Here is a 126,163-nt window from a genome sequence, read left to right as displayed (position 1 = left end):
CAAGACTTTTTCTTTAATCATGGAATTTTTTCAGCTTCATTTTTTATTTCTACTTTTCCGGTCTACTCATGGATTTATGCAATTATTTTGCCATTTTAAGTATCTTAACTTTCCCTTGAAATATCCTCTGGTTTATATTTATTGGCTCCTACCAAGACCCTGTTAGGGCTTTACATTACAACAGTATTGGTAGGGTAATTTAAAGAGCTCCACTTAAAAATTTATTATGATATAATTCACTTACCATGAAATTCACCCTTTTTTGTTTTTTTGGGTTTTTTTGCAGTACGTGGGCCTCTCACGGTTGTGGCCTCTCCCGTTGCGGAGTGCTCCGGACGCGCAGGCTCAGCGGCCATGGCTCATGGGCCTAGCCGCTCCGAGGCATGTGGGATCTTCCCGGACCGGGGCACGAATCCGTGTCCCCTGCATCGGCAGGCGGACTCTCAACCACTGCGCCACCAGGGAAGCCCATAAACTTTTGAGCTTATATTTAGAATCTAGAGTTATAAGTTTTCATTTCTTTGAATTCATTTAAGGAAAAATTACGTTTTCTAGGATGATTGCAATCATGATAAATGTCATGAAAAAAATCTGATTTGAGAACTCTCTTTTGATCTGATATGTGAACCCATATCAGATCAACTCACAGTTTATAACTGTGATTTAATGCATTTTTCTTTTTATTTGTTGATAAATTCAATATACACACATTGAAGGTAAAACAGGATGCAAATTATTATGGAAATATGGACATGTGAAAATTATATCATGTCAAGTCTCAAGATCTGGGTTCAAGATCTGATCTTGGCATTTATTGCTGTTGATCTTGGATTGCTCACTTTACAGCTCTAAGCTTCACTTTCTTCCTGTAAAAACTAATAGACATTTCTGACCTACAGCTGCTTCACAGGAATGTTGTGAGCCTCAGACTGAGGTCATGTGCTTGTAGGTGCCCTGTAAATTGCAAAATGCCATGGAGATGTTTAATATTTGTATATAGCCCTAATTTTGATGTTAATAAGTTCTCTGAGGAATCATTTCATAGGTGCTCTAAAAAATGCTCTTGATTTTTTTCTAGGCCTTAGGAAGATATCCAGAGAAGTTTCTATTTCATTCTATAATTTCTAGACTAAAAGCTTTCTGAGACTTTCCCCTTTCTAAATGTTAGTACTTAAAAAAAAAAAGGCAAATTACTCAATGCCCATCATCTTTCCCTTCTCTCTCACACAATGTGTAATACTTTCTTCTATTGCAGGAGTGCGGAAACTTTTTCTGTAAAGGGTCCAATAGCAAATATTTGGCCCTTTACAAATAGGCTTTGTGGGCAATATAAGGGTTCTGTCACATGTTCTTCCCTTTTTTGGTTTTGTTTCTTTACAACCTGTTAACAATGTAAAAAAAAACCTTATCTGGAAGGGCTGTACAAAAACAGGCCTGACTAATTTTGTCCTACAGGCTTGTAAGACTCTTATATTATTGGGTTTAAGTATTATATCAGGTTTTAGTTACAGCCACTAGTTATAATTGTGTACATAAAAAAGAGTTACTGGTTAGTTAACCAAAGAATGTTTTGTGTTAATTTTTATCCTAAGAGCAAAACAGGATTTTCAAGTGAAACAGTGTGAGCCAGTTTGTTTCTTTGGATTATGTTTAGCTTTGATTGAAACTGGTCTATTCAGCCAGGGATAGAGATACTGTTTTGAATAATTGGTTGGTTGTGGTACAGTTCACATTGATATGTTATCGGATCTAAATAACTAGATGGGACAGGACACAGGTGATGATTGCTGAATCCAAGAAACTACTGAGTTGGAAGCAATTTTTCTAAATGAATCATGTCATTTTTAGCAAGACATGGACTCAATGACACTTTTCACTCGTCTTTACTTTCATGGTTTGTTCGAGGGTGCAATAATGTCAAGGATTCCAAAAGTTATCTAAACACACTGTGTTACTGAGGGCATGGGGAAATAGAAACTCTCATACATTGGTGGTGGTGGTGTAAAACAATACTTCCTTGTTGTAGGGTGATTTGGCAATATCTATCAGCATTAAAGATATACCTACCCTGTCACCAGTTCTTCTGCTTCTAGGAATTTATACCCAATTCGTACAATCCATATAGGCAAATATCTAGTCATTGCAGCATTGTTTATATAGGCAAAATACTGGAAATAACCTAAATGCCATCAATAGAGCAGTACTTTAAAACTATGGTACACATATACAGTGGAATATTATGCAGCTCTTTAAAAGAATGAGAATTATTGATAACTACTGATATGAAAGTCTCCGAGATATGTATCTTAAAGCAAGTTATAGTACTAGACAAGTTACGGTATACAGTCAGCCTTCCATATCGGACAGTTCTACATCCATGCATTCAATCAACCTCGGATTGAAACCAGTGGGAAGGAAAATTCCAGAAAGTTCCAAAAAGCAAAAATTGAATTTTCTGCTCACTGGCAGCTATTTACATAGCATTTACGTTGTATTGGGATGATCTGAAGTATACTGGAGAATGTGCATAGGTTATACGCAAAAACGACAGCATTTTATGCAAGGGACTTGAGATTTTGGTATCCTTGGGGGATCCTGGAACCAATCCCTTGCTGATACTGAGAGACAACTGTAGTATGTATAGTATGCTACTATATGTGTAAAAAAAAGACATATTTATACATATAGTTATACATGCAGATAATATCACTGGAAGGATTTTGATAGCATTAAACATTGTCAGACACTGTTCTAAGAGTTTTTCATAATTAACACATTTAATTGTCCTAACAACTTTATTAGGGTAGGTGATATTATTCCCATTTTACAAATGAAGAAACTGAAGCACAGAGAGATTAAGTAACTTGCTCAAAGGCACGAGAATCTGGTAGCAATGGTTATTTTACTTCTAGAGCAAGGGACTGAAGGACTAAGGGTCTGAGGAAGGAGACTTAATTTTCATTGTACATCTTTTTCAGTTTTGTGTGTGTGTGTGTGTGTGTGTGTGTGTGTGTGTGTGTTTTGCCATATTTATGCCTTACTTTAAAAATTATTTTTGAAAGTTTATCTGCACCATTAGGAAAATGGGCAGAAGACTATCACGAGCGCTATTTACAAGAGAGTCAATCTTACTAATTTTCAAAGATATGCAAATCTTACTAATTTTGAAAGATATACAAATTAAAATAACTGCTTAGTTTCAAAAGGATTAGAAAGGTTGATAATGCCTGCAGTTGGGGAGTATGAGGAGCTGGACACTAGGAGGATAAAGTCATAGAACCTTCTGGGAGAGAAGTCTGGTGATTGGTTTTGCTAGTTTGCATGTGCTGCCATAACAAAGTCTCCAAATAAAGTCACATTCTGAGACACTGAGGGTTAGAACTTCAACGCATGTATCTGTGGGGTACAATTCAACCCATAAATAACATGGGTATCAAAATTTCATACATGCATACTCTCTAAACTTGCAATACCACTTGTGGGAATCTGTCCTTAAGAAATAATCTGAAAATATGCACAGATATTCTTAGAAGGATATTCACAATGGCATATTACAGAATATATTGGAATCTACCTAAATATCAATAAAAGATTGGCTAAATAATGATATAACTTCTTCCATTGTTAAAGATAATGTGGATCTATATGTACTGACATAAAAAGATACGCAGAATATATAAAGTATAAAAAGCAGGTTTACTGAACAGAATGTATATTATCCTATTTGTGTTAAATTTTAAATAAATAAAATTTTGGAATAAAATATTCTAAAAATTAATAATGGCATGGGGAGTGTTACACAGGCTTTTCGTTCATTATACTCTACATATATATATACTCAAATTAGTAAAAACAATAAACATTTTTCTCTCCTCAAAAAACAAAAAGAAGGTATTGAACTCAGTCCCTTTTATTTTGCTTTTAAACTCAATGCAGAACAGAATCAGAATATACTTAACTGCTGGGATCTTGGCTTAGTCTGGTAGTTTCTGGGGGAAAACTACCACTTCCCATTGAGATATATAATAGCCTAGTATGCACACACACACTTTTTGTTTTCCAAACTATATGAAAGTAAGTTGCAGACACCATGATCCTTCAGTTCTACACAGTTCAGCATGCATCTTCTAAGAATAAGGGCATTCTCCTACTCAACTATGTTATTACACCAATGAAAATTAACAATAATTCTATAGTATCTAATATCTAGTACATATTCAAATTTCCCAAGTTGTTCCCCCAAATATCTATTTTTTTCTAATCAGGATCCAATTGAATTTCATTTGGTTATTATATCTCTTAAGTCTCTTTTAATGTAGAGCCAGTTTTCTTGTAGAAGATTCCACATATTGCATTTAATTATTAGTATATATACTGTTTATTTAATTCTCCCCCACAACATAGACTTAATTTGAAAATTTTTACTGTGAACATTTTTTTATTGTGGTAAAATACACATAATATAAAAGCTACCATTTTAATAATTTTTAGTTGTACAGTTCAGTGGCATTAAGTAGTCACATTGTTGTGTAACCATCATCACCACCCATCACCAGAGCATTTTCCATCTTCCCAAACCGAAATTCTGTACCCATTAAACAATAACTCCCCACTCTCCCTTCCCCCAGCCCCCCTGGCAACCACCATTCTACTTTCTCTCTCTGAATTCGACCTCTAAGTATCTCATAGAACTGGAATCCTGCAGTACATGTGTTTTGGTGACTGGTTTATTTCACTTACCATAATGTCTTCAATATTCATCCACATTGTAGCATGTGTCAGAATTTCCTTCATTTTATTACTACCTTTTTAAAATTAAAAAGAAAAATTTTCCTTTTTAACTAACTGGTTATGCTGAAATAAAGTCAGTAGAGGTAAAATATATATATATAGAGAGAGAGAGAAGATAGTAAAATAATAACTGTCATCCAATTAAATAATTATCAAAAATTTTGCCCCTACCTACACTATGCATTTAAAAAAATTTTTATTTATTTTTGGCTGCGTTGGGTCTTTTTGCTGTGTGTGGACTTTCTCTAGTTGTGGCGAGCGGGGGCTACTCTTCGTCCCTCCCAGTATGCATTTCTTAAACAATTTAAAAAGGACCTCTTCTCGGGCTTCCCTGGTGGCGCAGTGGTTAAGAATCCGCCTGCCTACGCAGGGGGACACGGGTTCCAGCCCTGGTCCGGAAAGAGCCCGCATGCCACGAAGCAACTAAGCCCGTGTGCTAGAGTTACTGAGCCTGCGCTCTAGAGCCTGTGAGCCACAACTACTGAAGCCCATGTGCTAAAAGCCCGTGTTCCGCAACAAGAGAAGCCACAGCAACGAGAAGCCCGGGCACCACAACGAAAATTAGCCCCCCCCCCCGCCCCATATGCCACAACTAGAGAAAGCTCCTGTGCTGCAACGAAGACCCAACGCAGTCAAAAATAAATAAATAAACAAAATAAATAAATTTATATATAAAAAAAGGACCTCTTCTTACAAAATCTCAATGATATTTTCATGCTTAAGAAAGTAACAATGCTTTGGTTAGTTGGTACCATATAATACCTGGCCCATCATCTAATTTTCCCAATTGTCTAAAATAATATCTTTATAAAAGACTATAGGCGGACTTCCCTTGCGGTCCAGTGGTTAAGACTCCGAGCTCCCAACGCAGGGGACACGGGTTTCTTCTCTGGTGGGGGAACTAAGATCCCGCTTGTCTCTAGGTGCGGCCAAAAAAAAAAAAAAAAAAAAAAAGACTATAAATTGGTTTGAATCAGTATCTAAACAAGGTCCACACAGGTAACATTTGCTTGTTGTGTTTCTAAGGCTCTTTAAATTCGAGCAATTTGCTCTCTCTTTTTTTAAGATGCTATTACTTTATTGCAAAATGGACTCAATTCATATATGCACACATTTACCAAAAAAAAAAAAATCCACCACATATTAAATGAAAAAAAGCACAGTGTATTTTGAGGTTCTGAAAGCTGGTTTTAATTTAGAAATACTGAAAGTGGTTATACAGACACGTTATTTCTAAATCCATATGACCCTCTTATGGATACACGTAGCTCCATCCTTGTCACATGACCGCATCACAATTTAGCAAACCACAATTTTGGTCTTGGTAGATGCAGCCTGTACGGCAGGGGGCAGGATTACCTCCTTCTGGAAGCCAAAGCTCAGGAATCCCCTTCCAACGTTAAGCAGAGAGAATGGTTTTCAAGTTGAACACAAGGATAACTAAATGAAAAAGTTTCCTCTCAATCCAGAGATAAAGTAAATTCCCAGAGAATGTGGTGCTGAGGAAACATCTTAAATAAGAAATACTGTAGATATTCTGATTGCAAGAGCAATCACATTTGGTTTAAAAGCGGAGGGGGGGGGCAGGAGGGGCTTCCCTGGTGGCGTAGTGGTTGAGGGTCTGCCTGCCAATGCAGGGGACGCGGGTTCGTGCCCCGGTCCGGAAGGATCCCGTATGCCGCGGAGCGGCTGGGCCCGTGAGCCATGGCCGCTGGGCCTGCGAAGCCACAACAGTGAGAGGCCCGCGTAGCAGGGAAAAAAAAACCCAGCGGGGCAGGAGTATTAAGAGTGCTTAAGAGAGAGGGTGGGTGGCCTGAGGGAGGAGTGCTTAGAGTCGGATAAAGAGCTGTGTGCTGCCAGAGAAGGGCGGAATCCTGCCCAGCAGGTCATTTCATGAAAGAAACCGAAACGCAGGAGGAAAGCCTCCATGGCGAGTGGAGTCGAGCGAGGAACGAGAGCAAATCTCAGAGACTAACTCAGGGAGTTTGGGAGGCGGTGCTGGAGCCGGTTTTTCCATATACTGGAACAACGCTAAACATGGGCGCGGACTCGGAAAACAAGCCTCCTCCGCCAGCCTCCCGGCAGCCGGGGAAACACCAGCGAAATACAACGAACGCCCCAGCAGGTGACTCTGGAGACGTCACGTGTATCCGCTGCCGTCCGTGCCTCCGCCGCTGGAAGTAGTCCCCGGCTGCGCCAGCTCCGAAGGGAGCTAGGCGGTGGAGCCCGGACGCCCTCGGGGCGTGAGTCCCGAGCGGAGGGTGCGCAGCCAATCCCTGGAAAGAGGGCGTGGCTAGCTCGGCCCCGAGGATCCCTCCGCCCGTGCTCACTGTGCTGAGGGCTTGTTAGTCGCCATTTTGGATGCTAAGCCTTCTTCCCCAAGTCTGTCTCTTCCGTTTTCAGGTCCGGATTCGGTCAGGTGAGTGTGGCTTCTTCAGCGTCAAGGATCTTTGTTTTCCTCCTCACACTGCGCTCCGGATTTAGAAGTCCCTAGCCCAGGATTCAGAGGACCTTGAGGTGGCAGGTGAGGAGAAAGAGAAGGATCCTGGATGTGAGGGTCGGGCTGGAGGTCGGGCCGGAAAGGCTGTGGCACGAAAGGCCGCCCAAGGCCGGGCCCGGGGGCGTGGCAGGGCCGCAGGCAACTTGGACACCGTTGGTCCCGAATACTTGACGCCGCCAAACTTTGTTGTCCTCCCTGCTCCGAGGCGTCACTTCCCCGGGGCGGAAACGCCGCGGCCTGGGCTTCGGCACCCGACAGGGACAGGGCCGGGCCGGCGCTCTCGGGGACTCCCTTACCCGGTCCCTTTTGGCCCAGGGAGACTTCGGTAAGGTTGTGTCCCCGGTGCCTGCGGGAGTCTGTTCGCTTCCGAGCCCGGCAGCCTCCCCCCGGGCGGGGCGGCCTCCAGGGAAGGTACCTGGGGGCCCCGGAAGAAACTGCGTTTTTCTTCAGCGGAAGCAAAAAGCGACCTTTGGCCCCCTTTCGCAGACCCCTGCCTGTCTGATGAGCAATCTAGTGAGGAGCCTGTAGCCCTGTCCTTGCCCCCCTTCCTCTTTCTGTTCTCATCGCTCCTCTTCCGCGGTGCTGGAGGTGAGAGGACTTGAAACTCGACCTGCATAGTTTTACCGGGATCGGGACCGAAGAGTGTCCGGTTTAATGATTAGGTAATAGGAGAGGCAGCGACTTCCACTCTCTGAAGTAGTAAGATTGAAATTAAGAGCTGGTCATAGTTTTTCTATTATGCTTGCGTATTCATTATTTTTTATTACGAACATTGCAAACAGACAAAGGTAAAGACTGTAATGAATTCACTCCTAATCCATCTTCAACAACGATCAGTTCATGTCCAATCTTGTTTCGTTTATACCCCCGTTGTGTATTTATTTAATAAAGTAATAGTTGATATATATATATGTTTCCTCCCCCTCCCCCTCCCCCCCTTTGACTCCTTTACCTATGGAGAAATTTCCACGGGAAATTTTGTTTTTACAGCTTCTTCAGAACCTCATCTTCTGGGATAGGAGGACTTAGTAATATCCTTTTATTAGAGGATAAAAGATTGTTTTGAAACCTCAATGTTAGTATTACATTTTAAAGCCACCCAGTTTCTCAAGTTTTCTCATTTTTAAAGTAGTGTTATTCTGTCCAAATTGTTTTCTTTCTTCCTCTACTCCTGTGCCTCTGGCTTCTCAATGATAGGAGCTCCAGAATCCCCAACTCTAGTCTACTTAGTTTAAGCTCTCATTCCTTTAAAATCAAAATCAATTCCCAATGATGTGTAGTCTCTTTTGATTTAAAAATAAAACTAGAAAAGAGTGTAGTCTAATGAAGTAATTTAAAATACAGGAAAAGTAGTATGCACATGAATACTAACTTCAGCATTATTTTATATAGCAAATATAAAAAGGTTGAGGAATTAAGTAAAAATGATTACTCAGTGTGGTATTAGGCAGCCGTTTAAAATAAGGTTCTATAGGCTGTAGCAGATATGCCGTTAAGTGATATAAGGATTCACTAGTGATCAGAGTCCATCATTAACAACTTTGTAAAAATATGCCTTAAGAGAAACTCTTGGTAAAAGTATACCCAAAGAATTTTTTTTTTTTTTTTTTTTTGCGGTACGCGGGCCCCTCATTGCTGTGGCCTCTCCCGTTGCGGAGCACAGGCTCCGGACGCGCAGGCTCAGCGCCCATGGCTCACGGGCCCAGCCGCTCCGTGGCATGTGGGATCTTCCCGGACTGGGGCACGAACCCGTGTCCCCTGCATCGGCAGGCAGACTCTCAACCACGGCACCACCAGGGAAGCCGTACCCAAAGAATTTTTTTGTAATTTTTTTAATGTTACTTTTATTGAGAAACAAGATAAAGATCCTTTTATAATGCCTACACATTTCAGTATTTATAGCTCCTTCCAGAAAATCTTGATGGTCTCTGAATTCTGAAGCCTGTACTTTTGTTGTGAGTTATACATGATGCTACTGGTTTTGTGGTCCTTTATTTTATTAAATTTTCAATCTTGATTAGTTTGGTCACTGGAGATTTGATTATAGTGTGAAAATACAGTAAACTGGGCATTCTGTAAATGAAATGGTTTTAAGAATTGGGCTATATTATCTTGGAAATGCTTTCTAGCTTGCTTGTACTTTTATGTCACATCTTCATGTCTGCAATACCTAAATCATACCTAAATCTGTTTACATCACTTATTTTATAAGAAAGAAGTATTCAGGATAAATAAAATAATACATTTCAAATACAGAAGTTTTCCTGTGTACTACAAAATTATCATTCTATCCACTATTGACTGTTGCCTCCCTTCCCAGCTTGGTTCTTTTGGAGCTACAAGACTCTAAAGTTGGTTTCTTAGGACATGAGGGTCTGTTTTGCTATTTCTAGCTAAATTTTCAGGATTACTGCCTCTAGGCAGCTTCACTAATTTGGGTAGCTGTTCTGAGCTGCAGCAGTCTTTCCCTTCTCCCCCCAGGTAAAATGAGGAATGAGCCAGTCCATGGTTTTACGTTTTCCCTTATTCAGGATGGAGAAATTATCCAGTTTTAAAAGGCTCCTGGAGCTGAGTGATAAAAGAGGGACTAGATCAGTTTGTTGCTCCAATGTTAAGGTCTGGGGTAAAGTGAGGGATCGGAAAGAGCCAAGAAGGGAACATGAGGTTGCTGCCCAGTGTGTGACATAATGGTGTTACACTAATAAAAATAGTAGTTAGAATACTGAGAAGTAGATTTGCAGTCACTAGTTCATAATCCTTTTATAAGGTTTATGTTATAGTTGTTTATGTATCTTATAGTTGTTTTTGTGTCACTTGTCCCCATTAGATTGTGAACTCCTTGAAACACCAGGGTCACATCTTACTTAAATGTCTCTTGTCTCTGTTGGCTTAGCACAGTACTTGATAGAATAGCACTCAACAGATGTTTGGTGAGTGGATGAATGACAGTAAAAATGTTGAGGCACAAAATGATCTCAGAATAACCTGTAAATCAGAAGAGAATTTTAAATTAGGTATTGGACAATATTAGTATGTGGTAATGTATATATGTTTGTTTTATGTGTGTAAATGTTTGTATATGTATAAAACAGTAACTGTTTACCAGAACAGTTTATTAACTTTTAGGTTATTCCTAAAATTAGTATTCCTAATCATGTAAGATACAAAGTTTATGGTAGTTAGCTTTGGAAACACAGTTTCAAATCCTGAAATGTGGGAATTCCCTGGAGGTCCAATGGTTAGGACTTGGCACTTTCACTGCTGGGGCCCGGGTTCAGTCCCTGGTCGGGGAACTAAGATCCTTGCAAGCTGTGCTGCATGCCCCCCCCCCAAAAATCCTGAAATGGTAATTAAATTGATCTTTTGTATTAGATAAGTTTTGAGTCTGATGATTTTTAAAATATATTGGTAATTATTTAGGACCTGTGCCCCCTGCATTGGAAGCACGGAGTCTTAACCACTGGGCAACCAGGGAAGTCCAGGAATCTAATTTCTGAAAGTTGAAAATCCTCAGAACTCAAGTTGACAAAGTGTTTTGGCAAATTATTTTCCTTTCCTTAAATCTAAAACAAAACTAGATTCTGTAAGTTTGTGAAATTCAAAAATCAATGTTATTATTATTTCATTAATTTTTATTATTTATTTTTGGCTGCATTGGGTCTCCGCTGAGGCACACGGGCTTCTCACTGCGATGGCGTCCCCCGCTGTGGAGCACAGGCTTCAGGTGCGCAGGCCTCAAGCCGTGGCTTGCGGGCCCAGTTGCTCCACGGCATGCAGGATCCTCCCGGACCAGGGGTCGAACCCGTGTCCCCCGCATTGGCAGGCGAGCTCCCAACCACTGCGCCACCAGAGAAGCCCCTAAAAATCAATGTTATTTTTAGTTAAATTTCCACTAATTAACATGATGAATGAGTGACAGCTTTGTACTAAGTACTGTAAGGCAGTGTGAGAATAACAGTGGAACCTCAGAAATAGTGTTTGCCTTCAAGAAGAGCTATACTGATTATGTACAGTTGAAATCCTCCAATGAGGTCAAAACAGTTAATCAAAAAAGTTAAAGCAGGGGAAAAAAGATACAAAGCATACCTTTAACATTTTATTTTAACCTAAGACACATACAAAATTCCATTTAATAATGGAGTGTAACCTTTAAAAATTGTGAATCACTGTATTGTATATCTGTAACATATAATATTGTACATCAACTATTCAGTTTTAAAATTTTATTTATCAGCTGATCTTTAGATTATTAGACGTTTTCTTTGAGTATCGGTCTTTTTTTTTTTTTTTTTTTTTAATTTCTGGCTGCATTGGGTCTTTGTTGCTGCGTTCGGGCCTTCTCTAGTTGGCAGTGAGTGGGGGCCACTCCTCGTTGCGGTGTGCGGGCTTCTCATTGCGGTGGCTTCTCTTGTTGCGGAGCACCGGCTCTAGGCGTGCAGGCTTCAGTAGTTGTAGCATGCAAGCTCAGTAGTTGTGGTTCGCAGGCTCAGTAGTTGTGGTGCACAGGCCCAGTTGCTCCGCAGCATGTGGAATCTTCCTGGACCAGGGCTCGAACCCGTGTCTCCTGCATTGGCAGGCGGATTCTTAACCTCTGTGTCACCAGAGAAGCCCAGAGTATGGGTCTGTTGACTAGAGTTTGTTTTATTTTACTTTATTTTATTTGTTTATTTTTTGGCCGCGCCTCTTGGCTTGCGGGATCTCAGTTCCCCAACCAGGCATCGAACCTGGGCCACAGCAGTGAAAGTCTGGAATCCTAACCTCTGGGCCACCAGGGAACTCCCTAGAGTTTATTTTAACAAACGTTTATATGGTGCTTATTGTGTACGTATGTTCTAGGCACTGTTCTAAATGCCACAATTTTTTTTTTTTTTTTTGGCTGTACCGCAAGGCTTGCGGGATATTAGTTCCCCAACCAGGGATTGATCCCAGGCCCTCGCCAGTGAAAACACAGAGTCCTAACCACTGGACAACCAGAGAATTCCCTAAACTCCACAGATTTTCATTTAATCCTCATACCAGCCTTTTGAGTTGTGAGGGTTCATGTAAATAATTGTGCTAATTTTCCTTAAATGTTTAACAGAGAAGCTACCTGGGCCTGGATTTTCTTCTGGAATGGTTCCTAATTTTATATTCAATTTTTGTAATGTTTAGGGGCAATTACATTTTTGACTTCTTTGTGTCAGTTTTTGTTTTTTTTTTTAAAATTGAAGTATAGTTGATTTACAGTGTTGTGTTAGCTTTGGGTGTACAGCAAAGTGATTAAGTTATACATGTATATCTCTTCTTTTTCAGATTCTTTTCCGTTATAGGTTATTTTTACAAGATGTTGAATATAGTTTCACTTTGTGTCAATTTTGGTAAATTGCGTTTCTAACAGATTTGTTCATTTTGTCTCATGGTTGAATTTATAGGTGTAGATTAGTAATAACGTCCCCTTCTAATGTTTGTAGGATCTGTAATGATATCTGTCTCTTTCCAACCTGATACTGGTAATTTGTGTCTCCTCTCTCTCTTCCTCCCCCTCTCTCCCTTCTTCCTCTTTTCAAAAGAACCTGCATTTGGTTTCATTGATTTTCCTCATTTTTGTTTCATTGGTTTTTGCCTTGTTTTTATTGTTTCCTTCTGCTTGCTTTGAGTTAATTTTGCTCTTTTTATCGTTACTTGTGGTGGAAGCTTAGATTACTAATTTGAGACCTACCTTCTTTTTTTAAATATAAATTTATTTATTTATTTATTTTTGGCTGCGTTGGGTCTTCGTCGCTGCGCTCGGACTTGCTCTAGTTGCGGTGAGCAGGGGCTACTCTTCGTTGCCATGCGCGGGCTTCTCATTGTGGTGGCTTCTCTTGTTGTGGAGCACGGGCTCTAGGTGTGCAGGCTTCAGTAGTCGTGGCACGCGGGCTCTAGAGTGCAGGTTCAGTAGTTGCTCCGCGGCATGTGGGATCTTCCTGGACCAGGGCTCGAACCCATGTCCCTTGCATTGGCAGGCGAATTCTTAATCACTGCACCGCCAGGGAAGTCCCGAGGCTTTTCTTCTTTCCTAATGTAAGCATTTAGAGTTGTAAATTTTGCCCTAAGCACTGTTTTAGCTTCATCCACAAATTTTGGTGTTATATTTTAATTTTCATTTTCTTACAGTTTAAACCTTTAAAAATAATTTCCATTTGAAACTTCCTCTTTAACATGGATTATTTAGAAGTAATGGTGTTTAATTTCCAAGTGTTTGGAGATTTTCTGTTATCTTTCTTGTTACTGATTTCTGGTTAATTTCCATTGCAGTTGAAGAACATACTTTGGGTGACTTAAGTTCTGTTTAATTTGTTAAGGTTTGTTTTGTACTTTAGGATACGGTCTGTATTCATGAATGTTCCCTGTGCTTTGCTGTGTTGAGTGGAGTGTTCTATGTAAACATCAGTAAGATACAGTTGGTGTTCAGTTCTTGTATATCCTGATATTCTGTCTACTAGTTGATGAATTACAGAGGGAAGTACAGTTGAAGTCTCCAACTACAGTTAAGGATTTGTTTCTTTGTCCTGTCCTGTCTTTTCTTCTTGTATTTTGAAGCTCTGTTGTTCCCTGAATTCACTATTAGTATTGCTACATTTTCTTGGTGAATTCACTCTTTAATGATTATATAATATTCCTTTGTATCCCTGATTTTCCTTGCTGAAGTCTACTTTAACACTTCAGCCCCTTCAGCTTTTTTTTTTAAGTTGAGATATAATTGATCTATAACATTTTATTAATTTCAGGTGTACAACATGATTTGATATTTGTATGTATTGGGAAATGATCACAACAGTAAGTCTAGTTAACATCTGTCACCATACAGAGTTACAATTCTTTCTCTTTTGATGAGAACTTTCAAGATTTATTCTCTTGGGAGTTCCCTTGCAGTGCAGTGATTAAGACTCCAAGCTTCCACTGCAGGAAGCGTGGGTTCAATCCCTGGTCAGGGAACTAAGATCCCACATCCCACATGCCATGCAGCACAGCCAGAAAATTAAAAAATAAAAAAGATTTATTCTTTTAGCAACTTTCGAATACACAGTACAGTATTAACCACAGTCACTACACCACATTGTACATTACATCCCAAGACTCATTTATTTTATAACTGGAAGTTTGTAATGAAATGGGTAGAGGGGGTCGAAAGGTACAACTTCTAGCTTTCTTTTGATTAGTGTTTGCGTGATCTAGTTTTTTTCATCCTTTACTTTTAACCTACCTACATTATTGTATTGACGTGAGTTTTTTCTTGGCAGTATATAGTTGGATCATTTTTTGAACCATTCTAGAAAGTCTAGTTAACATCTGTCACCATACATAGTTACAATTCTCTGTTTTGTGTTTAGATCATTTCTATTTAATTATGTAATTATTAGTATATTTGACTTTAGTTCTACCATTTTATTATTTGTTTTGTTTTTCATTTCTGTTTCTGCTTTCCTGCTTTCTCTTGGGTTATTTGAACACTTTAGTATCAAATTTAAAATCTGTCGAGTTTTTTAGTCTATTTTTTGATATAGTACGTTTTATTTGGTCACTCTAGGGATTACAGTGAATGTACTTAACTTTTCACAATTTACTTAGAATCAGTATTTTATCACTTATTGTGGAATATAGAAACATATAGGTCCCTTTGCCCTGCCCCCCTTAATACTATTATGTTGTGGTTATCTTATGTATTACATCTACATACATTGAAAAAAAAAACCCATCAGACAATGTTATTAGTTTTGCTTTTAACTGTCAAATACAAATTTTTTTATTTTGGCCATGCCACTTGGCATGCAGGATCCCCAACCAGGGATCGAACCAACGCCCCCTGCAGTGGAAGGACGGAATCCCAACCACTGGACCGCCAGGGAAGTGTCCCTCAAATACGTTTTAAGAGACTCAAGAGAAGAACCATCTATTATATTTACCCAGATATTTGCCATTTCTGTAATATAAGATATAAATACTTGCCATTTCTTCCTTTTTTTAGTTTTCCAAGTTTTCTTATTAATTTTCCCTCATCTGAGAATGACTTATTTCACCTTTATTTCTGAAGGATATCATCTCTGGATATAGAATTCTGGGTTGACAGTTCTTTTCTTTTGGCACTTCTTTTTGGCCTCCATTGTTTCTGATGTGAAATCTGTTATTTGAATAGGTCATCTATTGGTAACATGTTTTTCTCTGACTGCTTTAAGTATTTAAAAAATTTGTCTTTAGTTTTCAATTTGATTAAGATGAGTCCAGGCATAAATTTCTTTGGAGCTCTCTGAGCTCTTTCAGTCTGTAGCTTTATGTTTTTTGCTAAATTTGGGGAGTTTTCAAAAGTTTTTTGGTACCAAACTGGTTCTCCCATCCTTCTGGGATTCTGACAGTGCAAACATTAGGTCCTTTGCTGTTTGTTCTACAGATATCTGAGGCTTTGATAACTTTTTTCAATGTTTTTTATCTCTGTTTTTCAGATTGGATACGTAGTATTGACCTATCTTGAAGTGCATTGGCTTTTTCTGCTGTCATTTGCTTTCTGCTATCCAGCTCACACAGTGAGTTTCTTACTTTTGATGTATTTTTCAGTTCTAAAGTTTGTTTCTTCTGGAATTCCCTGGTGGTCCAGTGGTTAGGACTTGGTGCTTTCACTGCTGGGGCTGGGTTCCACGCAGTCAAAAAAAAAAAGTTTGTTTCCTCTTTATGTCTTTTGTTTCTTTACTGAGACTTTCTGTTATTCATTTCAAGAGTATTTGGCCTTACCTGTTGCAACGTTTTTTTTTGTTTTTGTTTTTTAAATAAATTTATTTATTTATTTATTTTGGCTGCGTTGGGTCTTTGTTGCTGCGCGCGGGCTTTCTCTGGTTGTGGCGAGAGGGGGCTACTCTTTGTTGCGGTGCGCGGGCTTGTTGTGGTGGCTTCTCTTGTTGCAGAGCATGGGCTCTAGGCGCACGGGCTTCAGTAGTTGCGGCACGTGGGCTCAGTAGTTGTGGCTCGTAGGCTCTAGAGCGCAGGCTCAGTAGTTGTGGCGCACGGGCTTCATTGCTCCACGGCATGTGGGATCTTCCTGGACCAGGGCTCGAACCCGTGCCGGCTGCACTGGCAGGCGGATTCTTAACCACTGCACCACCAGCGAAGTCCTCTGTTGCAACGTTTTTTTAAATTTTTTTTTTTATTGAAATATAGTTGAATTGTTGCAACCTTTTTATAGTAGCTGCTGCTTTTTGCGGTACGCGGGCCTCTCACTGTTGAGGCCTCTCCCGTTGTAGAGCACAGGCTCCGGACGCGCAGGCTCAGCAGCCATGGCTCACGGGCCTAGCCGCTCCGCGGCATGTGGGATCTTCCCGGACCAGGGCACGAACCCGTGTCCCCTGCATCGGCAGGCGGACTCTCAACCACTGCACCACCAGGGAAACCCTATAGTAGCTGCTTTAAAGTCTTTGTCAGTTAATTCCAACATCTGTATAATCTCAGCATTGATGTATGTTGATTGTCTTTTCCATGAGTTGACTTTCCTGGTTTGGTGTATTTCACCCACTCTGTCCACACCAGGGGTCCCCTTTCTGGTTTCTCAAGGCAGGACTAGAGAGCTTCTCTTGATATTCTTCCTTTCTCTATCAGTGTTCACTTCTGGGTTTCAGGCTGCCTTGCATCTAGGCCAGGGAATATAAGAGGAAAAAAAGTGATAAACTCACTACCACGTTATTGGCATATCAAATTCTGGTCTCCATCCAGCTTCTATTATTTACTTTTCAGAATTCGCGAAGAGCTGCTCCATACGTGCTCTTCAGGATTTATAGCTTCATTCAGTGAAAGGAATGCTGAACCTAGAACCCTGTTCTTTACTTCTGTTTTTTAAGGACTATTCATGTTTTTCTAAGAATAGCTAGTTCATTAATTCTGATTTCTGGATAGTATTCTGTCATGTTTCTGTTACATTTTATCTGTCTTCTTGTAATGGACACTTAGCATTCCTCCACCTCCTTACTACCACAGAATCTGTATACATGTGTCTTCATGGTCTTCTGTACAGATTTCTTTCAGGGTGTATGTCCAGGAATGGGATTGCTGGATCCTAAGGTATATGCATACATTTACCATTAAGATATATATATTATTAAATACTGATAGACTAATACTGCTAGAATACTGATAGATGAATAGAGTATTATTTAACCTTCAATGGAAGGAAACTCATGTGCTACAACATAGACTATTGGAGTATACTAATATTAGTACTCCATTGTGTGTGTATATATACACACATGTATATACATTTTGTTTATCCATTCATCTGTCAATGGACAGATTGTTTCCACCACTTGGCTATAGTGAATAATGCTGCTATGAACATGAGTGTGCAGATTACATTACTGTTTTGTTTTTTTTTTGCGGTACGCGGGCCTCTCACTGCTGTGGCCTCTTCCGTTGCGGAGCACAGGCTCTGGACGCGCAAGCTCAGCGGCCATGGCTCACGGGCCTAGCCGCTCCGCGGCATGTGGGATCTTCCCAGACCGGGGCACGAACCCGTGTCCCCTGCATCGGCAGGCGGACTCTCAACCACTGTGCCACCAGGGAAGCCCTACGTTACTTTTAAGAAATAAGATTTGCAAGAGATGTCTTGAGGATTAATCTCAATTGTCTATGCCTTTTTGCCTATTTCATATAATTCAGTACAATGGGATATTTAGTGTCCTGCAGAATCATAGGGTTGAAACGGACTTTAGAGATTATGTTGTAAGAACTTAAATTATATTCACTATACCGTACTTATTATTGTAGAAAGACCATTTAGCTTCAATTTTCTAGCTTGGTTAACTGAAGTCTTAGTACAGTGTAAATTTGAGGTTGCTTTGGTAGATGTAGGTTCTGGCTTCTTTGGTCTTGTGGAGAAATAATAGTCTTTGGGCTGGATGCCTTCTGTTTCCTCCTCCAGAGCCACATACCATCCTTTTCCCTCTGATCTACATCCCTGGAGGCTCATTCACGTGTACCGTGTCTGTGGGCCCCTTTGCTTTCTGGCTTCCAGTTGAAGGGTAGATGGATTGGCAGGAGGAATGAGGGCTAGGTATTTATTCCCCTGCTGCTTTCCTTCCAGGTTGCTGCAAGTGGTCTGCATACCTCTACCAGTGATTCCTGTCTGGTGGCCCTTTCCATATAGCTACCCTCTCCAGATTCTACTTCCTCATCTTGCCCCTTCAGGCCTAGATGTGTTAATGGTTCTGGGGCAATTCACTGTCCTTTGTTGGTTTCTCTAAGTCTTACCCACACCTTTGTAAGTAGTCTCTCTTTTTTTTTTATTCTTCTAAATGTCTTTATTGTACATCACAAATATTTCACATTATTTAATTGAGAGGCTTACAGAAATAGAGTATATTTCTATCATTGATCAGTAAAGTTCCTTCAAACCCGCATTGTCTTTATTTGTGCACAATATACTCGATATATTTTGTGGGTTTTTTTGACTCATTTAGAAGGGTTAAAAGCAGCAAGAACTTATGTTTCTTTCCATTACATGCAAAAATCAATTTTGACAGTGATAAACTGACTACCTTATGGATTCTAAATACCACTTTTAGATTCTGATCTCCCATATAGCTATCTATTCCGCTAACCAAATGAATAATCTGCATTTTATTTCATTTTTTTCCCTAACATTACTTATATTATTTTAAAGATGGAATTTTGATAGGATTAGGGGCTAATAATGAGTATGTGGTACCTCACTTTTATTGTTTTTTTTTTTTTAATAACAAAGTGAATCAGTTATACATACACATATGTTCCCATATCTCTTCCCTCTTGCGTTTCCCTCCCTCCCACCCTCCCTATCCCACCCCTCCAGGCGGTCACAAAGCACCGAGCTGATCTCCCTGTGCTATGCGGCTGCTTCCCACTAGCTATCTACCTTACGTTTGGTAGTGTATATATGTCCATGCCTCTCTTTCGCTTTATCACAGCTTACCCTTCCCGCTCCCTGTATCCTCAAGTTTATTCTCCAGTAGTCTGTGTCTTTATTCGTGTCTTACCCCTAGGTACTTCATGACATTTTTTTTTCTTAAATTCCATATATATGTGTTAGCATACGGTATTTGTCTTTCTCTTTCTGACTTACTTCACTCTGTATGACAGACTCTAGGTCTATCCACCTCATTACAAATAGCTCAATTTCGTTTCTTTTTATGGCTGAGTAATATTCCATTGTATATATATATGTGCCACATCTTCTTTATCCATTCATCCGATGATGGACACTTAGGTTGTTTCCATCTCCGGGCTATTGTAAATAGAGCTGCAATGAACATTTTGGTACATGACTCTTTGAATTATGGTTTTCTCAGGGTATATGCCCAGTAGTGGGATTGCTGGGTCATATGGTAGTTCTATTCGTAGTTTTTTAAGGAACCTCCATACTGTTCTCCATAGTGGCTGAACCAATTCACATTCCCACCAGCAGTGCAAGAGTGTTCCCTTTTCTCCACACCCTCTCCAGCATTTATTGTTCCTAGATTTTTTGATGATGGCCATTCTGACTGGTGTGAGATGATATCTCATTATAGTTTTGATTTGCATTTCTCTAATGATTAATGATGTTGAGCATTCTTTCATGTGTTTGTTGGCAGTTTGTATATCTTCTTTGGAGAAATGTGTATTTAGGTCTTCTGCCCATTTTTGGATTGGGTTGTTTGTTTTTTTGTTATTGAGCTGCATGAGTAGTCTCTCTTTTTAAAAATATTTATTTATTTATTTGGCTGCTCTGGGTCTTAGTTGTGGCATGTGGGATCTTCGCTGCGGTGCGTGGGATCTTTACTTGGGGCATGTGGACTCTTAGTTGCAGTATGCATGCGTGATCTAGTTCCCCAACCAGGGATTGAACCTGGGCCCCCTGCATTGGGAGCTCGGAGTCTTAACCCCTGGACTACCAGGGAGGTCCTGTAAGTAGTCTCTTTATTAAAGTCTCACATTACCCAGGTGTGGATACTATGTGTTTCCAGCTAGGACCCTGATTGTTAGACTCCTTTAAAGGGGCACTGTGATTTTACTTATTTTTGTAAATTTGAACAAATACTATTACTGAATCGTAAGATTAGTAATTTAGGTTTATTTTTATCTGCTTTCTACAGTAGGTTTACAGTAGGGTTTTTGGGGGAGAGAAACTTCCCCACACATTCCAAGCCAAAAGATTAACAGTGAAATATAGACCTCACTTCAGTGTTTTCAACTTCCTTCACAGAGTTCGATTTATATTTGCAGCATAAAATATTTTTAAGCTCCTCTTTCAGAGAATTTTAGCACTTTCTTCTTCAGAGTCCCTATTCTTATGATTGTTTGGGTTCCTTTCTTTTCCAAGCTGTTTCATTATGGTCCCAAACTAGCATTTGTGGATGCTGACCCATTTTAGGCAAATATGTGAAATAGAGATGTCTTTACACCCTCCAGAGTTTCTTCATGTTGCTAAAGCTACCCCCTTATTACCTGTCTCTTCCATTAACACTTTTGTGTCTTTCAGTGTCTAGCCACTTTAGATACCTATTCTGATAAGTTGATCTTAATGTTTACTGATGAGTTAACATTTTGCTTTTCTAAGGAGGCAAATGAATTTATTTATATTATTCTTTGTCTTTTGATAGAAATTCCGAATTATATACTTTCTGAGGTAGATTTCGTTTTTAGTGTTAGCTTTAATGTTAGTTCAAATTCCTTGGATTTGAAAAGAGTTTTACATATAGGAAAAACTAAATCTGTTTTTGTTTGTTTTTTTAGTCTAACCTTTGTCTTTACATATGTGCTTTTTTTAAAACTCAGAATTTGGAGTCATCCTGCATATATAGTCATGCTTTTTAAACTAATATCATTAATAAATAAGTTAATAAATGCTTTTTATTTATTTATTTGGCTGCATTGTGTCTTCGTTGCTGTGTGTGGGCTTTCTCTGTATGCGGTGAGCGGGGGTTCCTCTTCATTGTGGTGCACAGGCTTCTTATTGCGGTGGCTTCTCTTGTTGCAGAGCATGGGCTCTAGGCTTGCGGGCTTCAGTAGTTGCAGCACGTGGGCTCAGTAGTTGCGGCACACAGGCCCTAGAACGCGTGGGCTTCAGTAGTTGCGGTGCATGGGCTCAGTAGTTGCCGCGCGTGGGCTCTAGAGCGCAGGCTCAGCAGTTGTGCTGCACAGCCTTAGTTGCTCCGTGGCATGTGGGATCTTCCTGGACCAGGGATTGAATCCATGTCCCCTGAATTGGCAGGCGGATTCTTAACCACTGTGCCAGCAGGGAAGTCCCAGTAAATGCTTTTTAAAAAATATTTTAGTGGCTACTTAAAATTCCATCGTAAATATATATAATTTGTTTAACTAGTAAGAACAGTATTTCATTATTCATATGGTTCATTATTTCAATTTTTTGGTCTTAAAATGTGCTGATAAATATATATATTTATTTTTTATTTTTTATTTATTTATTTTTTTTGCGTTACGCGGGCCTTTCACTGTTGTGGCCTCTCCCTGTTGTGGCCTCTCCCGTTGCGGAGCCCAGGCTCCAGACGCACAGGCTCAGCGGCCATGGCTCACGGGCGCAGCCGCTCCGCGGCGTGTGGGATCTTCCCGGACCGGGGCAGGAACCCATGTCCCCTGCATCGGCAGGCGGACTCTCAACCACTGCGCCACCAGGGAAGCCCCATGATAAATATTTTTGTATAAAATTCTGTGCATGAAGCTCTGATTATTTCCTTAGGTTAAGTTTCTAGGAGTAGATTTACTAGGTCAAAATGTATATGTTTTTAAGGCTTCTGAAAATAAAGTACAGATATGACTGATATTTTGTTTGCAAGTATTGACGGCATCTGATGATTATAGACTACTTAAGAACTACCGAGGAATCTTGACGTTTTTCTGTCATAACTGTATCAGACCCCCAGTATTGTTATCTTTTATCTATGAGATGGTATCCACTGAAGAATTCAAATCCCATAATAATAAACTCCAGAGAACCATTATTTCTTTGTGGCCCTTACTGCAGTTGTTATTTTAGTTACTGATGTGATAAGTTTCTCTAACTAGACTATAAACTTCCATAAGGGCAGTAACTGTGTCTGTTTTTCCTTACCAATATTATCTCCAGGGCCTGTCACAGTATAGTAGGCATTCAATAAATATTTGTTGAAGGGGGTTAAAAATATATATTGTATCACAATTGTTAGTACCAAAAATGATGTAGCACTGTATGATTAGGATTGTTTAATTGGATTTTGAATTCAGATGCACTTAGGTTTTATCCTTAGCTCTACCACTTAGTTGCTGGCTGATCTTGGGCAAGTGCCTGGTAGAGTAAATGTTAGTGCTAGTTACTGTTTCCCAGGCTGTTTTTCTAATTTCCATCTATCTCTGGTTATGAATGCCTTCAGAACAGGAATACTGTATGGATCTAGTCAGCACCAGAACCTACTATAGCACCTGACATCATCTAAATAATTTTTGAATTGAAGTTTGTTTCTTTTTTTTTTTTGCGGTACGCGGGCCTCTCACTGTTGTGGCCTCTTCCGTTGTGGAACACAGGCTCCAGACGCGCAGGCTCAGCGGCCATGGCTCACGGGCCCAGCCGCTCCGTAGCATGTGGGATCTTCCCGGACCGGGGCACGAACCCGTGTCCCCTGCATCGGCAGGCAGACTCTCAACCACTGCGCCACCAGGGAAGCCCTGAATTGAAGTTTTGAATTTAGGATTATGAGACATGTGGCATAAGCTGTAATTAGTACCATGCTTCAGCTGTACTGAACTTGTGTTTCTCACAAAACTTCTTGTTCTTTCTAGTACCTGGATTTTACATACATCACTCCCTCTGCCCAGGATAGTCACACCCTCTTTTTACCTTACGAATATCTTGCTTGTCCTTCAGGACTTGGCTTAGGCTTTTCCTTCTCCTAGAAAGAATTCTGTAACATCCCTGAGCAGGTTGCATGTCTTTTCTCTAGAATAGGTTTTTTAATCTTGACACTATTGACATTTTGGGCTGGATTTTTTTTTGTTTGGGGCGGGGGTGTTGTCCTGTTCATTGTAGGATGTAGGCAGCATCCTTGTATGCCTACTATATATGCTAGTACCATCTCCTGAAATCACGACAAACCAAAATGTCTCCAGTCATTCCCAAATGTCCCCTCTAGGCAAAATCACTTCCAGTTGAGTACTACTCTAGAATTCTAGTTCTTAGCAAATAGTAATGTAGTTGCCAGATATTCTTAGCTGTTTTTTTTCCAATAGAATTTAAGTTCTTTTGATCACAAGGACTGTGCCTTCTAAATTTTTTTATCTCCAGCATCTAGCCATTGTCTGTCATAGAGATAATCAGCAAATATTTGTTAAGTGGATTGAACATAATTTAGTATTATCATGGATCCCAGATATTTACCATTGTAAACTGGGACTTGGGTTAATTATTAAATGAAGTATAAAGGATTCTGCAGGCAGTTTCACGAAAGGAAAATACATCTGATGTTTTCTGTTAGTGGTTTATGCACAGGCAGACATACTATTCCTAGTGTTTGTCCTTACACTGGGTATGTTTTTTGGTTTGTCTGTCCTTCGGTTACTTTGTTAGGCCTAGCTTTTGTTTGGATATTACATGTTTTGAAGTTCAGGTCCATAATTAATAGAGAGAAATAGTGCTGTCTTGATACAGAGTGCACAGTGGTCAATGCACAGTGTTATACCCTTAAGTCTTATGGGTGGAGGGAGTGGTTTTGTTGACTTTAACTCTGCTGTTCAGTAAAAGTCTTAGTAAATAATAGCCTTCTGTTGTCGAATTTTATTTTATTTTGCTTTTTGTTCTTAAATTTTTTTTACTGAAGTATGGTTGTTTACAGTGTTGTGTTCATTCCTCCTGTAGAGCAATGTGATTCGGTTGTATATATGTATACATTCTTTTTTTTTAATATTTTTTCCATTATGGTTTATCATAGTATATTGAATTTAGTTCTTTGGGCTATACAGTAGGACCTTGTTGTTTATCCCTGTTGTCGAATTTTATAGAGCAGTTTTTTTTTTTAACTTTTTTACCTCTTTGTATATTTCTTTGTAGGTGGGTAGATGTTAATGATATTTCTGTGATCTTGGGCAGTAGCTTGTTCCAAAGGCTAAGACTTAGTAGGAGGATTTGGAATTAAGGTGATAATATTTTTGAATTTAGTTCTAAATTTGATAATCTTTTCTTATTACTACCTCTTATCTTTTTGGGGGGAGAAGTAGGAGGACTTCCAGCTTCTTTGTTTTTATCACCCCACTCCTACACCAGTACAGAGATAGATAATCATTTTATCCATCACCAGGTTCTTTCATCTCTGTGCCCAAAACAGATCTCAAATCCAATCACTTCTACCATCACCACTGCTAACTATCCCAGTCTAAGCTATTTTCATTTTTTGTTTGGACTGTTGTAATAGCCTTGTTCTTGGTTCTCTTGCTTCCATTATTATCCTCCCCCAATCAGTTGTCCACCCAGCAGCCAAATGACCTTTAAAAACTGTGAGTCATATCATGTTATTTACCTGTATTAGAAAACTACTCTGGTTTATAATGTCAAATAATCCACCCTCTAACTTGGTCTTAGTTCCTGAACTAATTTTAACTTGAAAGTAGTCACTGTGCTTCTTATCTTTTTCCAGGAGGAATAGCACAGCATGCTGGGCTCTGGATTTAAAGCTGAGCGTTTACGAGTCAATTTGAGATTAGTCATAAACCGTCTTAAACTATTGGAGAAAAAAAAAAGTGAGTTATGCATGATTGCAGTATATTTTCTTTCCCAAAATACACCACTGAGTCCTAGCACCTCAATATTGGCTCTTTCAGGCTAGCACTATGAAGTTTAAGGATCCCATATCCTTTAGGTTTTGGATACATTTCTGCTGTCCTTTGTGACTAGTTAGACTGAATCACTTTGTTGCAGGGAAAGGAACATACTCTTGCTGTGGAATAGGTAACGTGACTCCATAGGTAGAAATTTCTGGCTACACAAACAATATTCTCATCTAGACGAGGTAGCAAATTCTAGACTAGATGAGATGAAACTAAATTTGCTAAGGGAGGGTGAGCTAGGATATAGTAGAAACACCCACTTTTCTGTTTTGGGGTGGATGTCTGCCTGCAGGCCAGGGCCCAGTATACTACTACTTTGTGACTGGAGTGGGATTTGTGCTTTAGCGGAACTGGCCCAGAAAGCAAGGAAGGAGATTGCTGACTATCTGGCTGCTGGGAAAGATGAACGAGCTCGAATCCGAGTGGAGCACATTATTCGGGAAGACTACCTTGTGGAGGCCATGGAGATCCTGGAGCTGTACTGTGACCTGCTGCTGGCTCGGTTTGGCCTCATCCAGTCTATGAAGTAAGCTGGTTTGTCTTTTTTTTTTTTTTTAAACTTCATTGAGGTATAGTTATTTAGGAAAAAACTTCACATATTTAATGTGTACAATTTGACGAGTTTGGACATAGGCATACACCTGTACACCATCATCACAATCAAGTTAGAAAACAGTTATCACCTCCAGAAATTTCCTTGTATCCCCCTTTTTTTGATAAGAACATTTAACATGAGATCTGCCTTAAACATTTTAAAGCACTCAATACAGTATTGTTTAACTGTAGGCACAGTGTTGTTCAGCACACCTCTAGAACTTTTTCATCTTGTATAACTGTAATGAAGTAAGGTATTTTAATTTGAAGACCTAAGTCAAATCACCTCTGGAATTTGAGAAAGGAGTAGTAATACTTGTCCCTTCCTACACGTAGGGCGATAGCACTAAGGGACTACCACTTCACATACCCAACAACATTCTTCCTGCTATTCACTTGAAGGCTTGATCTCAATGTAAACAACTGGTGAAAAGAAAATTTGGAATCTGAAATCAAGAGGCCTAAGTTTGAGTCTTGGCTCAACTATTTTCTGACTTTGTGACCTTGGGCTTGTTACTTGTTTGTGTTTCCCCCTCCAAAATAGGATGACAGTGATGGCTTGAAGCCTAGAGTTATTGTGAGAATCCAGTGAGATTTGTGAAATTGCCTTAGAGGCTATCAAGTATGGGATACAGATGATGGGGTTTTGTTTGTTTGAAAGAATGTTAAATTTTATTTATTTTTTTTTACCTTAATTAGGGAGTTAGATTCTGGTCTGGCTGAATCTGTGTCTACACTGATTTGGGCTGCTCCTCGACTCCAGTCAGAAGTGGCTGAGTTGAAAATTGTGAGTACAACCAGTTTCAGTGATGCATGAAGTTTATCCTATTAGAAAGGTTGGTAAATAAGTCACTTCTGCTTTTTTGACCACATATTTTTGTACCCTTCTCATGCTGCCTTTGAAAAAGTCTTTGTAAACTTGTTTCTTCCTCCTTTTCAGGCCTTATATCATGGAACAGAACAGTGTTTTCCAAACTTGAGTAATTTTTCTAAGGGGCAAAGTTACAAATATCCCCCAGTTTTTTCTTAAATTATTTTTATTGTAACGTTATTTAAGTATGTAAAAATAGAAGAGTTTTTATACAACTGTAAACCAGTAAAGTTAAAATAACATTAATTTAAGGGAACGGATGTTTTGCTTCATTGATTCATTCCACAAATATTTATTGAGCAGATGTTGTGAGTTGGGTGGGTACTGAGAGCACAGTGGTGAGCAAAGTATGACACGAGCCCTACTCTTGTAGCTTAGAGTCTGGTAGAAGAGACAGAAAAATTCACTGAGAAATTGCCTGCCACATCGTGGATATGGTACTGACTGCTCAGGTACAAATTCAGTCGAGTTGTTTTCTCTTCTATTTTCTACATCTTTGCCAGTTATTCACTAGGAGATTGTCTCAGTCTTATCTCCCAACCTATCTTATGAGATTTCCTTGTCTTCTGTATGTTTTTATTTTATTTTTTATTTTTTTATTTTTTTGTGGTACACGGGCCTCTCACTGTTGTGGCCTCTCCCGTTGCGGAGCACAGGCTCCTAACGTGCAGGCTCAGCGGCCATTGCTTACTGGCCCAGCCGCTCCGCGGTATGTGGGATCCTCCCGGACCGGGGCACAAACCCATGTCCCCTGCATCGGCAGTCGGACTCTCAACCACTGCGTCACCAGGGAAGCCCTGTTTTTATTTTTTAAGAGCTCTTTTTAAGTCTCTGAATATGTATTTTTTTAATAGTCTATTATTTTTGTTTCATGGCTACAATGTCTTCTAACTCTCTGAGAATATTATAGTCCCTTTTTAACTTTTCTTGTTTCTGTATTGTTTCCTTCTATCTATTTCTTAGATTTAAACTATTTTTATAATAGAGGCTTTTCTGAAAGGTTTCATGGCCCTTGGCTGTTCATATTTAAGAGTGAGGTACTAAAAAGTGGATTGGAACCTCTTGTGTGCTTGGGTGGGCTTATTGCCAGATGCCAATTCATTGTTTGTTTGTTTCTCTTTTTTCCTTCCAGTTTCATTGAGGTGTAATTGACATACAGCACTGTATAAGATGTACAGCATAATGACTTGACTTACATACATCATGAAATGATTATCACAGTAATTTTAGTGAACATCCATCACCTCATATAGATACAAAATTAAATAGAAAAATTTATTTTTGTAATGAGAACTCTTACTATTTACTCTCAGCAGTTTTCATATATAACATACAGCAGTGTTAATTATATTTATCATGTTGTGCATTACATCTCTAGTACTTACTTACCTTACAACTGGAAATTTGTAGGACCTTTTGAGTGCCTTCATCCAATTCCCCCTTCCCTCCCACTCCCTGCCTCTGGTAACCACAAATCTGATCTCTTTTTCTATGAGTTTGTTGCATGTTTGTTTGTTTTTGAAGTGTAATTGACTTACAACATTATGTTGTTCCTGTTACACAACATAGTGATTTTTTTTTATACATTTCAAAATGATCACGATAAGTCTAGTTATGATATGTCACCATACAAACACATTACTTAGTTATTGAGTATATTCCCCACACTGTACATTTCATACTTGTGACTGATTTATTTTGCAGCTGGAACTTTGTACCTCTTAATCTCCCTCACCTATTTCCTCCTTCCACCCACCTCTTGCAACCACCTGATTGTTCTCTGTATCTATGATTCTGTTTCTGTTTTTGTTTGTTCATATGTTTTATTTTCTAGATTCCACATATAAGTGAGATCATATGATATTTTTCTTTCTCTGTCTGACTTATTTCACTTAGCATAATGCCCTCTAGGTCTGTCCATGTTGTTGCAAATGGCAAGATTTCATTCTTTTTTATGGGTAATATATTCCATTGTGTATATGTACTGCATTTTCATTCATCTATTGATGGGCACTTGGGTTGCTTCCATATCTTGGTGGTTGTAAATAATGCTTCAGTGAGAATAGGTGTGCATATATATGTTTTTTCTAATTAGTGTTTTTGTTTTCTTTGGATAAATACCCAGGAGTGGAATTGCTGGATCAGATGTTAGTTCTGTTTTTAATCTTTTGAGGAATCTCCATACTGTTTTCCATAGTGGCTACGCCAATTTACATTGCCACTAACAGTACACTAGTGTTCCTTTTTCTCCACATCATCACCAACACTTGTTATTTGTGGTCTTTTTTTTTTATGATAGCCATTCTGACAGGTGTGAGGGGATATCTCATTGTGGTTTTGATTTGCAGTTCCTTAATTAGTGATATTGAGCATCTTTTCATGTGCCTGTTGGCCATGTGTTTGTTGTCTTTGGAAAAATGTCTGTTCAGATCTTCTGCCAGTTTTCTAATTGGATTGTATTTTGGTGTTGAGTTGTATGAGTTTTTTGTATATTTTGGATATTGACCCCTTATCAGATACATTGTTTGCAAATATCTTCTCCCATTCAGTAGGTGGCCTTTTCATTTTGTTGGTAGTTTCCTTCACTGTACAAAAGCTTTTTAGTTGGATGTAGTCTCATTTGTTTATTGTTGCTTTTGTTTCCCGTGCCTGAGACATACCCAAAAGAGTATTACTAAGACCAGTGTCAAAGAGTGTACTGCCTGTATTTTTTCCTAGAAGTTTTATGATTTCAGATCTTACGTTTAAGTCTTTAATCTGTTTTGAATTTATTTTTGTGTATGTTTTGAGAGAGTAGTCCAATTTTCCCAGTGCCATTTATTGAAGAGACTATCTTTTACCCATTGTATAGTCTTGCCTCCTTTGTTGTAGAATAATTGCCCATATAACTATGGGTTCATTTTTGGGCTCTCTGTTCTGTTTCACTGATTTGTCTGTTTTTATGCCAGTACCATACTGTTTTGATGACTGCAGCTTTTTTAGTATAGCTTGAAATCAGGGAGCATGATACCTCCAGCACCAGCTTATTGTTAAATGATCTGACTAAGCCCTTTCTTGAGGGAACTCTAGACTGTCAGGAACTAGTTTTCTTTCCTTGGAATGGTCATTTTCCTCAGAGAGGAGTTCTGTCTTCTACCTGGAAGGTATAAGCTGGCTGCATTTTTGAGAGCACAGGGAGAAGGAAGCCAAAGGTATCATTCCTCTCTTAGAGAAGATTTGCACATAATTCTCTTGTTGCCAGTATCTCTGCTCTCTGCTGTGCATGGAGCCCACAGTTCCTTTAGTTTAACCTCCCCAGAGAGTAAGCCTCCTGTATTCTGATAGGGTAGGGAGGGTGGTTATACAGTTTTGTGGGTAGGGGAATGGGAGAGTAGAGGCAACTACTTCTACTTTTAATGTAAATCTTGTTTATAGCCTCTCTTGTACTCCTCCTTTATATCAAGATTAATTCCAGATGAAACAAAGATTTACATGTTTTTTTTAAAAAAATGAAACCTTAAAGAAACAAAGTTAGGCATTAAAAAAAATAATCTCATAGTGGAAAAGGCATAAACATGCCACAAAACCTAAAAGCCATAAACAAAGAGTGATAATATAAGTAAAAAAGATTTCTGCATAGTATAAAGCAGAACAAAAACCATCGTTAAAAGACAAATAACAAACTTATAAGTACCCAGTACCACTGAAAGTCTACCTAACACTGAGTGCCCCCTCACTGAACTTCCAGGTATTGGGACCACTCTGGTCTAATAGCACTGTCATCTCCTGCCTGTACTAACTTCTTTTTTTTTTTTTTTGCGGTACGCGGGCCTCTCACTGTTATGGCCTCTCCTGTTGTGGAGCACAGGCTCCAGACGCGCAGGCTCAGCGGCCATGGCTTACGGGCCCAGCCGCTCCGCAGCATGTGAGATCTTCTCAGACTGGGGCATGAACCGGTGTCCCCTGCATCGGCAGGCGGACTCTCAACCACTGTGCCACCAGGGAAGCCCTGTAGTAACTTCTTGAACGTTTTTTCTACATCTACTTTGGCTTCCTTTAGTCTGTTCACCATTCCATCAGAACGACTAAGGGTTCTGTTCAAAACACTCATCTGATCCTGTCACTACCCCTTGCTTTAAAGTCCTTTAGTAGTTTCCTGTTGTTCTTGTGATAGAAACAAAACTAATAAAGCCTACACGGCCCTGCACTGTCTGGCCGCCATCTGCCTTTCTTCATTTCCTACCACACTCTTCCTTTGGGCCTTGCACAAGAGGCTCACTGATTTTATTTTGGCTTGAGGATTGGCCCTGTTTTTCCAGCAGAGGCCTTTGCACATGCTGTTTTCTTTTCCTGGAATGTTCTTCCTTCCCTCCATGTTTAGTTAACTCCTGATCATCCTTTACATCTCAGTGAAGCATCACTTTATCTGACTTTTCTGATCAGGTCTGATTCTACTGTTGTAAGCAGATAGTTTAGTGTACTTTTCCTTTCCCCTATCACAGCTGCATTTGTACCTTTATCTTTGTGATTATTTGAGTAATGATTGTTTTTACCCAGAGACTGTAAGATTTTATAAGAGTAGGTACAATGTCTGTTTTTCTTCATCATTTGTAGTGTATAACATAATGTTTATAATAGAGTTTGGCACATAGTTGCAGCTCAGTGGATGGCTGGGTAAACAAATAACTAAATGAATTATTATGTACCCCTTAAGGCTTTACAGACCTAGTCTTTTGGAAATCCTGTTTACTGTTAATAGGAGGAAGCTTGAAGCCCTCTGTAGGAGTGGTTTCCATTTTTATTTACTGTTCTTTTTCTCTGTAGGTTGCTGATCAACTCTGTGCCAAGTATAGCAAGGAATATGGCAAGTTATGTAGGACCAACCAGATTGGAACTGTGAATGACCGGGTAACGAACATAATTGTTAAACATGAAGCAATGGGTGGGGTGGGGCAGGTTATTTTTATTGCCTGCAGTGAGTCCAGTGGGTACCACTGTAATGTAGGGTTAATCTGGGATTGCACCTTTCATAGAGAGAGAAGAATGCTGTCTGGCAGTGCAGTCAGCTCCTTACCCCTGTCCTACACCTCTGATTGTGAAGCTTTCCATCATCCTGTGTCATTCCTGATTTTGTACCTTATCCTTTGTGCCACTTGTGATTTATGGAGGTAGAAGTGAGGTGGGGAGAAGGGTAGATGATCTCAAATGTGGAAGGCAGCAATATCAGTCTTTGAGGCATATGTAACCAGAGAAATGTGAGATACACGGGTCTTGTGCTTTGTGATTGAAAAAAATAATTTAACTGGATGGAGCTTCTTTTTTTCCTCTCAATTTGAAATGTGAGGAACAAAGTTTAAAATTGATACAGGTTAGGCTTAAGCTGGTTGATGCAGATGCATCTTAACCCTGGATCTTTTACTTACAGCTAATGCACAAACTGAGTGTGGAGGCCCCACCCAAAATCCTGGTGGAGAGATACCTGATTGAAATTGCCAAGAACTACAATGTGCCCTATGAGCCTGACTCTGTGGTCATGGTACGTTTAGAGTCTTTTAGAATACAAAGGAAAGTGAGTCTCTCAATATCACTGTCTTTGAAAAATAACCATTTTCTTTGCACTCAAGTTTGCATATGGGAGTTTAAGCCTTTGTCCAGTTAATGCCTCTGGGGTAACAATAAATATGCCTGCATCTCTCAGAGTATTTAGGGATCAGATGAGATGAATGACTGAAAACACTTTGAAAAGGTACAAACTTTGATACAAATATAAAGTGGCATTATTGCTACTTTTCAGTGAAGTTCAAGGAATTGAGAGGCCCCTATGGGTAGCAAGAAAAGCCTCAAGACCCAGAACAGAGCCTGAAAACATCTTTTGTGTGCCTGCCATGTGCTCCAGAAAGCTGAGAATACAGAAAATATATAAACAAGGTCCCTGTCCTAAAGAGGCTTACAGTGAAAGAAGGGCAGATATGCAAATAGTAAATCAGCAGTTCATGTTGACTGGGTATAGTATATGTTTTGGTGTGCTGCTCAGACAGCCCTCCCCCTGCCTGAAGTACACATTTCAGGACAGAAACATTTATTCCGCTAGCTCTTTTTTTATTTTAAGTAAATTTATTTTTGGCTGCATTGGGTCTTCGTTGCGGTATGTGGGCTTCTCATTGTAGTGGCTTTTCTTGTTGCAGAGCATGGGCTCTAGGTGCACGGGCTTCAGTAGTTGTGGCGTGCGGGCTTAGTTGCTCCGCGGCATGTGGGATCTTCCTGGACCAGGGCTTGAACCCGTGTCCCCTGCGCTGGCAGGCAGATTCTTAACCGCTGCGCCAGCAGGGAAGCCCCTCTCCCAGCTCTTGAGAGTATTGATGACTGGTGGCTCACGCAGCTGAGTGTCCCTCCAGCAATGGCCCTCAGAAGACAGCTTCCTTACCCAGGGTCTTTCCTGGGGGCAGCCTGTATTTGGTAACTGGTCATTGCAGGGGATTAAAGACTCTGCCCCTTTGTCCCCAGTTGGGAGCACCTGCTGTAGTCCCAGCCTAGCTCCAGAACTCCCTGGGGGAATTAGCTGACCCCTTTGTTGTGAATGCATGGCAGCCCACCTTCTTCCTTTGCCCAGCCCTGCTTCCTTCATGTCCCCACAGGTGTCTGTCCCAAGAGACCTCTCTAGTAAACAACTGTCAACGCTAATCACCATCTCAGAGTCAGCTTCCTGGGGAACCTAGCTGGTGACAGGCCTAATGATACGGGTTTCTCTCTTTTTCTTAGGCAGAAGCTCCTCCTGGAGTAGATACAGATCTTATTGATGTTGGATTCACAGATGATGTGAAGAAAGGGGGCCCTGGAAGAGGAGGTGGGGGTGGATTCACAGCACCAGCTGGTGGACTTGATGGAACAGTGCCAATGCCCATGCCCATGCCTATGCCATCTCCAAACACTCCTTTCTCATACCCTCTTCCAAAGGGACCAGTAAGTACACATACAAATAAATATGGATATAAACTCTAGAAAATGTTACAGAAGATGACAGGTTGGCTCTGTGAATACACTCAGGAATTGTAGGTTATCAAGAGGATTTAGCAGTAAGAATATTTGGTATTAGTTTATTGCTCATACTATGGAAAAAATAGCATTGGGATTTGGAGAAAGTCTTTTGGTTCATCTGTAGGTAATGAAGTGGGAAAATCTAGAGAGATGGTACTAGAAAAACTCCTTTTCATGTAGGTTTCTTGAACCTTTGGGACTTGTAGGTATACTAGTAGCATTTTCCAAAAATGAATAACCAATACTTATTACCAGGTCTACCTCCTTTGTAGATAACAAGATGAAAGTCATTGGTAGTAAGAAAGTGGGGACTTCCCTGGCAGTCCAGTGGTTAAGACTCCATGCTTCCACTGCATGGGGCGTGAGTTCGATCCCTGGTCAGGGGACTAAGATCCCACGTGTTGTGCAGTGCGGTCGTCTCCTCTCCTCCAAAAAAGAAAGTCTGGTAAGAAGCTTCCCTTGTAGACATTGAGGCAATTTAGTAATTTGAAGAATAGCCTTTGGGTACAGATCTTTAAAAATCTGGATTCTTCCTAATCACATGTGGTCCTTTTAGGCACTTTTTCTTTTGGGGCTCTTGAATACATGTATTAAATACATATCTTAAATATATATATATGTATTCAATGTGAATATGTACACATTGAGAAAATAGTTGTATACACACACATATTTATTTCTCCTTTCCTATTTACACACTTCAGAAATTGCAGATCGGGGCAATGTCTCTGATGTTGCCTTTCTCCTCTTGCAGTCGGATTTCAATGGATTGCCAATGGGAACTTATCAGACCTTTCCCAATATTCATCCACCTCAGATACCAGCAACTCCCCCATCATATGAATCTGTAAGTGCCTGAGCCTCTTTTATAAGCAGCAGGAGAGTGAATCCATGAAGAGAGAGCAAAATAATGGCCACAGGGAAGGCAAAGTTTTGATCAACTAGTACTGGCATTGCTCTATGCTTTGGATTCTTGTGTTGCTTTAATATTACCCTGGAAATGGGGAGTGGTGGTGGTGGTGGTGGTGGCAGCAGCGGCAGCATCGTTGGTGGCAATGCTTTGTCTGCAGTTAAGCCAGGAATCAGGAAGGAGCTGCAGATCCTGGAAAGTTGGGGTAGGGCACTTGATCAGACTTTTTTTTAGACTAGGCAGAGAATCATATTGAGCTGGTACAGTCTTGGTACTAGAATATAATAATTGAAATACCAGTTTTATAAATTCTCAACACTGTGTAAAGGAATAAGAACCAGATTTTTGTCTTAAACAGATCAGTGTCTAGTAAATTTCAGCCTATAGCATTAATTTTCTATTTTAGTCTTATAGTTAGAGCTTGCTGTTATTGCTAATATGGTAATGATGCCTTGAACTGTAGGTGGTTGTAACGGTTTTGGTTGAGAATTAGATGACTTTTCTGCCAGCCTTGTTTGCTCATCTAGGGAGATCGCCCTGTTCCTGAGCTTGCTTAGTGTTCTTTCCTTTGGTTTTTACATTGGGCCTGAATTTTTATGTTTTGGTTTTGCACGCCTTGAAGCATTGCCCACAGCTGTTTCTAGGAACGAGGTAGAAGATCTTTGTTAGTATTTGAGGACTTGGTTCTTGGAGATGAATGCGGTGGTTTAGAATGCTTTCTCTCTGCCTGGAAGGTGAAGGTAATAGATTAAAGAGAGATGTTATGGTGTGGTAAGAATTTTCTTTTCCTCTGCTTGGCAGTTATGAGTTCAACATGGTATCTGTCTGGTTGGAAGAAGATCAGGAAAGGAGTATAGGGGGCGGAGGGGCAGTTTCTTTGGAGCAGTTTCTGTTGTTTTTGCTGAGCAGCTTAGCTTTTGCAACACACATGGGCTTATACCATTACTTTCACCAGTGATGCCATTGCTTTCTCCTTTGGTCATGATCTTTGTGTTTCAGGTTGATGACATTAATGCTGATAAGAATGTCTCTTCTGCACAGATCATTGGTGAGTCAGAAACCCTCTTGAGAGTTTCTCAGTACTGAACCCTTTGCTATTTTCTCATCTCTGTTCCTCCCTCAGATTGTTTTTATGATGGTGGCATTCTACCTACATGCCACGTTCTCTCCCCAAATGCAGTATGGTGGAAATAGAACTCAGGATTTCCCACTTCCAAAAAGAAAAGATCTTTCGTGGCTCCAAAGAATCTCCCAAGTTTCTGTTTCTGGTAGTGGTATCATTATTCTTTTTCACCTTGCAGTTTTCAGTCATCCTCAAGTTCGGTATGTTCCTGCTGCTTCCATTTCCACTGTGCCTGGAAATACCAAAATTGTTTTTAAATTTGGGCATTAAAGAGGGGGAAACAGACATAAATCATAAGTGTATAGCTCAGTGACTTTTCACAAAGCAAGCATGCTCATGTAGCCATTCACTGAAAAATTAAAACACTACCAGCACTTCAGAAACCCAGAGGGGAATATTTTTTAAAATTGGGACAGTTTCATTGAGGTATAATTTACATACAAAAAATACACAGAAGTGTATATTGTGATGAGTTTTGATGTGTCTCCACACACATGCATTATGTAACCACCACCTCAGTAAAGATACAAAACATTTCTATCACCCCAGAAAAGTTACCTTGTGTTCCTTTCTAGTCAGTTCCATCCCAGAGGCAAGCACTGTTCTTATTTCCTAAAACTATGGTTTAGGTTGCCTGTTCTAGAACTTAGATACAAATGGAAACATACAGTAGGTAGAGAGGGCGATGATTTTAACTTGTAAGATACAAAACGGAAGACTAGAAATACAGATCACATTCTATTACATCAAACGGTATGGATGTTAACATTCCATATAAAATTTTTTTCCCATAAGCCTTAAAGAGTAGCTCATCCCAATAGAATTCTAGTACCATTTCTTGGACTTTCTTATTATGGGAGTAGACCTTTGTGAAAGGGGACAGTCCATTGAAATGAATGCTGTGTACCTAAGCCCCATGCACCACACTTTGACTTTCCCTTAAACTTTTTTCTCACTGTAGGAAAGTAAAACATATTCAACCATAATTAGAAAATGTAGCTGTTAATAGTCTGAAAATTTTTATTGACCTTTAGAATTATTTTTTAAAAAACAATGTTTTCTCCAGTATTTTGATTATTTTATTGTTTCTGCCGGGGGGATTGTGGGGTTTGAGGATCTGAGCCACTGGCATTTTTAACACTGTGCTCCTTACTGTAATTTAATTAGGTCCTGGACCCAAGCCAGAAGCTTCTGCAAAGCCCCCTTCCAGACCCGTGGATACCTATGACAACTTTGTACTGCCAGAATTGCCATCTGTGCCAGACACACTACCAACTGCATCTGCTGGTGCCAACACCTCAGCCTCTGAAGACATTGACTTTGATGATCTTTCCCGGAGATTTGAAGAGCTGAAAAAGAAAACATAGGCTTCCTAAACCAGGCAAGGTCCAAGTTCTGGGAAATGAGACTGAGCAATTTCTCCTTGTAACAAAGAATCTCCATGAAATTCTGCTTCATCTGTTAACCGTCACTGAGTACACTCTTCCTCTGGGCTCTCTTCCTGCTCTGACACACTCTGCTGCTTTCTGGTTCTCCATTGCTCCTGAGAGACTAACAACTGGAGATTGTGAGGTTGGAGCAGCTGGCTCCTGGCAGCCTTGCTTGTCCACTTCCTGTCAGTGTGATCCCATTTCTCTCCTTCCTGTCCCACCATCTCTCCATAGGGGAGTGAGAAGGGGAGAGCTGTCAAAGATGGCCGGATGGTGGAGGAGAGTACTTCATGAAGTGTCTCAGCTCTGTGCTGAGGTTCTAGACTTAGAAACAAAGCCCTCCGTACAGAGGGATTGGTGGTGAGTGAGATTCAAGGCCAAGTTGTCTATTTTCTCGCTCTAAGATGAATGGGAGAGAGAAAATGGCTCAGGAAGCCATTGTAACAGTTCTTAGAAGCTGGGTCTTCTCATTGACATACACACTACTCCTTGCTGCAGGGCACTGTTCCACCTGGATCCAGTTGCAAACTTTGGAAAGTTGAAGGCCTCTCTTAGTTCTACTGGATTCTCAGGGAGCCCTCTGTGGCCTTTTGCTTTATTTTGAGTGCTGTGTTTCCCTTTTAATAGAGGGCAGCACTGTATATAATTCCTGTTTTTCCCCATGGCATGTTCTGTTGGATTGCATTGCTGGCCACATACTGGGCAAAAGTCACCATTCAAGGCTAAGGTGGGCTTCCAGTAGCCTTAATAGAAATATTCAAGTCTCTTGAGTAGTGAGCTGGAAAGCCTACAGGTGAAGAGGGGTTCCTGTTTTCATTTGAAAACGTTTTGATCAAGAGAACCTTTAAAAACTGATCTCAGATAAATTTTTGGTGCCCATGTGGCTGTAGGTGTTTTGCTCCTTCCCTTGACGGATGAGACTCTTACTGTTTTGCCCCCTAGCTAAGGCCATCCTTCCCCACAAGGATGGATTTGGGATCGGAAGATACGACTTCGGCTTCTGTGTGGTGTATCTGTACACACTTGTTTCAAGCAACTTTAATGTTTTTGATTGATTTGTATGTCATGGCTCAGTAGCTGCTAATAAAGTTAAAAATTCTGTGCCCCGCTTTCTCCATTGTTTTGGTCAAATGACGAGGGTCAGGATTTTAGTGGAGAGTATTTAAGCAAGTGACCCATACTGGGCACAAGCCAGACCTTATTGGCTCCCTGGGTAGGATGCCTGGGGAGTAAGGGGCCCATTTCGATCTCAGTATTTAAGCCCAGATTGTTACCTGTGAGTTGACTTGGTTACTTCTCTGTACAGGGCTCCCCCTTAGCCAGATCTCATGCTTGTATCTTTAATTAAAGTTGCAGTGAGCTTACTTCTAACTCATGTTTCCCATAGTCATCCTGGAACATGAATGATATTACTTGGTGTTTGTTTGGCAGCAGAGCTGGTTTATCCTGCACCACTCTTGCAGTGTTAACCCTCTGATAGTGCCAGGTTCCATAAACATAAGAATCTGCAGCTAAGGGGATTTTGATTCTTCACTGACTAACAAAATTAACTAAGTATATTATAAACATCTATAATTTTCTAAAGTACACCATGCAAATAGCAGTATTAATATACTAAGAAGGAATAAGCCAAGCGAAGAGGTAACAGGATTAATCTTTTGAAACTTCATTTGTCAGTGGCCATTGCTGTTACAGCCGTTTGCTTACTTACATGTGTTCTGGTGTTGCTGTATTCCTAACAAACTTGAGAGCTTCAGTAGCAGCATATCCATCAGTGCAGCTTCTTTCTGAGTCTGTTGGAAGACAAAAAGAGAAAAGCAAGGAAATCGAAATTGCTGCTAATGGTGGAGGAAAAAAGTACCAAAGATATTACTTTTAAAAAAGTAGCTATAAAGTGTAAAGATACTGTTTCCTTTAATGGTTTACTGTCAGGCCTTGGAGTGTTTCTGCTACTTAACAGTGGAGGGTCAGCTATTTATAGGACAGTGGATGTAGAACATAATGTACTTTTGGTAAATTGGGTTTCCTAGGAAAATGGTTGGCAGAGCTGTGGAGACTAATAAAGGGAGTATGCTGATACTGTGCGTTATGTCAGTCTGTAATCTTAAGAGCAGCTAAAATTGAGCTTTTCCAGTGATAAAATCATGATACGGTTTATATTTCAATTACTGAGTCAGTTACTTACCTTAAAGGACTTTCTTTCTTTACCAAAGGTCATTAAAATGGCAGAAACAAAAAGGTTAATGATCACAAATACCATCAAAACGACACTGGTTAGGAGAATAAGAAAGGAGCCCAGGACTGGGTTTAAAGCAATAACCTGAAAAGACAATAGGACATTTCGAGTTTAAACACTGAGAGTTTAATATCTACTTTAAAAATGTAAGATATATGCTAACATTTGGGATATATTCACGTAAGGAAACACTTATGTCTGGTGGAAACTAGAAAAGCAAAAATATTAAAAAGGAAAATACTTTTGAGTGGACAGAAAAGCAAGAGTGACTGACTCTAAGAGTGTAAATAATTGTGCCTTCAGGGCTTTCACAAGAAGAAAACAGGTGAGTTGTAATGGAATTATAAGTGACTCAAAGCCCTTGTGAGTTGTTGGCAATTCTGGAAAATATTTCTAAACATGGAAGCTTCAAGGAATAGCAAAAGTGTGTTGGAAGAATACATAGATACCAGCAGTGATAATGAAAACTGTCTCTGCCGTTCCAAGCACTTTCTACTCTGAACATAGGAGCATTTCAATACAGTTTAAAAGGTTAGCCATAGAAAACTGGCTTTTAATGCTTTTTCTAGATTTTTTTTAATCGTTATCTTTAAAAGTATAATTACTGAGTTTTGCCATTCTTGCCTTTTCAGTACAAAGAGATCTTTCTCTTACTAGAATGGTTTCCAGTAAAATTTGGTTTCCAAATTCTTTAATTTAGGTGTTCCTTTTAAAAATGATTATTTTCCTTTGGTATTGGCTCATTCATTATTGCCACTGGGCACTGTTTTAAAAAAAAAAAACACCCAACAACTTAGAGGATGAATACTTGCAATAAATACTATTGTGATGGAAATCTCTGTGACAGAGATACTATAATGGCTGCCAGCTTATATCTACTTATTTTAAAAGAGCTTAATCATAACTCCAGGTAAACCAAACAGTTTGGGCAAACGCTGAGTTTGTGATGCAAGACTATTCCCAGTAAGTATACTCCATTTTCCCTTTTAAGTCAAAAAGTAGGTGTCAGCAAAAGTTTATTATGATTGTTATTTCTTTAAGAGCTTTAGTATATAAAGTGTTCCAGGGGTGAGGACTTCATTCCCTAGTGATTGGGGCTGGAACCACAACAAAACAGTCCACCCAAAATAGCAGTTACGTTAATCTTTCTTAGATTTTAGGAAGGTGGTGGTAACTTTCCACGTTAGAAACTATGTTAATTTACCCATTTTAATTAGTAACCTTTGATTTCTAGAGTATCAGAATGATGAGCTTTGATGAAAATCTTGCCAGTTTCACTAATTTGAATTGCAGTTTTTTTCTTATCAAATCTATATGTGCTAGTGTTTGGGACCCAAAACCTCACCTGGGTTTCCTACTTTATTTTTTATGTTGAGTAGAAAGGGATTTGTGTAGGTAGTTCCTGGGAGAAAATAACAGCCTCTCTGAAATTAGTATTTATAAACAGAAATAACTGCAGTTCTTTCTGGACTTGTACCTCCCTAATTTTTCTTTTTTAAGTCACTTCCAATTGTACCCTTCAAAAGGCCGTTGAGAAAGCAGCAGCAATCATGTTAATCTGGCCAGGTGTGAGAACACAAGTTCAGGCCCAGTGTCTTTGGCAGTAAGATTAAGGATAGAAGAAGTGAGAAAGGTGGGACTATGTGCTTAGGAAAGGAAGGATTTCTGAAGGTAACAGCCACTCAAAAGCTATACAGTATCTATAGGTAATACCATAAAATAATGGCAAAGGAACTAAGTTTCTCCCTTTTCCAGTATGCAGTGGTACAGTAGGGGCTGCTTTTATAAGCAATTCTCCCCTTGTTTGATATATTAAACCAAATAGAATTCTGCAGGGAAACCAGGAATAGGGTTTTTACCTCCTTGTGATGAGAGATTCCCATCAGGAGACCAACAACAGTCACTGCTGAACTGAGACAAGTTTGGTAGTCAGAGATGCTCCATCCAAACAGCAGGTTAAACTGGAAAAGAGAGAACTGTCAGATGGGGGTGGAGAGCAGTAGAGGGGACTGCACTTCTTTGGGTCCTGAGGTGCTTGATAATGGTGAGGTCAAGGTAGAAACAATGGAATAGAAATTAAGGAAGTTCCTTAGTGGCCATTCAAATTGCTATGCCTAAAAACTACATAGAATTCTTCTGTAATTACAGTGTTTTCATATAAATTTGACTTCCATATAGTTCATCCTGTGAACTAAATGTTATCCCCATTTTAGAGATGAAACAAATGTCTTGAGTTTATCATACTGCTAGTTAACTATGGGCCTACACAACTAAAACCAGCTCCACTGTCTTCTCCAAAATTCATTGCCAACTTGAACTGATGGTTTTCCATTTAGTGACCTTTTCTAAGGGAAGCAATGTGATTCCAAGACGACAGCACTTAGGAAAAGACAGACGCTAGATGCAGCAAAAGCAATTCTAAGAGGGAAGTTTATAGCAATAAATGCTTACATTAATAAAAATCTCAAATAAAAAACCTAGCTTTGCTGCTCAAGGAACTAATAACTGAGCCTAAAGTTACAAGAAGAAATGAAGTAATAAAGATTAGAGCAGAAATAGCGACTAGAAAGACAACAGAAAAAAAAGTTAGCTTTTTTGAACAAAAGTGACAAGCCTTTAGCTAGACTAACCAAGAAAAGAAAAAGGATTCTAATAAATAAAATTACATAAACGAAAGAGGAGACATTATAACTGATACCACAAAAATACAAAGGATCATAAGAGACTACTAGGAATAATTACACGCCAACAAACTGGATAACCTAGAAAAAATGGATAAATTGCTAGAAACATACAACTGAATAATGAATAAACAGAAAAACTGAACATATGAAGTATAAGTAAGGAGACTGAAGCAGTAATCAAAAACCTCTCAACAAAGAAAAGCCCAGGACCAGATAGCTTCATGGGTGAATTCTATCAAACATTTAAACTTTTAAATTCTCGGACTTCCCTGGTGGTCCAGTGGTTAGGACTCTGTATTTTCCACTGCAGGGGGCTGTGGGTTCGATCCCTGGTCAGGAAACTAAGATCCCATGTAAGTCAGTAAATGTGATACACCATATTAAAAGAATGAAGGATTAAAAACATCTCCATTGTACATATATACAATGGAATATTACTCAGCCATAAAACGAAACGAAATTGAGTTATTTGTAGTGAGGTGGATGGACCTAGAGTCTGTCATACAGAGTGAAGTAAGTCAGAAAGAAAAATACCGTATACTAACACATATATATGGAATCTAAGAAAAAAAAAATGGTCATGAAGAACCTAGGGGTAAGATGGGAATAAAGACACAGACCTACTAGAGAATGGACTTGATATGGGGAGGGGGAAGGGTAAGCTGTGACAAAGTGAGAGAGTGGCATGGACATATATACACTACCAAACATAAAATAGATAGCTAGTGGGAAGCAGCCGCATAGCACAGGGAGATCAGCTTGGTGCTTTGTGACCACCTAGAGGGGTGGGATAGGGAGCGTGGGAGGGAGGGAGATGCAAGAGGGAAGAGATATGGGAACATATGTATATGTATAACTGATTCACTTTGTTATAAAGCAGAAACTAACACACCATTGTAAAGCAATTATACTCCAATAAAGATGTTAAAAAAAAAAGACATCTCAACAGATGCAGAAAGAGCATTCAACAAAATTTAACAACCTTTAATGATAAAAACTCTCAACAAATTAGGCAAGAAGGAATGTACTTCAACATAATAAAGGCCATATATGTCAAGCTCACAGCTAACATCATACTCAATTGTGAAAAGCTACAAGCTCTTCCTCTAAGATAAGGAACAAGACAAGGATGCCAACTCTCACCACATCTATTCAACACAGTACTGGAAGTCCTAGCCAGAGATGTTAGGTAAGAAAAATAAATAAAAGGCATCCAAATAAGAAAGGAGGAAGTAAAACTGTCTTTGCAGATGACATGGTCTTATATATAGAAACCCTAAAGACTCCACCAAAAACGTTTTAAAAAAAATGAATTCAGTAACGCTACAGAATAAAAAATCAAAATACAAAAATCAGTTGCATTTTGTTATACTAACAACTAGCTGAAAAAGGAATTAAAAAAAGTCTCATTTACAATAACATCAAAAAGAATAATACACTTCGGAATAAATTTAACCGAGGTGAAAAATCTGTTCAATGAAAACTATAAGAGATTGATGAAAGATATGAAAAAGACAAATGGGAAGATTTCCCACATTCATGGATTGGAAGAGTTAATATTGTTTAAATGTCCATACTACACAAAGTGATCTACAGATTCAATGCAGTCTCTGTCAAAATTCCAGTGGCATTTTCCCCAGAAATAGAGAAAATCCTAAAATTTGTATGGAACCACAAAAATACCATGAATAGCCAAAATAATCTTGAGAAAGATGAACAAAGCTGGAAGCATCACACTTCCTGATTTCAAACTATATTGCAAAACTATAGTAATCAAAATACTATGATATTGGGATAAAAACAGATACATAGAACAATGGAACTGAATAGAGAACCCGCAATTAAACCCACACCCATAGATTCGGCCAACTAATCTATGACAAGGGTGCCAAGAATACACAATGGGGCTAGTCTCTTCAACAAATAATGCTAGGAAAACTGGATTTCCACATGCAAAAGAATGCAGTTGGACACTTTTATTTTGCCATATTCAAAAAAATCAAATGGATTAACAACTTAAACCTTAGACCTGAAACTGCAAAATTACTATGAGAAAATAGAAGAAGCTTCTTGACACTGGTCTTGGCAGTTTTTTGGATATGATGCTAAATGCACAGGCAACAAAAGCTATAACAAGTGGGACTACCTCAAACTAAAAAGTTTCTGTGCAGCAAAGGAAACAATAAACAAAAGGCAGCCTATGAAGTGGGAGAAAATATTTGCAAACTATATATCTGATAAGGGGTTAAAATCCAAAATCCATAAAGAACTCATACAACTCAATACCAAAAAAAAATCATCCTGATTAAAAAATGGGCAAAGGACCTGAATACACATTTTTCTAAAGAAATACAAATGACCAACAGGTATATGTGAAAATCACTAATCATCAAGGAAATAACAAACTGAATCTGCAATGTGATATCACCTCACGACTGTTAGGATGGCTATTAAGAAGACAAGAAATAACAAATGTTGGTGAGGGTTTGGAGAGCCCTGTTGGTGGGAATGTAAGTTGGTACAGCCATTATGGAAAACAGCATGGAGGTTCCTCAAAAAATTAAAAATAGAGCTACTAGATGATCCAGTAATCCTACTACTGGCTATATATTGAAAGGAAATGAAATCAGCATGTGGAAGAGATATCTGCACTCCCATGTTCATAGCAGGATTATTCACGAAAGTGAAGATATGAAATAAGCCAAACAAAGAAACATGTATGATCTCTTATAAGTGCAATTTTTAAAAGTCGAACTTACAGAACCAGAGGGTAGAATGGTGGTTACCAGGGGCTGGGGTGGGGAGGGGGATGGGTGGATGTCAGTCAGAGTATACAAACTTTTAGTTTTAAAATCAATAAGTCCTGGAGATCTAATGTATAGCATGATTATAGTTTATAGATTATAGTTAATAGTAATATATTGTATACTTGAAATTTGCTTAGAGAATAAGAGTTCTTATCACACTAAAAACAAAACATGTAACCGTGTGAGGTGATGGATATGTTAATTAGTTTGATTGTGGTAAACATTTCACAATTTATTCATATATCAAAACATCACATTGTACCTTAAATATATACAATTTTAATTTCTCCATTGTACCTCAATAAAGCTGGGGAGAAAAGAGAACCTAAAAACTATTACTTAACAAAAATTTAAGCAAGCTGGCTGGGTACTAAATATAATAAAATCAATAGCCTTCATATATTCAAACAATATTTACTTAGAAACTATAGTGAAATAAAATCTCATTCACAATAGACCACAAAAGATAAGCCTAACAAGAGATGTGCAAGATTTATATGAAGAGAATTTAATATTACTGAGGGATACAAATGCAGATGAGAATAGAAAAAGCATACCACACTCCCAGATAGAACATCATAAGCTACCAATTCCCTAAATTAATTTTTATAAATCCTTATTTTGTTTCTGTATAAATATCTAAATCTCTACAACTGAACGAGCTCTTAATACATAAAAAGCTCCCATTTATCAAAACAAGCAAACAAAACCAAGCAGCCCAATGAAAATGGGCAAAAATTATAGAATGACATTGATTCATTCTTTCTCTCAATCTGTATGTATTGAGTGCTCACATACACCAGGTCCTGTTCTAGGTGCTGGGAGCACAGCAGTGGACAAGAGTCCCTGTCCACAGAGCATTCACATTTGAGGAGGGAGGGAGACAGGCAATAACCAAACAATATTCAGGTAATAATTGTGCTATGAAGAAAACTGAGCCGCGGAGCAACTAAGCCCGCGTGCTACAACTACTGAAGCCTGCGCGCCTAGAGCCCGTGCTCCGGCAACAAGAGAAGCCACCGCAGTGAGAAGCCCGCGCACCACAACGAAGAAGAGTTGGCCCCACTCACCGCAACTAGGGAAAGCCCACGCACAGCAACGAAGACCCAACGCAGCCAAAAATGAATGAATAAATAAAAAATTAATTAAAAAAAGAATAAACTGAGTAGGAAGAGGGGATAGAGAGTGTTCTGTGAGGAGGGAGCAGTGCTATTTATTTACAGGATGATTAGAGGTTTCTAAGAGGAGGTGGCTTATGAGAAAGACCCTAATAAAGTTTGGAGCTCCCAGTGCAAACGTCAGTCAGGGCAACAGCAAGTTCCAAGGCATGTGCATTGTGTTTAAGGAGAGCACAGAAGCTTGTGTGGCTGAATTAGAGTGCATGAGGGTCAGAATGAGGGTAGGAGAAGTAACAGATGTAGCTACAGCTCTGGACAGGGAAGGCCCTAGAGTAAACTTTAGAAAGGGTTTGGGCTTTTATTTTAAGTATGATGGAATCCATTGGGAGGTTTTGAACAGGGACAAAACACATCTATGTTGTAAAAAAATAATATGGGGAAGATGGAATGAAGAAGGGCAAGAGCAGAGGCAAGTTTTGTCCATATGAGAGGTGAAAAATGGTTCCTTAGTTTAAACTTGCATTTTCTCATGAGTGCAGTTGCAAACCTTTTGTATATTTCAGAGTTACCTGTATTGTATGAAAACACCAATGTTCACTGAACTGTTGGCGATGTGGGCAGATCTAATACATTGCTCATGGGAACATTAATTGGTACAATTGAGGAGAACAATTTGGCAATATCTTTCTAAATGAAAAATGGATATACATTTTTAGCAAGTCTTTTCAAGGTACTTATCTTACAGATATATTTGCACATGAGTGAAATTACATGTAAAAGGGTATAAATGGTAGTATTATTGTTAACAGTATAACAGTGGAAACAATCTAAATGTCTATTAATAGGGAACTGGTCATAAAACTTATGGTACATCCACGCAGTGGCATACTATATAGTAAATGAATAAAACATAAAAAGGGACAGCTTTATATATGCTGATGGAACAATCTCCAGGCAAATTGAGGGGAAAAGGCAAAAAGGCATGACAATGTGTATAGTATGCTGCTATTTATCATCTAATGTATTTGCAAATGTATAGATTACCTCTGAAAGAATTTACAAGTACACCTTGGAGATACTATGGGTTTGGTTCTAGACCACTGCAATAAAGCAAGTCACATGAATTTTTTGGTTTCCCAGTGCATATAAAAGTTACGTTTAGGGAATTCCTTGGCTATCCAGTGGTTAGGTAGGACTTGGCGCTTTCACTGCTGGGGCCCGGGTTCAATCCCTGGTTGGGGAACTAAGATCGTACAGGCCGTGCGGTGTGGCCAAAAAAAAAAAAAAAAGTTATGTTTACATTGTATTATAGTCTATTAAGTGTACAATACCGTTATGTCTAAACAATGTACATACACCTAAATTAAAAATACTTTATTGCTAAAAAATGCTAATCATCACCTGAGCCTTCTTTTAGCAATAGTAACATCCAAGATCACTGATCACAAGTCACCCTAACAAATATAATAATGAAAAAGTTTGAAATATTTCGAGAGTTACCAAAATGTGACACAGAGACACGAAGTGAGCAAATGCTGTTGGAGAAGTGGCGCCAATGAATTTGCTTGACACAGGGCTGCCACATCTTCAGTTTGTTAAAGAAAACATGCAGTATCTGCGAAGTGCAGTAAGGTGAAATGCAGGAAAGTGAGGTATGTCTGTATAATCAATTGGGAATGTAGTTGCCTCTAGGAAAGAGAGAAGGGGGATCAGGGGATAAAGGAGAGTTGCACGATATACATCATGGTACATATGGATTTTCTACATATTCATGTTTTAATTATGAAAAATGTTTTAACATGAAAGAAAAAGATTATGTTACAAAATTTGGCAGGGAGAGGTTTGCAGTAGGTTATTAAAGGACCTAGGGTCCTGCAGAAGATAAAAGAGAAAGGTAAAGGGTGACTTAACCTTCAAAGATGGCCTTACTTTGTATTTCTTAAATAAAAACTGTGCAATTCTAGAATTGTGATTAGTGTTTTTTCACCTCAGAAGAAAGTCAAAAGAGATAAAGTTTAAATTGCTGCAAGAGGAATTTTAATTAAATCCTACAAAAAAAATTCTTCCCTAAATGTGTTTCAACATTGGACTAGGCTATTTAGGAAAGTTCTGTTTTTATAGGATACAGATTTATTTACAGGATACAGATTATCTGCCATGAATGGCTTGGGCTTCAATATTCCTGAAAACAAGTGGACTAATGGGACTGGGCTACATCAATTCTGAAAGCGAAAATTTTTTAGCAGTTGAAGAGTTAAAAAATGTTAGTTACAATTTTTACTGCTGTTTACCCCATATCTACCTAATTCTGTTTCATTATCTACATCTACAGATTGCTGCTGCTCTTCCTTAGTATGTCCAGGTAACTCATGTAAACTCTGTGGTTCTAGTACAACCAGAGCTCCAACTGCCCCAGTTAATAACAATAGCTAACACCCATCGACCGAACAGTATGTGCCCGACACTGTTCTAAGCACTTAGATCTACTAAGGTTTTAATCTTCACATCTATCTTACAGTGTAGGTCCTAAGATTATCCCCATTGTACAGATGGGGAAACTGAGGCACAGGAGGTTGAGTAATTTACCCAAGAACACACTGCTGGTAAGTGGAGAGCAAGGATGTGAACCTGGGCAGTCTGGGCAGCCTTCTGAGTCTGCGCCTTTGGACCACAACACTATACTGTAAAGCAAAGGAGTCTAAGAGGAGAACATGTCTATTGTGATGGCACTAGCCTTAGCCACCCAGGGTCTGATTCACTTTTTATTTAAGTCAGTATAGACAGTTACTGACTGCAAACAGAATATGCCCTCAACCTAGAACTGTCACCATTTAAAACTCAACTAGAAAGAATCAACACGCAAGGTACAGAAGTTGCCATCTGTTAAAACTCTTAAATGCAACAAGTACACGTTTAAGAAAAGATTATACAGATGTAGAAAACAAACTTATGCTTACCAAGGGGGAAAGTGGGGGAAGGATAAATTGGAAGATTGGGATTGTATATACACACTAATATATATAAAATAGATAACTAATAAGAACCTGCTATATAGCACGGGGAACTCAGTACTCTGTAATGACCTATATGGGAATAGATTCTAAAAAAGAGTGGATATATGTATAACTGATTCACTTTGCTGTACAGCAGAAACACAACATTGTAAATCAACTATACTCCAATAAAAATTAATTTAAAAAAAACGACTATACATGTTTGCTGAGATGAACATATCATTCAGATTTTTTTCAGGAACCTAGGAGATGTTCCAAATCCCAACAGAAAGCCACCAATCCTGAGATTAATGAATGTAACAATTTCTAGAATACAGCTTAATAAGATATAAAGTTATAATATGGCAAGGTGTTGGTAACTGGTGAAAGATACTGAACAAGAAGCATTCATACTGGGACTTCCCTGGTGGGTGAGTGGTTAAGAATCCATCTTCCAATGCAAGGGACGTGGGTTCGATCCCTGGTCAGAGAACGAAAATTCCACATGCCGTGGGGCAACTAAGCCTGAGCGTGGCAACTACTGAGCCCGCGCGCCACAACTAGAGAGAAGCCTGCGCTTCGCAATGAAGAGCCCATGCACTGCAATGAAAAGATCCTGCGTGCTGCAACTAAGACCCGATGCAGCCAAATGAAAAAAATAAAAATAAAAAATTATCTAAAAAAAACCAAGCATTCATACTAACTCCTCTTTTTTTTTCTTTGTTTTTTGACTGCGTTTGGGTCTTCGTTGCTGCGCGTGGGCTTTCTTTAGCTGTGGTGAGCGGAGGCTACTCTTCGTAGCGGTGCACGGGCTTCTCATTGCAGTGGCTTCTCTTGTTGTGAAGCACAGGCTCTAGGCGCACAGGCTTCAGTAGTTGTGGCACGTGGGCTCAGTAGTTGTGGCTCGCAGGCTCTAGAGCACAGGCTCAGTAGTTGTGGCGCATGGGCTTAGTTAACTCCGCGGCATGTGGGGTCTTCCCGGACCAGGGCTTGAACCTGTGTCCCCTGCATTGGCAGCTGGATTCTCAACCACTGTGCCACCAGGGAAGTCCCCATACTAACTCCTCCTGATGGTGAGGTTCTTTGAGGGTACAAACCATGTAATGTCCATCATTTTATTAGCTCCTAGGACAGTTCCCAGCATACTAGGTGTTCACTACATATTCGTGGAACTGAACTGGATAACCAAGAAAAGTTACACAGACACATCACAGACTTGGGAATGACTGCACATCAGGCAATATATCAAAATATCATCTGGTGTGGAGATCTTTCTGGTTACACTGTTTTCGTGGTTTTGTGCTTATAAAACAAACTTCTCAGCTACATGTGGTTCCCTCCTTCACAAGGAGGCAACCAGTCCCAGGGATCACTCCAATTACTTTTCATGTTGTTAGTGAATAAAGTCTCAATTTTGTTTATCAGCCTCTTGTGAAACTCATCAGTGGGAATCAGCCTTCAAGGGCCTGATCACCCTTGGGTGAACAGACATACACCTGAACCTGCTTAGATGGGGCCCTGGGAGTGGACCTTTGGGTGCCCACAGAGGTGCAGTCATTTTGAAAAAGCCAGCGGACCTTTCTCCAGTGTTCTAATGGGTTCCTGCAGGGGTGTTTGGAAAACCAACTGCACCCCACATTTGCAGGGCTGGGCCCCAGGACTGTGTTCTTACCTCTGTAATCCCTGTACAGGTTAGGAAGGACGGTGCTACTGGCCCAGGGGTAGAAATGCTTAAGAAGTTTGATCTCTGAGAAGCGGTAAGGAAAGCTCTTGTGGATAGCTTGACGGAGGTAAAATCTGTTGGAGTTGTGTGCTGAGTAGACTGCAGTCATCAACAGGATAAGGAAGAGTATTTGTACTAGTTTTAGAAGAGAAAATCACAGGTGAGTAGTTAGCTTAGAAATCCTCTATGTTTTTCTTCATTTTTTCCTAAGCTGACCGACTTTTACAGGTCAAAAACAGTCAAGAGTTGGCAATTTGATATGGTTCAACCTAATAATTGCAAACAGATAAGCAAAAGCATTTGGCTCTTAGCAATATCTCTTTATATATCTATAGATATCTACATATATCCTTCCCAGAATTATTCTGCCACTGATCAGAAATTTTACTTAAAAATAAGATACATAAAATCTCACACAAGTGTTGTATTTTAGTTCTTAGGTCTAAATGTCCCCCCAGACCACTCCTTTCATCTCCTCCCCTTCCCCTCCCCAGTTATCTATAGATTGTCTGTGTTCACAAGAAGGGAAGGCATGATAAAAACAGAATTTGTCGTCTTTGGTCCAGAGAATCCAATAACCCAAACACTAGACGTGTTGAACCAGTTACCTTGCACTTACAGGACAGCAGTTTTTTTTTGGCCATGCTGCGTGACATGTGGGATCTTAGTTCCCCCATCAGGGATCGAACCCGTGCCCCCTGCCGTGGAAGCGCGGAGTCCTAACCACTGGACCACCAGGGAATTCCCAGGACATCTATTTTTCAAAGCATATTCATTTTCCCTCCACCATGCGATGTAGATCAAGTTTCATTATTACATTCTGCAGGTAGAGAAAGTGACTTACTGAAACACACAATTAGATCTCAAGATTCCAAGTTCAGGAGTCCTTCCATTCACCTTACAGCCTTGCTTAAGGGAATCCAGAATTTTTCGAGGTGAATATTTTAAAATAGTTTTCCACCCTTCTTCTATATTTTCCATTTAATTCTCATTCCCCCTTTTCTTGATGGGAAATGTGCTGCTGTATCAACAGGTTACCATTTTTTCTCCATACCCAAAATATCTCCTGTCAACTTGAAGAATTTCTTCTCTTTCAAGGTTCTTTCTGGGCGCTTAACTGGACCATTCATAGCTGGGGCTACGCAGATGGGGTTGTTTTCATCTCTTGAACCGGGTAATGATGAAGGACATCTTGCTGTCAAAAATTCAAATATAGGCCAAAAAAGGGTATATTTCATTAAGTAGTTATTCATCAGCATTTGTTGAGCATCTTCTATGAGTATCTCCTGTTAAATGTTGAAATAGAGAATAAAGCTCTCTAAGCAGCCCTTCCCAAACTATCATGAAAGACTTAAAAAAAAAATTTCCAATCCATCAGGGACTGATACTTTTGTAAAAATACAGTAAAAACGAATTACTAGGAAAATGACATAGAACAGAGGCCTACAAAATACAAGAACCATTTTGAAAATTAGATTCAATAGGCCTCAAATTAGTCTGCCCAACTGCTCTAAAAGTTTCTAAATGCTTGTTCTCAATTTCTGTACTTATCTTGGACTAGAAACACAGTTTTAGTCAGTGGACCACCCGATGGGAGCACTGTTCCAGAGTGGTGGTTCTCAAAGTTTAATGTGCCAGGGGATCACCTGGAATTTTGTTAAAATGCAGTTTCTGAGGTGAGGCCTAAGATTCTGCATATCTGACAGTTCCAGGAGATGGCAGCGCTGCTGGTCTCCAGACCACACTGTAAGCAGAAGAATATAGAGACACGTAAATCAAGACGGAGAGAGAAAGGGAGTTAGAATATGACCTAAAACTTGTCAGCCTGTAAGAACCAAATGCTGAGGGATCACTGAAAGGAAAAACCTCCCTGAGGAATTCAGAGAAGGTGGCCCAGAGGCAGTGACATGTGACATCTGTTTTGAATGTTGAGTCAGAAAGAATTCTTTAGATGGACAAGGATAAGGACAAGAAAAAAGTCATTTTAGTAGAGGGAACAGCAATTCAAGAGACGGAGAGATGAAATGAGGGCTAGGAAGGCAGTTTGAAGTCAGATTACTAACTTTTTAATCTCATAAGGAATAAGATACCAACCCCTTAGCAGCGTGCCCACCACTCAGTTTAAGAAATAAGTGATTGCCAAGATAAAATCCGCTGTGTACCTCTGTGATGGTATCCCTTCTTTCCTTCAGAGAGCTAATCCTCTCCTAAATTTTGGAGTGTATCATCCTATGCATTTCTTCATTAAAAAATATGTCTCTAAGCAAGACATGCATTGTTTTGCATGATTAAAATGGTGTGTTAAAAAAACAAATGGTCGGGCTTCCCTGGTGGTGCAGTGGTTGAGCGTCCGCCTGCCGATGCAGGGAACGCAGGTTCGTGCCCCGGTCCGGGAAGATCCCACGTGCCGCGGAGCGGCTGGGCCCGTGAGCCATGGCCGCTGAGCCTGCGCGTCCGGAGACTGTGCTCCGCAACGAGAGAGGCCACAGCAGTGGGAAGCCCGCATACCACAAAAAGAAAAAACAACAACAACAACAAAACAAATGGTCATGAAGAACCTAGGGGCAGGATGGGAATGAAGACGCAGACGTAGAGAATGGACTTGAGGACACGGGGAGGGGGAAGGGTAAGCTGAGATGAAGTGAGAGAGTAGCACTGACATATATACACTACCAAATGTAAAATAGATAGCTAGTGGGAAGCAGCCGCATAGCACAGGGAGATCAGCGCGGTGCTTTGTGACCACCTAGAGGGGTGGGATAGGGCGGGTGGGAGGGAGGGAGATGCAAGAGGGATGAGATATGGGGATATATGTATAACTGATTCACTTTGTTATAAAGCAGAAACCAACACACCATTGTAAAGCAATTATACTCCAATAAAGATGTTAAAAAATGTGTTAATTTTTCTGCAGTTTGCTTTTCAGCCATCTTTGTGTTTGTGAGTTTCATCCATGTAATATGAGTGGCTCTAGTCAGTTATTTAGAGGGTAGACTCCCTCAGGTTTGGTGACTGAATGGTGGGTGGGATTTAGGATTATTATGTTTTTAGAAAATGGTGATGCTATTAACTGAAATGAGAAAACAGAGTAAAGAAGTGAATTTGTGGGGCAGGCAAATAATTCTGCTTGGGGCATGTTTAATTTGAGATACCTGCAGGCATTCAGATACAGAGGGTGAGCAGTTGGAACCAGCACTTGGGGCTCAAAGCTAGAAACACTAGGAAGGAATCTAGAATACAGGGAAGAGTAGAAGCATTGAGAGATCTAGGGAGGGATGGATCACAAAGAGTGTTGGTGACGCACTGGTTAGTCTTGGGCTGGGAAGAAGGTGCAACAGCTGGTCAAAGACAAGATCCTGAATGGATAGATTCCTCTGAGCCAGTGAGGTGGCTAGGAGCCCACTGTTCTGATACAATTTGCTATTTGCAAAATTAGATATTAGTTAGAACTACTTGAATTACCCAAGACTGCCAAGATCCTGTTGATGTTCCTTCTCTTTGTGAAGCACAGCATCCTGTTCAGCAGCAGTGAGTGAAACAATGTGAGGAAGATCACCTAGACAGGAAAGTCAGAGAAGAAACTTAATGAGCAGATATTACAGGAACCAAGAAGGTGGCGCTGTTAGGTAAAGGTGAAGGTGGGTATGATTAATACATTTCAGTGACTTGGCCCTTTATTTTTATGGAAAACTGAGAATTAAGTAAATTCATAATTATTTTTGCATAACCATGAGGATGTGGTTGATATAATGTTAATCTTTGTATTTTTGCTTGTAGTCCTTAATCTGCTTGGCTAGGAAAGTTTAAACTATTAAATGATTTGTGATGATCTGTATAAGGTGTTCACTGACACCTGTTTTTGGAACAACTTTGATGTGCTAGACTGAAGAAGCAACATTTTTGAAAGTGCCAGTTTTGCTGAAGCAGGCATGGAATCTTAGAATTGAGTAAGACCTTAAGCCTCTGTTAGGGGAAACAAGTATCCCCCGCTCCTTAAATTTCCTTGGAGGGGAGGAAAGTGCTCCAGTCCTCAGAGAACAAAGGACAAGAGTAGTATTTCCGGCCCGTTGCCACACACCCCTATTGTGATGTGGCAATTCCAGGTGTGTCTGCTCTGCAGACCTAAAGTCGCCCTCTAGTGGATTGTCTCAAGCATTACATTTGAGGGGAAATTACTAAAAAGTACACTTGGCCATGAGTTCAACCAAACTGCACTTTAGCAATACCGATGGCTAAGCTAACACATTGGTTTCCATCTCCTGTTCCTCTTTTAATACTTTCCAACTTTTAAAAACTTATATACATTTATTATAAAAATTTTCAAAAATAGAGATTTTTAAGAAACTTAAAAAATTTGGAATACATCCATTAATCATTTTTGTCTTAATATATCTGGACCAGTTTTCCACATCCTTACATTTTCTATAACATTTTAAATGGCTGCTCGGTATCCCATTACACAGAGATGGCTGTCTTATATTAAGCAATATCCTATTTTTGAACATTTAAATTGTTGCCATTTTATTGTTATAAACCACTCTGAATTTTCTCAGGATAGATCCTTAGAAATGAAACTTACTCAGCAAAGGGATGCAGAATTTGAAGGCTTTTACTGTATACTGCCAGATTTTCCTCAACCAGCATTAAGTGCCCATTTTCCCTGGGATCACTGTGTATTATCATTTGTTTTCCTTTGCCATTTTTAAAAGCAAAATTGAATCTTACTGTTCTAAGTTATTTGACCAGTGAAGAGGAACTTTTTAGTTTTTAGCCATTGTAATAACAAAGGTTTTTAGCTTTAAAAAAATGTATTTACACACATTAAAAAAACACACTCTTTTTGGTGTATAATTCTATGTGTTGACAAATACACAGAGTATCCACCACTATAATCAAGATACCTTACAGTTTCATCACCCCCCAAAATTCCCTGATGCTGCCCCTTTGTGATCAGCCCTTTTTACTACCTCCATCTCTGGGAACCACTGAAAGATTCTTCATCCATGTAGGTTTTGCTTTTTGCAGAATGTCATATAAATGGAATCATAAAGTATGCTTTTGGAACTGGCTTCTTTCACTTACAATAATACATCTGAGATTCATCCATGTCACTACATGTACCAGTAGTTTGTTCTTTTTCATTGCTGAGTAGTCTACTGTATGGATGTACCACAGCTTATCCATTCACCAGCTGATGGGCATTTGGGTTGGTTCCATCCTTGGCAATTATTATAATTATAATTATTATTATTAGCCACACCATGTGGCATGTGGGATCTTAGTTCCCTGACCAGGGATCAAACCCGTGCCCCCTGCAGTGGAAGCGCAGAGTCTTAACCACTGGACTGCCAGGGAAGTCCCATCCTTGGCAATTATGAATAAAGCTGCTACAAATATTCACACAATTCTGTGTGAACATAAGTTTTTATTTCTACTTATTTATTTACTTATTTATTTTTGGCTGTGTTGGGTCTTTGTTGAGGCAAGTGGGCTTCTCTCTAGTTGTGGCGTGAGGGTTTTCTCTTCTCTAGTTGTGGCGCGCAGGCTACAGGGCGCATGAACTCTGTAATTTGCAGCACGCAGTCTCTCTCATTGAGGCGCACGAGCTCAGTAGTTGTGGCACATGGGCTTAGCTGCCCTGCGGCATGTGGGAATCTTAGTTCCCTGACCAAGGACTGAACCCGCGTCCCCGGCATTAGAAGGCAGATTCTTTACCACTGGACCACCAGGGAAGTCCCGGTTTTTATTTCTTTTGGGTAAACACCTGGGAGTGCAATTACTAAGTTATATGGTAACTGTATAACTCTGTATGAAACTGGTAAACTGCTTTCCAAAGTGGCTATGCCATTTTTTCATTTCTACCACCAATGAATGAGAGTTTCCAGTTACTCTGCGTCCTCACCAGCATTTAGTATTATCGATATTTTAGTCATTCTACTTCAGACAATACTGCAAAGCTACAGTAATCAAAACAGCATGGTATTGGCACAAAAACAGACATATGGCTTAATAGAACAGAATAGAGAGCCCAGAAATAAACCCACACACCTATGGTCGATTAATCTCTCACAAAGGTGGCAAGAATATCCAATGGAGAAAAGACAGTCTCTTCAGCAAGTGGTGCTGGGAAAGTTGGACTGTAGCATGTAAATTAGTGAGTTAGAACACACCCTCACACAAAAATAAGCTCAAAATGGCTTAAAGACTTAAAAATAAAACATGACACCACACAACTCCTAGAAGAGAACATAGACAAAACATTCTCTGACATCAATCATACCAATGTTTTCTTAGATCACTCTCCCAAGGAAACAGAAATAAAAGCAAAAAAACCCAAAAAACAAATGGGACTTAATCAAACTTATACGCTTTTGCACAGCAAAGGAAACCATAAATCAAATGAAAAGACAATCTACGGATTGGGAGAAAATATTTGCAAATGATACAACTGACAAGGGCTTAATTTCCAAAATACACAAGCAGCTCATACAACTCAATAACATAAAAACAAACAACGCAATCAAAAACTGGGCAGAAGACCTTAATAGACGTTTCTCCAAAAAGACATACAGATGGCCAACAGGCACATGAAAAGATGCTCATCACTGTTAATTATTAGAGAAATACAAATCAAAACTACAATGAGGTATCACCTCACACCGCTCAGAATGGCCATCATTAAAAAGTCTACAAATAACAAATGCTCTAGAGGGTGTGGAGAAAAGGGAACCCTCCTACACTGTTGGTGGGAATGTAAATTGGTGAAGCCACTATGGAGAACAGTATGGAGGTTCCTCAAAAAACTAAAAATAGAGTTGCCATATGATCCAGCAATCCCACTCCTAAGCATATATCCGGACAAAACTGTAATTTGAAAAGATACATGCACCCCTATGTCATAGGGGTGTCACTATTTACAACAGCCAAGACATGGAAACAACCTAAATGTCCATCAACAGATGAATGGATAAAGAAGATGTGGTACATATATACCATGGAATGCTACTTAGCCATAAAAAAGAATGAAACAATGCCATTTGCAGCAACATGGAAGGACCTAGAGATTATGGATACTAAGTGAAGTAAATAAGAGAAAGACAAATACCATTATATCACTTACATGTGGAATCTAAAAAATAATACAAATGAACTTAACTGCAAAATGTAAACAGACTCATAGACAGAAAACAAACTTATGGCTACCAAAGGGGAAAGGAGGTGGGGAAGGGATAAATTAGGACTTTGGGATTAGTAGATACAAACTACTATATAAAAAATAAACAATAAGGTCCTACTGTATAGCACAGGGATATTCAGTATTCCCTAATAAACCATAATGGAAAAGAATACGAAAAAGAATACAAATACTTATAACTCAATCGTTTGCTGTACACCAGAAACTAACACAACATTGTAAATCAACTACATTTCAATAAAAAAGGTGTCTTTCATACAGCAAAATGTTTAATTTTGATGAAGTCCAATTTACCTATTTTTTCTTTCCTGGATTGTGCTTTTGGTAATGTATGTATATAAGAACTCTTTGCCTAGCCTAAGGTTTCGAAGATTTTCACCTATGTTTCCTTCTAAAAGATTTGTAATTTTACCTTTGAGTATATGATCCACTGAGTTACTATTTTTTTAAATATTTATTTATTTTGTTCATTTGTTTGGCTGCACCGGGTCTTAGTTGTGGCACACGGGATATTTAATTGCAGCATGTGGGCTTCGTAGCTGCGGCATGTGAACTCTTAGTTGCAGCATGTGGGATCTAGTTCCCCGACCAGGGATCGAACCCAGGCCCCCTGCATTGGGAGTGTGGAATCTTAACCACTGGACCACCAGGGAAGTCCCCATTGAGTTATTTTTATCTGACATTTTATTATTAAAATTTAAAAACATACATAAAAATTGGAAAATACAAAAGTTAACTTTTCACCGTATTTGTTTTGCTTCTTTTTCTGAAGCACTTGAAAATAACAGACATGACATTTCACACCTAATTAAAGGTAATTCTTACTTTACATGGTAGTGTGGGATCATACAAATGACCTAGCAAGCTGAAACTGTGCAAAGTGATCTTAATCATCAGTGGGGAAAAATTATGATCATTCTGTGACATTTAAAGATTTGTGTCAAAACATTAAAATCTCTTATTGTTCGTTATAAAGGTACAAGGAAAAATTTAGAAGTAGTAAAACTAATATGTAATTTAAAATATTAGAAACGTTGAGAAGTAAAGTTACTTCTTTGTAGAAAATTTATCAAGAATAATTTGAACAGTGCTGGCCTTCCTCTTGTATAACTTAGGATACGGGGAGAGCATTTTGTCTGTGCCTTTGGTGAACTGTCATACTGTTCTAAGTTTGCATTGGCTTCCAGCATCTTATCCTTTATGCTTTCAATGCTGTGAAATATCTCCGAGAGTCACTTTAATGTTAGTTTTTTGCCAGTGTTACTTCCTTTGGGACACCATCATCCTTTTCTTCATAACCAATTTCTACATTTATGTTGGTAAGTTTGACTTTACTAAGTTCACCTGGCTGCGTATCTACAGTTTCTTGAACACAGGCCACCTTCCCATGGTCAGCGGCTTCTTGTATAACTCCATTTACATTCTATTCAAATTTCACTTTCAGTGTTATTTTGTTAATTTGCTGCATTTTCATCTCTGTTGGCCAAGGTCCTCTTTCAATTATCCATTTCATGGTAAATGTCACAGAGTTTATGACTGGGAGACAAAGAAATAACACAACTACACAATTTGCTGTCTGTACATAAACAGGATCACAGGTGACCAATCACCCAGACTTTGAGAAGTGACACGATTGATCACTGATCATGATGTGCACCTGTTAATTTATGTAGTGAATTATGGCCATTAGAGATGGGCTGCTTCCCGTCTGGGCTCAGGATGGGGAAGGCTCTGGCTGCGTCCCTTAGGAACAGAAGTTGAAGGAATAATCTCATAGCCAACAGCTGAGAGACAGGTTTAGGAAGATTACAGGTGATAAAGAAAGCCTGGTGCTATGCATTACCTGGATGGCCCTTGCTCTGTGGGAAGAATATGCATTTCCAGCAGTTCCTGGAGTTCTTGCAGTTGGCTGACTGCATCTAGGAAGTCACAAGGCTGATGGGCCTGGGCGGGACCCAGTGTGCCTAAGTGAGATTGAAGCCTCCGCAGAACTCTGAGCAGGTAGCTGTGGAAATGATGGTGGTTTTCAGGAACCACTGAAAGTACATTCCAGGTTGACACTTGGACAAGTGGAAGATTTCAATAAATAGTAATTCCTGGTAGAAATCAGCAACTCATTAACTGATGATGAGGTTAAATTTTCCCAGTCACTGGAGACTGGACCCAACACCTGCAGAATTATTGTCTTCTCTGAGCACGCTGGTGAATTCACAGCAACTTGTAAAATTCTATACTTTGATACAGAATCGAAAAACTTGTAAAGTTAATTGCACTTTTTCATCAGAACTGCAGTACATGTAAACTCTAAGTGCTCAGAAGGCCCAAACTATATTCAAGAATCCATAAATCGCATAATCTCATCATTCCATAGAAGAAAAAGAAGGACAAGTTTCAATAGCCCCCGACAAAGTAGATGAAATATGGGGGTCTGAGACAGAGGACATTTTTTGTGGGTTTTCCTTAATCCTTTACTTTGTAAGACCAGATATATTGTCTAAGAAGCCATCAGAGGGATCTAAGCTATCAGCTCCATACTGGAAGTTTAAGGAAATTAAAACAAGCAGAAGGTCATACCATGCCTGTTGGTTATGCTGAGAGGTAAGAATGAATACGAAAGTAAGAGAGTGGGAGGCTGATAAAAGATTAGATATGGAAACTTACTGAACTTTACCATTTGCCCAGTAGGGTTCTGCCCGCTGGTGACGGCCTTGACCCTCTAAGTAACAACAGACGAGGCTGGATAAGAGCTTCACCAGCTGGTTAATGTTGTAAGAAAGAACTCCATGAAGACTGTTCACACTCAGAGTAGGTACGTATTTCTTCTGAGCAGGAATCCCACAGTTTCCTTTAATTCCTGAATGTAGAACCAAGATGAGAAAAGTTAGTTTTACATTAAACCCAGGACCGGTAGGAATTACAGATGGTAAGAAGGCTGTTTCTTCTGGGCATATGCTTAGCGTAAAGAACCTCAGTTTTTCACTTTCTCTCCTTTTTCAGAAAGAAGTCACCTTACAGTAGCTTCAGCACTAGTTTTATGAGAGAATCTAGGATGAAAGAAGAGACCGTTTGATCAAACGTCGAAAACTAAAACACCTCCAGAGTAGTACATTCTGCACACACATCAGTGCTCACATCACTCCATAATGAAGAGAAAAAAACCAGAGGCACAGTGATGACTCGGGGGACAGGAATTAGAGAAAAACTATTAAGTTTAACAGGACCTCAGGAGCCTTGCAGGAGATCCTTTCTACTGACCTTTTCCACTACATGGGGGAGGGAGCATGACGTTTACCTGTAAAATTTGATACCAAGCTTACCTCATCTATCTCTGTGAGAGAGACAGAGGCTCAAAAGAAGCATCTGAGAGGCAGGAGGCCTGGATGGAAGGAAAGAGAGGTAGAGGTTCCTGTGGTTGAATCAACAGGAAAAGCCGCCCAATCCCAAGACTGACGGGGAAAAGGATGACAGCAGTTTGGATGCTGACGAGCAGTTCAGACCAGGTCACAGCAAATGGGCACTGAAAGAAAAGCAGGACGTACAGCCCTCATCCTCAACAATTAAAATCATCTCCAAGGCATTCCTCTCCCAGGTTTAAGTATTTATTTAGCAATTTAACTATGATTATCTAAGGATAACAAGTTATCATGGCAGTAAAGATCCTGATCATGTGTTAATAAAAGAGATCTGTGGGAAAATGTGTAATGTTAGAATAAATGATTATTCTCCTTTAAGAGTGGAATTAAATGAGTATCTTCTAATGTGAGGGCAGCAGAGGAAAAATGAAGGCACATATACTCATTCTGTTTCTAACTTTGGAAGGAAGGAGAGTGGAGTAATCAAAGGACTACGTGCCACAAACAGCACACATCAGGGCTCACCCACAGCGTGCTCATGTCTCTTGGTGGTGGTGCCGTTCATCTTCTAGAACGTGACATAGGTGACCATGTTGCAGAGAAGGAGGGTCATGCAGCAGGTGAGCCGCTGGACTCTTATAAACTGGGTCCAGGGATGTCAAGTTGTGACTGAGAGCCACAGACAATCCTGGGTGAGATTTTCTACAATCATGGAGGAGAACAGGCGTCTAACAAGATAAATTAGAACAGGAAAGGCAGGAGATTTCATTCTGAAAGTGCCCTAGTCTAGAATGTGGTTTGCCTGGCAGCTAGCTGCACAGCAACAACTCGGCCACTGTTCAGCACCTCTGTGAAGAAGCTTTCAGGCGACTTGATGATACGATTTTTTTGTTATTTTGGGGTAAAAGGTTTTTGAAGATAAGGGTAATTTTATTGCATGAGATTTTAAAACCAAAACTTGTTTTAGCTTTATCAGAGTTTCGATAAATCTTTTACTCTTAGAAAGTTTGCATTAAGCTTCCACTCAAGATAGTTTGGTAAATTCATACTTGGAGCACCTTCTCTACTCCAAAAGGAACTATAAATAGGATATAAAAAGAAAGAACCCAAAACACTGGCTGGGCTTAAAAACACAATAAAAGTCTCTGAGAAAGAGGACTGGAATGAGAAACAACATGGTAGGTGGGGAAAGAAGCCACAGGATTCTGCGCTCCAGGTCTGGAAGAAGGCATACACAGGTCAAAGTCGGATTCCCATAGAGTAACTGGAACTGAAAGTGATTCATGGAGTGGGGAAAGGGAGAGTAAAGCCAACTTCACTGCCTGAAGCCAGGGTTGAGGCTGGAGCTCGTGGAAGAATTCTGCAGAACCGAAAACTGCCACAGGGCCACACATTTGTAAGTAGGGAGGTGGGTGAGAGTGGACAGCCCCACGGCCAGGAACTGAGCCAAGAGATCCACTGGCTCATGGCAAGACGTGCAACAGATCTGGTTTCTTTAATTTCACGGAGGAACAGGAGCTCCAAAATGGTATAATAGAATAAGACCTAGTTCTAGATTAGTGATGTGAAGGGTTGGATGAAAACATCAAAAAAGTACGAGTCAGGGATGCGTGGAGAAAAAGAGAGAGGTTGAGATTTAAAAATGAAACCAACCTACACGCCCAAATTCCTAAACACATGAAGAAATCTAATGCTAAGAAAGGCAGCCAACACAGCCAGTAATTCAGTCCAGAAGAAATTAATTTCATGGGACAGTCTGACAAAGACTTTAAGTATTTCAGGTTGCTCAAAGATACAAGGAATAATGTTCACTTTAAAATAATAAAAAATTATGAAAAACAGGAATAAATTAGAACTCTTGACACTGAAAAATATGGTCCTCAAAACAAAAAAATTAGGAGAAAGGGACCTGGTTAAAGAGAAAATTAGTGAACCCAAAGGTAGTATGAAAGAATTCACCCAGAACACATCACAGAGAGACAAAAAAGATATGCACGCAAGAGCGGCTTAAAAACGTGGAGGATAGTTTGAGAGGCTCCAGCATAGAGTAAAGCAATGTCAGAGGAGCAATATTTTCAGAAGTGACATCTGAAAATTTCTGCGAATTTAAGACATGATTCTGTATATCAACACTACATTTTATGTTATGTGTATTTTACCACAACAAAAAAATTTTAAGTACATTCTGAGTACTAAACAGTATAAACAGTGAATCTACAGTGAAAAGAATTATGGTAAAATTTGGAACATCAAGGATAAAGAGAAAATATTAAAAAGAGAAAAGACAACATACTTTAGAAGAATAACAGTTAGACTGACAGAACAGAGGCAGTGTTGGAAGGCACTTCTCTATGAATGCTTCCCATTTAGGCATTAATAAAAACTTTGCTCCTGGACTGTCTTTTCAAGTATCTTTGTATAAGCAGACAGCCCTGAAAACAGACAGTCAGGAACTCTCTTTGGAGCCAACTTATTTGCATTTCCAGATTGTAAAGATAGAGACATCCTACTCCCCAGAGACATTCTAGGGTCATAAAGATAGAAATGCCCTCTTCGCACCCCTTGAGAGATTTCTCTACATTCCAGGCTAATGAAGATAATGTCTCATTCTACAGGGAAGGATAGGCAGGTTTTCTGGCAGCTGGTATATCAGATCAGAGTCTCCTAGCCTTGAGGTTCCTCTTTTGTGATGCACCTCCATCGCATGTGCAGCTAACACCTGGCTCTCATTACATCACCCTGTCGAATCTGGGAACTGACACAAAATATTGCTCTGGTTGCTACTACTGCTATAAGTAGTGAATTGTCTAAATCCATTTGGGTCAGTGGAAACGGTGGAGTAAAGACCTCTGAAAATTCCTCCATAAAAGCAATGATAAAACTTCTCTTAAAAAGCCAGAATCAGGGCTTCCCTGGTGGCGCAGTGGTTGAGAGTCCGCCTGCCGATCCAGGGGACGCGGGTTCGTGCCCCGGTCCGGGAAGATCCCACATGCCGCGGAGCGGCTGGGCCCGTGAGCCATGGCCGCTGAGCCTGCGCATCTGGAGCCTGTGCTCCGCAACGGGAGAGGCCACAACAGTGAGGCCCGGGTACCGCAAACACACAAACAAAAAAGCCAGAATCAAAATTTTCAGAACTCAGGTAAATAACCAAAGGTTTGTATTAACCTGGGAGTGTTTAAGCAAGAAAAATGGCTGCATATTAGTAAGAACAGTGAATTTTGTGGCATTTTAAATTGCCCTATTTTCCCAGCTCCCTTTCTCTAGCTCCATGGTAACCTTAAAACCAACAGCCTTTGATCACAGTGAAAACCAGCAGCCTGGCAGTCACTAGAGGGAGGAGAATGGGGTTGGAGCTCCTTAAAAGCTGCCTTCCCCAGAGAATTGGCATTGTTTGATTTGTCTGATAGTTCCTTGGAAAGCTCCACTTGCGAGGCTGTCCTTATATGATGTGACTGGAGGCTCTTCCAGTGAAAAAGGCTTTTTCCCTGAGGGCACTGTCAAAAATATTCAGAGGCGACCTGTTTACCTTCACAGCTGCCCGATATGGGAGGCAAACGACAGGCTAACAAAAAGCCTTAAATGGAAAAGCTGGAAAATGAGAAGTCCACAGGAGTTTTGAAAAGCTCTGACACAGTCATACACATGCCCAGGGCTGTATGCATGCTCGGGAAATACCTGAGAAGGCCCTACGCTTTCAGCCCTGGGTGACCCTGAAGCTCTCAGCAAGCAGGAAGTGAAGGCTGAGGCAGAGCTGTCAGTTGCCTTGCTGAGTGCTAAAGGCATGGCACAACATGCATGCAAAACCCCTCAGCAGAGACTAGGAGACTTACTGGTTCAGGCATTTAAAGAAGTCTCTGTCTAGTTATTAGCTGACCACTAAGCTAACTGAGCAGAAACTTCAGTTTTCACACATGACAAAGAATACAGACGTTACAGAATTAGAAACAGACACTAGACAACAACAAACACTAAGAACAACAAATACTGGGGGAGAGGAAGGAAATCTGATCTTCAGAGTTGCCACATTCTATTATTTAAAATGTCCAGTTTTCAACAGAAGATCACAAGACATGAAAAGAAACAAGTATCTCTCTCTCTCTCACATCCCTCCACACAAGTCAATAGATTATTGTTGAGGAAGCCAAGACACTCGGTTTACTAAAGATTTCAAATCAGCTATTTTAAATATCTTCAAAGAACTATAAAGGAAATCATATCAAAGAACTAAAACAAAGTAAATGAGAATGCTGTCTTGCTAAACAGAGAGCATCAATGAAGATACAGAAATTATTTTTAAAAAGAACCAAATAGAAAGTCTGCAGCTGGAAAAATAAAAAGACTGCAGCTGAAAAATACAGTAAGTGAAATGAAAAGTTCACTAGAGGCTCAGCAGCAGATGTGAGCAGGCAGGAGAAAGAACCAGCAGACTTGAAGAGAGATCAATTGAAATTATCCTGTCTGAGGAACAGAAAGAAAAAGGAGTGAAGAAAATGAACAGAGCCTCAGAGACATGTAGCGCACCATAATTTCTCAAGAGTACCTAAAGGAAAAGAGCTCCTTCTCTGAGACCGGTATGAAGCTCCAGTCACGCTCACACTCTCCAAGGTCCATGGCCAGCCAACAATTGCACAGGAAATGCCATTTCCTTTTACCTGCCATGTCAGTGACAATTTACATACCTATAGTAAAAAAAAAAAAGAATCATGTTAGGGAGGTGGGCATGAATCAGTTGCTGTAATAAGAAGTAATCTTAGGGAAACAACCTAATTGTCCACTGATGGCTGAATGGATAAAGAAAATGTGGTATGTGTACAAATGGAATATCATTCAGCCATAAAAAAGAATGACATTTTGCCATTTGTGACAACGTGAATAGAGGGCATTATGCTAAGTGAAATAAGTCAGATAGAGAAAGACAAATAAATACTGTATGATCTCACTTAGATGTAGAATGTAAAAACAAAGCAAAACACAAACGAAAAACCAAAACCAGGGATATCCCTGGTGGTCCAGTGGGTAAGATGCAGGGGGCCCAGGTTCAATCCTTGGTCGGGGAACTAGATCCCATGTGCTGCAACTAAGAAGTCTGCATACTGCAACTAAGAACCAGTGCAGCCAAAAATAAATAAACAACACACCAGAGTTCATCAAATAGGTTTAAAGAAAAAAAAAACAAAACCAGAATGGAGCTCATAGATACAGAGAACAGATTAGTGGTTGTCAGAGGTAGGGGGTGGAGGGCTGGGTGAACCAGGGGAAGGAAGTCAAAAGGTACAAACTTCCAGTTATAAAATTATCAAGTCATGGGGATGTAATGTACAGCATGGTGACTATAGTTAATACTGTGTTGCGTATTTGAAAATTGCTACAAGAGTAGATCTTAAGAGCTTTCAGCACAAGAAAAACAAAATTCTGTTAACTATGTATGGTGACGGTTGTTAACTAGACTTATGGTGGCGGTGATTTCACAATATATACAAACCTCGAATTATTATGTTGTAGACCTGAAACTAAGATAAAGTTGTATGTCAATTATACTGCAATAAAAATTAATTTAAAAAAGAAGTAATTTTTCACTGACAGTGAGTGTCCAAGTAAATGGATTCTGTTTCATCATGGGGCAAGAATTAAAGAAAGAAACCAGAGCTGATCCCGTTTTTTCCTTCCCAACCTCTAAGGGAGTTCATGTACCCAACACCAGAATGCAGACTTCCATAACCTAGGAATAGTTCAGTGGGTGTTTGTATTCTATAAATTTTCTTGTTCCACATGTGACAGTGCCCTGCCACCTCTGTAAGCATCCTATCTGCCTCTACCTTTAATTACCAGGGTCTGAGGGGGTGTCTTTGGGGGGTGAGGTGGGGAGTGGTCTTTAATGTTTTTATTAATGACTTGTCCTATTTGGGTCTGTGGCTTCATCTTGGCTTCAGAGCCACAGGCCCTGAAGTTGCATCCTCTTTCCAACCACAGTGTTTTACCATGTGTCTACCTTCTCCCCTAATTTCAATCATCAACGAACTTGTCCTCGGGGACCCCTAGTCGTTCAGCCTGTTTGACTTCATCTGTACCTAGTCAGCTAATCTCCTCCTTTACTGTAAGGATGCTACTTCCCCAAGAGTCTCTATGAAACCATTCAAATCTCTCTGGTCAAAAGTCTTGCTTAATTTTAGTTGGAAATTATTTTCTGTGCAAGGAGTACAGATTGCTTTAGAGCTAAAATATTTCTGGGACTCTCTTCCTGAGGCAGTTTATAAAATCACAGGTGACTAAGTTGCATTTGAGTTAAACTTAGCTACTGCTACATGGTGGAGTCGAAGGATGTGCGCTCACTCCCTCTTGCGAGGAATCACAACTAACTGCTGAACAATCATCGACAGGAAGACACTGGAACTCACCAAAAAAGATACCCCACATCCAAAGACAAAGGAGAAGTCACAGTGAGATAGCAGGAGGGGCGCAATCACAATAAAATCAAGTCCCATAACTGCTGGGTGGGTGACTCACAGACTGGAGAACAATTATACCACAGAAGTCCACCCGCTGGAGTGAAGGTCCTGAGCCTCACGTCAGGCTTCCCAACCTGGGGGGCCGGCAACAGGAGGAGAAATTCCTAGAGTATCAGACTTTGAAGACTAGTGGGATTTGATTGCAGCACTTTGACAGGACTGGGGGAAACAGAGACTCCACTCTTGGGGGGCACACACAAAGTAGTGTGCGCATTGGGACGCAGGGGAAGGAGTGGTGACTCCATAGGAGACTGAACCACACCTACCTGCTGCTGTTGGAGGGTCTCCTGCAGAGTCAGGGGGTGGCCGTGTCTCACCGTGAGGACAAGGACACTGGCAGCAGAAGTTCTGGGAAGTACTCCTTGGCGTGAGCCCTCCCAGAGTCCACCATTAGCCCCACCAAAGAGCTGGGTAGGCTCCAGTGTTGGGTCGCCTCAGGCCAAACAACCAACAGGGAGGGAACCCAGCCCCACCCATCAGTAGACAAGTGGATTAAAGTTTTACTGAGCTCTGCCCACCTGAGCAACAGCCAGCTCTACCCACCACCAGTCCCTCCCATCAGGAAACTTGCACAAGTCTCTTCGATAGCCTCATCCACCAGAGAGCAGACAGCAGAAGCAAGAAGAACTACAATCCTGCAGCCTGTGGAACGAAAACCACATTCACAGAAAGATAAATTTAGCTACCGTTAAAGCTTCCATTTAAGAGCAAAGTATAAAAAAGGAGAAAATACTCATTTTCTGATTGGTGAGAAACTAGTCACGGGTCTTTTTGTGCTTTTATTCTCTTATTCTTTCATACAGAAGAGAAACAGAGACTCTAATGTGTGTTAGAAAAATCTAGTTAATGCATTCAGTATGACCAATAGAAAGATATAGAAAGCATTATCATTTCCTAAGAAAAAATGCTGGCTGTCTGTTTTTTATTGGGGGTGGGTAGTTCTTTTGCTTTTCTGTTTTCCAAGTTTTACATTCAAACAGCTATTACTTTTGCAATTAAAGAAAGAAAAGCAAATGTTGACTAAAGAAAGTCTTCAAAAGAGCCTTAATAACAAGCTGATATGAAGCTCTAGAGGTGAACAGGTAACTCTGAGAATTTAATTGTAACAAATATTTATTGTTACAATATTGACTGTAATTACCAATTGTAACAAATATTTATTGAGTCCTACTATAATTTTGGCACTGTATGAGGTTTTTTTTTTTTTTTTTGCGGTACGCGGGCCTCTCACTGTTGTGGCCTCTCCAGTTGCGGAGCACAGGCTCCGCGCAGGCTCAGCGGCCATGGCTCATGGGCCCAGCCGCTCTGCGGCATGTGGGATCTTCCCGGACCGGGGCACGAACCCGTGTCACCTGTGTCGGCAGGCGGACTCTCAACCACTGCGCCACCAGGGAAGCCCCTGTATGAGCTTTTGAGAATACAAATATGAATAAGACAGCATCTCTATCCCTGAGGAGCATAAAGTCATTATGAGTTAAAAAATATAATTAAAGACCACATATAAAATTAGAATTGATATAAACCAGTGATAAGAGTAAGAAAAGTGGAAAATATTATATAGGTGTGAATTCCTTTAAGTGTTTCCTCTAAGAGAAATAGCTTTTTTAAAAAAAAAACCAAAGGTTTATTTCTTCTTCATGTTACATGCATATCATGGGTTAATTGGTGGTGGGAGGGGTTCTCGATGGTGTGGTTCTGCCCATTGCAGTTACTTAGGGACTCGGAACGACAAAGCAACCACGTGGCACCTGTTTACAACTCTCTTGACAGAATTATACGGTACCACCCACGAGAAATAGCTCCTTAAATTAAAAAATGTACTTCCAATAATTATAAAATACAAATTTATTGTTAAAAAATTTTGGAAATACTTAAAAGTACCCTGAAGAAAAACTTAAAAATTCATAATCCTACCCAGCAATAACTATTGGTAATAATTTAGTGTATATAGCACTAGACTTTTTCCTATACACATACTTTAAAAAAAATCAACTTTGTTATGGTATAGTTTACATATGATAAAGGCACCCATTTAAAATGTACAAAATTCAATGCATTTTGACAAATTGTATACACTTGTGTCCTAAGCACCACCATCATCACCCTGGAAAGTTCCCTTGTGCCTTTCCCAGTCAGCCCCCCTCAGGCTCACCCTTGGCTTCAGGCGACCACTGATCTGCTTTCTGTCTCTCTAGAGTAATTTGCTGTTTTTAGAATTTCATCTATGTGGAATCGTGCAGTACGTCTCCTTCTGCGTCCGGCTTCTTTTGCTCAGCATCGTGTTTTCTGAGATTCACCCACACTGCTGTGTTCTCAGCAGATTGCTCTTTATTGTCGTGAGTCGTATTCCATTGAATGAACATACTAACATTTGTTTAGTCATTCACCCGATGGACATTTGTGTTGTTTCCAGCTTGGGGCCATTATTCATAAAGCTGCTATGAACGTGTCGGAATGGACATATGTCTTCATTGACCTTGGGTAAATAACTAGGAGTGGAATTTCTGGGTCATAGGGTCAGTGTATGTTTAACCTTACAAGAAACCGTCAAACTGTCCTCCACCACAGCTGTGCCATTTTACACCCACCAGCGGTGTGAGAGCCCTAACTGCCCCCCCCTCAAATCCTGGTTTTGTTAGACTTTTTAATTTCAGTCATTCTGGTGGGTGTTTAGTGATATCATTGTGGTTTTAATTTGCATTTCCTGATGACTAATGATGCTGAGTATCTTTCAAGTGCTTATTATACATTACTTATAAATGAAAGTGGAATGATAGTGTAACAAACCGCTTTGTAGACACCTGAACAGAAAGCAAGCAGCTTATCAGGCTATCCTGGCCTAGTGGTTGGTGCGTCTAGCCTAGCAGGGAAGGACTTCTTTTGCTATCACTTTTAGGCAAGCAGCATGCTCTTTTCAGGTGGCCAATATTCAGCAACTGACTTGTTTGAATACTGGCCTGAGACCTTTGACTTCATTCCCTTCTTTTTTCCTAATCCCAACAAGCCAATAATCCTCAACCTTAACTAATTTTCATCATCTATTCAATAATTTCTCCACCCTCCTCTCCTAATTCTTAGAGTGTTGCCGAAGGAAGATGCAGAATCATCTGGATCTAGCACAGGGCAGGTGCACGCACTCATCACTGACCGCTTGTCTCTCTAACTCTCTAGGCACATCCCACACCGTAATTCCGTTCCTTCCCCGCTCCTTAAGCTCTTCATTTTGACCCAAAGTATATTCAGTAGACAGTCATTTACTAAATTTACTCTTTGAAGATAGTTTTCCTATTTAGAGATACTTTCAATTTATGGTACTTTCGGGCACTATTTCATTATTATTTGCCATTCACCATCATGACAACATTTGATGGAAAAAAAATCTATCATTCTACCACCTGTAAAAAATCGTGTTGTTAATTTTCCATATTTCCTTCCAGGGTTTCTTCTGTGTAGACAGCTCTGAAACTAAAATCTAACAGTCATTTGTTACTATTTGGCCCAAAGCATTATAGTTATTTATCGTAAAGCCATGCAGGTCTTTCCCCAGAATGCTAAAGATCTTCAGAGAAGAAGCAACATGCCAGCCTGATACAGGTACTTACCAAGAAGGGCTGACGCCAGAACTGCATGTCATGCCAGAGCTGCAGGCTGTGTAATTCCTGCAGAGAAGACGGAGTACCCAGGAGGAAGACATCCAGTCCCCCTCGTTCAAAGACTGCTTTCTGGGAATCACAAAGATGATGGGGTTCGCTCTGCCCCTCTGATCCATAAAGGATGATAACCACCTAAAACGTGACAACGAAAGATACAGTATAGGAAGTTATAACGGGATTCTTTTGGTTTATCTCTAAGGAGAAAGATGAGGACAGAGAAAACTGCAATTAAATGAAGTCTTGGGGTCTGAGACAAGCAGAAAGAGCTCTTCAGGTGTACAATTTAGAACCAGGAAAGATCACTGTCTGGGATCCTTGTAAGGGACAATTGGACACAGGGATATCACCAAGTCAGACTGTACCTCACATGGCAGAAGACACCAAGTAACAAATGAGGAACATTTATTTCACTAACGTTAGCTGTTGTAGCAGCCCTTCTTCGACAGCCCATGGAGACCTCAATAAGGTAGTGGAACTGAGAGCTGGGGTCATTATCAGCCAGGACAGTGACCCTCACCTGCAGGAAAAAGCAGAACCGAGAAAACTAGATCTTCACTTAGCATAGACCCCTGCATTCTCCAGCTAGAAACAGGAGGACGCACTGCGGCAGCTTTGGCAGCTCTGTGGAAAGAAAGGGTGAGATGTGGGGAGAAGATGTACAGATAAGTAGACCTAAGTTAAGTGACAAAAGGGGGGAATAAGGGCTGACAGTCCAGAGTTTATGTCTCTAAAATGAAATATTCATGGAATCAACTGATCGGGTCTTAGACCTCTAAATATCTCCACCTCCCACCCACCCAGAAAGGGTTATCAGATAATATACAGGACACGCAGTTAACTGAATTTCAGACAAATGATGAATAATTTGGGATCATACTTATACTAAAAATGCATTCACTATTTCTAATTCAAATTTAACTGTCTTATATTTTTATTTACTAAAAATGGTAATTCTAGACCAACAGCCATAAAGAAACAGATATTTTGTGTATTCTAGAATTTCCACATGTAGGAAAATATAAGAAAGATATAGAACAGAAATTAGAAAGAAACTGTCATCAAAGGATTTTTTTTGTTTTAAAATAAAGTTTCTGGGTTTCCCTGGTGGTGCAGTGGTTAAGAATCTGCCTGCCAATGCAGGGGCCATAGGTTTGAGCCGTGATCGCGGAAGATCCCACATGCTGCAGAGCAACTAAGCCCGTTCGCCACAACCACTGAGCCTGCACTCTGGAGCTCGTGGGCCACAACTACTGAGCCCGCGGGGCACAACCACTGAGCCTGCGTGTCACGACTACCGAAGCCTGCGCGCCTAGAGCCCGTGCTGCGCCACAAGAGAAGCCACCACAATGAGAAGCCCTCACACCACCATGAAGAGTAGCCCCCACTCGCTGCAACTAGAGGAAGCCTGCGCGCAGCAACGAGGACCCAACGCAGCCAAAAATAAATAAATTAAAAAAAAAATAAAGATCACTTACAGGTTTCCTATATATTGCCGTTAAATTATAACTTGACTTACACATAATTTTCATATCCAATGTATTAAGTGAGATAAACTTGCATTTGATTATAGTTAAGTTCTTTGGGTGTTTTCTTTTGGCTTATTCCCAACCTAAATGAATCATATGAAGGTTCAACCTTGGCTAAAAGAAAAAAAATGGAGATAAAGAGTTAAGTCCCTGGGCCTTAAGCCAGAAGATATGAAGAGAAATTTAAGAGAAGCCCCACTTGAATTCTTACATTACCTGCCTTTTCTTTTTTTTAAATTAATTAAATTTAGTTTATTTTTCGCTGCATTGGGTCTTCGTTGCTGCACGTGGGCTTTTCTCTAGTTGTGGTGAGCGGGCTTCTCATTGCGGTGGCTTCTCTTGTTGCAGAGCACAGGCTCTAGGCACACGGGCTTCAGTAGTTGTGGCGCATGGGCTTAGTTGCTTTGTGGCATGTGGGATCTTCCTGGACCAGGGATCGAACCCGTGCCCCCTGCATTGGCAGGCGGGTTCTTAACCACTGTGCCACCAGGGAAGTCCCTACCTGTCTCTCTCTCTTTTTTTTTTTTTTTTTTTGAGGTACGCAGGCCTCTCACTGTTGTGGCCTCTCCCGTTGCGGAGCACAGGCTCCGAACGCGCAGGCTCAGCGGCCATGGCTCACGGGTCCAGCCGCTCTGTGGCATGTGGGATCTTCCCGGACTGGGGCGCGAACCTGTGTGCCCTGCATCGGCAGGCGGACTCTCAACCACTGCGCCACCAGGGAAGCCCCCTACCTGCCTCTTTCGATGAAGGGTTTTTGTTTCTTTTTTCATCTTGTTCCACATATTTAAGACATTGTGGCAAAGTTTTTGAAATCAAAGTCTCATCACCTTCTGCATATCTGCTTAGTCCTTTCTCCAAGCCCCCACAAAAATGAGCATATAGACTCCAATAAGGCTGGCCCACAGGGGCACCCCGATGGTGTTGCTGGTCACACGAAGGAACAGCTCAGCTGTGTCTTCCGCTTTCACTGCCCGAGGCACAATGAAGAAATCGCCGCCCAAGTAGGTTAGGTGGTTACACAGACACTGTGTCCTCAAAAGTGGGCTCTGTGGCCCAACGTGGAATAACAGTCAAGACGTTGATTCTAACTGGCGTGCTAAGAAAAGGACGCATGTAAAACAAACACAGGCATTTAGATCTGGGAAACAAGGGCTGATCGCTTATTCTCTGCTGGTGTAAACTGGGACAACTGATGGGCACAGCAGCTTGGCAACATCTAGTAAAACTGAAGAAGCAAAACTCCTTGAATCCTGTGATTCCAGTTCTGAATGTATATCCTGGGGGAATTTCGCACACGTGCACAAGGAAACGTGAGAAAGGATGTCTCTGTCAACACTGTTTACAACTAGGAGATATCAGAACAACTTGTGTGTCCAGTAACAGAACATACAAACAAACAAATAAGTAAGCAGAGGCAAACTAATGGGCTGCTGGACTTCTCTGGTGGTGCAGCGGTTAAGAATCCACTTGCCAATGCAGGGGACACGGGTTAGATCCCTGGTCAGGGAAGATCCCACATGCCACGGAGCAACTAAGCCCATGCGCCACAACTACTGAGCCTGTGCTCTAGAGCCCACAAGCCACAACTACTGCACCCGTATGCCACAACTACTGAAGCCCAGGCGCCTAGTGCCCATGCTCCGCAACAAGAGAAGCTACCGCAATGAGAAGGCCTCGCACCGCAACGAAGAGTAACCCCTGCTCGCCGCAACTAGAGAAAGCCCGTGCGTAGCAACGAAGACCCAACGCAGTCAAACATAAAATAAATAAAATAATTTTAAAAATCCACAACTGATGGACTGCTATACAGCAGTTAAAAATGAGTGAATTGAAGCTGGATTCATCAACTTGGATGAATGCTGAATGAACAAAGCAAGTTAAAAAAAGGATATAATAGGGACTTGCCTAGTAGTCCAGTGGTTAAAACTCTGTGCTTCCACTGCAGGGGGCACGGGTTCGACCCCTGGTCAGGAAACTAAGATCCTGCATGTCATGAGGCACAGTCAAAAAATAAATAAATAAACTTAAAAAGAAAAAAAAGAATATAATAGTATCGTACCATTTACACAAAGACCAAAAGTGTGCAAACCACCATTCATGAATCCAGTTTGTCAGCCTCCCTCATTGGAAAGTAAGCTCATGAGGACATTCTTGTCCAATACTAGCTCCTATACGTGGGTCTGGAATGTATTAGATGCTCAATAAATATCTGCTGAAAGAATGAACACATAGGACTTCCCTGGTGGCACAGCGGTTAAGAATCTGCTTGCCAGTGCAGGGGACGTGGGTTTGAGCCCTGGTCCGGGAAGATCCCACATGCCGCGGAGCAACTAAGCCCGTGTGCCACAACTAATGAGCCTACGCTCTAGAGCCTGCGAGCCACAGCTACTGAAGCCCGCGCGCCTAGAACCAGTGCTATGCAGCGAGAACCTACCGCAATGAGAGGCCTGTGCACCGCAATGAAGAGCCCCCGCTTGCCGCAACCAGAGAAAGCCCGTGTGCAGCAATGAAGACCCAATGCAGCCAAATAAATAAATACATTAAAAAAAGAAAAGTTTGATCCTTTAAAAAAAAGAAAAGGAATGAACACATATACCAAATTCCGGACAGGGGTGACCCTTTGGTAAGAATGAGGAAATGAGGTTGGAGAGGGATAGATCCAGATCTTCCATTATCCCAGTGTTTTTTTAAATTTTAAAATACTTGAACTAAATACAGCAAAATACAAACTTTGTGATAAAGCTGAGTGGTGTCTTTAATTTTTTAATCATATTATTCCCTATAACTTTTCATATATTGTAACATTTCTTTATAAAAAATATCTTTTAAAATGTCACTAAGCAAATGAATGGAAGGTACCAATTCCACACCTGATTTTGTAGATGAAAAGCCTAAAATGCTGTCAGGATGACTGATTTCCTTCCACAGAACAAGGTTAAGTTCTGGTTGCCCAGTCCACTTTTGGCCGTTGGAGGAATTCTCATCGTGCACTCTGAGTTCTGATACTTTCATGGAGTCCAAATTACAAAGGCTTCAAGGAGGCAGGAAATGTCCTGATGCCTCTTGCAGTAGGTGGTCACTGCTGGGAGAGAAGAAAATCTCCCCCACCTCGCTACTCCATGGGGTTTCCCTGCCGAGCCGCACTGGACACTTGTCAGAAGGCAGACTCTCCGGCCCGCCCCAACTTACTGCGACAGACTCTGCATTTTAACAAGCTCCCAGTCTGAGGGGTTGCATGAATGGTGCGGAAGCCTTCCAAGGAACCCTCGTTCCTTGTATTCTCAATCTGGATAACACTCTCACATTAAAAAAAAAAAAAATTATTTGTTTTTATTGTTGGCTGTGTTTGGTCTTCATTGCTGCGTGTGGGCTTTCTCTAGTTGCGGCGAGCCGGGGCTACTCTTTGTTGTGGTGCACGGGCTTCTCATTGCAGTGGCTTCTCTTGTTGCGGAGCACGGGCTCTAGGCACACGGGCTTCAGTAGTTGTGGCTCGTGGGCTCTAGAGCGCAGGCTTAGTAGTTGTGGTGCACAGGCTTAGCTGCTGTGTGGCATGTGGGATCTTCCCCGGCCAGGGATCAAACCCGTATCCCCTGCATTGGGAGGCGGATTCTTAACCACTGCGCCACCAGGGAAGGCCTATCAGATCTTTTAGGAAGAGGTGCCTCAGGATTTCCAGACGCTTACAGCCCATTCTTTGTGCACATGAAACCAGACAGGATCTCACAGGACCACTAGTGTGAAAACGTACAGCACCCTTTTAAAGCGGTCAGACACCTGGAACGAGGCAGTAATTGCAGAAGTGACAGTCTGTCCCCACCTGGCTTACAGTGTACAGGAATCTGTTAGCTTATTTTTAAGTACAAAAGTTCTCTCTCTTTTTTTTTTTGGAGTGAACGGAACAAGCTCCTATTCCAACTCCCTGCTCCAAAAATCCAGTTGCTATATTGTCCTTGAATAGAGGCTGTATCAGATATTAAATTGATATAAATAGATACACTTGATCTTAGCCAAAAGGCCAAGAAGCAATAAAAGTTCTCTTTTATGCAGCAGAAAGTCGGCCTCATTTTACCCTCCGCATATTTAGTACTTGTAGAATTGATCAGCTTCCACATACCACTTGTCTTACTTTATGTAGATTGTCAGATTCACCCTGGACTAATGTTTGGGGAAAAAATGACAAAGCTAAAGCAGAAGCCTGCTCCAAAGAGACACGTTCTCTCAGCCCACCACACACGCCTCCTGCTTTTAACCAGGCTGATTTATCTCCCTTCCAACGCTTTTGCTTTCTGGGCCGCCCCAAATGAGATGACAGAGCACTGAGTTTACTGCCAGCCGAGGTGGGAGAGCGGCACAAGTGGGCAGCTTCTGACCTGGCATCCGCTGCTCCTCCACGTGGTTGCCGCTGTCCCAGAAATAACACTGGGTGACGGCAGTGACCATCAGAAACAGGGCGGGCGTCTGCTGGGCACCCTCCTTGCTTCTATTCAACAGGGCTGTTATGTAGTAGGTGCCAACCCCATACTGCAGGCTCTCTGGAGTCAGCACCTGTGTATATTGCTCATCTGAGAACAAACAAGAGTACTTAGCTGCCTTTCAAAGGGCGTAAAAATACCATTGGAGCCTTTCTTCAGAAGGGTCTATTATTATCATTATTTTATTTTACAAATGGGGGAATGATAAGCCTAGAATCACAAATGGTTTTTTTTTGTTTGTTTGTTTGTTTGGTTTTTTTTTTTTTGCGGTACACAGGCCTCTCACCGTTGTGGCCTCTCGTTGCAGAGCACAGGCTCCAGATGTGCAGGCTCAGCGGCCATGGCTCACGGGCCCAGCTGCTCCGCGGCACGTGGGAACTTCCGGGACCGGGACACGAACCCGTGTCCCCTGCATCGGCAGGCGGACTCTCAACCACTGTGCCACCAGGGAAGACCACAAATGGTTTTAAAGAAAATGACCGGTGATATAGTCTGGGACTTTGGATGACTCCTGTTCCAATAAAAAAAAAATCATATGCTTTTGATAAATTAAGACTTAGAGCTAATGAATTAGAATGTATTATGAGTTTTAGAAAAATGAAATAATCACACATCAAAATGAGTAGCTAGGGCTTCCCTGGTGGTGCAGTGGTTGAGAGTCCGCCTGCCGATGCAGGGGACATGGGTTTGTGCCCCGGTCTGGGAAGATTCCACATGCCGCGGAGCGGCTGGGACTGTGAGCCACGGCCGCTGAGCCTGCACGTCTGGAGCCTGTGCTCCACAACAGGAGAGGCCACAACCGCAAAAAAAACAAAAAAAAGATCAGATCAGAAATAAATGAAAAAGAAATGAAGGAAACAATAGCAAAGATCAATAAAACTAAAAGCTTGTTCTTTGAGAAGACAAAATTGATAACCCATTAGACAAACTCATCAAGAAAAAAAGGGAGAAGACTCAAATCAACAGAATTAGAAATGAAAACGGAGAAGTAACACTGCAGAAATTCAAAAGGTCATGAGAGATTACTACAAGCAACTATATGTCAATAAAATGGACAACCTGGAAGAAATGGACAAATTCTTACAAATAGACTTCCGAGACTGAACCAGGAAGAAATAGAAAATATGAAAAGACCAATCAAAAGCACTGAAATTGAAACTGTGATTAAAAAATCTTCCAACAAACAAAAGCCCAGGACCAGATGGCTTCACAGGTGAATTCTATCAAACATTTAGAGAAGCGCTAACACCTATCCTTCTCAAACTCTTCCAAAATATAGCAAAGGGAGGAACACTCCCAAACTCATTCTACGAGGCCACCATCACCCTGATACCAAAACCAGATGAAGATGTCACAAAAAAAGAAAACTACAGGCTGATATCCCTGATAAACACAGATGCAAAAATCCTCAACAAAATACTAGCAAACAGAATCCAACAGCACATTAAAAGGATCATACACCATGATGAAGTGGGATTTATCCCAGGAATGCAAGGATTCTTCAATATATGCAAATCAATGTACTACACCATATTAACAAATTGAAGGATAAAAACCGTATGATAATGTCAATAGATGCAGAAAAAGCTTTTGACAAAATTCAACACCCATTTATGATAAAAACTCTCCAGAAAGTAGGCACAGAGGGACCCTACCTCAACATAATAAAGGTCATATATGACAAACCCACAGCCAACATCATTCTCAATGTTGAAAGACTGAATCCATTTCTTCTAAGATCAGGAACAAAGGGGCTTCCCTGGTGGCGCAGTGGTTGAGTCTGCCTGCCGATGCAGGGGACACGGGTTCGTGCCCCGGTCCGGGAAGATCCCACATGCCGCGGAGCGGCTGGGCCCGTGAGCCATGGCCGCTGAGCCTGCACGTCTGGAGCCTGTGCTCCGCAACGGGAGAGGCCACAACAGTGAGAGGCCTGTGTACCGCAAAAGAAAAAAAAACCAAAATCTTCCAACAAACAAAAGTCCAGGACCAGATGGCTTCACAGGTGAATTCTATCAAATATTTAAAGAGCTAACACCCATCCTTCTCAAACTCTTCCAAAAAATTGCGGAGGAAGGAACGCTCTCAAACTCATTCTATGAGGCCACCATCACCCTGATACCAAAACCAGACAAAGACATTACAAAAAAAGAAAATTACAGACCAATATCACTGAATATAGATGCAAAAATCCTCAAAACAAAATACTAGCAAACAGAATCCAACAACACATTAAAAGGATCATACACCATGATCAAGTGGGATTTATCCCAGGGATGCAAGGATTCTTCAATATACGCAAATCAATCAATGTGATAAACCATATTAACAAATTGAAGAATAAAAACCATATGATCATCTCAATAGAGGCAGAAAAAGCTTTTGACAAAATTCAACACCCATTTATGATAAAAACTCTCCAGAAAGTGGGCATAGAGGGAAGCTACCTCAACATAATAAAGGCCATATACAAGAAACCCACAGCAAACATCATTCTCTATGGTGAAAAACTGAAAGCATTTCCTCTACGATCAGAAACAAGACAAGGATGTCCACTCTCACCACTGTTATTCAACATAGTTTTGGAAGTCCTAGCCATGGCAATCAGAGAAGTAAAGAAATAAAAGGAATACAAATTGGAAAAGAAGAAGTAAAACTGTCACTCTTTGCAGATGACATGATAGCATACATAGAGAATCCTAAAGATGCTACCAGAAAACTACTAGAGCTAATCAATGAATTTGGTAAAGTTGCAGGATACAAAATTAATGCACAGAAATCTCTTGCATTCCTATACACTAATGGTGAAATATCTGAAAGAGAAATTAAGGACACACTCCCATTTACCACTGAAACAAAAAGAATCAAATACCTAGGAATAAACCTTCCTAGGGAGACAAAAGACATGCATGCAGAAAACTATAAGACACTGATGAAAGAAATTAAAGATGATACCAACAGATGGAGAGATATACCATGTTCTTGGATTGGAATAATCAATATTGTGAAAATGACTATACTACCCAGAGCAATCTACAGGTTCAATGCAATCCCTATCAAATTACCAATGGCATTTTTTACGGAACTAGAACAAAAAATCTTAAAATTTTTATCAAGACACAAAAGACCCCGCACAGTCAAAGCAGTCTTGAGGGAAAAAAACGGAGCTGGAGGAATCAGACTCCCTGACTTCAGACTATACTACAAAGGTACAGTAATCAAGACAATATGGTACTGGCACAAAAAGAGAAACAGATCAATGGAACAAGATAAAAAAAACAGAGATAAACCCATGCACCTATGATAAACTAATCTATGACAAAGGAGGCAAGGATATACAATGGAGAAAAGACAGTGTCTTCAATAAGCGGTGCTGGGAAAACTGGACAGCTACATGTAAAAGAATGAAATTAGAACCCTCCCTAACACCATACACAAAAATAAACTCAAAATGGATTCGAGACCTAAATGTAAGATCGGACACTATAAAACTCTTAGAGGAAAACAGGAAGAACACTCTTTGACATAAATCACAGCAAGATCTTTTTTGATCCACCTCCTAGAGTAATCGAAATAAAAACAAAAATAAACAAATGGGACCTAAAGAAACTTCAAAGCTTTTGCACAGCAAAGGAAACCATAAAAAAGACGAAAAGACAACCCTCAGAATGGGGGAAAATATTTGCAAATGACTCAACGGACAAAGGATTAATCTCCAAAATATCTAAACAGCTCATGCAACTCAATATTTAAAAAAACAAACAACCCAATCCAAAAATGGGCAGAAGACCTAAATAGACATTTCTCCAAAGAAGACATACACATGGCCAAGAAGCACATGAAAAGCTGCTCATCATCACTAATAGAGAAATGCAAATCAAAACTACAATAAGGTATCACCTCACACCAGTTAGAATGGGCATCATCAGGAAATCTACAAACAACAAATGCTGGAGAGGGTGTGGAGAAAAGGGAACCCTCTTGCCCTGTTGGTTGAAATGTCAATTGATTCTGCCACTATGGAGAACAGTATGGAGGTTCCTTAAAAAACTAAAAATAGAATTACCATATGACCCAGCAATCCCACTACTAGGCATATACCCAGAGAAAACCATAATTCAAACAGACACATGCACCGCAATGTTCACTGCAGCACTATTTACAATAGCCAGGTCATGGAAGCAACCTAAATGCCCATAGACAGACAAATGGATAAAGAAGATGTGGTACATACATACAATGGAATATTACTCAGCCATAAAAAGGAACAAAATTGGGTCATTTGTAGAGATGTGGATGGATCCAGAGACTATCATACAGAGTGAACTAAGTCAGAAAGAGAAAAACAAATATCGTATATTAATGCATACATGTGGAAACTAGAAAAATGGTACAGATGAACGGATTTGCAGGGCAGAAACTGAGACACAGATGTAGAGAACAAACGTATGGACACCAGTGGGGAAAGCCGCGGGGTGGTGGTGGTGGTGGTGGTGTGATGAATTGGTCAATTGGGATTGACGTGTATACACTGATGTGTATAAAATTGATGACTAATAAGGACCTGCTGTATAAAAAAATAAATAAAATTAAATTAAAAAAAAGAAGACATTAAATCCTGAAGTGGGTATAAAACCCATTGTGGAATATTTTCATGGACTTGTTTTAGTTTTTGCTTTTAATTGGGATATAGGCTTGTTTGTTAGGGGAGGAATACTTTTCCCTTCTTCCCTTCTTCCCTTCCAGGTCCTTTGGCTGGTCTAGTAATTTTTAAGTTGACATAAGACAGATTAACAAGAGAAAAACAAATTTAATTACGTATGTATGGGAGTCCCAAAGATGGGAGACTCAAAGACAGGCTGCTGAGGTTTAGCTGCCATCCTGAGCTAAGGAGAAGGGGGTAGGGGTCTGGGACATCAAAGGGGAGGAAGACATTTCACAGAAGATAAGAGGAGGAAAGGTCTGTTAAACAAATGTTTGCCACACCATGCGGAGATGTGTTTCTAATGCAAGAAAAGTTATATTTGGTAATAGCTCTCTTCCTGGTACAGGCTCCCTATCTAATTTCTTTTTGGCAATTAAGAGGGAGGTAAAAAGCTCTTCTTGGCTTCCCTGGTGGCGCAGTTGTTGAGAGTCCGCCTGCCTATGCAGGGGACGCGGGTTCGTGCCGCGGTCCGGGAAGATCCCACATGCTGCGGAGCGGCTGGGCCCGTGAGCCATGGCCGCTGAGCCTGCGCGTCCGGAGGCTGTGCTCCGCAACGGGAGAGGCCACAGCAGTGACAGTCCCGCGTACCACAAAAAAAAAAAAAAAAAAAAGCTCTTCTTGAGTTTGTTGGGCCTTCACCATCTTCGCCACATTCTGGGGCAGCCTGCCCTGAACCCCATCATCTGTCATGCATTCTTAGGTTCCGCTCAGAGGTAAAGGGTGAACCCGGCTCCTTTCCAGCATCATTTTCTTGAAACATCACCATATTAGAAAGAAAGAGTAAAAGTGTTTTTTCAGGGTCACAAGGGTACCCAAGTTGTGACTTCAATTTTCCATATCTACCTGATCAGATGTGTTGTGAAATGACGCTTGTGGATGAGTGGTGAAGACACTCTGGAATGTGAGTCCTCTTTGGGGCTTGAAGTTATTTCTACCGGAGCTTTTCCAGCATGTGTTACAGATGCAGGTCTGGTGAGCTCTGGTGGCACAGGGAGAGGCTGGCTGGTAGGTACAGGCATGACTGATACTCCCTGCTGTGTGACTCCAGGTGGTATTGAAGGAAATGGGCTGATGGAATGGCGCGGGGTCTTGGACTAAAAGATTAAAATATGCAAAGGAAAAGGCTGAATATGATTATACCAAAGGATGAATAATTAAGGCAGTATTTCTAAAAGTGTTCTAGAACCCCCATGCCCTGTGAGGTAGTAATAGGCATTTCTCTCAAAAAGATCCTGTGCACTAACAGTTTTGAGAAAGTGGCAAACCATAGTACCTTCTTTAAAATTCACAATTTATATTATTGGGCTCACTGTCAACCATTCACTAAATTATAATTAAACATCTACTATGTGAAGCAATGTTCTGGGGAACTGAGGATACAGCAATGAACAAAACAAGCCAAGTTCTTGCCCTCACGGAGCCTCCATTTTTGTAATGGTGGCAGATACCCAAATTGTATCGTGTACTGAATAAAGTAAAGGAAAAAACATAAAAAACAAAGGTAAGCAGATGAAGAGAAAGGGTGCTCAGCTATCAGGAGAGGGCATTTTTGCTGACAGTTGGATATAGGGAGAGAGAGAGCTCTGCCAATACATTGGAAATGGACATTTGAGGGGTGAAAAGGCCCTGAGGCCATAGCCTGCTGGCTTTGAGGAACAAGAAGGCTAGATGAGAAAAAGGGGGAATTGGGGGAGGCCAGGAAGGTCCCCGGGTGGGGTGGGAGGAAGGGACGAGGGTGGAGAGAGCATGTCACGTCAGGCGATCAAGAAGAGCATGATTTTACTCTCCATGAGATGGGAAGATACTGGGGGGCTCTGACGAGCAGCAGGATGATCTGATTGTGCTGGACCCCCTCGGACTGCTGGGTTGAGAGGGGACAGCAAGGGGCCAGGCCTGGAAGCAGGGAGATCAGGAGGAGGCACATGCACAGTGTAGAACGGCTGCTCGGAGACGGTGCGCAGTGGTTAGGCTTCGGCACATGAAAGGCTCTGAGAAGTCCTAAGGTCAAAAACCTTTGTTGGGCTTCCCTGGTGGCGCAGTGGTTGAGAGTCCGCCTGCCGATGCAGGGGACACGGGTTCGTGCCCCGGTCCGGGAGGATCCCACGTGCCGCGGAGCAGCTGGGCCCGTGAGCCATGGCCGCTGAGCCTGCGCATCCGGAGCCTGTGCTCCGCAGCGGGAGAGGCCACAACAGTGAGAGGCCCGCGTACAGCAAAAAAAACAAACAAACAAAAAAAGCTTTGTTTTCCTTCCTTCTGGCAACATTTTAAGAATGTTGGTTGTTATCTTACAGAATATCACTTCGGAAATGCTGCTTTGAGGGGCATTTATTTCACCCCTGTTCTCTTTTATGTTGCTAGAAAACTTACATTTTGCATTTAATGTTGGATCAAATAAATATGCATCTATATTTAGACATCCACTAAAAGGTTTCTATGCAGGACACAGAGGCAAGAAGGCTGAGAAGTTTCTTGAAGGTGAAATTTTTTTTTTTTGGCCATGCTGAGTGGCTTGCGGGATTTTAATTCCCTGACCAGGGATTGAATCCGTGCCCCCTACAGTGGAAGCATGGAGCCCTAACCACTGGTCTGCCAGGGAATTCCCTTGAAGGTGAAATTTATAGATTATGCAGAGGTCCTACCCTTATTTTCCTTTCACTCAAGATTTCTTTTTCCCTGTTTAAAAATTATTTTTTTAAATTTATTTATTTATTTTGCGCGGGCCTCTCACTGTTGTGGCCTCTCCTGCTGCGGAGCACAGGTTCCGGACGCGCAGGCTCAGTGGTCATGGCTCACGGGCCCAGCTGCTCTGCGGCACGTGGGATCCTCCCGGACCGGGGCACGAACCCACGTGCCCTGCATCGGCAGGCGGACTCTCAACCACTGCGCCACCAGGGAAGCCCCTAAAAGAATTATTAAACTTTATTGCATTGCATATATTTTGGTAAGATGCCACAAGTCCTCTTTTGGGATGAAGCAGGGAATAAACCAACAACCACCCAACAAATGCTAACTGTACCAACATGAAAGCCAAACAGAGGCTTTCAAATTTTCTTTAATAAAGCATCCACCAAACCTGATTCTTTCCTGCACTTAAGTACTTTCCTTTCCTTCTTCAAAAATTACATCCAGAGCCCTCTACGAGACAGAGTAGAGTTCTGCCAGGACCCACCAAGAATGACAAAAAGAATAATATTCCAAGATGCGCACTGTGAAGGTCAGTACTTACCAGAGTAGCACGAGCAGGTTGGTGGCATGTGGTTGAAAGATGAGCGACCACTATAGGAAAAAGAAAGTCCATGAAGCTCAAGGAAAAGTTTTAGGATAGAAATAGTTCTATTTTACTTGGATTATTCACGGCTAAAAACAACACAAACTGTTTTATATAGGAAACCACAGTGATCATTTCTCCCTGTTGATACGTCTGTAGACAAGCCAGAAGACTGACTAACAGGATGGAGGATTGAAAACAGAAACTGGATTCTACAAGTCAAAAATCTGGGGTCCAGAGCTGGTTTGCCTTTCACTGTAACTATGAAGCCTTGAGCAAATGACTTAACCTCTTAGTTTTCTCATCTTGAGAACCGGTGTAATAATATCCAACGATGTGAAAATTAAAGCAATGTATGTAGAGCTGAGTAAAACCTCACCTCAGATTAGGGTCATTAGGTTGACAGCTTGCTGAGAACAGCAAACTAACCCAGAACTTCAACCGTCAATCTGAGAAGGGGTTATGACCACTAAATAAGCCAACAGGCTGCTGAGTTCAGGGTGATACAATTTCTTAGTCTTAGACAAATGCGTTTTGACAGATCTTGCCTTAAAAGATAAGGAAAAAAACAAAGAATAACATGGAGCCTATGAATAGCACGTTAGAACCTGGGAATTGACTCCAAAGGACACAGAGGAAAGTGTAGCTCTGAAAATCATCAACAGCAAAATCCAGAATAATATTTCAGAAAGCTGTTTAACATCCTTAATTGAAACAGTCTGGTTTTTTTTGTCTGTACTGCGAAACAGAGAATCTTAAAGATAAACCAACTGAAGCTAATATGCATAAGAATGAGATAGATTAAAAGAGAAATAAATGATAGTAGAGGATTTCAAGAAAACCAAAAATGCTACAGAAAAATTTAGATCCATGTTGGAGGTAATACAGGACAGAACTGAGGTGGAAAAGTCAAATCAGTGGTACGCAGGATAAATGTCAGGAGTTCTTTCAGAATGTACAAGAGTGATAAATAGGAAACCATCGTTTCACTTAAAAGAATGACAGGAAAGATATGGAGGACAGGAGCCAGCAGGATAGCACATAGATAACTGGTATTGCTCAGGGACAAAACCAGAGCAAATGAGATAGAAGGGGTAAGTGGGTAGAATAGAATAAAACTTTCATAAGCTAAGAAAGATGTATATATGCCACATCACATTCTAGGCAAAATCGGTGAAAAGTAACCTAGATGCATGCTAAAAGAAAGTTTCTGTAGCACAAGGATTAAAAAATTCTACAAGCAATCTGATATGGGGAAAAAAGGCTACCAGAAAAAAGGGGGAGTGGCTAGCCTTAATCTTTTCCACTGTGGCATTAAGCGCCAAAAGACAATGATGTCTACAGAGTTTTGAGGGGGAAGACTGTGAGGAAAGAACTGCATCACTTTCATTGTAGAGTGTTGGTTATTCTCTACTATGTCCTCCCTTCCTTCCATGAGAACATGGCAGTCCAGCTAAGGACTACGTTTCCCAGCCCTCCTTGCTTGCAGTGGTGTGGGCATGTGATCAGGTCCTGGCCAATGGGATATGAGAAGTAGTAGATGCAATTTCCAGGCTGTGCCCTTAAAAAAAAAAAAAAAGATCAGTCCCCACCCCACCCCTCTCTCCTTCCCACTTGCTGGAACGTGAACATAGAGTGCAGGGTGATAAAACAGCTTTTATAGACCTGAGATGGATGCTGCAGGTTGATGATGGCAGAACAAGGAAGAGCTTGGGTCCTGTAAACCACTGATCCTTTCAGCCTTAGACCTCTTACTCAGACTGTTATGTAAAAGAGAGATGAACTTCCATTTTGTTTAAGCTACCATTTTGGCCTTTGTTACAGCAACTGATCCTACCTTTTAACTGTACACCCTGCTAACATATGCCTCACTGATGTTAAAGTAACCAGATCAGGCCCAAGATGGAGTCACTCATGCTAAGCCCCGCATCAGCAAACAGCTCTTCCAGGAAAGGAAGGCCAAAGTCAACCAGTCAGTGCCTGCCTGCCCAGTACAAGTTACATAACCCAGCTCCATCACTTCCCTTTGCTCTTTCTAAGAGAAGTAAACTTGCATTAACCACTTAGTAAATGCCCAGTACAACCTCCTTGCTCCTGCTCATCTCTATAAAAATCTCTCCCCTTGTACAGCTCTTAAGAGATCCTTTCTGTCTGCCAGAGTGGATGTTGCCCAACTCATGAGTCACTGAATAAAAGCTTACTAGATCAGTAAATTGTCTGGGGAAAGTTTTCCTTTAACATTAGGAAGGGACAAGAAAGACCCCTTTTGATTATTCACAAGCTCCCAAAATATTTCCACCAATAGATCTTTCTTGAAAAAACAATTGGAATAGAGATGAAACGAAATTAAGAATTCGGAAGTGGAAAGTTATGGTACAAAGTGGTTGGTGATAAATACGAAACCAGTTAAAACAGAAATAAATTCTAAATTATTGTTGGAAATCTGGCTTTGATAAAAGTATGAAAAAAGTATTCTGAAGTTGTACAGTATAAAAATAATTATTTACTATAACAATAACCTGAATAAAACCCACAGAATATCCTAACAAGATCTAGTGAGTGAGGGTGGGGAGGTGAAAAAACTAACCTGTGCTATAATTCTATAACCAGATGAGGGGATTTCAAGAGAGACTGTTTCATTCCTGAGCCCGACAACTAGAAAAACATAAGTATAAGAATGTGTTTAGGGCTTCCTTGCTGGCGCAGTGGTTGAGAGTCTGCCTGCCGATGCAGGGGACACGGGTTTGTACCCCGGTCCGGGAAGATCCCACATGCCGCGGAGCGGCTAGGCCAGTGAGCCATGGCCGCTGAGCCTGCGCGTCCGGAGTCTGTGCTCCGCAACGGGAGAGGCCACAAGTGAGAGGCCAGCGTACCGCAAAAAAAAAAAAAAAAAAGAATGTGTTTAAAAAGCTTCTTGAAGGTAAATAATTAACAAGACTACTGAAGAACAAAATTTCAACAAAAGACAAAAGCAAGGAAGCGTTAGAACCAGAAGGCACAGAACAAGGCAAGGAATGACATGTTATTAAAATAAAGTTGAATATGATAAACTCTACTATAAAAATATTCTCAGTGAGTGAAATAATTAGATGCATTCACATGAAATTTAGTAGGCACACAGCTAAAGCAAAGTGACAAAATTTTTTAAAGGACCCCACATACATAAATATAAGGTGACCACCTTTCTCAATGAGATTTTTTAAAAGTTATTTTTGAGCAAATTTGACTATATAAACTTGAAGGATGTATGTGAAACAAATGTCTACTTATTTAATTCAGTAATTTAGTTTTACAAAGGCATAATTAAAATCACGTTATACAAAGTAGTATATTCATTTAGAAGCTTTGCTCTTGTGAAACTCAATTTCATGACATAGCTTTATTCAAACTTTTCAAATGCATCTTCAACATCACTGCTTTCATTATAACCAGAAGAAATTTCAGAATTATTTAGGTTTTCCAAAATATCTCATCTTTACTTCCGTCTAATTCTATCACTATCTTTTTTCCCAACTCACAAGTACTCATTTACAAAGTATTCAGAAAAGCTGATTTTTACGTTTGTTCTTTAGATACATATTCTCTCTAGATGAGAGAATGTCTCTGCAACAATCACACTTTCTAAATTGCTTTTTTAAAGGATACTTAAGGGGCTTGTTGACAAGGACACCCAACCCTTGAAGTTGTGCGCTGCCACCCCTAAGAATATCATTAGATCCACTTTGTTTTTATTATTTTTAGTTTTTTAAAGAGTTTTTAAAAAATTTATTTATTTTATTTATTTTTGGCTGCGTTGGGTCTTCGTTGCTGCGTGCGGGCTTTTCTCTAGTTTCGGCGAGCGGGGGCTATTCTTCATTGCGGTACGCGGGCTTCTCATTGCCATGGCTTCTCCTGTTGCGGAGCACGGGCTCTAGGTGCGGGGGCTCAGTAGTTGTGGCACACGGGGTCAGTAGTTGTGGTTTGCGGGTTCTAGAGCACAGGCTCAGTAGTTGTGGCGCGTGGGCTTAGTTGCTCCACAGCATGTGGGATCTTCCTGGACCAGGGCTCGAACCCATGTCCCCTGCACTGGCAGGTGGATTCTCAACCACTGCACCACCAAGGAAACCCTAGATCCACTTTAAATTTGTCTCTTTTTTCACCCATTCTGTCAGGTGATCTCTATAATTAGCCAACATTGATATTGATTGAGGTCATTTCATACTCATGCATTTTCCCCAAATAGTATTTGTTTTTCAAAATTGTTTTTTAAAAAAGGGAGAATACCACGATATGAAGGACTTTGCAAGGGCTTTAACACGACTCTTTTTTGATGGAAACTTTTGTGGGAAAAAAACTTTTCTTAGGGCTTCCCTGGTGGAACAGTGGTTAAGAATCTGCCTGCCACTGCAGGGGACATGGGTTTGAGTCCTGGTCCAGGAAGATCCCACATGCTGCGGAGCAATGAAGCCCGGGCGCCACAACTACTGAGCCTGCACTCTACAGGCTGCGAGCCACAACTACTGAGCCCACGTGCCACAACTACTGAAGCCCACGCACCTAGAGCCTATGCTCTGCAATAAGGGAAGCCACCGCAATGAGAAGCCCGTACACCGCAACAAAGAATAGCCCCCGCTCGTCACAACTAGAGAAAGCCCACGCACAGCACGATGACCCAACACAGCCAAAAATAAAAACAAATAAATTTAAAAAAATGAAAGCAAACACTGCAATATTAAGATCAGACAAAATAGAATGTAAAGAATATTTACTGAGTACCCGTGATGTGGACACATTTCGGCATTAAGTCTTGTGCATCCCTTAAGGGTGGAATTGATTTCACTACACATTACCTGAGGTCATTTTGTTTCTCGGTATTGTGACTTCTCTTTTTGTCCTTTTGGGTTTCCTATGTGAATGAGAATTATTCCCATTTCTTTCATAACTGGCATCTTGGTCTGAAAAGGCATCTATTTGGAGGCCAATGCAAAAGTTAACTTATAGGATAAAACGCTAGGTGGAAGTCTACAAAATAATCAGTATGCACACATGTGATAATTAAAACACATGTTAAACAAATTAAAGATAACTATCCAGTCGTTTTTAAAAAGAACAACAACGTAGGAATTCTGAAGTAGGTCTTCTGCTCTGGAGCACAGTCACAACATCTCAGAATTAGGTCCACCAACTGGGTCAACAGTGAGAATACAGAGAATTAAGTTTACTTTAGGAAATTACATTCTAAGCATAAGATTCTCCTTTGTATTCGATAATCCTTATTGGTAGAGATTAAAGAGTTCAGAAGGTGGGCAACAGCATTCTTGAATGTGCCTCTCTGTGTATATTTGCTGTCTCTTATCACGCTGCTGAACGTGGCTGGAGAAATCATACAACCCCGTTGACTATGTCTCAGTTTAAATTCAGGATCATGAACCACGAGGGGCCTGCGTTCACCCTGCCTGGTAATCTAAGTATTTCCCTAGTCTATTCTCACTTCCACTCTCCTGGGTGGCCCTTTCCCACTTCCTCCTCATTCTCTCCCCTCAATCTTGCCATGTCTTTATTGTAAAACCTGAGTCGTTTATCCTGTAAAGCTTCCCAGTTCTGGATTTTGATGACTGTATTCCCATGGTGCCATCTCACATGCTCTCAGTTCTGACTTTTTATAAACTGGTTGGCTCTAGAGGCTTAATCAGATTCAAGTTCTACTTTCTATAAGAATGCTTAGTAGGTGGTGTCAAGTACTTCCATCAGGAGTCACATAATATCTGTGTGATAACGAATAACTATTAGTCTAGCAGCCATTGGTGACTATTCCCTAGATCCATTTTTTCATTAGGGATTGTGGGAACTTGTGTTTCATATTTTATTACAAACTACTGAATTTATAAATATCAAAACATCACGCATGTACTACTTAAACAAGAGATATAACACACTAACAACAAAACCAAAGTCAAAGCTACATTATTCAGAAGTAGTAGCAAGTATGTAATTTGAGCTAATGATATGCTGGTGCTTCTCCTAAAGCACAGAGTGTTTCAAAGGATGTGCAACACTGCGACCTTAGCCAGAATGGCAGATAGGTCTAAAAATATTTTTCAGATGTCTCTAGGATAGATCTCCATTTATCAATGGCTGTCATATCATCCTATGATCGTTAGTTTGAAGTAATGAGTTTATAATATTACTTTACTTTCCCAATGGCATGGAAGTATTTCAAAGCTTTCACAACCAGTACAGCTGTCTTGGCACTTACAAGAGGAATATTAACCCTATTACAACACCACTTTTAACACAAACTGTTACTTTTTATTCCAACTTGTTCACTGTTCCAATTTCTTAATGCTCTTACATGTGAGCTTTAAGTGTTTTTATTTTTAAAGTAAATGAAAAATGAGTTCAACTATTCAAATGTTGAAAAAGTCAATAAGTATCTGAAGTAATATTGTACAATAATATGAAGCATCAGACTTCTTTTTTGAACGTTAAGTATCTGAACATTTACAGATATTTCTCCTACCGGCATGCTATTTTGGAAGAGGCATTTCTTAAATTCATAATAAGATGTATAAACACTCTGATAATAATGGTTAATACCAATATTGGATCTCCAAAAGTGTTTTCACCTTTGACATGAATGTGAAGCTATCTAGAAGCAGAAGGTAAACTTTGAACAAAAAATTGAAACTGCACAATAACGTTAACAGTAATAATTGCTATAGTATGTGAATTGTTCTAATACCTTATTTGTATTGTCTTAATTAATCCTCATAACCATCCTTGGAAGGACACTGGGCTGCATGGAGGTTAAGCTGCTTGCCCAGGGTCGCAGAAACAAGATGGGAACCCAGGAAGCCCGACTCCACAGCTCCAGCTCTTCACTGCAGTGACCTACTTCCTCTCATTATCGGAACATAGACTCAGAATTTACAGAACTGGCTTGGGTAAATTGAACAGAATTGTTTTTGTCCAAGATTTTCTTCTGCACAAACTTTCTATGTTCTACAGCAGAAATCTCTTGCCAGTACGTGAAAAATAATACCGGGAAATGCACCTTCACTCCAAAACCAAGAATAACTGAGAAAGTCTAAAAGCTCAACTCTTGGAGAGTGAAAAATGGATGGACAATCAACACTATTTAGACTACATTAGGGGTTGTTTTTCCAATCCTGGAGATGGGTCTGGCGAAATAAACTCCTGTGATGAGAAAAGCGCACAGTTGTAAGATGGCTGCCAGTTCTAGGGATGCAGTTTGTAAGAACGAAACACTTGGGCACTTGACTTGTGCAGAGATTATGCTCACAGCCTTGGCCTCATTAACAATAGCATGCTTACAGCAGAAACTAACACAACTTTGTAAAGCCACTATACTCCGATACAAATCAATTTTTAAAAATAGCATGCGCGTTATGGCAAAAGGGACAAAGATATCACAAAGAGCTTGAAAGGGTGACGAAGGAGAGGTCTGAAGCTAGAAATATATTACTTCGAAATACTGGGCCCTTTCAATAGCCAGTATTTGAGGAAGGTGATCTTTTTTTTTTCTTGTAATAGAGAAATATTGCAATGTGTTCTGTTCTATGAAGCATCCAGAGCTGCTGTATATTTTAATAAGAATGTATTTGTGATTTTTTTACAAAAAGTGCAACAAGATTTTTACCTAAACAGTCTGAGACATCATTGAGAATTCTCAGAATTCTGTCAATTCACTGAGCTATGAACAAATGCTTTGTGACTACTGCATGAAGAACGTTAATTGAAAAAAAAAAACCCAACTACGCACACCCCCTGCTTAATTCTCACCTCCTACCTCTGAAGAAGCAAACCTCTAAATGATAACAAGCTCCCCTATATTCCACTGTATTCTGTGTTCCTCCTTTGTTTCCTGTTCTTCCCCCTAAAGCCCAAATGCTAAAAGGACTGGAGGGGTACATGTGGTTAATGGGGTTTATCAGTACACTTTCTCCCACAGCCCACCAAGTCAGGAAGTGAAGGGAACGTCAAGGAATGGCTCTGCCCAACTACCAGAGGGGCTGCAGGAGGAAGCCTCTCCCGTCCATCACTCACAGACTCTTTACCTACTGCTCTCACACGTTCTCCTTGTTTACAATCAGTTTGTGACAATTAGGTCTTTGGCAGCATGTGGTCTCATCACTTAACAGCCTGGCAAATGAACTCATGCCCCAGTGAGCACAAGTCCACTTTTGACGAGATCCGACTGGGGTTTCGGAACAGGTAAATGCAGGTGGGCGTGGGGGCCCAGTGGGCTGTGACATCTGCTGCAGGGAGACCAGACCCGGATGAGGCTCATACTCAAAAGTCGAACATTTAGAAAAATATAACTATGAAGACCAAATCCTGCTAGCTTCCAATAGATGGAAATTTAGGATTGCCCCCCCAACAAATTAGAGATTGTTTATTTTTTCATATTATGCATTATCACAAGGCTTAGTATTAAGTTACCTAGACTTCAATGAAGATGATGATGATATAATAATGCCTTGGATTTTTCTCTAAGACCACAGGATTATGGTGCATAATTTTGAAAATATCTGTGTAAGAAAGACAAGAGGCAAATAATTTCTCTCCAAGGTTCTGTTAGGAAACGTGGGGCAGAGAATGATAAAGAGATATTTACCAGGAAAAAAAAGTGACCGTAAAAGGATTCCCATTTCAGAATCTTGCGCGACACTTTTAGTGAAATAGCAGGTAAGTTAACTTTAGAGAGGCTCTGAGAAAAATCTCATCATTTTTCTGACACAAACCAAGGCTGAAGCACAAAAGTGGAGATATTTCAGAGGAATGATGGTAACAAAGTGAAGTGATTGCTTTTTCTGTATACAAAAGGGGAAAGATTTAATTTTTTTTCCTTCTCTTGTCTCAGTAAAAGTAAGGAAGTTTCCTTCATAAACACTAAACCTCAGAGCCTTACCTGGGTTGTTTTTTTCTTGATGTTTTCCCAGCAGCGTTAAATTTTCCCCAACGTACCACTTCTTTCCTTCTTCCAGAAAGTCCCGGAGGTCTTGAACCTCCTGGTTCCAAGTGCAAGCAGGGTGTCCTCTCTGAGCACGACAGTAATCTTCTGCTTCCTGAAAGCTGCAATGAAACCTGTTAAGCTGATAACAATTATGTTCTCCATGTTGCTCTGGGCTATCCAGCTCATTTCCTAGAACGATACCTGTTGTGATGTATAACCAAAGCCAGGTTCTTCTTTTGAAGAACATTTTCTCTGTGCACTGTGCACATGAAAAGTGTAGAGGCTCACACAGCTACTGAAGCCCGCGCGCCTAGAGCCCGTGCTCCGCGAGAGAAGCCGCTGCAATGAGAAACCCGCGCACCGCAAAGAAGAATAGCCCCTGCTCGCCGCAACTAGAGAAAGCCCACGCGCAGCAACGAAGACCCAACGCAGCCAAAAATAAAAAATAAATAAAATAAATTTAAAAAAACGTGTTGGGGCTCAGCAGCTGCCTGGTCCTTTAAATACATCCTTGGTGGGTTTATCTTATTAGTATTATTCTTTTAGAAATTGGTAATAATTTGTCAAGGAGACAAAAGGTTTTGTTTTAAGGACCCAGGTGGAGTTCCTATAAGCTGAAAACAAATGCCAGAGATCAATAAAGCAATGGGCCTTCATAGCTAGGGCAGCACCACCTGTGTCTACACAACCGGCTATACCTTTAACTTTATAATAGATCTTTATTTGCTAAGTCTAAGCAGTAAGGGGATAGAGGACGATGAATATCTAAGTCAGTGTTGCTAAAAATTTAGTGATGTATTTTTTTTAAAGAAAACCATTCTTGCAGACCCCTACGATGGATTTAAATTATTGTATTGTTTCTTAAATATATTTATACACAAAACTAGGCGTAATCTCTCTCCTAAAGCTCTTACATAATCATAAAAGCCAAAGAATCAATATTTGATGAAAGAATGAATAGAAACTAAATATAAACAAAACTGAAAACCAATGCAATTCAAATTTTGCCAAACTAAGTAGCCACTTAGCAGATAAACACAGCTCTGGCCTACGACTGCACAGGTTCTTTTGATTTTGTCATTCACGCTACTTCGTACTGTAGGGAAGAATCAATTCTCTCACCACTTTTCTTTAATTTGCTGAAAAACTTTTGTCCAGGGCTTCCCTGGTGGCGCAGTGGTTAAGAATCTGCCTGCCAGTGTAGGGGAAATGGGTTCGAGCCTTGGTCCGGGAATAACCCACATGCCGCGGAGCAACTAAGCCCGTGCACCACAACTACTGAGCCTGCGCTCTAGAGCTCACGAGCCACAACTACTGAAACCTGCGCGCCTAGAGTTCGTGCTCCGCAACAAGAGAAGCCACCGCAATGAGAAGACCGTGCACCACAACGAAGAGTAGCCTCCGCTCACGGCAACTAGAGAAAGCCCGCATGCAGCAACGAAGACCCAACGTAGCCAAAAATAAATAAAATAAATAAATAAAAAACCTTTGTTCATAAAGCATGTAATTTGATCTTCACCTGTAGCACATCCATCATCTATGTATTTTAGCCAGTTCTCTTTCTTGGCACCAAAATGAGATCACAAATACAAATAAATGTGGGCAGTGAAATTGCCTGGCAGCTTTCAGGGTTCAGTTGGTTATCCAAATGGTCCAAATGATGCTTACATTACTTTAAAAAATCACTGTGGAAGTGGACACGAAAATCAAAAATTCTCTGAAGTGTAAACCCCAAGAACACATCCCTCAGTTTGAAAACCAATGCAATAATCAAACGACTGGTACGATGAAATATAGTATCGTCCCTACTTTCAAACAGTTTACAGTCTAATTAGGGGAGAAAAGACATAACACGTGTAGTTAATAAAGTTCCACTACAGAGGTATAGCTTAAATCTGTGAAGGTTCAGATGAAGATGTATTTCCAGCACTTGAACATATAAGGGTGTCCATGTCTAGGAAGATAGAACAGGCATCTTGGCAGAAGCGTCCACGAGAGTAAATGCATGGAGGTGAGACGGTGGAAGGCATTTATACAGAGAAAGAAATAATGCTCTCTTTGTGGGGGGGGGGGGTAGAGGGACAGTAGTGGGAACTGCAACTAGAAAACTGAATTGTTTCAAACGCCAAGAAAATAAGAGTTTGCAATTTGGGGGGAAGATTTCTGAGCAGAGGAGTCCAAGTCTGGGCTGCAATGGAACAGTTTGGGTGCAGGACACTTTCACTTTTCGAAGTTCACAGTCTTAATTTCACAATATCCTTACAAACATACATACGTTTTAGGCATTTTAAAAAAGTGAAACCTGATGCTCAAGAAATCTTCTTTTAAAGTCAACTCAGGTATCTTACACAGCACTGTAAATCATTTCAACCCTTTTTAGTGCCCGGTATATACTCAATCCATGCTTTATCTAAAGCACAAACACTATCAATAGCATGTTTAACTTAAATGACAAAAAAACTGGTGAGTGTGGCTTAGAATCGAAGAAACAACATACAGTTAGTCTTCTCTCCAGATTGCAGGATGCAGGAAAGCTCTGCGAAGCAACCCAACCGGATTCGGCTGAGCCTCCGCAAAGCGCAGCGAAGACGCCAGAAGGCGGGCGGGAACGCGGGGATTGCGCCCGCGCGTGAGCGCCCAACCAGACTCTCGGAGCTGAGCGGGGCTTTTCCCTCCGCGGAGGGGGCCCCGCCCCATCCTCTTGCCCAGCGATTGGCGAGTCGGCAGCTGGAGGGGCGGAGACTAGAGGAGTCACCGCCATCTGCTCCAATGGAAACGAGACAGAGGCGGGCCCAGTGGCGGAAGGAGCATGGCGTGGAGACAGCTCAAAGTGAGTTCAGCTGGTGCGGCCCTGCAGCGGCGAGGAGAGAACTTGCGGGAAGGCAGGTGGGGGGAGGATGGAGGGAGGGCTAGCCTGGGCGAGGTGTGGACGGGAGGCGGCTCCGAGAGGGTGGGCCTCTTTGGCACGTTTGTGTCTTTGGGGACAGCCGCAAATGATCGTGCGTGTGCATTTACACATGTACGTGGTCACTGTGTAAACGGACGTGTAAACGGAGTAGATGCCGACCTGTGTCAGCGCACGTGGGCCTTTATTGAGCCGGGCACAGGGCGCTTAGTGAACACAGGATCGCCTAGCAGTGTGTGCAGCATCCAACCTGGAATAAAATTACAGTAAAACATGGTGCCAACCCTTTTAGATAAAAGTTTAGGGCAGGGTCTTTGTAACGGCGCTCAGAAATCTGTTGATCAACATAAGGGGCGTTCCTACAGTCTCCTGGAGGAGAAGCGAGAAAAATGAATACTAGATCTATGTTGACGGCTAGGAGTGACCCTGAAGGCAAATCCGATCAGGTCACTTCCTTGTTCAGGGAACGAAACTCAAATCACCTGGGTGCATCTCATTCTCCTCTGCCGCCAAGAGTGGAGAGAGCATTTACACCGCCCCGCCCTGCCGCCTAATTAACTTCTATTTATCCTTTGAATATCAGCTTTAAGGCACTTGGTCAAGGAAGCCTTTCTCTACCTCTTTGATTGTTAGGTTCTTCTCTCACTTTTTTCTTCATAGGTTTGTCACAGTTATATGTTTGCATGATCATTGATTTCTGTCTCCTTCTGAGGTTGTACTCCTTGTAAAGGCAGACACTCGGTCTGTAGCCCATCCTTGAGTGCACAGTCACTATGTGCTGAATGATTGAATGAATGAATGAGTGAGGAACTCAGCATTGGGCAGTGATAATTAGAGAAAAGTATTATGAGCGATGTTTGAGCTTGATCCAAGAAGACCTGATGCTCTTTAGAGAACAGACCTGTGGTTGCCAAGGGGGAGGGGGGTGGGGGAGGGAAAGATTGGGAGTTTGGGACTAGCAGATGCAAACTATTATATGTAGAATGGATAGACAGCAAGGTCCTGCCATATAGCACAGGGAACTATATTCAATATCCTGTGATAAACCATAATGGAAAAGAATATGAAAAAGAATATATACATGTATAACTGAATCATTTTGCTGTACAGCAGAAATTAACACAACATTGTAAATCAATGATACTTTAATAAAATTTAAAAAAAAGACCTGAGGCTCCTTTAAAAAAATTTTTTTTTGCAACCCTCTTTATTATCCTGAAGTGGAATTTATGTATAATGTAATCTTTCTATATATAATTTTAACAAGTCAACATAATGTCCTAACTGGAATATAAAGGAGAAGTAAATTTATAATAAAATAATATGTATTTCAACCCATAAATATTAGGGCATGAGTCACCTAGGTAGTGAGTCAGGTGTTTAAGCCTCTACTTAGAAATTCTAGTGCCACAGGAATGTTTTATTGTCAAACATCTAAGCAAAGCACTGAACCATTCCACATGGATTTTCTGAAACAGTGAGTGATTCTTGGTAATGTTCTGTGCAAAACAGTATAGTCATCCCTCAATCTACAAGGTAATTGCATTCCTGGAAAGTCAATACAGATGAAAACCACACAGGAGATTGTGTTTATGTGGGGAAATAGAGTTTGCATTTCTAGGCTCAGATAATATGAACAGATATTTTTACCTAGTGAATGTCAGTAGGATGTTCAAAAGTCACACACGATAGGGACCGTTCTCACTTTACTGACTTCCTGCTCACTAAATCTATTAACATTCTCCTCCGGGTGCCCACCACATGTCCCTAGGGGGCAATACTGCCTCTCTTAAAGATTTTTAAAAAATTTTTAATATTTAATTTATTTATTTTTGGCTGCGTTGGGTCTTTGTTGCTGCACGCGGGTTTTCTCTAGTTGTGGCAAGTGGGGGCTACTCTTCGTTGCAGTGCGTGGGCTTCTCATTGCGGTGGCTTCTTGTTGCAGGGCACAGGCTCTAGGCGTGCGGGCTTCAGTAGTTGTGGCGCACGGGCTTAGTTGCTCCGCGACATATGGGATCTTCCCGCACCAGGGATTGAACCCATGTCCCCTAGTATTGGCAGGTGGATTCTTAACCACTGCGCCACCAGGGAAGCCTTGCCCCTCTTGAAATCCCTGGCCTGGAGTCCTTCAGGGCTAGAGGAGTGCGTGTCAGCAGAAGTGCAGATACAGCCTCTGACTGTAGAGGCAATACGTGAGCAAGAACCCAAGGAGACCAGCGTTAGCAGAAGGCCACGGACATCACTGCATGTTATGTCCTCTGTGTGTGTGTGTGAGTCGTGTAAAGGGTTCAGAGAAGGTGCTACAGCTTGGCCTTGAGGGGGCCCCATTGGCTCTTTTTTCCAGAAGCGGGCCCAGGATGCCATGGTGATCCTGGGGGGCGGAGGACTTCTCTTCGCCTCCTACCTGACGGCCACGGGGGATGAATGTTTCTACGCGGACCACTTGATGCCGGCTCTGCAGGGGCTGCTGAACCCCGAGGCAGCCCACAGGCTAGCTGTTCACGTCACCTCCCTGGGCCTCCTTCCTCGTGCCACGTTTCAAGACTCTGACATGCTGGTAGGTACTCCTGTAACACCTTGTGCGATAGACACGAGGGTCAAGGTCAAAGTTCCCTAATTTATTTAGCTGGGGCTGATCCTTTTGAAAACCAGAGTCCCAAATTAGCCCCCCACCCCAAACCGTCATCCCCATCTACAGATCAAGAACGCTGAAGTGCAGAGTAGTTAAGTGACTTACCCAAATGCACACAGCTAGGAAGTGGCTAAGCCAGGAATCAAACCCATGGAGTCTGGCTCAGCATCCGTCCGTTAGCCGCCATCCTGCCTCGCGGAGGTCTCGGGTAGCTCAGTGTTCACCTCTGCTGAAAAGGGAAGCATGCCAGCATCACTAACATCTAATGTGATGTAGGCATGTCTAGCCAAGCCCTTTGAGGAAAGCATACGACTCCTGTCCCAGCCTCATTCCGTCCTGCATTCAACACAGGGGCCCCACCGTATCCCCTTACTCTTCTGTGTGCTGGGGTTTCTGCAGCGAACAAAGTGCAAGAATCCACGTCCTAGAATCTACATCCTCGTGCAAGCCCAGACAGTTTCCATTTAGGAGACTTCTTACCAAATGGGGAACATTAGAATGATGTGAACATGAAGAAAACACACTCAGACCTCTTTGGGGAAGGGTCACTGTTAGCAATCAAAGGGGCCTTCTCTACATTTTCCCTTTTTGTCTTAGAATCCCTTTCACTTCCCATCCTGCAGTTTTGAGCACACGTGGCACCTTTTTCTGTAAAAGTGAAAATCCTCTTTGGATTCCTGTTGGTTAGAGAAAACAGGTACAAATGTAGGTCTTTCGTAAAAGCAAAGTGGCATAAAGAGAACTTCGGAAAGGTGGGGGAGACCTGTACGCAGATGCTCTGGTTTGGTGCCAGCCCCATTTGACCGTCATCTCTGGGCCTGAGGACTGAAGACTGCCCAGGGAGCCTCTTGAGCAGCTGGGGCCGAGAGACCCGTCCTGGAGCACGGCCCCCAGGGCCCCCAGTGTGGCCACCCTCCCAGCCTCCCAGTCCCCGAGGCACCGCATGCACACACTCACTGCCATCTCTTCTTCCCCTCCTTGGGGCAACCTTGCTTCCTCCTGCTTCCAAGGCCAGATGGTACCACCCTTGGAGGTCCTTGCTAGTCCTGGCACAGGCTTTCCTGCCATATCAGCTGACAGTGACGATGCTGTTGGCGACTGCTGACTTTACGATATCCCGATTCCTTTCCCACATTTTAACGTATTTATCTTGCTTCTAGATTTGTTGGCTAGATCAGGGTGTGAATACTAAGTCCCTCAGGAGTTAGGCTAGACCTGACAGTAATTAGGCCCCAGTCACTTTCATCATAGAGAACAATCAGGAATCCGCCCCATGTTTGCCAGGGAAGAACCTGCTTCCAGCCCAGCCTGGTTCTGGGGCCCAGCAATCAGTGCTGCTGGGTCGAGCACTGGAGTCGTGAGGACACAGCTGGGCCGTGGTATCACCTGGCTGAGGAAGGACACAGCGGGGGCTGACTTACTAAGATTAAAGGATTTTGCTGCCTGACTGTTTCAGAATAGCACCATCTAGGGGCTAAATAGTGGATAAGAAGGTACAGTTCTTCACCGTAATTGGAAAAGGCAGCACCTGTCTCCCGCTCAACCCATGGTGGAAACACTGTTTTTCTCCTCAGTGATGATAAAGCCTGATGGTTCTCAAACTCTGGCTGGCATCAGAATCACCTGGAGAGCACTGTTAAAAACAAGTTCCCTCAGAGTTCCATTCTTCCCCACCCTCCCCCAGAGATTCTGATTCCTTAGTCCGGGGATAGGCCCTGGGATCTGCTGTTTAACAAGCAGGTGATTCTGATGTAGGCGTGCCGTGGACCACGCTTTGAGAAACACCAACGTGGCCTTGTGTGCCTGTGACTTTGTCTCCTTCTCCCTAGGAAGTGAGAGTCCTGGGCCATAAATTCCGAAATCCAGTAGGAATCGCTGCAGGATTTGACAAGCACGGGGAAGCTGTGGATGGACTTTACAAGATGGGCTTTGGTTTTGTTGAGATAGGCAGTGTTACACCAAAACCTCAGGAAGGAAACCCCAGACCCAGGGTCTTCCGCCTCCCTGAGGACCAAGCCGTCATTAACAGGTAGGTGAGCAGCCTTCTCCCCAGCAGGACACTTGGGGTGTTTTTTCTGCCATACAGTGTGGACATTTTTCTGTCATTTGGAATGTTCTGGAACCATGTTGAGCATCTACTCTGTGCGGGCATAAAAGCAGGTTTTATGATTTCAGTTTAACGTGTATACACGATGAGGTTAAGAGAGCTACACGACGTAGCTACAGTCACGAGATCAGAAGCGGGAGAACCTGGGAACGGATGTTGGCTTATCTGACTTTAGAGTTTGTGCTTTTTCCACATTGTTACTCCAGTGTCCTTGCCCAGCTCTGTCCAGTAGAAATATCATGAGCCCTATATGTAATTTAAAATATTCTAGTAGCCACAATAAAATAGCAAAAAGAAACAGGTGCAATTAACTTTAATAATATATTCTATTTAATTATTATTTGTAACAGTTATTCATTATACTACTTAATTAGAAATACTTAATATACTCTATCATAATTTTAATATTAAGCAATATAAAAATGACTGGCTGTTTCCCTTCTTTCACTTGTACCAAGTCTTCGAAATCCAGTATGTTTTCCTTACGGCACTCTTGCTTTGGACTGGCCAGGCTTCGCTCTCAGTGGCCACACATGGCTAGTGGCTCTTGCACCTGACAGCACAGCTCCAGCCTTTAGTAACTGGGAAATTTAATAATCAACATAGACGGCTGCTTTTAGGAAGAGAGGTCCTTCTAGACCGTGTAAAGCCCTTCTCTTTGTAAGCCCTGGGCAGTTTTCTCTACAGCTAACCCAGAGAGTGAAGAAGTTCCTTCTTTTCGGTAACAGAGTTTTGAGAGCCTCGTTGGGGGCGTTGGTAGGCACCTTTGGGATCATGAAGGGCCTCCTGGGAGACTGACGTGGTTTATTTGGCTGCACGTCCTGCATCATCGTGCTTGTTTCGGGGAAAATTTCCAGCATTAGACATCGAGTTACTGACCTTTCCCCTGTAGGCTGGGATCAATATCTTCAGAACATTCAGGCAAAAAATATTTGTTGATGATTCGGCTGCCACAAATAATTGCAGGTACCAGGAAGACAGTGCCTGGCAGAGTCCCGTGGGTGAGAAGTGGCACAAGAGGGCCGGGCCTGAGCTCCAAGCACTTGTGTGCCCAGGCTCCCTGCTCTGCCTCGCACAGGGTGGGGGCTGAATGAACATGAGTCAACAACTACATGTATCTGTTAGGTGTTTTTGGCTGCAAGTGACAAAGTGGCTTAAACAATAGGCATTTGTTATTATTTTCTTCTCATTACGGGTGAAGTAGGCAGTTTTAGGGTTGGTTGAGCAGCAGGGTGGCGTCAGTACTCTGGTCCAACCTCTGTGGGCCTTCCCTTCTCGTTTGTAAGATGCCTACCCCAGCTGCAAGCATACATCCTCGCATGAGGACATCAGAGAGCAGAAAGGGAAAGGAAGTATGGATATGGGGGGAGATATTTTCCCAGAAGCTCCCTGGTAGGCATCACCTTGTGTCTCAGTGACCAAGCCCTATCTCAAGTTCATGCTTGAGTTGCCAGCGAGGCTGGGAAAGGAGTCATTGGCATTTTTACCCCATGTCCGGGGAGCTGGGTTCCACAGGCAAGGAGGAAGGGAGTGGGGATGGCCATTAGGCCAACAACCCACCGTGGGGCTGGGGACGTAGAGATGATCAAAAGGGGCGAGGCCCAGCCTTTGCGGAGTGTCTAGTGGCAGGTGAGGGAGGAGATGTGTCCCTTGTCCTCGAGGAGACTGGAACCCAGTAGGGGAACTGAAGCATATACGTACATCCCAAGCTAGGAGAAAGATAGGTACAAAGCACTCCATGAATGCCAGGAGGTGAGGGATCATTTGTGGCTGGAAGCTTTATGCAAGGAGGAGAGGGTGCATTTGACTTGGGCCAGGAAGAGGGAGATTTAATAGGTAGAAAGGATGGGGGAATGGAGCGGCAGGATGGGTTCCAGGAAGCGTGTTCGTGGGGCACAGGCAGGAGGTGGGAAGATGGGTCATCAGAGTGGTGAGGGCCCCGTTGGGTGGGAAGCAGGAGTGGGCTAGGTCCAGACAGGTCTGGGCTGTTTATAGTGCTAGTTGGCTAAGTGGCTTGTTGGCAAATTTTAATCTTTCCCTTTGTATTTGATGGTGTTCTGGCAAGTTCTCTAGGACTTCCAGGGGTGTTTAGACTTTAGAAGTCTAAGAACTGACTCTGATTTTTTTCTTTGGTTTTTACATCATAAATATATGTTGAAAATGGCCATGGAGCCATCCCTCCAGAGTCTTTGCTTTCTGCCTGAGGGCTCTAACCTTATCTCCTCCCTAACGCTCTTCTGTGCTACAGATACGGATTCAACAGTCATGGACTCTCAGTGGTGGAACACAGGTTACGGGCCAGACAGCAGACGCAGGCCAGGCTCACAGAAGGTAAAGGGGGCCTGCCTAAGAGGGCTGTTCTTCAGTTGTTGGAAGGAAACTTGTGGGAGAAAGTCAGGAACATTCCTAGTGAAGTGAACATGATTGAACAATAGGAAAAAACAGTATGGAACTCAGGGCTCCTCTGCTAGAGGAATTTTCCTGGCTCCATCACACCCTCCAAGCTCTTAACTGAATTTCGCAACTGAGCAAAGATACACTTAGTTCCTGCCTCGTTATGTAACCTGTGTCAAACTGGGACAGCTTGGAAGTAAGCAGTGCAGAGTGGCTGCTCTGTGATCACATAGGCAGTTGATGCGAGCAGGGCTTGGGCGCCATCTTTGTACATCCTGCTCTGTTGTCCTTTTGTCCATTATAAATAATGAATGCTAATTATAGAAGTGTTAGTAAATGCAGGGACGCATAAAGAAGAACATTAAAATTACTCACACTCTTCCCTACTCAGAGATAACTACTCCCGGCATTGGGGAAAATATCCTTCATGACTTATTTGGAAACACCATGCATTTTTTTTTAATTCATTAATTTATTTTTGTCTGCGTTGGGTCTTCGTTGCTGCACTAGGGCTTTCTCTAGTTGCGGCGAGCAGGGGCTACTCTTCGTTGCAGTGCATGGGTTTCTCATTAAAGTGGCTTCTCTTGTTGCGGAGCACCGGCTCTAGCACGTGGGCTTCAGTAGGTACAGTACGCGGGCTCAGTAGTCGTGGTGCAGGGGCTTAGTTGCTCTGCGGCATGTGGGATCTTCCTGGACCAGGGCTCGAACCGGTGTCCCCTGCATTGGCAGGCAGATTCTTAACCACTGCGCCCAGGGAAGCCCACACCATGCATTTCTGAAGGCTGCCTTGGAGGTGCTGATACTCATTCCCTGGGGCTCTCTGCCTTGCTGTTCCTTGGGGTGAACACAGTGGTCTTGGCACCATGCCATCCTCACTGTACCTTCCCAGGTGCCCTCTAGGGTTGCATGGGGTTGCAGCCATCTTCCTTGGTGGGCCTTTCTGGAACTCCTTCCAGGAGTTTAGCCTCATTAGATGTCCTGGTGGTGAGATGAGAAAAACCTGCGGTACTGGATTCATTTCTGAACGCGAGATTGAAAGGGCCGAGGCAGTTAGCAATCTCTGATTTGGGGAGTAGGAAATGACCTTGTTTGGAATTCCCTGGCTTTGGCAGAACCAGACCCTGCTATACTGTAGATAGACCTTGCCACTTGTGGGCTTTGAAGGTCATGATAGGACTTTCATGGTTTGTGATACTCTCCTGCCTTCTTGTCTCCCTTTCCTTCTTTTAACTGTTCACGGTGCCCCTTATACCACTTTTCTCCCGTTCTCCCTTGCCCGTTCCTCGCCCCCCACTGTGGTGCTGACATTTGTTGGAGACAAAATCCCATAGCAGAGCTCTGCACATGGTGTTCACCGGCAGCTGGAAGCCTTGAAGACAGCTTATTGCTATCATCATACCAAGCAACATGAGTTGTTAAGAGCTGTGGTGCCCTTTGCGGGTAGAGTAATTCAGCAATTTTTGTCTAACTCCAAAATCTTGTCATTTGGGGCAAATGGCTACTAATGAAAGATCCACTGGCTACATGAAAGTGATATTCTCTATTAAGCTGGTTTACCTGTGTGGAAAAGAATTACAGTTTCCAAACCATCTTCACTTGATTTGGGAGGCTTGGAGACCTTGTTATATAATTTGTCTAACTGGATGCTAAACCCCTCCCCTCCCTTCCACTCATGAAGTGAGTGACACGAATTTCATTTACTTTCAAGTTGATGATAAAACAGGTGACTGCATTTAAGGTGTGAGAAGGTAGTTAGCAGTACTGGATGTTGTTCTTTGATCCTCCCTGACCTGACATACATTTTGTGAGCTAACTGGACGTCCCAGTTAGCTGGAAAAAGCAGGTGGTACCATGGATATACTTTAGCCTTTGCAGATAAGGTAGTATCTTAGGAAAAGTCAAGTACAGACAAGCCCTTGCTTTCACACATAGAAAAATACATTTCAGAAACACACTGAAAGTCGAAAATACAAGTCAAGTGATAATTCCCTGGATTTTAAAGTAAGGTGACCATATTACTTACTGTGCAAACTGAGACAACACTTTTGAGAGTGGAAGGGATGCAGGCATGAATAATTATGCCCAGGCTACAGGAGTATTCAGGGCTGTCCTGGGAGCACTGGGATGTGTGGTCACCTTAGTTACAAGGGGGAGTCCCTTCTCAGAGAATGGAAATTATAAAACCGTTATGCCTCTACATTTTAGGCATGAGAATCGAAAATATTTTCCAGTATTTTATACATATCCTTTAATTTTGCTTTTTCTTCATGACTGCACACCCAGTCACGTGACCCAAGTCTAACAAGCAGCCCTTGAGGGTAAACAGCTGCCCCTGTGGCATGCTACTGACTTCTGTCTCTTCTCAGTCGTATTTCATTTACGAGCCCTACCTTTTTAAACACTAGTATTTGCGCTCCTAATTTCTCCATTTTCCATTAAATCTTAAAAAAGAAAAAGGGCACAAAGCGGTAAAACATCCTAGGAGCTGCCCAAACCCAGCTGCGCAGATGAAGGTGGAGGGCTCGGTTCTTGGCCCGCAGGCAACAGCGCCGTGCGTAGGTCAGCGTTTGTCAGCTGGCGCGGGAAAGGTCACATTTGGAGTTGGAAAGCCTGTGAGGCTGTTCGTGGGCTCTTCGGTCAAGGATGGCTTCAGAATGTTGCACAGGAAACGGTGAGTGGGGACAAAATCCTGACCAGTGATATTTACAGATGGGCTGCCACTGGGAATAAACCTGGGGAAGAATAAGACCTCGGTTGACGCTGCCTCGGACTACGCAGAGGGGGTTCGAGTCCTGGGCCCCTTGGCTGACTACCTGGTAGTGAATGTGTCCAGTCCCAACACAGCTGGGCTGAGGAGCCTTCAGGGAAAGGCCGAGCTGCGCCGCCTGCTGACCAAGGTGGGCAATTACATCCCGCTCCACCAGCCTGTCCTACCTGCTCATCCTCTAGGGCAAAGCTTCAACGTTGCTATCCACTATCGAGCAGTTGTCCTTAAGACCTGGACCAGTTAGGACCCCTTGCTTCCCTCTGATTCCCGGTATAACACTGATTGTGCTCAGTATTAGTCAGCTGCTCAGTTATGTATCCCTGCTGTTAACCCACAAGGTCCGTGAGAGCAGGGACCACATCTCTCATTTACCACCCTGTCCCTAGCATCTAGCACATTGAATGAATGAATAGAATGACTTTTCATTAAACCGTGCTTGTGACAGTATTTGCTGTCTCTTTTAGGAACAAAAGTCTAAATAAACCTTGATATATTAGCCAATGCCAATGACATTAGGGACTCACTCTTGGGGATCTCTTGGTTCAAGAGAGTGGAATCAGCTCTGACTTGATGGGGTCTTTTGCATAATTGAGAGCGGTGTTTCCTGAAAAGGAGAAATTGCTGGTGCTTTATTCTGACAGCTAGTGTGAAAACACACTGATCTGCGGCTGCAGGTCACGGTTATACTGTCAACTGCAGTCTTGGGGGTCCTCATCTCTGGCCCCATGTTGCTCTAGGTGCTGCAGGAGAGGGATGCCCTGAAGGTAGTGCACAAGCCAGCCGTGCTGGTGAAGATCGCTCCTGACCTCACGGCCCAGGACAAGGAGGATATTGCCAGTGTGGTGAGAGAGGTGAGTGTCGGTGCCTGGGGGATGCCCTTCATTGCCTGTAGAGGCCACCTGGCCAGCTGGGTTAGCCCAGACGGCAGTCTTTGTGGTTTCCTTTCTGTTATATGGAGGGCTGTCAGGATGTAATTTATCGTATACAGGCAGACCTTGGAGATATTAAGGGTTCAGTTCCAGACCACTGCAATAAAGCAAGTCACATGAACTTTTTGATTTCCCAGTGCATATAAAAGTTACGTTTACACTACTGTAGTCTGTTCAGTGCACAAAAGCATTACATCTAAAAAAAATGTACATACCTTAATTAAAAAATACTTTATTCTTATTTTCTGTTTTATTAAAACATTTGAGGTGTAATAATCCAGATTAAAAAAAAACTTTATTGCTGAAAATATGCTCACCATCATCTGACAGTGCAGGGTTGCCAGAAACTTGTAAAAAAAAAAAACCAGTACCTGTGAAGCACAATAAAGTGAAGTGCAATAAAATGAGGTATGCCTGAAATAAAAAGTAAATGTTTCAATAAATGTTTGAATGGGTCATTTTCTCCTGCCTCTTCCCTCCTCTTCCCTCCTCTTCCTTCAGCAAGGGCTTTAAGGCTGTGCATCCTTCAGTCTTGGGCAGACTGCAGTGTTCTGTCTTTCTCCAGTCTAACCCTGGGTTTGTGTGTCATAGGGGAGTAGCGCAAACACAGACTGAGCCCGGCAGTCCGGGGTTGAAATCCTGATTCCGCCACTTACTACCTGGAGGCTTTGGACAGGACACTCTAGATTGAGTTGTTCTAAGGATTAAACCGTGTCCTGGGGGAACTGTACGGGTGGTTGGTACATGATGGCTGCTACTATCATGTTGAGGCTCACTCTGACACTTGCCCAGAAAGCATAGTGAGTGAGGCCTGGTCTAGCTCTTGCTTCTGTGGCCTTAGGTGTGGGCGCCCGGCCTGGCTGCTCTCTCAGACCCCCGGGGAAGCTTCTCCAAGTCCATCGTGCCCTGACTTAGGGGCTCTTTCTCTGTCTCACACTGCAGTTGGGCATCGATGGACTGATTGTCACGAACACCACAGTGAGTCGCCCTGCCAGCCTCCAGGGGGCCCTGCGCTCTGAAATGGGAGGGCTGAGCGGGAAGCCCCTCCGAGATTTATCAACGCAAACCATCAGGGAGATGTATGCACTCACCCAAGGCAAGAATTTGGTGTCCCTGTCTTCAGATCTACGTGTGGCTCAGGCGCCGGGTCTGTGATGGTATCGGGGTTCCTGCACTGCTGCACTCAGCAGGGGGCCGGGGCTGCAGCCAAACAGCTCCTGGCTCTCCTGTCACCCAGCCTTCCTCACACTGTGCTGTGTGCTTCTCTGCAGGCAGAGTTCCCATCATCGGGGTTGGCGGTGTCAGCAGCGGGCAGGACGCGCTGGAGAAGATCCGGGCGGGGGCCTCCCTGGTGCAGCTGTACACAGCCCTCACCTACCGGGGGCCGCCCCTGGTGGGCAGAGTCAAGCGGGAGCTGGAGGCCCTTTTGAAGTGAGTGGGGCCACCTGTGGCTTGAACCAGGCAAAGTTAATGTGGTATCAACTCAGAATGACTCAAATCAAGGGGATGCTATTCATCAGTCTTTATTCTTCATTGAAAATGCATTTGAGGGGTACACCCCAAATGCAGGGGAAACTTACCCTGTTGCTCTTTTGACAAAGGTCAAACAGTGCCAAGGAATTCAATTAACTTCCAAGGCAATGGTGTTTATAGGCCCGAGGAGTTCTGGTGGCATTCAGTAACACTGGCTTGATGTCAGGAGCTGTCGGTACTTAAAATTGATTCCCTCCCTGGCCTGAAGACCTGGGTAGATTCCAGGGTGAAGACACTGTACAGGGCACGAGCATGCGTTTGGGAGAGCGAGGCAGGTGCAGTTACGGACGAGATGGAGCCTGGTTGAGCGTGGGCTTCCAGTAAGAGCCAGGCCTTTCCTTTACCATTTGCTGAAATTGCTTTGTTTTCTTTCTCCAGGGAGCAGGGTTTTACCAGAGTCACAGATGCCATTGGAGCAGATCATCGGAGGTGAGGATGGGTCGGTGGGAAGCCTGATCTGGAACCGTCCCGCTAAATCAAGCGAGCCTTTGTGGCTGATGGAGAGAGGAGACCACATCCCCAAACCACAGGGGCCCCTCCACCGGCTGGACTGTAAAAGCCAAGCATGAGGGTCACCAGAAGCAATGCAAGGCTTTGTTCAACCACTTGTTGGACAGGAACTGCATCCATGATTCTTTCTAGGTTCAAACCCCAGGATCCTTTAATATTACAAGGACATTAGACATTTGGAGGGAAAATCACGGTAAAATAAAGTCATTTAAAAACTGGATTTAAATCCCAGCCCTCTTGCCCAGATCCTGTAGGTCCTTCCAGGCCTCTGCTCCCCCGGGATCTGTAGTGGGCTTCCCAGGAGCTTGACTCTCTTTCATTCTATCTTTATTTTTATTTAAAATTTTAACTGTATTTTGAAAATATTTCAAACTTAGATAAAAGTTGCAAGAATAGGGCTGTGGATGGCCATCCTCTCCATGTCTGCACCCGGTCTTCCCTCTGTGCGCAGAGGGACACTGGTCATGCTGGTCATTTTAACTTGATTACTTCTGTAAAGGCCCTGTCTCCAAACAAGGTCACATTTTGAGATACTGCCAGTCTGGATTTTAACATGGCAATTTTGGAGAGACATAGTTCAGAAAATGGGCTTGTTATCCCCCTTATTTAAAAATCTGTGACTTGTGGGCCATTGGGCAGGCAGGTTCTCGAGGTGCTTGAAGACACTAGACAAGGGGCTCAAGAGGTCTAGTCATTAACTAAAGAAACAGAAATGCTAACCTTTTCAAAACTGAAAAGCAAATGGTGATTGGAGGTTGAAAACCTCGGCTGGGAAGTGCTGTAGATGTCAGTACGCCTTCGCAGCCAACAGGAAATTACCTTTATTCTCTTCACCTCAGTGCAGGTTTGATTTTAAAATTTCTTGGTAGCTCTGTGGAGAGGCCTGTGGCTGCTGTAGAGGTAATATGTCCTTGTCTCATCGTTGAATCTCGGCCTCAGCCCTCAGCCTCTGCCCACTGCCTCTGCCAAGAAGCCAACAGTCAGTCTCCTGCTGTCTTTTACAAAGATCTTTTTCCTGTTTCTTAAAAAAGAATCTTAGGGACTTCCTTCGTGGTGCAGTGGATAAGACTCTGTGCTCCCAATGCAGGGGGCCCAGGTTCGATCCCTGGTCAGGGAACTAGATTCCACATGCATGCTGCAACTAAGAGTTTGCATGCCACAACTAAGGAGCCCACGTGCCGCAACTAAGGACCCCACATGCCACAACTAAGGAGCTGGTGAGCCACAACTACGGAGCCCTGGAGCCGCAACTAAGGAGTCCACGTGCAGCAACTAAGACCTGGTGCAACCATAAATAAATAAATAAATAATAAAAAATAGAGGTAATGATCTCTTAAAAAAAAGAATCTTAGTATGAAAATAATACCTATTCATGAATTAAACAGTATAGCCCCCAAATAAATGTTGTCTACCTCCTTCCCTCCTCAAACAATCCCACATATTAGAGGTAGTCACAGTTAACTTTTGTATCCATCTAGATTTTTCCAGTCAGTTTTCTTTGTATATGCACGCACATACCCATAGCTATTCTGTCTTTTTAAAAAAATCTATCACACACACATATAAAAGTGTTTCAAGAATAGTACAAAGAACTATTTTTTTTTTTTTGGCCACACCATGTGGCTTGCAGGATCTTAGTGCCCTGACCAGGGATAGAGCTAGGGAATATACATGTACACATACATCTATATTTCTATATCTCTCTATATTGAAAACCATGAGTTCAGACTGATACCTTCAATTCCAATCCCAAACCATAAGTTTAATTCTAGTTTCTTCCCTCCCCATATTTGTAACTCTCTTCTCTGACTGTGGAAACCCTGACTACCTCTATACTTACTCTATTTTCTTATTTGATCAGTCCTCTCATATGTAAGTAATCTCTGGTTTCCACCCCCTGCCATGTGCTGGCATCCTTTTTCCTTGCTTGGGTCCTGACATCTTTCACCATCCCTTACCCCTTGGGCACTGTCCTCACTTTGTACAGCTCCGATACCTGCTCCAGGCTGCTCCCGGGGGCAGACATCCCCCTCACCTCATTTAGGCTCTGACTTCTTTGCTGGCCTGTCCCCCTGCATGGCCACTTTCCTTGTAAGCTAGGACTCTGACGCCCCGCACCAAATGCTTACGCACACACACACTTTGTGGGCGCCCTGTTTGTCCTGTGTGGGTATTGATTGATTTTCTACTTTGAGCCCCTTGCTCCTCTTTTGCTGCCACTGCAGGCACCTACCTTGCTCTGTGCCAGCTAATGGCTTTATGACTGAACTGTTCAGGGAAAGGGGGAAGGAAAGGGGAAGAGTTGCCCTTTGGAAGATTCTCTGTTGGAGACTGACAATCTGTCTTTTAGCACAGCTTCAACGGGCTGCTGTTTCTCTTGAGCACCAGCGTAAGTAGTTGGCTTGCGTTCAGGGGCCCTGTGGTGTAAGGAGTACCTGTTTTTCTTAACGCTGGAAACTACACTCAGCCCAGAGAAGCTCAATGCTGGGAGACACATGGGAGGAGGCCCAGGTTGCCGATGCCCCATGAGGCCCAGGACTGTTGGGTGGATTAGTGTGCAGAATTGCTAATATGATTTACATTATTGACTCTTGCATTTTGTGTTGTGTGCATCCCCTGCCAATTTCACATTAGTTAAATAAGTAAATTCACATTAGTTAAATAGTAAGTTAAATCTTATTTCACAACTTGCTTTTTTTCCCCATATAATCATGGAGTCTTTCAATGTCCGTCCCTTCAATCTACCTTGCTCTTTCTAACAGCCCTTTGGTTTTCCGCAGCTCAGATATATCAGTATTTGCTTATGGCTAGACGTGCAGACTGTTTGTTTTTCACATCACAAACAGTACATCAGCGAGTCTCTTGGTTTATGTATCTTTGTGCTCTTCCAGTAAAATTTCTGTGGAATAGATTCCCAGAAATGGTATCGCTCAGGCAAAGGTTACGTGCACTGAAAATGTTAATAGTTACCGCCAGGTTGCCATTAGAGGGGGTTGTTCAGTTCATACTTTCTCTACAACTTTGTAAGAGAGGCCCCTTTCCTCTTAGGCTGCTCCACGCGGGAATTTTCAAGTACTGCCCTGGAATAAACTTGTTCCTTCTCCACTTTCTCACTGGAGATAGTTTCCATTATGTCTCTTCCTTGGTGGAAAAAGAAAAAAGGAATCGTGGGTTTAGCAAGCCAGTTTGGGCTGCAGCCAGTGTGATTGCCACATCCATTTGTGTGTGTGTGTGTGTTTGTGTATCTGGGAGAGAGAGAGAAGAGATTTCAAATAAGACACAGGGGGACTTCCCTGGTGGTCCAGTGGCTATGACTCCGCACTCCCACTGCAGGGGGCCCGGGTTCGATCCCTGGTCAGGTAACTAGATCCCGCGTGTCGCAACTAAGACCCGACGCAGCCAAATAAATAAATAAATAAATGTAAAAAAAAAAAAAAAAACGCAGGGAAGGGCAACAGAAGGGGTGTAGCTTTCCCTGGGTTCACCCATTCTCAGTTGTTTCAGGCGACCCTGCATGTCTTTCCTCCTGCTGTGGGCATCATGTAACTTTTGTGGGCCTCAGTCTCCTAATGTGTAAAATGGGGAGAAGGACAGACCCATCTCAAAGGGCTGTTCTGAGGATTAAATACTAAGGGCAATATGGCTCAGCACATCCTAATCTCTTAATAAACAATATTTTCAATGTTTCTAATCATCAAAAAAGTCCTGCAAATAGGTATTACTATGCTTGTATTCACAGATAAAATGAGGGCTTTGAGAGATTAAATAACCTCCCCAAACCAGGCAGCTGGGAATCAGCGGAACTGGGCCCCAGGGCCTGAGTATCTCCTTCTGATGAAGGTAAAGGTCCTTACAGGACCTCTGACAACTATTAGTCCCTTTTCCCTTCTCTTCTCCCTCAAAAGTTCATCTTCTTTTAACATATAGACTTCCTGTGTGCAATTACTTTTTATAAAAAAGCTTTCATAGATACTTGCCCTGGGCACTTGATTGGTCTGAAATAAGGTGGTCAAGTGGGATCTAGTGATCGAAGCTCAGAGTCCCGTAGAAGTGGGGGACATTCTGTAGGGACCACAGTGCCAGCCAGGGCTGAGCCTGAGGATCCAAAACATAGCAGCTTGAAACAACAATCATTTACTGTTCCACACAGTGTCGGGTCAGGAATTCAGGAGCAAATTAGTTGGTGGTTCTGGCTCAGGGTCTCCCAGGAGGTTGGCCAGGGCTGCAGTCATCTAAGGCTTCACTGGGGCTGGGGCATCCACTTCTAAGATGGCCTGGGAGCTGGTGCTGGCTGTTGGCAGGAAGGGCTGCCTGAGTGTCCTCATGCCAGGGCACCCAGCTTCTCCCAGAGCCAGTGACCTACAGCAAGGTGGAAGCTCCGATGCCTTTTATGACCTCGTCTTGGTGGTCATACACCATTACTTATGTCACTTTCATTCTCTTCATTAGAATAGAGTTGCCAGTTTTAGTAAAACAAACAAAAACAACGGGATACCCAGTTAAATTTGAATTCCAGATAAACAATGGATATGCTTTTAAGTATAAGTACATCCCATGCAATAGTTGGGACATGCTTATGCAAAAATTTACTTGTTGGGCTTCCCTGGTGGCGCAGTGGTTGAGAGTCCGCCTGCTGATGCAGGGGACACGGGTTCGTGCCCCGGTCCGGGAGGATCCCACATGCCGCGGAGCGGCTGGGCCCGTGAGCCATGGCCGCTGAGCCTGTGTGTCCGGAGCCTGTGCTCCGCAATGGGAGAGGCCACGGCAGTGAGAGGCCCGCGTACCGCAAAAAAAAAAAAAAAAAAATTGTTGTTTTTCTGAAATCCAAATTTAATTGGGCATAACGTAATTTACCTGGCAACTCTATGTTAGAAGCAAGACACTAAATCCAGCACACATATCAGTACAAGGGGAGGGAAATTAGTTTCCATTTTTGAAGGGAGGAATGTCAAAAGAATTTGTGGAGATATTTCTAAACCACCATGAACAGAATTTTGAAAAGTTCATTTGGTCCTGGTGTCTGTGGTAACTGCATGGCAGCCTAATAGGATGAAACAGTTCTCAGACAAGCAAGGTCATCTTCCTAATTATCTTGTACATTCGTAAATTTACAGCAAATCACACACTGTCTTCTTTGATCTTCAGACAGCTTTGTGTGAGGTAGGTGAGGCAGAGGTTATGACCTGCACTTTACATATGAGGAAACTGAAGCTAAGTGCCTGCCCCAAGAGGATATGGGCAGAAATGGCAGAGGGAGGACACAGTCTCCTAATTTCAAGTCTAGCACTTGCTCTGCTCTACCCAGTAATATCCTGATATACCACTGAGCCCTCTGCTGTACAAGATGTCTTGGATTCATTTTCTATCTGTTATCTCAGATGGTGATGGGACTTGTGGATCCTTGCTGCTGTGCTGCAATCTCGGTGATCGGGGATACCCTTGGAGAAGCTGAGGGCCAAGATGCCATCTTCTCTCTCCACACCCACAAACTCTGAGATCCACCCTGGCTAAGACTCAGGATTCAACCCACTACCCGCAGACCCTCTAAACTGACTGGCTCCAGAGTGCCGACAGGAACAGCATTCCTGTTCATCAGGAGGTAGTCAACCTTATGTGAAAAAGACCGTGGAACAGCCAAACCAAATAGAGAATTACTCTCCCCCAATTTTTATTATAAGACATTTAGACATAAGAAAAGTTGAAAGAATAGTGTAAAAAATTACTCTCCCCCAATTTTTATTATAAGACATTTAGACATAAGAAAAGTTGAAATAGTGTAACAAACATCTATACCCCCCTCCACCTAGACTCATTAATTCTTTCTATCTTTTCCATGCTTTTCTTACCAATCTTTTTAATCTATTTATATACAGTATTTTGATGAACCATTTTGAAGGAAATGGTAGATGTCAGGACACTTCACTCCTAAGTACTTCATAGCCTGCATCTGCTAAGAAAAAGGATATGTTCCTATGAAAACATAACTCTATGATCTTACCTAAGAAAACAGCCATGATTTCCTAATATCATCTAACATTTAGTCCATATTCCAAGTTTTCCCATTGCCCTAAAAATAACTTCTAGAGTCAATCAAGGCTCACCTGTATGTTTCTTTAGTCTTTAAATCTAAAGCCGTCACCTCTGAAGACATCAGGCGAGTTGTCTTATAAACGGTTCTACATTCTGGATTCCCAGAATAAACGCTATATTTCCTTCAGCCTTTGATCTCTGCTGTAGCTGCATGACCAAATGCTACTCAGTGAGATACGTATGAAAGTACCGTGTGCAACTTCTGGGAAGTCTGCCGCTGCCCGGATCATGATGTCTGGAGCTTTGGCAGCCTTTTTAGACCTGAGGATCAAGGTCATCCCAGAGGCATAAGCTGGAAAGGGCTTCATGCCAGCTCTGTCTGCTTATTTCCCTACCTCTTTTATTTGAGAAAATAAAACCTTGTGTGCTTAAGTCACTGTCAATTGGGGTTTTCCCTCATATTTAGCCAAATTTAATCCCAGCTAATAAAGAAGCCAGATTGAGACTTACTGTAATCTTGTACTTACCTGGAAGATATGTTATCTGCTTTCTACTTGGCTAAGACCCATGTCAAGATTTCTCTTTCCTCCAGGTGCAGATCTCTGGTGCTAGCACAGTGTGAGAATGTTACCTGTGGAATCAGACTGTCATGTTACCTGTGGAATCTTGGCAGTCAGGGAAATTTTTTCTAAGAAACTTGTGGTTGTAAATGTGGGAAATGAAGTTAGTGTGGCTGTCACAGCTAAGAGGACACCGGTGGGCAGGGCCGAGAGGTGTGTGTGCAGGGGCAGGGTGAGAATGACCCAGCACCGGCAGGCAGTGGGTGTTTGTGAAATACCTGGGCAGCAACACAGGGGCCAGGCTCGGAAGGGCAGGGCCTTTTGGGGAGGAAATGCAATTACCATGAAAACTCCCCGCATTCTTGCCAGCCAGGGAGAGGTTTCCTGGGTGTTGAAAGCCACAGTTGGCAAGTGTCCCACAGGAAACAGAAAGAGTTACAGCACGTGAAGGCAACCTGCCCGCACCACCTGCTACCCCTTTAATCACTAGGGTTGACCTGGTTGGATCCAGGAACAAAGCTGTGCCAGGAGGGTCAGAAGGCCTCCTGGGGCAGCACAACCCCTTTCCTGCCCAGACAAGCGTAAGCTATAACTGAGGTGCTGCCATTTCAGCCCTTGGTTATGCGAGAAGCTGGCTAGCCTACTGAGCTTCGTCCATTTTATTGGATGTGGAATTTGTAAGGTTACTGGATCACCTTCCTACCTCAATGGAGCAAAAAGTGTGGAATCCATGTCCTGGATCCTAAAAAATTCACTCTGGTTAGATGAGAATTTCAACTACAGTTGAGACTCTAACATAACCATTAAAAAACAAACACACAACCATACAAATATATATTTATATGCACATATACACACATGTATGTATACACATATGTGTGTGTGAATACAGCTGACCCTTATTCATCTGTTCTTTCACTCACTCATTCTTCCAAGAATCATTTATTGAGATCCTACTTCCTGCTGGCGGCCGTGTCATGTGTTGGGGATGAAGATAGCTGAGTTTTCCACCATCTTTCCAAATCTCCAAAGACACAAATTCTGTTGACCCTTGAACAACGCAGGGGTTGGGGCAGTGACCTCTGTGCAGTCAAAAATCTGTGTATAACTTTATGGTCCCTGGATTCGACCAAACACAGATCGTGCAGTACTGTAGTACGTGTTTATTGAAAAAAATCTGTGTATAAGTGTACCCACACCGTTCAAACCCTTATTCAAGGGTCAACTGTACAAACACAACTGGCCAGAATCCACTGGGTTACACCCAACAACAGAGGAAGGAGCCCAGGGCTTCCCTAGCAGAGAGAAGGGCCACCTGGGGGCTTAGCAGGTTACAGCTATGCTGATTTCTCTGTGGCCAGGACTAATTTCATACTATTTCCTGGAGCCATAATTAAGCAAATTCCTGATTTCTTACACTGATTCAAAAGCAGAGCTCCATTTTAACACCATTCCATCTAGAGAGATCTGTCTTGGGACTGGGGTGGATGGCTCAACTCCACCCAGAATGTGGCTGGCACCCAGGGGTGACTGTTCCCAAATGCTTGCCAGGCAGTTTCCTTGGTCTATTTCCTAATGCGTCTTGCAGCCAAGGCCCACATGGTTCTTCCTGCTTCCCCGCTGTGGTGCTCTCAGGGCCTGGACAGGGGCTCACTTCTTTGCAGCATCAGGCTTCTCCAGCTTTGGGTGCCAGTGTTTTAGGGTCTTCCTTGCCCTCTGCTGGGTATCACTGCCAGGGTCCTGGTTTTAATGATACACACGGTTCTTAATGGGCTTTGATAGCCACTCAGAACTGATATCCTTACCCTGACTAGTGAGGTTAGCTAGCAAGTTTGTTATCCCTTCCAGGTAATAATGTCTTAATTCAGTACAGGATTTGTCCCTAGTTGACCCTTAAAAGTGACTCTAATTGTGAGAACTCAAGGCTGGATATGTGAGGGGCCTTGAAAATCCAGTTAAGTACTCCCTCGTGTTGGGGAGGGAGTACCTTAAGGTGGCCGAGGACTCTGCTCAGGTTTGAATCCTGCCTCGAGGTAGCTGTGTTGCCTCGAGCAAGTTCCTTCTCTTCTCTGTACCCAGTTGTAAAAATGGGGTTATTAGATAATAAAAGGATCTATTGCTTAGGTGCTGTTGAAGAATTAAATGAACCAACACACAGAAAGCTCACCCAGCAGTGCCTGGCACACAGGAAGGACTCTGACAATGTTAGCTGTTATTGTTATGAGGCGGGTGCCCACTCTCCTGAGGCACTTGGAGGGCTGGTTCTACCAACAGCTTTCACGCCCGAGGGCCTGCTCGTTACTGCAGATAGAAGCTGATGTGACAGGCAGCGTTTAATTATGCTGTATACTCATTTCTCCGCCACTCTGAACTCTTTGAGGGCAGAGGCTCTGTTTATCACCTGTTCTATTCAGCAAACTGAACTGAGTGTGTGTGTGTGTGTGTGTGTGTGTGTGTGTGTGTGTGTGTGTGTGTGTGTCGGGCACTGCTGGGTGTAGTGATTAAGGTGAAAAACAAATGCCAACCTGGCCCCTACCTGTTTCCTGGGACCTAGAAGAAGTCCTTGCTTTCTGTCCTACGAATGCAGTTGCAGAAACCGAGGAAAGTTTATATGAACTCTTTGGAATATAGTTTTTTAAACTTATCCTAAGATCCTTATGCTCTGACTTCTGACCAATTTCATCCTGGGGAAGGCAGATTATGTTTGAAGTTTTGACAGACTGTGGGTTTACCATCTCTGGTTGGCTGTCTTTACTGATAGGAAGCTGGTCTGAGGATAATATTTGATTTAGAAGTCTGAAACTTGGAAGTTCCTCATTTATAAAGTGTCAGGGTTGGTGCTAGTTTAAGAAGCTTTTTAAAAGGCTTAAAATATCTGTTTGTATGTCTGCCAGTGGCCCAGTCTTTGCAAAGAGAATTGCTGGCACTAAGGAAGTATCTCTGGGAACCAATGTCCATGTTCTGGGCATACTAGGATTTCGTAGTTCCTGGTCCCTGAGGAAAAGGGAGATAACCTAGAAAGAGGCATAATAGCAGGAACGTCTTTGTTTAATTTATCAAGACGAACTGAAATTTTGAACAACATGTGCTGTTCTGAATTCAACACCCAACTAGTCATTCTGTTCTAAGGTCATGTGCACTGCTGGGAAAATCCAACTGGTCTCATTCCATGGCTGCCCATGCACTTGTGACCAGAGAGTCTCCTCAATTCTAAGATGCTGATTATTGTTCCATTATAACACCTCTGAAATTGAGATGCATCTTGCATTGATGGTATCTTAAGCATTCTGTCAGAGTTTAATTGGCAGAATTTTCTCTTTCTTCCAATTCGTAGCATATTAAACTCGACGAAGTATGACAGTGGTTCCCAAACTTTGCTGCATTTGGAATCACCTGGCTATCTTTAAAAAATGCTCGTGCCTGGCACCTACCCCCATGCATTTGGATGTAACAGGGATGCGGTATGACCTGGGCATTAGGATTTTTAAAAGCTCCCCAGGAAATTCTAAAGTACAGCAAAGTTTGGGAGCCATTGAAGTACAGTATTTCTGCCTTATTCAAGCTTTTCTTCAACTCCTAGCTTTCATGGACAGCATCTTTACAGATTCTGCTTATATAGTGAATACTCCTCTGTCTCAATTAATGATGTATTTTTAACTCCAACCACTAATCATCCATTATATTCCCATTAGAATGTCAGCTCCAGGAGGGCAGGGGTTTTGTTTGATTTGTTCTCTGTTATGTCCTCAGCACTTAGGACATGTAGGCACATTGTAGACACTTGATAAATGTTTGATGAATGAATGAATGAATGAATGAATGAATGAATATGCCTCCTTTTATATTTGGTGTCCTGATAAACTCATTCCTCATGCAAGTTCTAGTAAAATTGTTATATATTTAGATGATTTCCAAATCTGGTCCTCTGCTTCATCTTTCACACCCCAATTTTACATAACATTCATTTCAAAACTTGAGCTCAGTGTTTTCTCTTCCCATACACACCCCAAAATCCCAGTCCTAGTCTTCCCGTATCTATTCACTTGAGACCCTGAGTCTCAAGGTTATAACCCTGAGTCATTTTCAAGCCTTGTCTTTCCTTTGCCCTCCCCATATTTGATCACTCACTGAGTTTTACAATTTGTTTTTCTGAAAATTCTCTTGATTTTATCCCTTCCTTTTAATTTCCACAACAGTGAATTTGTCTTCTATTTACTCACATTTCAAATTATATCATATCTACCTGCTAGCAACTGTTTTTAAAAAATGATTATGGGAGTTATAATATGTAGCATAAAGAATGGGAGAAGGTAAAAAGATTTAAATTGTAAAGTTCTTGTATTATTTGGGGAGTGGTAAAGGCATTAATTTAAAGTAGATTATAATAAGTCAAGGATGCATACCTTGAAATCTTTGGGGTAACCACTAGAAAGATAATACAAGAATAAATAACAAAAAATGCTAATAGAGGATATTTTTAAAAACTGAGTAATACAAAGAAAAGAAAGGCAGGAAAGGAGAAATAAAGAGAAAAGAACTTAAGGATTAAATATAAAACAAATAGCACGATGGTAAATGAAACCAATTCTATTAATTACATTAAAGGTAAATAAACTAAACATTCCAATTAAAATGCAAAGATTGTCAGAATTGATTAAAAAAATCAAATAACAATTATATGGCATATAGATAGAAAAAATATACCATGAAAACACTAACCAAAAGAGTCAGTAACATCAGTTCAAGAGACTTTATGGCAAGAAAAATTGCTAGAGATAAACAAGGACATTTCATAACAATAAAGAGTCAATTTAGGGACTTCCCTGGTGGTGAAGTGGTAAAGAACCCGCCTTCCAATGCAGGGGACGTGGGTTCGATCCCTGATCGGGGAACTAGTTCCCACATGCTGCGGGGCAGCTAAGCCCACGCGCCACAACTACTGAGCTCGTGCACCTCAACGAGAGGGTCCGTGCGCCACAACTAAGACCCAGTGCAGCCAAAAAAAAAAGAGTCAACTTAAAAGGAAGACATAACAAACCTAAATTTGTATGTACCTAATAACAGAACTTAAAGAAAAAAGAGACAAATTTATAAGCTTTCTTTCAGTAACTAACACAAAAAGCAGGAAACAACTCAGTGAGCCTATAGAAGACTTGAACAACACAATTAACAAACTTGACCTAATTGACACTTTTAGAACACTATACCCAAGAACTGCTGTCTTCTTAACTACACATGGAACACTTATCCAAACAGGTCATATGCTAGGCCATAAAGCAAGTCTCAATAAATTTCAAAGGATCAAAATTGTATGGAGGGGACTTCCCTGGTGGTGCAGTGGTTAAGAATCCACCTGCCAATGCAGGGGACACGGGTTCGAGCCCTGGTCTGGGAAGATCCCACATGCTGCGGAGCAACTAAGCCTGTGCGCCACAACTGCTGAGCATTAGCTCTAGAGCCCGCGAGCCACAACTACTGAGGCCGAGTGTCACAACTACTGAGCCCACGTGCCACAACTACTGAAGCCCGAGCGCCTAGAACCTGTGTTCCACAGCAAGAGAAGCCACAGCAATGAGAAGCTGCACACTGCAATGAAGAGTAGCCCCCGCTCGCCACAACTAGAGAAAGCCGGTGTGCAGCAACAAAGACCCAACACAGCCAAAAATAAATAATAAATAAATAAATTTAAAAAAATCATATGGAGTATATTCTCTGACCACTGTGTAATTAAACTAGAAATCAACAGAGGAAAAATAATTTTAAAATCTCCAAATGTTTGCAAGTTAAACAGCATACTTTTAAATAATCATGGAATGAACAAGACATAAAATGGAAATTAGAAAATATTTTAAACTGATTGATAAAAATTTTATTAAAACTTATGGGATATAGGTAAAGCAGCATGTAGGGGAAAATATATAGTTTTAAATACATGCATTAGAAATGAAAAGTTAAAATTGATAAAAGTTTCTGCTTTAAGAAGTTCAAAAAAGAAAATTAAAAAATTAAAGTAAGAAAAAAAGAGGAAATAATAAAGTTAAGAGTGGGAATCATTGAAAGAAAAAGAGGCAAACAATAGAAAAAAATCAACTAAAGCAAAAGTTTGAAGTTTGAAAAGATTAATAAAATCGATAAATCCTTAGCAAGATTTTTCAAGAAAAAAGGGAAAAATCCCCCACAAATTACCAGTATCAGGACAGGGCATCACTACTAATCCTACTGATATTACAAATATAATAGAGTAATGTTAGGAACAGCTTTATGCCAATAAATTTGACAACTTTGCTGAGATGGGTAAATTTCTAGACAAACACAACCTACCACTAGAAAAAACAGGAACTCTGAACAGTCCCTTATCTATTCAAGAAACAATCTGAAATTTTAAGTTTTCCCACAGGAAACTATAGGCCTGTGGGCCTTCATTGGCAAACTCCTCCAAACAATTAAGGAAGAAATAGTGTCAGTCCTACATAAGCTCTTTCATGGAACAGAGAAATAAGGAACACTCCCCAACTTGTGTTACGAGATCAACATAACCTTAATATGAAATCTTGATAAGGACATTACAAGAAAGGAAAATCATAGGCCAATAGTTACCATGAACTCAGATGGAAAAATCCTTTAGAAAAATTAGCAAATGAAACCCAGCAATATTTAAAAATTCTACTACATTATGAGAAATTGAAGTTAATTTCAGAAATGCAAGGGTGGTTTAACATTCAAAAATCAATCAATGTAATTCACCACATTAACACAATAAAGAGAAAATTTTAGTGGATAAAGAAAAAGCATTTGACATCTCTTTATGTTAAAAAAAATAACAAAACTTCAACAAACTAAGAATAGAAAGAAACTTCCTTAATCTTATAAAGGATACCTAAAAACAAAACAAAACAACAACAACCTCAAAACAACACAAAACAAAACAAACCTACAACTAACTTAAGAGTGAAATTTTGAATGTTTTCTGCCTTCTTGAGTTTGGGAACAAGACAAGGATGTCCACTCCCTACTTCCATTTAACACTGTAATGAAAATCCTAGTTAGTGCAATAAAGTGAGAAAAAGAAACAAGGTATAAAGGTTAAAGATTGGAAAAGAAGGGCTTCCCCGGTGGCGCAGTGGTTGAGAGTCTGCCTGCCGATGCAGGGGACACGGGTTCGTGCCCCGGTCCGGGAGGATCCCACATGCCGCGGAGCGGCTGGGCCCGTGAGCCATGGCCGCTGAGCCTGCGCGTCCGGAGCCTGTGCTTCGCAACGGGAGAGGCCACAACAGTGAGAGGCCCGTGTACCGTAAAAAAAAAAGATTGGAAAAGAAGAGGTAAAAGAGCCATTATTTGCAAATGGCATGACTGTGTACCTAAAAATGTAGAACATTAATCAAAGTATTAGATTTGGTTAGTGAATTTACCAAGATTGCTGGATACAAGGTCAATATATGAAAATTAATTGTACTTTCCTATATTAGTAATAAACAATTAGCACATTAAATTAAAATATAATTTACAATAGCATAAAAATCAAATACTTGGGAATAAATCTAATGAAAGGGGTACAAGAAATCGCAGCAAGATCTTTTTTGATCCACCTCCTACAGTAGTGAAAATAAAAACAAACATAAACAAATGGGATCTAATTAAACTTAAAACTTTTGCACAGCAAAGGAAAATATAAACACAATGAAAAGACAACCCACAGAATGGGAGAAAATATTTGCAGACAAAGAGACCAACAAGGGATTCATCTCTAAAATATACAAACAGTTCATGCAGCTCAATATCAAAAAAACAAAACAAAACAAAACAAACAACCCAATCAAAACAAACAACCCAATCAATAAATGGGCAGAAGATCTAAATAGACATTTCTCCAAAGAAGACATACAGATGGCCAAGAGGCACATGAAAAGATGTTCAACATGACTAATTATTAGAGAAATGCAAATCACAACTACAATGAGGTGTCACCTCACACCTGTCAGAATGGCCATCATCAAAAAATCTATTAACAATAAATGCTGGAGAGGGTGCAGAGAAAAAGGAACCCTTCTACACTGTTGATGGAATGTAAGTTGGTACAGTATAGAGGTTCCTTACAAAACTGAAAACAGAGCTACCATATGATCCAACAATCTCACTCCTGGGCATATATCCAGAGAAAACCATAATTCAAAAAGATACATGCACCCCAATGTTTATTGCAGCACTATTTACAACAGCCAGGACATGGAAGCAACCTAAATGTCCATCAACAGAGGAATGGATAAAGAAGATGTGGTATATATATATATATATATATATATATATATATATGGATACACACACACACACACACACACACACACACACACACACACACACACACACACTGGAATATTACTCGGTCATAAAAAATGAAAATGCCATTTGCAGCAACATGGATTGTCATACTGAGTGAAATAAGCCAGACAGAGAAAGACAAATATCGTATGATATTGCTTATATGTGGAAGCTAAAAAAAAGTGTACAAATGAACTTACCTACAAGATAAAAAGAGTTACAGATGTATAAAACAAACTTATGGTTACCAGGGGGTAAGGGGGGGGAGGGATGAATTAGGAGATTGGGACTGAAATATACACACTACTATATATAAAATAGATAACTAATAAGGACCTACTGTATAGCACAGGGAACTCTACTCAATACTCTGTAATGACCTATCAGGAAAAGAATCTAAAAAAGAGTGGATATATGTATATGTATAACTGATTCACTTTGCTGTACAGCAGAAAATAACACAACATTGTAAATCAACTATACTCCAATAAAATTAATTAAAAAATAAAATTAATATGAGGATGAAATGCAAAGGACCTAGAGTAGTCAGTCAGATCAATCTTGAGGAAGAAGAATATGTTTGGAACACCTGAAATACCAGATAGCAAGATTTACTATTAACTACTCCTTATTGAGACTGTGGCATTGGCCTAAGATTAAACAAATAGATTCATGGAACAGAATAAAGAATACAGAAAGAGACCAACACATATATGGTCATCTAACTTCTGACAAAGATACTACTGCAAATTAGGAGCAAAGGATGATCATTACAGCAAATGATACTGGAGCCATTGCTTATCTATATGGAAAAAAATGAACCTGAACTTTTATCTCACATCATACATGAACATTAATTCCATATGGATCATAGACCTAAATGTGAAGATAGAATTCTAGAATAAAATTTAAGAGAATGTTGTCATAATCTTATAGGCAAAGATTTCTTAATCAGGACAAAAAACACTAACCATAAAATTTAAAAAGCTGATAAATTAGGACATTAAAATTCAGAACTATTGTAATTCGGGGCTCCCCTGCTGGCGCAGTGGTTAAGAATCAGCCTGTCAACGCAGGGGACACAGGTTCGAGCCCTGGTCCAGGAAGATCCCACATGCCATGGAGCAACTAGGCCCGTGCACCACAACTACTGAAGCCTGCGTGCCTAGAGCCTGTGCTCCAAAACAAGTGAAGCAACGGCAATGAGAAGCCCGTGCACCGCAACGAAGAGT

At 41.5% G+C, this 126,163-nt stretch overlaps 3 protein-coding genes and 1 long non-coding RNA gene across 10 annotated transcripts; 2 read left to right on the top strand and 2 right to left on the bottom strand.

The window, feature by feature from the left end:
- The first annotated feature begins 7,105 nt into the window (after positions 1 to 7,105).
- Positions 7,106 to 38,159, top strand: IST1 (IST1 factor associated with ESCRT-III). 5 transcript variants are annotated; one of them, XM_082676261.1, is made up of 11 exons: positions 7,130 to 7,210; positions 15,751 to 15,831; positions 24,925 to 25,027; positions 25,460 to 25,640; positions 26,408 to 26,495; positions 31,383 to 31,466; positions 31,984 to 32,094; positions 33,318 to 33,518; positions 34,298 to 34,440; positions 35,503 to 35,551; positions 36,794 to 38,159. In XM_082676261.1, exons 3-11 carry the CDS (start codon positions 24,940 to 24,942, stop codon positions 36,977 to 36,979), a joined length of 1,131 nt encoding a protein of 376 aa, XP_082532387.1. In that variant the 5' UTR covers positions 7,130 to 7,210; positions 15,751 to 15,831; positions 24,925 to 24,939; the 3' UTR covers positions 36,980 to 38,159. The 5 variants fall into 5 exon arrangements, with proteins under 5 accessions (XP_082532389.1, XP_082532387.1, XP_082532390.1 ...); XM_082676264.1 differs by having other exon boundaries at positions 7,142 to 7,315; positions 34,348 to 34,440; XM_082676260.1 differs by having other exon boundaries at positions 7,142 to 7,315.
- A 151-nt stretch (positions 38,160 to 38,310) lies between these two features.
- On the bottom strand, positions 38,311 to 94,495 carry PKD1L3 (polycystin 1 like 3, transient receptor potential channel interacting; the record flags this gene model as incomplete). Its single annotated transcript, XM_082677825.1, is given in 26 exon segments — positions 38,311 to 38,849; positions 39,242 to 39,376; positions 41,152 to 41,253; positions 48,193 to 48,308; positions 50,567 to 50,752; positions 51,672 to 51,808; positions 59,656 to 59,848; positions 60,484 to 60,589; positions 60,591 to 60,618; positions 60,620 to 60,666; positions 61,130 to 61,150; positions 61,153 to 61,329; positions 61,695 to 61,733; positions 61,737 to 61,823; positions 61,827 to 61,893; positions 65,706 to 65,836; positions 71,274 to 71,456; positions 71,740 to 71,841; positions 73,678 to 73,692; positions 73,696 to 73,896; positions 77,203 to 77,245; positions 77,247 to 77,440; positions 82,868 to 82,909; positions 82,912 to 83,118; positions 85,251 to 85,300; positions 94,204 to 94,495. Coding segments are annotated over 26 exon segments (2,991 nt in total). The 3' UTR covers positions 38,311 to 38,759.
- A 2,551-nt stretch (positions 94,496 to 97,046) lies between these two features.
- Positions 97,047 to 111,427, top strand: DHODH (dihydroorotate dehydrogenase (quinone)). Of its 3 annotated transcripts, none has more exons than XM_082677732.1 (9): positions 97,047 to 97,078; positions 99,498 to 99,710; positions 101,615 to 101,814; positions 104,141 to 104,223; positions 106,996 to 107,183; positions 107,791 to 107,904; positions 108,925 to 108,960; positions 109,254 to 109,413; positions 109,894 to 111,427. In XM_082677732.1, the coding sequence occupies exons 1-8, from the start codon at positions 97,058 to 97,060 to the stop codon at positions 109,410 to 109,412; spliced, it is 1,014 nt and encodes a 337-aa protein (XP_082533858.1). In that variant the 5' UTR covers positions 97,047 to 97,057; the 3' UTR covers position 109,413; positions 109,894 to 111,427. The 3 variants fall into 3 exon arrangements, with proteins under 3 accessions (XP_082533858.1, XP_082533857.1, XP_082533856.1); XM_082677731.1 differs by having other exon boundaries at positions 108,925 to 109,078; XM_082677730.1 differs by having other exon boundaries at positions 108,925 to 109,129.
- Positions 106,889 to 109,197, bottom strand: LOC309837271. Its single transcript, XR_014298242.1, has 3 exons — positions 109,074 to 109,197; positions 107,578 to 107,657; positions 106,889 to 107,018 (listed from the first exon to the last, which is right to left on the bottom strand). It is a non-coding gene; the product is annotated as an uncharacterized lncRNA (long non-coding RNA).
- Positions 111,428 to 126,163: the final 14,736 nt, after the last annotated feature.

The sequence above is a fragment of the Grampus griseus genome (assembly GCF_964374135.1).
Source record: "Grampus griseus genome assembly, chromosome: 19".
Lineage (NCBI taxonomy): Eukaryota > Metazoa > Chordata > Mammalia > Artiodactyla > Delphinidae > Grampus > Grampus griseus.
The sequence above is the reverse complement of the archived record's forward strand: the minus strand, read 5'-3'. Positions and strand labels throughout refer to the sequence as shown.

Bases quoted from the DNA above. Each gene is read 5' to 3' on its own strand.
- IST1 (XM_082676263.1), top strand. From the start codon at position 24,940: ATGCTGGGCTCTGGATTTAAAGCTGAGCGTTTACGAGTCAATTTGAGA. The intron at 32,095-33,317 runs GTACGTTTAGAG...TCTTTTTCTTAG, and splicing joins AGCCTGACTCTGTGGTCATG to GCAGAAGCTCCTCCTGGAGT. The intron at 33,519-34,297 runs GTAAGTACACAT...TACACACTTCAG, and splicing joins ACCCTCTTCCAAAGGGACCA to AAATTGCAGATCGGGGCAAT.
- DHODH (XM_082677730.1), top strand. From the start codon at position 97,058: ATGGCGTGGAGACAGCTCAAA. The intron at 104,224-106,995 runs GTAAAGGGGGCC...TGATATTTACAG, and splicing joins GCAGGCCAGGCTCACAGAAG to ATGGGCTGCCACTGGGAATA. The intron at 107,905-108,924 runs GTGAGTGTCGGT...CTCACACTGCAG, and splicing joins TTGCCAGTGTGGTGAGAGAG to TTGGGCATCGATGGACTGAT.